This window comes from Pungitius pungitius, chromosome 13, assembly GCF_949316345.1.
Source record: "Pungitius pungitius chromosome 13, fPunPun2.1, whole genome shotgun sequence".
NCBI lineage: Eukaryota > Metazoa > Chordata > Actinopteri > Perciformes > Gasterosteidae > Pungitius > Pungitius pungitius.
The window spans coordinates 1,432,039-1,574,086 of NC_084912.1; the positions used below are offsets into that span (position 1 = coordinate 1,432,039).

The window sequence follows — 142,048 nt, forward strand, 5'->3', positions numbered from 1 at the left end:
CATTCATGCAGCAGCACCTGGAGGACCTCAAGGAACCGGGGACCTTCTCCATCATGCTCTTCTACCGATAAGATGCGTCTGTACTTTTACACCAACGAGCTTTGACCTCCAGACCTTACAGTCAAACGTTCCAGCTCAACCAATCTGAGAGACCTCAGTGAGCCGATCGCCTGAACTTCCTGTTTAGCTTCAGGAAACAGCGTGAAGTAAAAAACGTTGGACACCAGGTGACTTTGGTCACCTGGTGTCCAACGAATCGACACAACCAATAAAGGGTCGACTTTTAAAACACACAGTCGCTTATGTGCAAATATTCCCAGTCTGGGATAAGGCCTCCCTTAAAGGACGTTGTGTAGAATGTCAACCTACACAATGAGCCCCATGCACCACCCCCCCCCGTCCCCCCCCCCGCCCCCCCGCATCTTTTTATCCGTCTCTTGGCTCTGTTCTTTTATTCATCGCTCGGTTCCTCCGCCTGTTGGTGGAGGTCTGAACGCCCGCAGCCGACGGAGGGATTTCAGGTGTCAAGGGAGGGGGGGGGGGGATGTGAATAATAGATCACAGAGGGGGAGAGAAAGTGGCAGGGGGGGGGGGCGTAAAAGGTGCACGGAGAGAAAGAGAAAGAGATATAAAGACGGCGTCAAAGGAAGACGGATAGAACGAGGAGGAAGAGGGAGGAAGAGGGAGGAAGAGGAGGAAGGATTGCTTCCATCCATAAAAGTCCCACGTCACCCCCCCCTCCCCCCGATGCACCCCCTCCCTGTCTCTTCCCTGCTTTCAGGGGGTCAGGCGCTGTTGCATAAGACGGAGATTCATCATTTATTGAGACGGGAAGGTTCCATAAACACGTCTCCCTTTGTTCTCTGGAGTTTAGAAGCTGAAGCGGAAGCTGCTGATTCCACAGCTTCCTCCTGGAAGACTTCTTATAACCTTTGACTCGTGTGTTCATGAGTCGATGGCTCGATGCTCCATCTAACTTAGAGTTCTGAGACTCAGAAAACTCTCCAATATGAAAAATCCAAAGTGTTATTTACTTCATTCAAAAAGAATCCACGAGTTGACAAAGATATTTATATAGGAAGAAAATAAAGTTATTTACACTGACTCACTTTATCGATCATAACTACAAACATTCCATTTCCCCCACAATCAGCTCATCAGGAGAGAAGGTCCACGCTTCGTCCTCCCGTCCCCCGGACAAATAAGCCTCTGTCTGAGGAGGACGAGGACGGCGTCTGGTTCCTTACCTGAGCAGATCAATTTCATCAGCATGAACCCCCCTGTTCACAAGGTCTCGTATTGGCACATCTCAGCAGGCAGGAAGCCAGCGTCCACCGGTCTGCTGCTGAGGGACACGGAGACACGGAGACATCAGCACATCGGGGGGGACACACAGACACACGGAGACAGAGAGAGAACTGATGTGCAAGTCACAACCTCCAAGCCCGGCTGTTTATAAAGCCCCAGGTTGAGTGTGTGTGTGTGTGTGTGTGTGTCTGTGATTCAGGTATTGATTTGAACATTTAAACCCTGTGACCATGTTCCAGAAAGAGCAATGAACACACACACACACACACACACACACACACACACACACACACAGTATAAGTTCTACTAGTTTCTTTGTTGCAATAAATGTTGAATACGAGTTTAGTTTTGTGTTGTTGAAACGGTTTTGCATTGAGCATTCTGGGATGTTTGCTGAGATCGATTTTATTGGCCGACCTGGAACATCTCCCACCAGGTGAACGTGTGTAGACACATCTGGATTCACTACGGGGGGGGGGGTTATTGATGTATTTAACATAACTTGTCTTAGCCACAGACCTGATTTGATGCTGACTCACGTCCTCGTTGCAGAACTTTAATCCCATTGTGGGATTTATAACTGAAATTATACAAAAGGAAAACATTTGATTTAAAAAACTTCCTGTTGATGTTCTCCTCGTAACTTTTCTATTTTAGTTTCGTGGTGTTTTGTCCTCCTTGACGCGCGTGTCTCATCAGCAGGACGCCCGCCGCTCACAGGCGTCACTGTGGAGTCACGCTCTTCTGATTCTGACAGATCAGGAGTGCTGTGTACAATGTAATCCCACACTCCCTGTGTGTGTGTGTGTGTGTGTGTGTGTGTGTGTGTGTGTGTGTGTGTGTGTGTGTGTGTGACTCATGTGGACCTACATTCTGCATTCTGCTTTGTTGTTACATAAGTGTCCCACTCACACAGACAGATATTACAGACAACACACTACGTCCCTCACACACACAAGACTGACGTGAGAACAACCCAGTGTGTGTGTGTGTGTGTGTGTGTGTGTGTGTGTGTGTGTGTGTGTGTGTGTGTGTGTGTGTGTGTGATGGAGAGAAATAACAGAACTCAAAGGACTTTCCGACTTTGCAAAGCAGGAAGAAGTGAAGCTCAAGAGAAAGAGTGGAAAGACAACATGACTTCTTCTTAACGACGATAAATGAGCTCTGATATATATGTATGTATATATATATATATATATACATACATATATATCTCACCCAGGTGCGATTCCCTCTCACCTGCATATAATAAAAAGAGTCCAATCTCACTATCAACACGGCAGCTACGTCAACAGAAAACAGGATTGATGGATTCGATCATTCATCTCATCGTGGAATTAATCTGCAGATTCTCCAGTTGAAAAACCTTTCTATGGATGTCAATTATTAAACAGACTCCGTGAGGCTTGATTCACACAATGTTTTGGAAGTAAGAGCTGGTTCATGCCGGTAAAAATGTAATTGCAACGCTATGAAGTTGACTTTTGACACCTGATTATAGCAAGAAGTGTTTTATTTATTTAAGTTAATCCAGATTAAAATCCTACTTGTAAACAGCATGTTGAGTCAAATGTCAAGACAAAAAGGCAAAAACAGTTAACACTCATTTAAAAAGAAAATAATAAGAACCAGGACCAGAACCAGATTGATTTTGTTTCTTTTCAGCAGTTTACTGACAATTTCTCACAATTGAATTTAAACGTCAATCAAACGTCATTCGGTTTGAGATAAAAGAACGGCTTATTTTAACCTTAATATGAGTATTTTGTTTCCTAAACCTCAGTCAGTCCCTCAGTGCCGTGGTTCCATGAACATGACGCAGGGCCCTGAGGTTTATTTTGAAAGGACGTTTGCATGCAGCTGAAGCACAAAGACACAAAAAAACAAAAACTCCAGACAACTCTGGACAATGTGACTGCGTAACGTTGGAGTACATGTTAAAGCTGGAGTTTAATGGTACAGTTAATACTATATACTGTATGTATGTAGTATTAACTGTACCATGTACTTCTGGTGCTGAATAAATCAAATGTTTCACAGCCAACATTTGGGTCATTTGGGTCATTTTGAACCTTCTGCATGACTTTTGAAGTAACATTGACCGTGGCTTCGGCATTCATCGTCCTAAAAAGCTCGAGTGTGCTGTGAGGACCTCGTCGAGGGGCCTTTTGACCTTCACGGCCGAGAGGACAGAGGAAGCTACTCAGATGTCCTCCGTGGACATGAAGGCCGAGTCCGAGCAGCTCTTCCCCACCACGCTGGCCTTTTTTTATTTGGATCCATCCAGTCCAGGTTTGTATTTTGACCCGTTTGGATTTCCTCTTTTATGTAACTCAAGTAAAAACCTTCTCTGCACTGTTGCTTTTAAGGCTTCAGCACTTCAGCGCTGAAACAAGAGAGTTAAAGTGAGGGGGAGGCGAGAGAGAGAGAGAGAGAGAGAGAGAGAATCACTACAGCTCGCCCACTGAAGCCCTGCAGGGACCTGCCGTGTGTTTTAGTGCATTTGCTTCATGCCGCTTTTAATTGCTTCATGCCGGGTCGATGGAGGGAAACGTTGTAATTCGATAAGGCGACTTGTTGGAGGCCGTGAGGCACGGAGGGGGAGAGTGTTTATTCATATTCGTACCGGCTGTGTCTCCCTCTCCGGCCGCCTGTGAAGGACTCGGCGTCGAGTAAAAGTAGTGAAGTCATTGTCCATTTACACATCATGATTTAATGTAAGTACGAGTATAACACTACAGAAAGGTGTCCTTCATCCTTCTTTCTAGTCACTTCCTGTCAGTGTCATTGTCCAGGTGGAGGGGATCGGATCTACTTTATTTACAGTTGGGTTTACATCTGTTCATCTAAACCAGAGGAGACATCGCCGTATATTGGTGCAGTCATGTTGCCTTTCGGGTGGAAGCACGTGCTCGAGCGGTCTATAACTTAACGTGACCTTTACCGTGTTTTTTTTACTGGACTATTACATAATGTCATGTGATGCTGGAGGAGGAAGAACACTACGAGCACTGTGCGAGCATGAACTAAAAGGCACGAACCGCCACGCGCGTATAATGCTGCATCAAAGAGCGGGTCACGTGGACAGAGAGAAACGAGCGGCTTACCTGCACGAAGAGTCCGCGCGCCTCCACGAGTCCTCTCATCAGCACCTCCGTGTCACATCCCGACGACGGCGGCGACTACATCCCGGTGCGATGGACCGGTCCGGAGGTCCTCCCCCTCTCTCCCTCTCTCTCTCTCTCTCTCTCTCTCTCTCACCCTCCCTCCCTCCCTCCCTCTCTCGGGACTTGGCCCACCTCCTCAGAATAGCACTTCGTTAAACTCCCGGCTGGTGAGATTTTACGAGCGCGACGTTCAACACGGAGTCCGAGGCGTCCTCCTCCGGGCGGTCCCGTCCTCACAGCTCCTCATCATCACCCTCATCATCACCCTCATCATCACCCTCATCATCACCATCATCATCGTCACAGTCCCCCCCCCCTACACCCTCGCTGATTTATCGCTCTTCTTCCTCCATGAACACCCCTCTGTCGAAAGCATCAACATCACCTCTGTAGCTCTGGTCCCCCCCCCCCCCTCCCCTCGGCTCGGTTCGAAGTGTGTGATGCTTTGCAAGAGAAGCACATCGTCCATATGCAGCGGAGATGAGACGAACATCCCGTTTTAACGTCACAAACCAGCTATTTAAAGTAATGATAAACTCATCAAGAATCACCTTTGTCTGCCAGGTATGAAAGACACGAACAAAGAAACCAAAGGTCATCAACGTGGCCACAATAACAGCAGTAAAATGCAGCTTTCCGCATTAATTAATCCACTGATGTGTTTAAAGGGGGCACATGCCGGCTGTTTTAGTGCGTGTCTCTTTAAGAGCCAGGTCTGCTCTGATTGGCTGGTGAGAACAACACAGTGCACCTTTGTAAAGGTAAATCTACCGACTAACTTGATTTATAGGAGTATATATATATATACATAAAATCCCGTAATAAAAAGTTGTGTCATATATTTAAATTTTTAAATTTCCCTGCAAAAATTAATTATACATAATAAGCTGTTTTATTGTAAATATCTACTTTTCAGGTTTAAAGCCACGTTGCAGCATCAAAACACACTATTGTCCAACATTTATATCTGAATCGTTCTACAAGGGAAAGAAAATACATACATTTTTCAAATTCCCGTCTTGTAATTGTTTTCATTTTGAACAAGGAAATATTATTCAAATTTAAAACTTTGACCTTTATTTCTCTATTCTTATACCAGTAAATGTTATTTTTTCTGCAGCATCCGATGCACAAAACAGATCTGTTCACGCAGTGATGGCATAAGAGCAATGTGGATGCGTTTCGTGCTTTTGACCACGGGGGGGCGGCAGAGGGCTGTCTGCTTTTAACCGTCAACTGGACTGTTTCACATTGTGCTTTTTTTTTGTAGACTTGGACAGAACCCTCTGGGACAGATGGATGTTTGTCTCATGTTTCCTTCATTCCCACAATATACATTTCATGAAGCATGAATATACATTTAACATTATTCAACCGTATGTCCATGTGTTACTGTCAAATTACAAATTGTGTCAATCATGAGGATTATTCTGACTTTAATAAAAGTCCACGTCAGCTGTTCTGACTCTTCCCTGGAAGCTTCTGCTCGGCCCAGTCGCTTGTACATTTATGCACATTTAAACATTATTGTGAGTTATCAAGTACATAAAAAAACACAACGTTACAGTCAAACAAACTCTGGACTTTCTCCCACGAGACCACAAGAATTTTGACTTATTTTTAATGTAATTTCTGCTCCTTTGTTTTGTTTCATTTCTTCCCATCATTCTCCACGTTTCTAACCGCACGAACAACCGTGGATCAAAAGGTTTTTTCCCTTCAAAGATTCTCTGCGATGTGGTTTTGTAGTTTGATGTGGCCTGGCACGGCTACGTTGTCACGTTGCACCGATGCACTGACGCACAACGTCACCACAACGGTGGCGTTGTGCGTTTCTGCGACACGAGGCTCAAACGTATTCACTAAAAGTCGACATTAAAGCATCCTGCACAAACCAATGGCAGCATTTTAAACCGGCAGCTGGACCCCTCCCCCTCCCCCCCCCTCACATTGTGGTGAAGCAGACAGGACGTTGCCCAAGCAGCGACGGCCATTGTTAAAGTCGCCCTTTGTGTTTACGCCGATGTTTGCGTTTGGGTCACAGTGATGAATCGCCTACAACCTGCCGGCCGGAGAGCGTCTTCCTCTCCATGCGGTCCTCCGGTGTCGGCCCTGGGGAGGGACGGGGGGGGGACGGGGGGGGTGTGCACATCTGCTCCTGCTCCAGGCCTCTTGTGCTGGGTTTTGTTTGTCAGTGTGTCCCTGAGATGTTTGAAGCAGCTCTGCTTTTGTGATGGTTGACTGCAGTGCTTTCGTAACCCGGAATGAGGACCAGGCCTGTTTTTAGTGAGGGGGGGGGGGGGGCGGATTGGTATTTGTGTAATCGACTTAAGCGCCGGCAACTGAACCCCCTAAATCTGGACGGGCCGTCCCTTCTGGCCTCGGTAACAAAGACGGGAACCCGAGTGGAACCCGAGTGATGAACCCTGGGTGAGGCGTTCGAGGCCCTCCGGGACCCCGGAGTGTTTAGTCTGCACCGCAGTGAGACGTTCGGTGCGACGGCGGCTTCTCCTCCGGCTTCGTGAGATGTTATCGACAGATGTGGGCGAGGAAGGAGGCGAGCTGGCAGCTTACTGAAGCAACATCTGTTGGTCTGTGACAATGGGAGACATTCCTCTGGTCGCAGCGGAGGAGGAAGAATTCAGTCCCTGAAGCTCGAGGAGCTTCTCTGGAAACCCGGTTTCCTGTTTAAACCTCTTCGTTACATGTTTCCTCAACGTTTTCAAAGATATTGAATTCCCTGGTGGAGGGGCATTAAAACATGAAACACTGACATGGTTCACGCAGTGTTTTGTGTTGTCTAGTGACATCTAGGAGGTTTTACAATGGTATGACGGAGGTGTTTTTGATGACGTGACCCCAGTAGAGGAGCATTTCTGCAGTAAAATGAGATGGTGTTTGCATCAGGTAACAAAAGGGAAGCCAGCTTGTAAAAACACGCCGTGAATCCCAAACCCTGAAAGCGTGCGATCAATCTTTCTCTGGTGCACAGGTACCAGAGCTCGTCTCTCGCCCACGGACACAAACCGCCGGTGACAAGAACGCCGCGTGTCCTCTAACCGGATTACACGCAGGCAGCCGCGTACACAAACCCCCCCCCGCCTCGACGCCTTTTACACGTGTAAACACTCGCTTTCAGGATTTCAGACGTTCTTTTGACGGTGCTTCAAAGGGATCAAAGGATCACCGGCTCGCGCGTCGTCCGTTTTAACGGCCCGGATCCGGGGGGGGTTTGACCACTAATTTGTGGTCCCCGACCTTTCGAGGGCCCCCGAGCCTGCGCTGGAAGAGGTTGGAGGTGGAGGAGGAGCGAGGGCGAGATGGAGGAGCCCCGCCCTCGTTCTCCCTCTGGCATCCGTCACATGGTCGCCATGAATAACTGACGGAGGAGCGAGTGAGAGTGCTCCCTGTTCCCCATGAGATGGTGTTAGAGAGGGGGGGGGGGCTCATGAAGGAAATATGAGATGGTGGACCACGCGGAGTCCCCTCGGCGTCCATGGGGTGGGGCGGCGGTCAGATGTTTCAGATGTGTCACCCCTTTGCTGGGCTCGCGGTGCCTGGGAACAACACTCATGGGTTATCCCGTCTGGCAGGGTGATGTCGCACAGAAGTAGGCGATGAAACACGCTACATACGTGACCTACTGTTGAGGCCGACTGGACGTGACAGCAAAAAATAATAAATACGGCCTGGAACCTTTTAGTTGTTGTTGTTTTTTAGTCTTTCAGAATAGTCAATAACCAAGAAACAGCTGTAATTAACATGTTTTTTTCCATTTGCACGAGGAGACATTTCATGTTTTGGGGCCCGCGGGCCTCTTGCTCTTCTAATGTCCTTTTTTATTATTATTTTTAGGGCCCTGAAAAGGTGGAGCAACACCGTCTCCTCTTTAAAAGTCGACACACATGTGTGTTCCCCTCACACACCTCTGTCTCCTGGTATCTGCATGTTCTCACGTCTCATATGGAGTCGATTACACTGTGGAGGTCCGACCCCTTCACCCACACCCCCCCCCCCCCCCCCCCTCTGTGATTTTACACTTGGTCGGGGGAACAGAGGATTTCCATGTGATCACATGTCAAAGATCAAGGTGAAGGAGATCGGAGCTTTTTCCTCACGATGTGGGATCATTTTGTGTGTGACGATGAGATCTGAGGCGACTCATTCAAGCACCAAAACCACACAACTAAACGTAATGTCGTGTTTATTTTTATTCTACACATACAAAAATGTCAGGTAATAAAAAGTAGTTGCTTTACACCATAAAAACAATATATAAAACATTGTGTTTGCCATCACAAAAAAAAAAGAAATACAGTATTTTGTTTAAGGATAAAGGCACATGTTGCTCCCCCTGGACTCCCCCACTGTATTTACACGTGTATTTCTACGTGGTTACCCTTTTTTTTTTTTTTTTTGGATATTGGTTTGACACCCATTTGTGTGTTTCTAACATGAGCACAATCACAAGCACAAGCACACGCACAAGAACAGCTGATCACATATTCCCTCAGACAGCAAGTCTTTCACCTTCCAGCGAAAGCAACACAACGAGCTGGACTTCACAGCAACGCGAAGCCGTTAAATCATCACCAGGCACATTTTTTTTTTCTTTCTATGTACATTTCACTCAAAGTACACACTTTGCAAACATAGAAGAAATTAAAGCAAAATCAACCAAAGGTCTGTTTTTTCAAGCTAACATTTCGATAAACGTTTTGTTGTTTTCTTGACATTAAGAGGAAAAACGTTAAAAAACTATTTTCTGTCTGAATCCCAACCTGATTTTCACCGTGGATCCAAACCAGTGAACACATCAGAAATATAAACCCTTTTTAGGATGTTAAACAACGATACTTGACAACATGGCGCTGGTCCTGTTGCAGCTGCACAGTCACGATGAGGCAGATAATAACGGTGTTTAATGCAATGATTGATGCGTTCTAGAAGGGACTTGTTTACATCATCAGCTTCACCCGTCCAGCTCTCCAAATGTCTCACACACAAACCACACAACGACAATTTTAGGAAAACAGATAATGGAGCGTCGCTGCTCATGTCAACAACAGCGTTTTTTTTTTTCTTCTTTCAAAATCAGAGATGACGGTGATGACACAGAGGAGAAAAAACACGGGAAAAACAACTTTGATGTTGTTTCCTGGAGACGGGTGTGAAAAAACATTTCCTCCAGTGAGAGTCACCAGGTGAGCCCGGTCCAAACAAAGATGGCCGCCACCAGCAAAGCCAGCTGTCTCTTGTCCAATGAAAGCCTCCAAAGGTGATTTAAAGACGCAGCAGTTGGTGATCTTCATCACTGGGTCAACAGGACGTCAAACACCTCTTGGAGGAGCGATGTTTTTCTTTCTCTTCTGCTGAGCTGGAAACTCGCCCCCCTGCTGCACATTGTTCTTCCCCCCCCCCCCCCCGGTTTCTTGTCTCGGTTTCTCTCCAAGGTTGTTTTCCCGGGCCGAAGCCAACGGGAAGTGAGCACAATGTGTTGGCTCACGGGGGAGATAACGCAGACAGGAAGGGGCGGGAAGTTGTGTTTTAGCAGATTACAGGAGGACGAGGGGGGGGGGGGGGCGGGGAGGGGGAGGTGTGGCGAGGAGGAGGCTCTGGCTACCCTCAGTTTATTTAGGTGCATTTGTTAAGTTTAAATACATTTGAACCAACAGGAAAGCATCGAGGAGGCTTCCCGCTATTGTGTCCACCGCTCGGCCAATGAGGAACAACGTCGAGTCCAAACTAAACAGAATAAACAGCCGGAAGAATCAACTCTCCTGAATGGAATGAAGTGAAATGGATGTCTGGAGCCAATCGGACCATTTTAACCGGGACGGGCCGGCCGCTTGACTGGGAAGAAGAAAAGGGAAGAACTTTGTGACCTTTCTTAAATAACTGATTTGCACAATGAGCCCAGAGATCAGTCAGCTACAGAGTCCCTGATTCCAACAGTCAGCGAACGCAGCATCATCCCGCAAATATCCACCATGAGGTTATCGGAGGATCAATGACGACCCGATCGAAGGGTTCAGCAGCAACACGAATGAATAAAGGAGATGAGCTGATGCTAACGGGCCTCTTCTCACGGTGTGTTTGACCAACACGTTAACGGCGTTCAGCTCCTTTAATGTCAGCTGTGCTACTTATTGCAGATTTTCGTTAATGCAAAAGTAAGATCTTTCATTGGTTTTTTGGTCACAAAACAAAAGGCATCGTGCACTTTTGGACGTTTCATAGATACAACGATCAAAGGAACAGATTAAACAACAATTGGTTTCAGCCTTCGTCTACAAACAGGCAAATAATTATCAAAATAATAATTGCAAAATTAGGTTAAGTAAGCTTTCAAAGAGCATTTTTTGAACCGCTCTGTGTGGACTGGTTGATTCAGGTGTTTTGAGGCACTGTGTCCTAATAAACTAAAGCAAGTCTGACACAAACTCCAGTAATCAGAACCTGCCCGGCCCAGTCGAGCGGCAGGTGGAAACCACGGAGCTCTGTGACCTGCCAGTAGCCCCAGAGGACGGGGGGGTCAAAGTGATTCCAGCCACCTCGTGGTCATCGCCGCCGCCCCGACGGGCCGCTTTCGCCGCTCCGCCGTTTCCTGAGTTGTCTGAATGACTTTTGTTCCAGTGGCCCTCGGAGGCCCTCGGAGGGACGCTGTGGTGAAAAGTTCTGTCAAATAAACGCCGGGAAACGTGCTGTAATTCTGTCAGAGCGTTTCCTTTCAGTCGAGTGGGTTTTTTTTTTTTTTTCTCTCCTCCGAGCAGAAGATGAATGAGAAAATGAACAAAATGACTCCTGGGTGAAATGTGATGGTCGATTTCAGGAAGCAAAAACCGGGTTTTTACCTTAAAAAGAAAATGCACTGCTGCTAAATATCAGGAACCTTTGGTGCAGCTTTCCAAACTTCTTCCACACAGCCTGAGGTTCTGCAGACGTGAACCTTCCTGAAAGACTCTATTCGGTATTTGAGAAGAAGCGTTTCTCTGTGATCAAACGCCTCAAACTGCTTCGAGTTCCTTACGGCTTCTGGGTTTTTCACCTCAAACAATAAACCCCCTGAAGCGAGGTCTTATTTACAAATCAAATCCTCCTCAGAACGAGAGTGAAATCACCCCCTTTGTGGCCCTTTTGTCAAGAGAACAAGTTCAAAGAGATTACAGGCCGACAATATGAAAGAAAACGGAATAAAAAACTCAAATCGACCAAGAGTTGTTTTCAAATGAACCGCTTTGCTTCCCCAGTAGTAAAAAAAAAAGGCGATAAATCCGATATACAACGATGAGACATCGAGATGACGAGTGGGTGTAAACATTTGATTTGATGAAGACTATGCATACCTTTCCAAATAGAGATTATGCCACACTTTAAGAAACACACTTCATTTGTAGGTGTACGTTTTGATGACACAGGTGTGTACGGATCATTTTAAGAGACACGATGCAAAACGTCATGTGCGGTAAATATACGGGGATTCAAAATGGTGCTCTGAGACACCAGCTCAATTCAAACGTAAAGGATTTCTACATCTGGCCAGCAGCGTCCCATCAACCACCCAAAGGTCCGCACAGGAGCTTCAACTGACAACAAAGCCTCCTCCGTGCGTCTGGATGTGTGCGAGTGTGTCTTTATGGCTCTTTGCAGTGTGTGTGCGCGTGTGTGTGCGTGTGTGTGTATTTTGGCATCCTGTAACCGCTCTCCATCAGTACTGACGGCAGTGGTCGGGGCCGTCCACGCCGTACAGCTCGGCCAGGGTCCTGAACCTGGGGCCCCACTCGTTGAGGAAGTCGTAGTCCAGGTTGGAGCCCGTGGACGAGGTCCCGAGGGAGCTCAGGCTGCCGGCCAGAGACTCGGGGCCCTCGTAGCCGTAGATGTGCAGCGTGTCGTACGGGAAGCCGTCGCGGTCGTGGTCCGCCTCGTCCTTCTTCACCTCGATCATCACGGCCATGTCGCCCTTGCAGGCGGTGGGCGGCGGCGGCGGCGCGTGGTGGTTTTGGTGGTGGTGGGGGTGGGGGTGGGGGTGGGCGGGGGGCTTCTGCACCACGGCGTAGAGAGACGGGCGGGCGTGGAGGTCCGGGTGGCGGAGCAGGGAGCCGTCCTGGCAGGCGGAGGAGAGGATGGAGACGTCGTAGCTGAAGGAGAGAAGAGCGACCAACGTTAGAAAAGATATCAGCCCCCCCCCCCCCCAAAAAAAACCCCCTCAAATAGTGACAGTGAAAAAGGGGGCAGTGTTTTTGAAGTTGGATCAGAATATCAGAGAAAGCTTTCTTCAGTTTTCATAGATCGCATCCAGGGGTTATGTGTGTATATTAATACTAATAAAATATAGATAAGATGAAACTTTAATCGTTTCTTTTGGGCAAACTGGGTCATCACATTGACAGATACAGCAAAGAAAATAAATATTGCAAATGGTTGGAGTTAATAGACTTTTCTACGAAAACATAAAGTGCAAAATAATGAAAGTACGGCATCAATAAAAAGTTGTACTGCATTATATATATATATATATATATATATATATATATATATAGAAGAGGAATAAGCTGTAAAACATTTACATTGTGTTGATAAATTTTGGAAACAGTGCTTCTGTTCCCCTCCTGATCTACGTACCCGTTGGTGTCCATCTCCCCCCCCCCCTCCTCGTCGTACGTGACCAGCTGCTCGTGAATCTCGCCGCTGTTCTTCAGGTTGGACAGAGAGTCCTTCTGGTAACGTTTCCTCACCACAAACAGGATCACGATGACTGGAGATAAAAAAAAGAAGACATTTTTCATTCTGAGGGCTGTGGAACACACGATATGATCTCCTCCTCCTCCTCCTCCTCCTCCTCCTTCTAGGAGCAGAAGCAAACAGCAAATCAGAGGAACAGTGTTTCTTTCCTGCTGGACCGACTGTGTGAATTAAAAGAAGCGGAGAGAATGAGGCCAAGAAAACTGGAAAGGGAGGAAAGAAATGGGGGCAAGGACCACGTGGGGAGAGTGGAACACTAACGAGGGGTCTGAGACTGGGGGGGTGATTTTAGGCGTCTGAGACGCTTCGAGCATGAAAACCTCGGATTGAATCCACAGAAGACGAGAGACGCAGAGAGAGAGAGAGACTCGGTGAAGAGGAAGCGGAAGTGAGGAAGTGAGGAGGCACAAAGAAAGGAAAGGGAAGGAAAGTTTGGGTCTCGCAGCTGACGGAGGAATAAACAGCTGTGAGAGAGAAGAGGTGAAGAGAGTCAACACAAAGACGCACACAACTGTCTTCCTTTTAAAATAGTCCTCATGGGAAAAGAAGTTTGATTTGATCTCCTTGTCTGATCGATGGTAATGAATCTTAAGCCCAGCAATCATTTACAAGCTTAGCTGTAAAGAGGATTGTGAAGAAGTGATGAACACCTTTAGCTTCCTTTCCTTCAACAAACTGTCCAAATTACAAAATGATCGGATAAGACGTTTCGTCCTGTTCCTGAGCAGCGGGACGAGGTCACGAGGACGAGGAAGCAGGAGAGAACGGAAGGAGAGGAGCCAGCTGAAGGGAGGAAGGAGGCGTTGAGGAGGCCTTGGAGCTCGCCCCCCCCCCCCACTCTCTTCGGCTAATTTAAGTTTGCCTGGGAAACCAACAGATGAATCTTTTACAACACATGCTGCGCAGTGGAATAAGCTCTGGAGATATCCGACTTAGGGGGGGGGAGAGGAGGAAGAAGACCAGCAAAAAGAGAAGAAGAAGAAGAAGAAGAAGCAGCTCTTTGCGTGTGTCAGAACGAGTGAGAAAGTGCGTGAATGGGGAGCGCCGTAAATTGCTTTGGGCCCCGGCAGATAATGACAAGTGCATTTAATAGTTAATCTGGCCTGCGTTTGGGGTGTTTGATAAAGAGAGAGAGAGAGAGAGAGAGAGAGAGAGACCCAGGGGGGAGGAGAAGGAGATGAAGGAGGGAGGCGAAGGGGGCAAAGGCGCGATGGCGAAGGAGTCCATTAAAAGTTGATGGGCGGAGTGTTTGATAAGCAGACGCCACCTAAAGACCTGATAAACCCTGCTCATTACCACCGCCATTCTTCTGCTGCTTTTTCCAATCCCCCTCTCTCGGCGTCCCCCCCCTCCCTCCTTCAACCTCTTTCTGTCGCTCTCTCCTTCCACCTCGTCTCACCCGTCCGCCTCTCATATCTCAGTCTACATTTATGACTTTTTTTTTTTTTTCCATCTGTCACTCCGCCTCCATCCCTTTTCATCTTTATCTTCTTCGTGTCTGTCTTCGCTGGCACTTTTCATCTCGTTTGGCCGACTATCTCCGACTCGGATCTCCTCCAACATGACAAGTGTCTCTCTTTTTTTACATTTTTTTTTTTTTTTTACCCCAGGAAAAAGAAGAAGAAGAAGAAGAAGAAGAAGATGGGAGCAGGGGGCGAAGGTATCAAAGAGAATATTGAGCTCACGACCGCAGGCTTTATTTCCACATCCGTCGCTGCATTATTCATCACACTAACAACAGAGAGGGGGGGGTGAAAGGGGGGGGGGGGTGAACGCAAACTTCTTAGTTATCTCAAAGCGCGATGCGAATGCCCCCCCCCGCCCCCCCCCCAACAGAGGTCAAACCTCTCAGAAGACTGGGATTCGCCAACAGATGTTTTTTTTCTTTTCTGCTCTTTATCACCGATGGAAACGTTTCACGAGCGCCTTCGGGTGTCTGATCCACCTGAAGGCGCTGCGCTATCAGGACGCACTGCACTCCCTCCCCCCTGAGCGCGGGGGGGGGGGGGGGGGGTGTGATTGTGTTACATTTTTTATGTTATAATGTAAGACAACTTTCTCCACAGCGGGCGATCAGGGGGTGAAACGGGAAGCGCCGTCTCCTCTCTGAACGAACGCAGAACAGGAAGTGGCACCTTTTGTTTACTCTGCTGGTGTTTGATTTGTTTACTTCCAACAGATTTCCTGCTTCCAACATCCACAAAAAAAACAAAGTCAGAGATTAGAATAATTTAGTGCTGCATAATTGCTGCATAGCAGAAAACTCACTGTGGACCTAAAGGAGCATAAAGAGACTGAAGAGATATTTAAAAATGCAAAGAAATGCATCTGTGGAGCCTCGAAGGATCACTGAGCAGCATTTAGTTTACGGGCAGAAATCTAATGTTCACAACTAGGTTTTCATTAGTGAATAATCATCTGAAACGAGGCATCTTGTGTTTAAGAATGAGCCCTTCACACGATGGACAGAACCAGAGACGTAAGCTTGCTTCCTCCTTGTCGAACACCTGGTGCCTTCGCTACCCACGATGCAACCTGATCGCTTACGGGCCTTGTGAAGCGTCCTGTGCGTTCTGCTGCTAGCGGCTCCACAGATTTAGAGGCCTGTGTGACTAGACTTGAATTGCTTTTATTTCCAAAGTGAGACTCGGGTGACAGATGAACCACTTGAAAACCAGAAGATCCCTCAAGCACCCTCAATAACCCCACATATAAAACAAAAGACTCTGTGCAGGAGGAGGACTCGGACGTACCCAGTATGGTCAGGATGCAGAGCAGGATGGCTATCAGGGCGTGCACGCTCACTCCCATCCTCCGGGCGCCAGCTTTGCACTGCGTGGGAACCCGCCTGCCGTCACACCGACACGACTGCAGCAGGAAAGACAAGCTCAGCTTTAGGTTTAGTGACACCTGAGCTCTGCGATGGATGCATGTGGGGGGTTCATTGGACAGGTTTTGGCCGAGTTGGTGTCATCTGCCTGTTTAAATTGTTAAAGACCTTGATTGCCAGCCGGGTGACGCTGGTCTGGGGGGGCCGCCCCCCGTCGCTGATGCTCACGTCCACGCTGTAATCCTTGGGGTCGTCCAGGCTGAACGGGCCTTGCTTCACCGCGACGTCCGCCGTGCCGTCTTTGAGAAAGAAGGAGCAGAAGGAGGTTACAGAGTGACACCCATTTCCTTTCTGCACAGTCCGTGTCTAACGCGTCTGAATCATCACTTTGTCTCCGGGAAGCGGATCCGATGTTCACCTGCCTTGGATTTAGTCTTTAAGGTCTATTTATACAGCCGGCGTGTGCGGCGAGATACGAGGAGGCAGGCGGATGGGTTGTGATTATTTGTCGGTTTGGTGCATTTAGGATTTGAGTCATGTGGGATTTACGGAAGCATCTTTAAAAAAAAAAAAAAGCTGTAACGGTGGCCTAGATGAGACCAAACACTTTGTGTGTCCTCAACACACAGCGAGCCGATTGCTGTCGACAGTGCAAACAACACGGCACCTATAGCACCGCGACGTAGTCTCTCAAGATACACAATGAGCGCCAAGTCCAAAAAAAGCACCAAAAGGGAAAAGAACAAAACGGAAAGAAGAATGAGAATAGAATGCAGCCGTTACTCCAACACCCCTCCCCCCCACCCCCCCCAAGGCAGGAGTTTCCTGCTGAGACGGCGGGGAGAGACCTTCTCCCAGATATCCACACCGGAGGAATTTGAGAAACACAATGGCAGGAAAGACCCTTGAGGACCCACTGAGACCCACTGAGACCCACAGAGACACAATGAGACACACTGAGACCCACTGAGACACACTGAGACACACTGAGACACACTGAGACACACAGAGACACACTGAGACCCACTGAGACACACTGAGACCCACTGAGACACAATTAGACACACAGAGACACACTGAGACACAATGAGACACACAGAGACACACTGAGACACAATGAGACACACTGAGACACACAGAGACACACTGAGACATACTGAGACACACTGAGACACACTGAGACCCACTCAGACACACTGAGACACAATGAGACACACTGAGACCCACTGAGACCCACTGAGACACACTGAGACACACAGAGACACACAGAGACACACTGAGACACACTGAGACCCACTCAGACACACTGAGACACAATGAGACACACTGAGACCCACTGAGACACACTGAGACACACAGAGACACACTGAGACATACTGAGACACACTGAGACCCACTGAGACACAATTAGACACACAGAGACACACTGAGACACAATGAGACACACAGAGACACACTGAGACACAATGAGACACACTGAGACACACAGAGACACACTGAGACACACTGAGACACACTGAGACACACTGAGACCCACTGAGACACACAGAGACACACTGAGACACACAGAGACACACTGAGACACACAGAGACACACTGAGACATACTGAGACACACTGAGACACACTGAGACACACTGAGACCCACTGAGACCCACTGAGACACACAGAGACATACTGAGACACACTGAGACACACTGAGACACACTGAGACCCACTGAGACACACAGAGACACACTGAGACACACTGAGACCCACTGAGACCCACTGAGACACACAGAGACCCACTGAGACACACAGAGACACACTGAGACACACTGAGACCCACTCTGGTTCCAGAGGAGCTCTGGTTTGAATAAAAACAACTTGTTGCTGACATTTCCCCGTCAGCCGTCTGAATGATTTAAATCCTCATGAGAGATGTTTCTGTTTGACAGGCTTTGTGTCTCATGTGTCTCTATCTGCAGTAAAATAAGAAGTTGTTGAAACCACGTCCTCCACAAACACAACATGTTTCTAATTGAAAGGGTCACAGCAACGAAAGGTGTGTCTTTAATTAAATGTCATTTTGAAGGCAGATCTTTACGAGCTCGTTCTGCAGGAGATGAAGCAAAGTTCAACATGTCCGACACCCAGAAGACAACCACCTCACTGTGATCAAGTTGTTGTCGTCTTTGAGACCACATGTAGTCGCTGCTGGTGTAAGTGTGTGTGTGTGTGTGTGTGTGTGTGTGTGCACACAGAAGAAGTCTTAACTAACTGAATAAAAGATGAAAACAGCTCCTTGTCCTCCCTTCATCTCGTCCCTCTTCCCCGTCTCGTCTCCTTCTTTTGTTTGAATCCGTCCCTCTGGATTTCGGTGCATTCCTCGCTGTCCTGGTTTTTGTTTGTCCCCCCCCCCCCCCCCCCCCCCCCCATTAGTCTCCCCTCATCTCCTCCGTCACTTGGCTGCACGCCGTCGTGTCCTTCAGGCTCCTCGGTAATGACAGACAGTTTTAAAGAGCTGGTAGTGGATGAATATTTTACCAGCCTTCACTCTGCGGCCCTTGTTGCATGTGTGTGTGTGTGTTAAGTGGTGTGAGGTGCTGTCAGATGTTTTTTTTGGGGGGGCGGGGGGGGGGGGGGGGCTCAGGGGAGAACACAAGTTCACAAGAACAACCAGCACTTATCAAACTATCTCCTTCTCGGCTGTTGCCTTTTCGTTCCTCATAGAAGAGACAACCTGTCAATCACAATAAGCCCGCCCTAAAGCAAGGCCTGCATCAGGGTCTATTCCACTGTAAACAGACCGTGACTTTCTCTTATGTCTGCTCCTTTCTCCTCAGCCTCATTTCCTCTCGTCTCCCTTTTCCATTGGTCCTCGTGTTCATCGCCCTTCATCGTTCTCCTTTTAAATTTGTCTTCATTTTAGCACAGTCTCACTTCCACGTTACCCGTGTCCCTTAATCCCGATCTCCCCGCCTCGCCTCCTTTCATCTTTTCCTTCCACCTCTGCCTCATCTGTCTTTCCTTTTGCTCTCCTCCTCCTCCTCCTCCTCCATCGGTTCGACCCCTCCAGGCGCCAGCAGAGAGGAAATGGATGAGTTCACACCTCTGTTTATCTTCCTTTCAGCGCGCTTCAAGTTTCACTTAAATTAAACAGCAACACTTCTCCTAAATCTTTCATCTGACTACCTGCGGCTTTTCATCTATTCACCCTTAATATTTGACTAGAACATTTGGTAACTCTCTTTTTTTCCCCCCGCGGCTTTCATCGTTTCGCACGATCAAGAGCTGATGAAAACTGGTTTCGTGCCACTTTGTGTCCTGAGTTGAGAAACACGACCTTTTGCCCAAACACCGACGTCTGGATCAAAGCAGACGCCTCCGTCAGGGTTCCACGCCGCATCCGTAGCGCCGTCTGTTCCATTCCAGCTGACATTTCCCAAGGTGCATCTTCACATCTGCAGCCTGCTCTCTCCACCAATGGCAGCGGATTCCGCTGCTTCGCATCGCGCGTAATCTCTCGGAAAGCCCTCTTTTTAAGTTGAGCCTTTAAACTACTACGACAAAGGAGCGTAACGCTGCTCAAACACCGACACGCAGGACCGGCGTTTGAGACAAAGCGTCCTCGTGGTAACATGGTTCTTTATCGGAGCAACTCATTTCCATCCCGATGCACGAATGCAGCGTTTCCAAAAAGAACTTCCTGTTGTCATTATATAACGCATGTGCGCCACCTGCCTCTGAGAAACGCCGTAGTTGGTTGAGAAATGAAAGTCGGTCCACCGCCCGCATCTGAATTAAAATAATCCCATTTTTCTGGCAGATCTCCACATTTCCAGGCGCAGGAATCCGCGCCGAAGATGAATCACCGAGACTTTGTTGATCCTCTGAAGCCCCGAGCACAACTCAATTATTCAAAGAAATATTTCAATACCAACCAGATGGGCTGTTACTTTTGTATAAACACACTAAATATCCTTCTGACTGTAGGGACTTTTCTTCTACCCTGACAACCTTTAATCAGTAACCTTTTGTGTTTGAGCTTCGGCTCTTGCAGATTGAAGACGTGTGACGTCTGGGAACATTACTGAAAATCCCCAAAATCTATTAAAACAATAAACACATGTCAGAATGTGCATCCTCTGGGGCACGAGGCCCAGTTTGGTGCAGTTTCCCCCTCCATGGTAGCTCTGTATGTGTCCATTCGGTGCATCGGTGCAGTCCGGACAGCACCGATGCACCATGACAGCTCGTCTGAATGCTCCTCTGAGAAGTTCAAACTATTTCAACTCCAAGCAACAGGGCACACCGAGCCTCATATATAGAGTTTCTGTCGTTGCGTAGCAACAAGTGCCGAGGCCCGACGGGCGGGGGGAGGGGGGGGTGTGAAGGTGAACGGACTCACTGCCGCGGCCTCGGATGGAGAAGTTGGAGCTCTCGCTGGCCAAGCTGAAAGTGAAGGAAGCCGGCTGCTCGTCTTCATCTGTGGCTCTCAGGGTTCCTATCACCTGAGGGAGAAGAAAAAAAACACGCCGGTGATTAAACGCCACCCTTCCTCTGGGACGTCGGTCCCTGCGTTGGTTTGAACCATCTGTCCTGATCCTGTCCTGAAAAAAGGAGTCTTTCTCACCGTGTCCGTGGGGTCGTTCTCGCAGACGAAGACGTCCTCGGCGCTCAGCTCGGGCTTGTTGTCGTTGACGTCCTGAACCGCGATGTTCACTTCAACAAAAGACTCCAGACCTGCAGAGACGGGACGGCAGCACGGAAACGCTGTGACGAGTTGTTTATTTAGGATTAAAAGCACAGAATGAGTTGATACATCCGTGGGAATAATCATCATTTATTTATAGGTTCATTCGTTGTTGCTTCTTTGTGCGTTTCCGCACCTCATGATTTATGACTAACAGAGTGTTCACTTTAAAAACTGCCCCATCTGCAAAATGTGCTGGAAAAGGATGTTTAACAGATTTCATCATCACATGGTGTGTTGCGCTGACGATGGAAACGGATCGACGGCCTGAAGCGACTCCTCGGAGCAGACTGTCTGCTGCAGGAGGCAACGAAACGCTCGCGTGTAACTCTCACGATGAAAGGAAATCCTATTTAACGCCTAGGTGGTCCTCAATGTGGAGGCAAAAATCAATCATCCTGTGGGAGCTGAGATTGGAGGGACGCAGGTGGTGCCACCAGACGATCGCCGGGGCATCAATTCTCAATGATTTGATCCGGTTTCTTTTGGTTTTATGGAACAAATCTCACAAAGAAGGTCATTCGTTCTAAATCTGCCTTAAATTTATACAAAGCCTCCACATTTTACCACCGTTTTTGGAACATTCTTGTTTACCTAATGGCTGATGTGACAGCGCGAAGCCGGTCAGGTGTGTGTGTGTCTCTGTCTAAGATGGAGCCTCAAGGGCCTGAAAGGATTTCTATTTGTGCGCTCTTTGTTCGGCGCTTGTTGTTCTTTTGTTTTTCCCACATTAAAAGCAGCTTTTACGCTTACTTTACATCACTGATGTCGTGAGTCTCTTTTAATGAAGGCGTGGGTCTCTTTCCTGCCCCTGGTTTAGCACAGAACATGTAGTGTATATATGGAGCACCTTGTTGTTTGCTTAAACATGGTGACAAGCCTCAAAAATAGATCTCTAGATTTCCTTCATTCCCGGGTCTAAAAATACATATAGTTCGGTTTCAGAGACTGCGAGTGAACAAAGAAACCCAGCGGAGTGATTATCCCCTCCTTCTCCCTCCCTCCCGTGCGGGTCGACCAGGTGTGAAGGCAAAGTGTTGAATCTTTTAATGCGACTTCGATAAATCCGCAGCAACACGCGGCCTTTCTCAGCCTTTCTAACTCCTTCCCCGTGTGCCAATTACCGCTGCTGGAGAAAACACATGGTTTCCATTTGTTATCTGAGGCCCTTTTGTTTAAAACAAACAGGAATACTAAACGTGTGTGTGTGTGTGTGTGTGTGTGTGTGTGCGACCCACCACTCGACTCCTCCTGCGCTTTAACTTGAAACACGTGTGTGGCCTCCAGCTCTCGGTCCAGCGTCCTCAGGGTGGACAGCTGACCGGTTGCCGGGTGGATGCCGATGGGGCAGTCCTTGGTAACGATGGAGTACCTGACCACAGAGGGGCGAGAGGTCGGCGTTAAAAGCGCACAGCATCAGTTGCGTTGCTATTGTTGCCTTTGTGTCTTTCGCGGCATCCTACTGGATCTTCCTGTTGGCTCTGTCGGGGTCTCTGGCTTTGACGGTTCCAATGTCCCTCACGATGAGTTCCTCCATCACGGTGAAGGTGTAGACGGGCTTCGAGAACACCGGCGCCTCGTCCACGTCCAGCACCTTGATGTTCACCTGTAAATCCAAATCCACAGATTTGAGTTTGGGTTCAAGGGTTGTTCTTCTTTAGTCTGCGAGGAGCACCGTCACCAATGAAGGAGGGCTCATTATTGGATGTGTACCTGGGCGGTGGTGACGGCGGTCTTTGCGTTCTCCGCGGGGGAACCACGGGGAAGGGTGTCTTCTTTCACATTGACGGTGAAAGTGTAGCTGCTGTTTGTCTCGTAGTCCAGAGCCTGAGGGTTCGGGGACAGAATTAAGAAGCTTGTTGAAGCATATTTTAAGCTCTAAATGCTAAAAAAGGTGAACAATATGGGTTTAAGGTGCAAAGAGAACTCCTAAATATGCACACTGAGCATTATTATATCAATTCAGTTTCAAGTTAAACCCTTTAACGGGTCAAATGAACTTTTCATTACTTCTTTGTGCACCTGGAAATAAAGAAAACTAAATTATCCGATTCTCTCTTCAAAATGCTGTAAACTTAATTTTCCCTCACCAGCATAATGTTTTTGAGACCTAACTTTAAGGTCTCACTACTGCAATAAACACTTTTTATCAGTAGATCTTCAGAAGTCTATGTTTCCATACGCATTGCTCTTATTTTTAGACTGGGGACCCAAGTGCATTTGCACTTCTTCTTCTTTTTTACGTGCTGAAATGCACCACCCATCTTCATCCTCAGTGCGTTCACACCTGCGTCTGTTCACCCAGGACAGCTGTCGATGCCAGGTGTAAAAAGCCTTTAAATGTCAAAAACTGGTGCAGCTCTCACTCTGGATTTCAGAAACACAGCGTGCCATATTTTCCCTCCGTGTTAAACATCTTGCCATGCATGAAAACACACCTCATTCCTTTCGCCTCTTTAAAGTCGGCACAAACCCGAGACCCGAGTGTTGCGAAACGCTCTTTCATGTCACCAGGTATGTGGCAGCTCACCACCACTCCTCTGCTTATCGTTCTCTTCCCCCAATAGCCTGACGTTCAGCTAAAAAAAAAAAACGCTGTTTCTGCCGCACAATGTTTCATCTGTGGATGGGACACCACAGGTAGACAGGAATATACCGTTAACTGGATTATTCACGGTAACAGGAATACTCAGTCGCCGGGAATCAAAGGCATGTGTAAACAGCTTATAGCAAGAATAAGACCTTAACCGCAGAGAGGACGATAGCTGGCTTACTCCCTGCACCAGTAAACAGGGGGGAACGAGAAGAGAGGGGGGGCGGAGGGGGGGGCTGCAGAGCTGAGGGGCGAGTCTCCAGCCGAGAGGAGATTGTGGTGCGGTTTCCGATTCCCGGGGCCCAATACGTTCCCGGGCTCTCTGATGTCCCAAATACTTTATCGGAGGAGCGCAATCCAGCAAAGGAAAACCGCTAGAATCCTTGCAGGCGTAAGTCGCTCCTTTTAAATTCAGCAAAACAATCTCTTGTTTTTAAGTGCAATTAGTTGTCATGTGCTGGACAATGTTTTAGGGAGCCTTGATTCTTATGCTCTGCTCACAATGTTGGATTAACACCGAACGGAGATTCTGTGGACCTTCTTTAGAAGTGAGACTTCTTAAAACCGAGTGTTCTCAAGTAGTTATTTATTTAAACACAAAATAGATTTCGACCAGGTGTGTCTTTTCCACCCCTAACGAACCCGTGGCATCTTTCTAAAAGGTAAAGGGAATATTCCCCCGTGAGCCTCTCACCTGTTTGAGCACCAGGTCGCCATCCTTGTGGGGCTTGCTGAGTTCAACGCCAAAGATTTGGCGCATTTCATTATTTAAAATGGTGAAGATAGGCACTTTGTTCCAGTCCTCATCCCTGTCCTCCACCTCCAGAGTGCCTATCTTCTCGTTCAACTTGTGGTCCTCCCGAACGTTCAGCTCGTACGTCTCTGCAGACGGAAAACAAACATCGCTATGAATGAGGCTACGTGAAGTGTCGGATTGGAACCCTTGTCTCTGTGGAATCGGCCTCACTTCGGGTGAAAGAAGCAGTGTTGTCGTTGGTGTCTGTCACGGTGATGGTGACGTTGGTGTTGGATGTGCTGCCAGTTTTAAATCCTCTCATGTCCTGAGCTTTAACCACCACTACGTACTGGCTCTTGGTTTCACGGTCCAGGGTGTTCGTCCTGCAGGTGATCACACCTGAGAGAGACAGACGGGCGGGAGGGAGGGGGGTCGTCCTCGAGGTCAAGCTCTGACTCATCCACCGGTAGAAATAGCTGGCACCATGCACACCTCTGCCTTCGAACGAGGCAGCCTACCTGTCTCGCTGTGGATGGTGAAGGCAGCAAAGTCTCCTTGAGGGGCCAGAGAGTATCGCAGCTCTCCGTTGGCGGTGGACGGGTCGTCTGCATCGGTTGCCGTCACCTCAACAACTTTAGTTCCTGCATGAAGAATAATGATTACAGGAATAAGGCATCGTGCGGCTTTGCAAAGGTGTCTGACCCAAATGTTCTCTTATTGAACACCGCACTGATTAAAGAAGCATAATTGTGTTATTTAAGTCCAGTGTGCTTTCTGTTCTTTCTGTTTACCCAGTAGGATGTGCTAATGATTATGACAGGTGTTGACATTATTGTTTAATTATTTTCCAACACTTTTCACAGTTCTATTTTTAAATTAATTGAATGCAATCGCCGGCTGTTAAATGTCAAATACTTGTAGCATGAGAAACTATTTTTCCTGCAAAACTTTGCTTAGTTTATAGTCTGGTCACATGGTTAGTGATCAGGTTTGGACTGGTTGGAAACACACAGAAAGGATCGTTGGCATTAAACCTGTCCACATCAGCCTTGTATGTAACGTTGAACCAAACAAACCCAACTTGCTAAGTTTACAATGGTTTATGTGCTTATATCAAGGTAGCAATGTAGCTCCAGTCAGTGAGTCGGTTTCACACGGGACTCAGAGAGGTGTCCCTTTCTGAAGATGTGTTTTTGCCAGTGACCCTACTCACCAATCGAGGACCGCTCCCTGACGGATCCATTGTATGTCTTAGGGAAAACTGGGCTGTTGTCGTTGATATCCGTCACCTGGACCACAAATTCTCCAGAATCCTCTACCAACTGTTCGTTCCCATCAAACATCCAGGCAGTTAGATGGTACGCGTTCTTCTTCTCTCGGTCCAGACGTTTGGTGACGAACAGGTCTCCCTTCTCATCCACGGTGAAGATGTCGTTTGCTCCTTCACCCGCTATTTTGAAGCTCTTCACAACCACGTTCTTGCTCGACTTCAGCTGCGAAAGGAAAGAAGGAAGACGGTTGACCTCGGTTTCTTTCCCCAGCTGGTGAGGACTCAAATCAACAACCTTCCAGTAAATTTCCCACAAAATCACTCAAATATTCATGGAAAAGCTGGTTAGCAACAAGTGAATTCCCAAGATAATTTGCAACATCCTTAAAACTGAATGTTAAGGACAAAAATCCTCAAGTGGATCCGAGGAAGTACAGCAGAAACACAAGGAGGAGCTCTGGCCTGAATGAGCGTTCTACCTTTCCGATCTTGTAGGGGCTGGGTGCAAGTTTCTCCTCCTCCACGTAGAGAGAGTTCCAGATCCAATCCCTCTTCTGCCTGAAGAGGACAGGATGAGACTCCTTCTTCACGATCTCGTTGTGGCCTTCCACCACAGGAAGGCCACTATCTCCAGCAACAGCGAGAGCCACGGACATAATTGCCATGAGCCCAAGAGTCCACAGCCGGAGCCAAGCCATCATCTAGGAGAGAGAAAGTGATGGGGAGGGATGACGGAGGGCAAAGAGAGCAAAAGGGGGGGGGGGGGGGGTAAAAGAACGAATAAGGGTGACGGGAGGATGCAGAGAGAGTTATGTAGAAGCAGAGGAAAATGTGAGAGGGAGAGAGGGAGCCGAAAAAGAAGAGGGAAGAGATCACATTAAAACCACTTATCAGCTGTGGACAGACCCCTTCACGGTGCCAGGGTGAGACTCGGAGGGAAGGCCAAGGACTCGCCATGGCCTCACCACTGAGCTCCAGGTCCAGCTATCGGCCCGGACCAGAGCTCTTAAACCAGCCCGGGACCCGAATTAAACATTCAGCCCGTCATCTTGGGACCGGGGGGGGGGGGGTGCGAGGCGCATCACTAATGTGGTCGTAAGGGGATCTATTAAACATAGGCCCGTGACCCATTTTGGGTCCTGACCCGCTGGCGTAACATGAGGGAGGGACGGAAACGGGAGGAGACGGACGGACAGAGACGGAGAGAGGAGCTGACATTAAAACCACTTAGGGTGTCCGTCTTTATCAGCCACTGGAAAGGCCATTTACCACGGAGGGAATGTCTGACATTTTACATTTTTGATTGGTTTTTATTATGCTCCCCCTTTAATGCAGCACATGGAATAAAAAGTTAAAGAGTTTGGGTGCAACGCAGCGAAAGCTTTGTGTCTAATACCAGCTTTGGATCCAAAGGAATATAAGACAAGGCATGAGCAATAAGTACAAAGGTGTCACCTGGCAACAGCACACATTCCTGCTACAGCACCTCATCAAATACACAATGTAATTCTACAGTTTCACTTAAATGGAAACATAATTGCGTCCTTATAGAAAATGCAGTGTTTTGGCATCAGATAGGCCTTCAAATTCATGCCTTGCGTCTTCTTACCTTCAAACTCCACAGTCGTAAAGACCCATGCTTTATATTTAACGTTTGGTCTGAACGCCATGCAGGGAGATGATGAGGCGTGACTCTACAGCCACGTTGGATGTTCTGTGAGGTTCCAGAATAATCCAAGGAGATCAACCAGAGAATGGGACAGATTTCATTTTTGCCCTAATGACATCACTGGGAGGGGATTACCAACGCTGACGGAAACACGACGGTCCGCCCTCAAAATAAAAGGCAATCCCCTCAATAGTGACAAGGAGTCATCCTCTGGGGAAGATGCAGAACATGAATTTCCCGGGTAGTTTAAATATTTTAACCGTGGCCGAATGTTACGACAAAAGTTTACTTAACTGGATTTTCACCACAAGCTTTTCCTTGATGGCTCTTTAATATTCTTACATAAAAATGGGTAAGAATACATGGTGCATCCAAACAAATGACCGGCCAGTCACTACATTACTTCTACCCAACAATGACAAGCCATCAATATCTTTCAAAGCAACTTGAGTGTGATTCCTGTTGAAGCTTCAATTTGGTGGAATTACTTCTAAGCTCCAAAGCAAACTCTCCCCTCGTGTGATAAATGGGTTTTGATGGATTTAAGGAGTCCAACGTTTCACTGCCTTGCATCACTAGTTCCTGCCTGCGAGCCGTTTCAGCACAATTTAACCAAACCGAAAATAGGCAAACAAACACCCGCTGTCTAGTAAACTCTAGCTTTTCCTTCCCACTTTATCTCAGCCCCTCTTCTCCTCTACTTTGTCCCCCACCCTGGTCCCGGCCTCCCCCCCACCGGGCTGTATCTAATGAAGCAGAAATGCGGCGAAATAATCTTCAAAACATTTGAGCCCGCGCTCTGCTCTCCAGCAGATATCTCAGCGCAGCTCCGTCCCCGTAGACAGATTAGTGCATCTTATTGTCTTCCAGCCATTAGCAGCAGCGAGGGAGTAGGAGAGATTACGATGAGGGGATTATACCGGAGTCTTCTCCCCCTCTAATGGCCTAATCTCGTATTCTGCTGACCTCCCCTGACCTCTTCACACGGCTCCCCGCAAACCAGCTCCCGCACTTGACACTGGTCCTTTGGCCTTTAGTTCGCATCCTTCTGTTGGGGTTTGGTTTTTCTCTTTGTTTGGCTTCTTTTCGAGACTAAATCAATTAAACAGAAGAGTGCGTTTCATTGCAGCTCGACGTTGGACCTCTGAATGGAAACGAGTGTATGCGTCACTTCATTGAAAAGCGTCTTCTCGTCATCGTTTCAGCTCGCTTGACCACTTGACGCCCTGCATCAGTTGCACTGGGCTCTCGGTGTGCGGATCGGTGTCTCATCTTATCCACCTCTGAGGTGACCTCTCATTCGGCCACGTTGATTGGGTGACTCTGAGATTGGCTGAGCCGTCAATGCTGAAAGGAACGTCGACGTACGTGAGTCGGTATCCTTAGAAAGTGGGAATTTAGACTCTCTTTGCAAAGCAGATGTTGTAATGACTGAGGAAAAAGGCGCCTTCCCCATTTCGCCACTGATAAGTGCCCTGAACCACCAGAACAGCCGGAAAATGAGGATGTGAGGAACGAGAGGGCCAAAGAAAATAGGGTTCTCCTTTTATCTTTGATTAAACTTGCATCATACAGATAAAATATTCATTCTCACATAAATAAAACTGATACATCGCACACTTGAAAAGGGCAAATTGGTCTGATGTTACAGTTAACTGTCGTTGGTCTCCATGACTTCCTCTCATGGAAATATCTTAAAGGTCATTCCTTTCTTTTATCGCGCGCTGTGTAGGTCGTGTATTTGAGCTCATTCAGTCATGTTTTTTAATAGTTCAGTTCAGTTTAGTCTCTCAAAATAATTGAATTTGTCCACATTTTTCACATCACAGTCAGTGTTGGTAACTGTTTTCACTTCACCAGCGGTGTTTCCTGGTGTTTGTCCTCCTCCTCTCGGGCCTAATCTTTGCCCACGTACGTACATCCTTCCTCTGAACACGGTCTGCACAAACAGAGCAGGTCCGCGGTGTGTTTCTCAAAGCAGGAGACCTGGAGACCAAATGAAACAGCTGGAATGCGTTCGATGATCAACATCATCCACCTTTTGCTCGACAACCTGCTACTTATTGCTGGGATGACTAATCCATCGGGCGGGGGGGGTGTTTGTCCCTAAAAGGGCATTTTTCAGTGCATTTCCTTCGACATTTGGGAAGCGTGTTGCTCCTTCCCTTTCATCAGCGGCAGGAAGTGTAAACACAATGCCTTCTGGGAAATGCCTCAGGGTCTGTTAATGAGGGCTCGTGATTAGTGAGCGGACGCACCCTTCCTGCTATTCAGCCGCTGACGGCATCTCCCTCTTTGTCGTCTTCTGGACTTTTTCCTTCTCGACTCAATGGTTTCGTACTTCTTCAGTTTGAAGAAATCACCTCAAACTTTGTTTCTCCCAAACAGGTTTATTTCCGTTTCCATTTCTGTCAACTTTTTCCCTTTATCACCTCTTTTATTTTTTTGTCGCTCTCTCCGCCTCACCTTGAAAGCGGATTAGTAACGCAGAAGATGGTGTGAAGGATAAACACAGCAATTTAACACCTTCTTTAAGACGCAATTAAACTTTTCACTTTTGAAAAAAAAAAGACTTGTGAAGTTTTCTTCAGTCAACTTCCCCCCCCCCCCGAAAGTCTCGAATCTCACTTCAGGATTACACAAAGCTATTCACGGCATCATCTATCAAAGGCATCGTGCAGAGGCAGGAAGTGTCTGCGATCGCATCTGATGATCACAACGTTGTCCGCGGGGCAGCGTGAGGCGCGCTGACGCTGACATGCGGTTGTCATTCTCCGGGATGTCTGGCAGGTCCGACCCAGTTTCAACGCCACCGGGGGCTGAAGCGCGGAGGTTCACGGTGAGACCCAAACCTCGTTATGTGAATGTGTGACGCTCGATCTGGTCTCCGTGGTTCATATCGTCAGAATCCAGACGTCAATCAGAGTTTTGGAGACAAAAGATTGACAAAGATTGGGGACCTTGTCTTCCCACGAGCAGGAGAATGGCAACAATGGGTTCTTCAGAAATAAAAACTCTTAAATGCACATTGTTCTTTGGTTGAATGAAGGGGCTCCAGCGGAAAGTCACAGCATTGAAGGCAGTAAAATGTGAACCGCTCTGGCCTTTAACTTGATAACATTGTGTATTTTTAGTCTTTAGAATGTTGTGTCTGTTTGTGAGTCCCTCGTCTCTCTTCAGGAGTCCATGTTTTCTGTGGATATTCATTGTCCTGATTGGCTGATTCCTAAAGATCCCGATTATCTCTTGAACTCTACCAACATGCAGAGTGTAAAATAAATATTCAAATCCATGATGCATGTTGTGCTGGTTCGTGCTCCCCAGAGTGTGAACCCATTTCTTTAGGACCTTCTTCATGTGCCACTCATGGAGCGACACATTCACGTTTTTTTTAAAAAAAAGGTACCTGTAGGCTGGATTGCTGTGAGGTTTGTTCAGGCTACTCATTGTCCCCAAAGGATGAACCTTGTTGACTTTGATGATCACATGACCCTTTTCTCCAGCATTTGCCCAGAAAGGGAAGTGTGTTCTTTGCACAGGAGATGGCCTGGTGCATAATTTAACAGGCTGGCATTTTCAAACCGCTCCCCAGAGGAGGAACCTGTACCTTCTACACAAGTGTGGAAAAGAACATCTAATCCGTGTGAGGTCTAAAAGTCACATGACATACTTTACACCTCAAAGTACGTCTAGTTTAGCCTCATTCAGTCGACAAAATCAGGGGGTGGTTTCTTTTTGTACAGAGACTGAAATGAGACTGAGCTTAAGAACAAACGCAGTCTGGTACCACGGTGGAGACAAAGACACGGCCAAAGCACAAGGGATTAAAAATGTCCTCTACATCAGAATTCATCGGTCAAAGGTCTTTTCATTTTCGTTCTGAATTTGTCAAACTTTGCATCGGTTTCCTTGCAGCTTTTCCGATGTCAGACATCAAAATGTGCGCCGCTGAATGCAGACGAACGCTTGTGTCTGTTGTCGAGATTACAACATGTTAATCACAAAGCAGCTTCTAACAATCACACACACACACACACACACGCCACCATGCCACAGAGTTTATTCACGCTCTGATTGGTGCTCGAGCGTCTTCTGCTTAATTTTATTTCCTTTTCACAATCAGATGAATCAGATTCTGTTACAGCCAGACTCCCATGAGTGATGTGGGCCGGCTTTGCGTCTGACAGTAATAATCGAGCGCCATCTGAACGTGATTTAGCCTTTGCGTGTTTTCCACGTTGGCTTTGGCTCAGCTGTCGGCCCCTCACTCTGCCCAAGGGTACATTTCCAACACGGCACACCCGAGTAGTGAGAATGTTGATGGAGGAAATGGGTTTTTTTTTTTCTTCTTTTTTTTTTCCCTGTCCACGCAGCAGCGACTGATCTTATAAATCACTTCAATGTTGCTAAAGTAGTTACGCAATTATTTCTCATTTCTTCAACAGGCACATCCCCAAAAAATCAGGGGCCGATCGGGGGGGGGTTGGCGTCATTTTGAGAAAAAAAAACTCCCGTTCCGAGGCGGGATCCAGGCACCAATCAGGGAGTCGTTCGTTGGAGTACGTTAAGGTCGCATTTTAAATGCGCGTTGTGTCGAGTGCAGGTTGCAGGCCGGTGACTGAAAGCAAAGCCCCAACCGGGTCTTTCAGCTGCAATCAGAGACTTCAGCTGCTCCGACATCGCCACAGCTGGACAGCCTGTCCACCACTCTGACATCTCTCTGAATGAAGGAATGGCTCTAATCATACGGTCTGTGTGTGTGTGTGTGTGTGTGTGTGTGTGTGTGTGTGTGTGTGAGTTCTCCCAGATGGCACCCAGAGGATTTTCACTGATAGTTCGCCTCTCCAGGAATTAGACCGCTGGGTTTAGTTGTCGTCAAAGGCTTTCGACGTAACAACTCCAATCCAATCACCTCTGTCACTACGCGCGCGGATCCCCAGAGATCCACAAGAAGGAAAGGAAGGAAAACCCGACAGCACAACACCACCGCACAAACCACCCAACACCCGCGACAGAAAGGCCCTCCATGAGATGTTGTGGTGTCCAGCTGACACAATGACCCCTCTGTGGACGTGAAATAGCTCGATGTTTTATTTCTTTTCTTTCTGTCTTGTCCTGGGTCATCCGGCATCGTCCTAATGGTCGCATGTCTTTGGGAATGACAGTTCAGCCTCTAGGGTTTGAAGGTGGAGGGTGGAGGGAGGGGGGGCAAGCGCTCAATTACAGCATTCAAATCTCCACCGAGCCGTCCGAGGTCGTCGGCGTGACACGGCGGCGGCGGTTGGTTAACGGAACCGACCGCCATCACAAGTTACTTCCCCTCAAGCCACAATCCGGACTCTCCTTTGATGGACTGGATTGGAACTGTCTCCTTCTCACACACACACACACACACGTGTGGTAGCTCCACACACACACACATAACCCAACCCTAACCCTAACCCAACACACAACCAGCACAACCAGTGTTTCCCAGCATAAGAAAAGGGGGAACTTACCACACGGGCAGGTGGTCCAAGCCGAGCGGACTCTTGACTTGTTTTTTTTTGGCCCAGATCCTCCCAGGTGTTCCCTAGCCGGCGCCGCGGGGATCCTTTATTAAGGTGGCAGGTTGCTGATGAGATTAGCAGCTGGTAGGTGGTCCGATGCTCCACGGGGGGGGGGGGGGGGGGGGGGGGGCGAAGCCTCCTCCACTGCGGGTCTTCCTCCCTCTCGCTCGCGCTGCAGGTTTTTTCCGATGTTGGAAGAGAGCAGCAGGTGTTGTTGCACAGGCAGAAAATTCCTGTCTCCTGCCCGGGTTTCCGTGCAAATCCTCCACCTCAAAATGAAGAAAGAAAAGGCCAGTCTGTGATGATTCTTCTTGAATAAACCTCTCAGGAGGTAATCGCTGAGAAAGCAGCACCGGATGAAAGTTTCGTACTCAACGTCTTTATCACCCAGGTGGTTTGAGGTCTCCTCCTCGGCTCCTTTCCCTCCTGTGGTCCTCTGAGGTGATGTTCCTCCTCCAGTGTTGAACCACAGCGGTCCGGACCCCCCTCTGGAACAGGTCACTGCCCACTTCCCCTCCCTGTCATTGTGGTCAGTTTCCGTTGGTCCACCCTGCTATCGCTCCTTTTCCTGTCCTGGAAAGGAGGTGGGGGGGGGGGGGGATTGGGAGGGGGGGGGGGTGCAGTGGTGTGGATGATTGGTGGAATGACAGGAGAGAGAAAGAGAAGAAGGAGGCAGAGACGGAGAGAGAAGGAGTCGCGTGTGTCAGGAGGCTCGGAGACGCTCGGAGAGGCAGAGCGAGCAGCCGCCTCATGTTCATGAAGCAGATGGAGTGAGTGTGTGAGGGAGGGAGGGGGGTGGAGAGGAAGGTGAGGGAGGCGTTACTCCTCGCTCCTTGTCTGGGAGCGAGGAGAGGCGCAGATTGAGAGGGGAGAGGAGGGGGAGGTGGGGGGGGGTTATTATTCATGTGTTTGAGATAAGGATTAAGTTAAACAGGTTATTGGGGATAATCCACAGAGATTTCCCCACATGAGGCTAGTAAATATTTCAGAGTGTGTGTGTGTGTGTGTCCCTGCACACACACACACACACACACACACACACACACACACACTTCATCCATCCCTTCTCTTCAGGGGGAGTTGATCAGTAATTCTGTGGATTGGACGGGAAAGTCACCGTGTGTATTTTTACATGAAACCTCTCCTGTGGCAACAGCAGTTCTGTCTTCCCCCCCTCCCCCTGTCGTTACCCCCCCCCCCCTCTCTGTTTGCTTGCAGTTTGAGTTCCCAACTACAGTATATTTTCGTCACATCTGGGAGCAGCGCCGGCTGTCATCACAATGACAAGGATCCACACTTTGAATCCTCCTCCTTTATTGATGAAGCGTCTCTAGACAACAGCAAAAAGCTTGTTTGCCTCTTTTTTGGATTTACCACCTTTAAAGTGAAGAAGAGCGATATAGAGAGCCTAATAGAGGTCATCACGCTGCTTTCACACTTATGAAAACGTCTTTTCGGTTGTGTGAAAATATACAAATTGTAACACTTGTTTTCTTCTCCCCGGTGAACCACACGTGTCATCTGACTCTTTTTTAATAAAAGAACTCATGTCTAACTTTAGGGGGAAAGTTTCTGTCAGTAAGTGTGTGTGTGTGTGTGTGTGTGTGTGTGTGTGTGTGTGTGTGTGTGTGTGTGTGTGTGTGTGTGTGTGTGTGTGTGTGTGTGTGTGTGTCAGTTTAGACAGATGAGGAACAGACTACTGAATTTGATGACAGTTACACACCAGAGATATAAAAAGCCTGAAGGAAAGAGTGTGGAAATGTAATTTCCTTTATCATTGTTCTCATCATCTCCGCGTACCGTGATTAATAAACAATGATTCATGTGTTCATACTAACACGTACCCTACATGCTACTTCACTGGAGGTGTGGATGGGTTTTTGATCAGACGGAGCGGGACAGAGAGTCTCGTACGTCTGTGGAGGAAAGGAAAGACGAGAGGAAATGACACTTTGCCCTCATGTCTTCTGTCACGGTTCTTTCTACGGATACAAGAAGAGTGATGGAAACAACTCCAACGTCACAACCATGATGGAAAACTTGTTTACGCGTCTCTGTTTCCTCTCCTCCGCTGAGTCTCTCTGTCATTCTGTCTTCTCAAAAAAAAAAATTCTCATGCTCCTGGCCTACTTTTTCTTTTACTTAGAAAAAAAAAGAAGAAAAAGAAAAACTCTTTGGCACTAAAAATTGCATCCTCGCTGTGCTGGTGACATGAAGGAAAACGGGTGATGCCTCCCACCGGTGGTTGGACTGGAAGACGACCACCGGGAGCAGAGGATCAAGGACGGAGAGGCAGAAGATCGAGGACGGAGAGGCAAAGGACCAAGGACGGAGAAGCAGAAGATCAAGGACGGAGAGGCAGAGGACCGAGGACGGAGAGGCAAAGGACCAAGGACGGAGAAGCAGAAGATCAAGGATGGAGAGGCAGAGGACCAAGGACGGAGAGGTAGAAGATCGAGGACGGAGAGGCAAAGGACCAAGGACGGAGAAGCAGAAGATCAAGGACGGAGAGGCAGAGGACCGAGGACGGAGAGGCAGAAGATCGAGGACGGAGAGGCAAAGGATCAAGGACGGAGAGGCAAAGGACCAAGGACGGAGAAGCAGAAGATCAAGGACGGAGAGGCAGAGGACCAAGGACGGAGAGGTAGAAGATCAAGGACGGAGAGGCAGAAGATCAAGGACGGAGAGGCAGAAGATCAAGGACGGAGAGGCAGAAGATCGAGGACGGAGAGGCAGAAGATCAAGGACGGAGAGGCAGAGGACCAAGGACGGAGAGGCAGAAGATCAAGGACGGAGAGGCAGAAGATCGAGGACGGAGAGGTAGAAGATCGAGGACGGAGAGGCAAAGGATCAAGGACGGAGAGGTAGAAGATCAAGGACGGAGAGGTAGAAGATCAAGGACGGAGAGCCAGAAGATCGAGGACGGAGAGGTAGAAGATCGAGGACGGAGAGGCAAAGGATCAAGGACGGAGAGGTAGAAGATCAAGGACGGAGAGGCAGAAGATCAAGGACGGAGAGGTAGAGGATCAAGGACGGAGAGGTAGAGGATCAAGGACGGAGAGGCAGAAGATCAAGGACGGAGAGGCAGAAGATCAAGGACGGAGAGGCAGAAGATCAAGGACGGAGAGGCAGAAGATCAAGGACGGAGAGGCAGAAGATCAAGGACGGAGAGGTAGAAGATCGAGGACGGAGAGGCAGAAGATCAAGGACGGAGAGGTAGAAGATCGAGGACGGAGAGGCAGAAGATCAAGGACGGAGAGGTAGAAGATCGAGGACGGAGAGGAAAAGGATCAAGGACGGAGAGGCAGAAGATCGAGGACGGAGAGGCAGAAGATCAAGGACGGAGAGGCAGAAGATCGAGGACGGAGAGGCAGAGGACCAAGGACGGAGAGGTAGAAGATCGAGGACGGAGAGGCAGAAGATCAAGGACGGAGAGGTAGAAGATCGAGGACGGAGAGGCGGGCGGCGAGCGTCTCGAAGAGGCCGCCTTCGCCATTAACGCCTTCAAAGCTCTGACGTGTATTTTTAGAGGCAGAAATCGGAACCCGAAAGGTTTCATTGAGAAGCGAAGGTGTTTTTCTCTCCTCAGTTGGGTCCAAACTGTCTGCACGCCGTCGATGTCTCGAGGGCAGCCTGCAGTTGTGAAATCTGACCTTCTGCACCTCCTGCGGATTGAAAACACGAAAAACCGCTTTGAGCTTAAAGAGGCACAGACGTGCTGCTCCTAGTTTTACTGCGTCTCAATCAAACTCTGCTGGACTGATCAGAGAAGACCTCCCACAGTCACATGCTTCCTGCACCCATAATCCTTCATCTGCTCAGAGGACGAAGAATATCAAGGGAAGCTGCAGTTTTTTTTTCTTACTTTCTAACAAAATCTCCCATGCAGTCGTATCTGGTGAAGTGGACGATCACATGTCTTGGGGCTGGAATGAGTCTTAGTTGCTGCAGTTTGGACCCTGTTGCATCATCAGGTGGAGGATCCTGGGTGGTGCACAGAGCCTGGCTGCAACGTACAGAGAATGTGGTGAAAGTGAAGTGCAGTTTAGAGGCACCTCATCACATGACAAAAGCAGAGATGAGGTTGGAAAACTGTGCAGTGGTTCCAAGGTCCTTCCTGTGGCAAATGATTTGATCCGAAGCACCGTGCGAACATGCAGCGCTTATTCAGCGCACGGCCTTTTCTAACAAACTGGAATTACTCATTTCAAAAGGAATGTAAAAGAAAGGAGGAGTTTGCACTGAAAAAAAAAGGTGGATGAAGATGACTGGGTTTAAGAAATCCAAAGTTAATTAAAGCAAGACGAAAATGGGAGCAGTTCTCACTGAGTTCACTCCTCCCAACTTCGGTTTTATGAGCACAGATCTGGTGCAGGAAAAGGAGGTGGAGGAGGTGGGGGAGGTGGGGGAGGTGGGGGAGGTGGAGGAATTGGCAGGAATTCTTTCCAATGCGAGCAGATGTCTTGGAAGTTCCCCCTTCTTTGGACTACGATGTTCTTCAGTTGAATTCCCCTTCCTGTTTTTTGGAGGTCTGAATGTTGTGCAAACTGCATTTCCTGACCTTCATGTTAAAGGACCCCCCCCCTCCTCCCATTTCCATCAACTGGTTTGGATGAAATGAAATGAAGGATTTAATGTGAGCCATCGGACGTGTTTGCTTCTGTCTTCAGAAGAAGTTTAGGATTAGTCATATAACTTCAGTGTTAACTAATGTTTTTTTTTTCCAATGCAACAATTCCAAACCATGTGTAAATGTCAACAGTAGATACATTCAGTCCTTATACCATGAAAGTTTTATCATCTATTTTTTTATCTTCTATTGTATTTGTTTCTCTAAATCTAATTCATATGCATCTTTTAAAGTGTGCATCACCTTGAGTTTCTTTTCTTGAAGCATTTTTCTTTTAATTCAATGTTAAACTTACTTATTGAAAGGAACTGGTTGCGTAAATGTTTTTTCATCCAGATCAGACTGAATCTCACAGCTTGACTTTAGCATGTCGCCCCCCCCCCCCCCCCTTCATTCATTAGTCCCGCTGCAACACATTTGCTAATCACCTCAATAATTCCCTCCCTGCATCAGAGGCTCCATTCACATCCAGTGAAGAGATGCAATTCTTTGGATCCACACCTACTTGGATAAAATATCAAATTCAGCAGATTCATTTAAACCGTTATCGAGCCACGTTGGCTTCTATTGTACACAAAAACCTTCCCAAAGCTGGACCCAGTGGTTCCATCCTTCCCATCACTCCAGGAGATGCTGTGGGTCTGTTGCACCAGTGGAATGAAAGGGATTCAAGTTCAGGATGTCGCACAGTTACACTTTGAAAATGCAACCACTGCAAAAGTAAATCTGTCTTACAGGAATAGAGTTAGTGGAGCAAAATGTTGATCATCATCATCATCGTCATCGTCAACCGTTTTAATTTAACTGTCGATGGCGATGCACAAGAAGTTAGAGAAAAGCTGCTGGTGGCAAATCATGAGCAGCAGAAGATGGCTGGAGGCCCGTCTGCCTCTTCGTCACGACTCCAACGCGCCTCACACGTGTCACACGTGTGAGGCGCGTTGTTCCACATCTGACTTTTACAAGGATCCTTTGGAGGCCGTTGTTGAGGTGTTTTATTCAAAGTCTAAACAATGAGGCAGTTTAAACCCAGAATCAAGCTGCTCTGCACTTTAAAATCCTCCTTCTGTTTAGCTACAGTTTATCATTTGGTTCATTTCGTTAATGAAGAATTACAGATTCCCTTTATAAAGATCGGAGCATATTATGTTCTTTTTTTTTTCAGTCTATAATAAAACCAAATGTTCTGAAGCAGGTGGCTGATTAAACTCAGCAGCTGCTGCTTTGCATTCATTCGACTACGTTATTTTTTATTTATAGTAAATCTGACGGACTCAGATCATTTTATTACGTGGAAAACGAGCCGAGGAGAACAAAGAAAATAAAGGCCACATTTTTCTGTGACTTCAGTAAAAATAAATAAAAGTAAACGTCATTTCAGTTTTTAACAGCTCGAATTATTAAGACTCACAGATCCAGAGAGATGTGACATTAACCCCTACTGTGTGAATACTTTAGTGTGAAGATGCAATGCTTGCAGTGTGTGTGTGTGTGTGTGTGTGTGTGTGTGTGTGTGTGTGTGTGTGTGTGTGTGTGTGTGTGTGTGTGTGAATAGACAGAGATCCCTGAGGACAAATGATGAGGAGATGATATCTTGTGATGTGTGCCCTTTAAAAATAGCAGGGTCGCTGTCAACATTACTCGGCTCTGGATGAGCTTTCTGTTTGTGCGTGTGTGTTTGTGTGCGCATGTGTGTGTCCCATCCTGCATGCCACCATGATATGTGTGCATTATTGCCTGCACGTGTATGTGTTTCACTGGATTTCTCTGGGTTTTCTGCGTGTGCGTAGCCAAGCAACAGCTATTAGGATCTGTCGTCATGCATGACCGAGTTCTTCATGACCTGTGTGTGTGTGTGTGTGTGTGTGTGTGTGTGTGTGTGTGTGTGTGTGTGTGTGTGTGTGTGTGTGTGTGTGTGTGTGTGTGTGTGTGTGTGTGTGCTAATAAACGTGTGTGTTCGCCACAGAGAGGTATGAGATGCATTTAACCAGAGCTCCTATGACTGATGTAGATGGTAATGTGAAATACCGCCTCAGGGTGACACAGACCGAGAGAGAGAGGGAGAGACATAGAGATGGGAGAGAGAGAGAGAGAGAGAGAGAGAGAGAGAGAGAGAGAGATGGGGGTTGGTGGGTTAACACAAGAGGAAAATGGTGAAACAAAGGAGCAGCAAACAACTATTTGAACACGCATTTATATATTTGTGTTTTCTTCTTTAGACTCGATGTCTCAGTGTCCTCCTCCTCTCTGTGTTTGAGGGTTTTTCTGTCACATTCTGACACACTACAGTCACCCATTGAAGTTGCTTTGTGTCTCTTCAGTACATTTCAGTCTGTCGTTGTCATTTTGTGTCTCCGTGCTCGTTTTATTTTGAAAAGAATTGATAAGGTCAAAGTTCAGGCTGCGTTTAACGAAGACGAACCTATTGTGACATATCGTGGCACACAAAACGCACATCTGTGTAATGGATAACATTTGTCGATGGCTGTATTTTACCTTTAAAAGGTTTACGGATCTTATTTTAACGGCTTAAATGTAAGTTTCCTGGCAAACCATCCGGTGGCCTTTGTGATATTCCGCCCGAAAAAAACCACAAAAGACAAATATCAACCTCACGCTGGAGCTCGAGGAAAATCAAAGTCACCACAGGCCGCACGCTTCATCCTCTGGGGACCCCGAATGAAAGTGAAGGCCTGACTGACGTCGCTTATCGGGTCGTCTTCCGCTGAGACAGACAAACGCTCTCGGAAGGCAGATTTCACGTGGAGGTAAAGAGGAGGAAGCACACATACAGACAGACACAACTCATACGCAACATTCCCATTAAAACCAGAGATAAGGAGCTACACAAGTCTGCCTTCCACCCCCCCCCCTCGTCCCCCCCGTCCCTCCCTGTCTCCCCCACCTGTCTGTCTCTGATTGCGACTGTCTTTCATCACTCCCCCTCCGCTCTGTGGCCCAAACCTATCAGAGCTGGAATCAATGACGAGAGACGTCCAAGGGTATCTCTCTCTGTGTGTGTGTGTGTGTGTGCATCGGTGTGTGCGCGCCCTTGCACATTGTCAACCAAAAGCTGTGCGCTTTGTGTGTTTCTGCCTCATTACGGAGGCATTTGGCGATCGTGCCGCTCTAAAGTGCTCGTCCCGAGCTCTCGTCTCCGTATTTTTCGGATTTCAAAAAGTGGGAAAACACATTTACAAGTGTGTGTGTGTGTCTGTGTGTGTGTGTGTCTGTGTGTGTTTCTTTGAGGATGCTAACTAGTGGATGCTAAATAATGCAGAATTCTGCCGAATGCCTCTCCTCCCCAACAACATCCCCATTAGTGATTCTGGGCTTTGGAAATGTTAATGCTTCTAACCGAGTCACTCTTCATTCACGTCAATCCGCTGAAAACACAACGATAGGAGAGACTCAGACATGCAGACGTGGACAGATGTGGAAGCACGTGGACGGACTCCGGCACACACAGGGAGACAGAGAACATGGGAGCTGACAGATAACACACAGCTGGAGGAGAGAAGAGGTTGAGAGGAAAAGAGGGTTTTGATCTTTTTCTCGTTTCCGAGAAGCAGGAGTATCCGAGGAAGAGAAACCAGACAGATGCTCTCCTGGCGATTTCGAAACAGGGAGGAATGTTTTTTTTTTGCGCCGTATGAGTCACTTTCACTGGAATGATCCCTCCCCACAATATCATCCCGGTGTCATGTGATGAAAACATCTGGTTCAGTTCCGTCCTCCTGGGAAATATGTTCACAGCTTTCAGCGTCCACTGTCGTTGGACGTGTTGCTTTAATCAAAGGTTGAAATGTTCTTCATTCAGCCAGTGAGCACTTTTGTTTACAGGCTCCTCGTGTGAAGTGAGGCAATAGGAAACCGGCTCACAGCCTGCAGAGAGCATTAAGATGCAAAAACCGTGAAAGCCGGCGTGCGTTTCATTCCCCCCCCCCCCCCCCCCCCCCCCCCTGTTTGAATTTTGGGCAGCGCTCTGCAAACAAGGTGAAAAGAATGAGCGCCCGACGTTGAATGAAGGGGGAAAAAAGAAAAGAAAAAGAGAGACAGAGAAATACTTTATCTTCTCAAATGACTGAATTCAAATGAACTCACAGTGCAACAGAAAATGTGTTGAGTGCAAAGCGCCCGCGGCGGAGAGGGAGGAATAAACATGCCGCGCACGCTCGCTGCTGTTGTTCCTCCGTCTCTTTTGGTTTGAAAATGGAGCTTCTCCACACATTTTCTACATCTTTGTGACATTTCACATTTAAACACAAGACAATATGTCAAACATTTACATCTATTTTTTATATATATATATATATATATATTTGAAGCGCAGTGATTGCGTTGTCTTGTTGCATATTGACAGATGCGTGATGTGTGGTCCCTTAAATGATGATTCATTCACTCTCTTTTTAATGACTCTAGGAACTAGATTGCGCTGCACGGATCGCCGTTACGTCCCTCTGGAGTCTTTGAGATGTGTTAAAACGTGGGTCTCCTTTGAGGAGCATCGAGGTTAAACTGTTGATGTTTTCGGGAGGTTCTCCCTGGTGACGCAACCTCTCCTCACTCCTTGCCAAGCGGCGCTAAGTCAAGGGCCGCTTCTCTACTGCTGGGTTTTTCCTCTGCCCCCCCCCCCCCCCACCCCCCATCTTGTCGCGAGATGCTGGATGTCAACTTGGTGAAACCTGCAGCCAGGGCTGCTGTGTTGAGAGGAAGGAGAGGAATCGCACCGACTGACACACACACACACACACACACACACACACACACACACACACGCACACAAAGAGCTGGCGACAGAGCAATCAGAGACACAAACACACACACACTGTGTTGTTTTTCTATGATAAATAGGCTGAGGCGGTGCTTTCATGTCTCAGTTTACTGTATGATGAAGCCATTAATTCTCTCTACCTTCCTCTCTCTTTGCTTTGTTCCCCTTTCTGCAATCTCTTGTTTGCTCTTTCTCGTCTCCTTCTCTCTCTCCTCCCACCTTTTCCTTTCCACCTCGCCCCCTTTCCCCCCCTTTTTCCCTATTTTTTCCCCCACTTTCTGGCTCAATGATTGAAGACTTCAAATTGCCACTGAGTTTCATCATAAAGCCCCACTCTGCTCTTACTGCCCTTGTTGCCTCCTTCCAAAACACACAAACCATACGCCGGTGCACACGCAAGCTGCCGCTAACACCACAACCTTTATTATTCTGCAGAAGCTCCCCGAAACAGAAACAACAGAAAGAAAATGGGAAGCTCCTTGTTTGCAAAGCGCGGAGAGAAATATTTGTTGAAGCGTCTGATGCGCACAAATCAACAAAGGCACCCGGGCGCCGAGGCGGGAGATAACAACGACTGCGACACAACATGCTAATGGGGCGCGCGGCGCGTCTCTAGCTCAGCGCCACTTTTCACCAAGAACTTGCATACATGCCACCAAATTGTCATTCAGGTACCAACGCTAAATACTCCTGGATGGTCGTCCTTTCTGGAATAAAATATTTTAAAATACATATTTATATATATATATATATCACACCCATTTCACAGGAAAACGCTCCCTCGGGTGGAAGCAGACTACCTGGCGTAGGAACACACAGACGTGGAGACGAATCTACGAGGGGAGGAACATGACGGATGAATCCATGTGGCCCCTCTGCCACAGACTCACAAACAGCTGGAAACTCAAATGAGGTCACTGCTGTGTACCGAAGGAAGTGGGTCACAGATCCCACGCAGGCCGCACCTCTGTGTGAGCGCATTGTTGTGGGATTTAAGGTCATTGTGTCCACACTGATACACCTGGACACAATGACCTGGTCACTGGTACACATTAGTTACACGTTAGTTACACGTTAGTTACACACTGGTCCCACACTGGTTACACCCTGGTTACACATTAGTTACACACTGGTCTCATACTGGTCACACACTGGATTCACACTTACATACTGGTCACACACTGGTCTCTATGACGCACACATCAGACGTCCCTTCTAGAAAAGGATTTCCTTCCTGCCGAAATCTGGAAGAACAATGCAATAGAGTGGTGTGTGTGTGTGTGTGTGTGTGTGTGTGTGTGTGTGTGTGTGCGTGTGTGTGTGTGTGTGTGTGTGTGTGTGTGTGTGTGTGTGTGTGTGTGTGTGTGTGTGTGTGTGCGTGTGTGCGTGTGTGTGCGTGTGTGTGTGTGTGTGTGTGTGTGCGTGTGTGTGTGTGTGTGTGTCATATTAATCAGAAACTCTGAAAATTTATATCAGCGCCATGTAAAAACATTATTTGCAAATAAATGAAGTCAACTGATCCATTCGAACTAATTAAAACAGCCGCAGCACTGCATTGGAGTAGAACTGCATTGGCGTTTCCATCGGCTCTACAGGAAGGCTGAGAGGTCGGCCGGGGTCGCGGCTCTGTTTGTGTTTGTGTGTTACGCTGCTACTGTTTCAATGGGAGGAAGTCGCTGTTGACCCGGCAAACAGGAGGAGAATTCCTCCGTCAGCAGCTGCTCGCCTGATGAGTTCACTTTTACATTTACTCGCATTTACCGTCACGTTGTGGGTGATTCACCAGAGAGAAATGAGCAAGTGCAATATTATACAGTATGTCCAAGGCTTTTAATCTGAAAGGTAAGTAAATATTGAAAGGAGGTTGTTTTTTTGTATTAACTTTGTTTACAATTCACAACGTTTGGCGCTTGTTGCTTGTTGGTTGAACTTTGGGGGTCGCTTCAACAACAGCTGGAATGTGCAAATCATAATTTAAATATTAAGTGAGTGTTATTAGTTTGAATTTAGAATTGAATTACCAAGATGTGATCCAGAAGTGTAATTATGTGATGATTAAATAAAATGGCCGTGAAAGCGATAAAAAGGAAATGCCCCTAAAACACAAATGGAGTGAGGAGAAAATAATTGCTGCCTGAATAAAAAACGAATTTCTTATCTCACTTTTCTTTCTGTGCTCTCCCTTGTCCTTCAATCACCTTGTGACATGCCCCCCCCCCCCCCCCACACACCCCCCCTCTCTCCCTCTCCCTCGCTTGCAGTTTCTCTTCTTTGTTCAGTGAACGTTTCGGTCGCTCTGTTCCCACGCTGCACATCCAACCTGACACAAGAAAATACAGTTGAATCCAACGGGATACAATGTAGGCTTTAATGGACAAAACCCAAACCCATTAAGTGGCTGGCAGGTCGGGGGGGGGGGGACGTGGGGGGACGTGGGGGGGGGGGGGGGGGTGGTTTGGGTATCTTTCCATTTACAGGTTGTCCCGTAATGTGATTCGGTGTCTCCGGAGGCTCGGGTGCCGGGATGCGGCCCGTGCGTGACTGACAGGTGGACCGACAGGATTACGCAGACCCGGAGATTTGGAAGCTTCACACTTGCAAGATTCCCTCAGAACCGCCTCTGATTCCTCTCTCTTAATCCCGTCTCCTCTTCTGTTGGAACCCCCGAGGCCAATGTTTGTATTTTTGGCTGCGGACGTGTTGCACGTGCGCATCGTTGAGTCGTTCTTCGCTGAGAAGCAGCTGCTGGGTGAGTTGCAGGGAAACGTTAAACGGAAAGGATGACTTTTGTCCTCCCGACTTTTGTCCTCCTGACTTTTGTCCTCCTGACTTTTGTCCTCCCGACTTTTCCTTGAGCGCCGACGTGAAGTTCCGGGCCAACAATTGTGTTCCCTTCAGGATGAACCGCAACATCATCTCGCAACGTTCCCTCGTGAATTGAGTTTTATTTTTTTCCACACTGACCTGAAACGGACACAACTGCCATCAGAGTCCGTTGTGGTGTGTGTTTAGTGCTTCACTGAGAAGAACCGCGAGGTGTGAAAAAAGTACCCGCTAACCATGGTGAGTGTTGAGAGAGCGGTTAGCATTCTTAGCATTTAGCTGTCGGGGAGCCCTGTTTCACGCTTCGACACTTTAATAACTCGATAAACAGATTCTTCTGAGAGCTGAGAGGCGTTTCAAGGCTTTGAAGACTAACTCACCTCCACCTCCCCTTTCTCTCTCTCTCTCTCTCCACCCTGCAGGTAATACGTGTTACTGCAGGTAATACGTGTCACATCGATGCTATCTTAGCAATCCACATGGGGACGGGTTTGTTGGACAAAAAGAGATGTTTGTGAAGATATAACATGGAGTAGAAGAACTGAAGCAGTCCAGAGTAGCAGCTTTGTTAGCTCTCATGTGTTAGCTCTCAGGCCGTAATTTACAGGGATGGAGAAATTACAAAAATAAAGTTCTTACAATCTTGTAAAGCAATAATCAACTCAAATGTTTATCTGGTGCAGAACCGCTGCTTTAAAGAGAAAAGCCAAACTTGGGAAGTGCCCCAGTCGTACACAGTTCAAAAGAAAGTTTCATTCAGAGCGATTCTTCCTCCTCCTCCTCCTCCTCCTCCTCCTCTCAACATCTGTGTGTTGTGTGTGTGTGTGTGTGTGTGTGTGTTTGTGACGTTTGTGACGTTATGACAGCAGTGCAGCAGCCACAGTCACGTCACCAGCAGCGTTTATGACATCATGACATTACGACATTATTACATTATGACATTATGACATTATGACATTATATAAATATATATATTGAAATATACACGAGATACGAGGGGCCAAATTACAGAGGGAATTTCACCCGGCTCTTTTCTTACTTTGTTTCTTCGACTGTTATTTTCCTCTGTTCGGTCTTGGTTTGACGTGTGGGAGGGCTCGATGGGTGCGAAAGGGCATTCAGCAAGTGATTGGCCGAGGTCAGGGGTCACCGGTGAACCACCCACCCCACTGGAGTTACACGTTGCCAAACAGAAACACGGAGGTGGCAGAGGATCAGAGGTGGACGGGTTACTTCTTCAAGTTGTAATGGTCCGGTTTAATGCTTGTTTGTTTCCATAGTGAAATCCTACGGTAAATGAGAACAGTTCTTATCTGATAAATACACATCGCTATCAGTTAAAAACACATCCCGATTACACATTTAGTCACATGGGACAGCCCTCTTTCAGCTGATGCTTTTAAAATACTATTTCAGTGGATTCCGGATCCTTAACTCTTCATCGGGTCGAAATGACGGTTCAGTTGTTCAATGAATTGGATTAGAACCAAAAACCAAGTAATGCCATTATGTGTGTTCAGTGCACGCTGACCACCACACACTCACGTTGTGTCAGACGGTTCCTTGTTTTCCTGCTTTTTGCCCCTTTAAACATTTCCTCAAGTTCGTATGAAAAGAGTTCTGAGGCCCCGATGTCGTCCTCCATGTCCCTGCATTCAGTGTCCTTGTCCTCAGTCGCCACCACCATGGGAAGGTCAGAGAAGGCCTGCAGGTAGAAGACGATGACGTCCAGTCAAAAACAAACAAGGCGGGGAGGGGGGAGGGGGGGGTTGGTCATTGGCTCTACCCCAGACGACAACAGCATCTGGTGTGTGTGTGTTAATCCGAGCAGAGTGTGTGTTTAAAGCGGAGTGGGGTGATCTGCCCTCAAATCCCCCAAAAGGAAAGAGGGGGGAGGGGGGGGGGGGGTAAGCTTGTTATTAGGAACACCAGTCCGATCCTCTGGAGAGGGACAGGAAATCCCTCCCCATCTCTGTGATTGTCTCTCAATTTTTCTCTCTGGATTTGGAGTCTGTGCCCCCCCCCCCTTCTCCCCCCTTTGACCCAATCAATCATACCCCACCCCTACAAATACAGGCGCTGTTTCCCAGAAAGCAACTTGATTGTGATAGGGTTAAGCCACAGCTAATGTCCACATGCAGAGAAAGAAGCCCCCCCCCCCCCCCCCCCCACTGGAAGGAACGTGATTATAATAAAGTTCTGCAACAAGCTGTAAAACCTGCGCTCAGATTTTCATCATCTACGACACGGGATTCACAGCCAGGAGAAGTCCAGCTTTACAATGTGTGTCACACAATGTGCACGTTGTGCAGTAAAGACCTTCTGAAAATAGGTCGCGCTGTGCCCCCCCCCCCCTCCACCCCCTCCTACATTCATATTCATATTTATTCATTGTCAATGAGGCTGCAGGTTAGAAGCATTCCAACACACCAGGAGCTTGTTTGTTTGCTTCCTTCAGCCCAAAATAATAATCACACGGGGACTTTAGGGGACAAGTGGGGGCTGGGACATGTGGGGGCTGGGACATGTCTGTGCTGGGACATGTCTGTGCTGGGACATGTGTGTGCTGGGACATGTCTGTGCTGGGACATGTCTGTGCTGGGACATGTGTGTGCTGGGACAAGTGGGGGCTGGGATATGTGGGGGCTGGGACATGTCTGTGCTGGGACATGTCTGTGCTGGGACATGTGGGGGCTGGGACATGTCTGTGCTGGGACATGTCTGTGCTGGGACATGTGGGGGCTGGGACATGTGGGGGCTTCTTGGTTAAAGAAAGCAGAGCCTCTACAGTGAGTGAGGCCGCGTTGACTTAGTTCACCGAGTCGCCGGCACAGCGGCACAAAGTGGGGAGGGAGGGATTTCGGGGGGGGGGGGGGGGGGGGGGGGGCTGATGGCTAATCGGCCCGAGGGAGAAGCTCAGGCAGGAGGGATGAGAAGGTAGACAATTGAATGTGAAACAGAAGTGAGCTGGATCACACACACGTACACAAACGCGCAGGAGGACAGCTTTACTCAGACGCTGTATTTTTTTATGCTGATTAACAAATTAATCTTCAGTCCTACTCGATATGGATTAATGAGCTATAAATAGCTGTCATTAATCTCCCACAGAGATAATGACATTAGCCGGGTAGTTAGCATCATTTGGGTTTTCTAGACCACTTCCCACTCATTCATCTCTAAATGTACAATTAATAGAACGTTACCTGACTGGAGGCCTTGTTGTGTTTGAGATGAGTGAGACCTCCAAGAAGTGGTTTGTATCCCGTGTTGATGAACCATCACGCAGCAGCTCTCCCCCTGTCACCTGCACACCTGCACCCCCCCCTCCCCCCCCCATCAGCCAGCTGGTCCACACACGTTGTTTACTGGGCTTTTCCTCACAGCGCGGCTAATATGGCTCAAGTAGGCAAGTTAAGATCATTACTCCGGCGTCCGTTGTGTCCCACTTTGGATTTATTCAGAGTTTAGCTTGTCAAACAGCTCTGGACCCCCTTCTTGTTCCTCGTGGATCCGAGGGGCAGGACGGGGGGGGGGGGGAGGGGTTGATCCAGCCGTGAGATTAAGAGCCTTTAAGAAGGATGAATGTTTTTCACTGGACAGCAGCAGATTATTTGTGCGAGTGGTGCAAATAATCGGCGGGATTGAGAGAATTTGCAGAACGTGATCATAACAAGTTTCAGTCACCCCCCCCTCCTGTGAGGACCCCCCCGAGCCTCCTGCTCTATTGTTTCTAACAGAGGTTTGTAAAGGAAGACTTCAGGAGACCGGGTTCGTGTCCTGTGTGAAGCCAAAGGTTCTTGTCGATAACTTGAAGATAGAGTTAAATGTCAGTGACCTTTTAGTGGTGATTTTAAAAGGTGAGTCTCTATTGTTGTTGGCTTCTTAACACACTAGTGCGACATTTTACAGTTTCCTTTGGTTTCCTCACTGAAACCAGGCTTGTTTTTGCCCAAACACAATAACGCTGTGCCGTGACATGACGCCTGAAAAGGTGCTTGCTGCTCACGCAGCTCCCCCCCCCCCCCCCCCCCCACGAGGATCACCTCAGAATGAGCGATGACTCGTCAGAAGTGACCCCAATAACTCAAAGCACGTCACTGCCAGAGATAACGGATGAAAGGACGGAGAAGAGGAGGGAAGCGGACGTCAGAGGGCTGTACGCTACGAGACAAGAACGTGAGGAATACGTCCCTCAACACACTTTGTGCCCCCCCCCTCCATATGTTGTTCCAGGTGTGCTGAACACACATGTGAATGAGCCTGAAACGGAGTCGATACTCCCTCTGAAGTGAATCAACGCCTCACTGGACCTTCATGTTTGGGTTAGAGACGAGAAGATCCAGTGTGCGATCGCATCAGCTCTTCAACACACTGTGGTGTTTTAGCGTGTGTGTGTTTGTGTGTGTTTGTGTGTGTTGGTGTGTGTCTCAGGTTGAAGTGGAAGAGACTAACAAAAGATGACGGGAGGTGAAAAGTGAATGGAAAGAAAAATTCCCTCCAACATAAATGCATTATGCTCTTCCACTGAGGTGTGTGTGTGTGTGTGTGTGTGTGTGTGTGTGTGTGTGTGTATTTAAGGTCTGATGTTAATAGGTCTCATTAAGGACAACCTCTAATCAGTTAAAATAGCAATGTAGGTCAGTCTTGCGTCTGCACACACATTCCTTCACATGATCATTATATTTCAAGGCACACATGCGTGTGTGTGTGTGTGTGTGTGTGTGTGTGTGTGTGTGTGTGTGTGTGTGTGTGTGTGTGTGTGATTACATGGTGGCGGGGTCTCTGAGGCCACTTAAGCCCCTTGGTCATAGAGGGCCTCCCCACACACACACACACACACACACACACACACACTCACAGTGAGGTCATTGGAGAAGGAGTGACAGCTTCAGGAAATGAAACACACCTCAGATTACAGCCACACAACCAAGTGGCGGCGCGTGACCCTCCCCCCCCCCCATCGGAGCGCCGCGTTCCTCGTGGAAACCTCTCCTCCTGAACACAAACAGCCGAGTGTGAGAAGGTCTCCCGGTTGGACCTTCATGAGAACCTCTGCAAGAAATAAAGTCCCACCAAGAAAGATCTGCGTGTGATGGAATGAAAACACGGAAAGTAGATGAAAAGGTTCCTACTTACTGCTGGAACAAATGAAACACACTACTCCCCCCCCAGGAGGTCTCTCCATCACACCTGGGCTCTTCTTCGGAGCGAGCCGGACCACCCCCCCCCCCCCCCCCCCCATGAGGGCTCTCTGTGGGGTTAATGGCTGACTTGACATCAGATCACAGCGTTGCCTCTGAATGGATGTGAAGTGTTTTGCAGACTGGGTTCACATCCCATGTGTTTGTGGGCTTTTCTGTCCCCGACTTGGACGCACATTGGTATTCTGGCGAGTGAGTTCCGGCTGCCTGGGTCGACTTAAAATCTCATTAATTTTGATGAAATGAGCTCTGGTAATTGTCTCTCTCTCTCTCTCTCGTTTTCCCTTTAGCTCGACTTACATGAGAATAATAAGAACATTTGGGGTTTTGTTTATTAAGTGGGAATAAACAGCCAGGTGATCTGTATGTAAAAACGGTTTAAGCCTGTTGGAGTAAACAGAAACGTCTCCTGTGACAAATCGCACTCCTTTTTTAGTTTTTTTTTTTTCAACATGTAAATCGCTGCAGCAAAAGAAAGTTTATCGGCGTAAAAAAAGCAGAAACAACGCGGCCGATGAGCCTCAGACGACTGAAGGAAGAGGATGAGAAGAGGATTATCGACACACAGCTAATCTCTTTATTCCACTTAAATCTACATTGCCTCAAAAAAACTACACACACACACACACACAGACACACACACACAGACTGAGGAGTCGTCACTTATTTGTGTTTTTCTTCACTTCAGTGTAAAGTTTTGGCCTCTTTTCCTCTCTGAGTGAAGTGAACATGGATCAAGACTCGTTTGTCTTTGTTCTAATAGTTAAACAGCTGATGCTAACGTGCTAACGCGACGTGGAGAAGGGCCGGGCTTCCTGCGCGGGGGGGGGGGGGGGGGGCGAGGGGGGGTCGTGTCAAAAGGCAGCAGCTCTTAACCGCGGTGACGTCCTTTATTCTGACGTCCTTTATTGGATGGATTTCATCCAATAAAATGAATAAAAAGTGCTCTGCATTGACGATCTGACCCCCACCCACCTGATACAATAAAAACACCCTCCCCCTCTGGGGAAAGAGAAATATTATAAGAGTCCAGATTATGTGTCATGACTCACTGCTTATCAGCGTGTCTCTAATGTGACACCTCACGTCACACCGTGACTCACCAACACACCCTGTTTTTAATGAACGCCCCCCCCCCACCCCCCACTCAGGAAGCAGGGTCTTATGTTACTTTAATGTTGTTTCATTTTGAGTCTGTCAAGTTGCTTTGCTTGGTTTCGTTTGTCGATGTTTTTTGTCCATCATTATTTTGCGTTTATTATAATTCACTGGGAGTTTTTAGCTGTTTTTCATCTCTTTTTTTTTTTTTTTTGTGTTTTCTTTGTGTTTATCTTGAGTTTCTTCCTGATCCTGGGGAGCAATTCTTTGAGTGATATTTTGGCGCGTGAAGTTAATCCCAAAGTATTTTCTCTTTAATGGTGAAGGCTAAAACAAATGAGCAAAGAGTAATTCAAATATGTTCGTACGGGTCACCATAATAATTCAGTGCCTTCAGACTACGGCTCTTTAAAAAGCCTTGTTGTTGTTGTTGTTGTTTGGTGCTGTTTTTCTTCTTAATTTCATTGCATCATGGCCCAGCGTGCATCAAGAAGCAGAATCATCACCAGTGCAACCAGTGCTACGTATACTGGTGAGAGGTGCATTGAAAACAGGACAATCTGCCCACTACTTGAAATAGTAATCAAATCAAAAATTAAATATGTTTTTACCAACGAGACGATCAACAGTTAAAAACAGCAGACAGAAATATTTAATATCATTAATGTAGTGTGAGCCCATCTAAAGCCTTTTCTGCCCTCTGCTGCCCCCTCCTGGAATACGTCTGTCATTACAACAATGCACGTGGGCCACGTGACTTCCTCTGCATTTTACCCCTTTGTGTTTGCGTTAGACAGCAATGTGATTTTTTTATACCTGATAAAGCACAAAGGTGTTGCTTTGAAATCCACAAAATAAACCCGTGACACACTGAAACAATTCGGTATTTATTTAAACCCTAAAAGACAAGGCTAAGGCCTTAATTAATTAAAATAATGAACTCAATAATTTACATTTTTACCTAATCATTCCTAGGGTTGAGTCTGTTGATTAAGCCTTGATCTAAAGGTGGGAGAGGTCCATATATAGAAGGGCTAGGAGAGAACATGAGGAACATTACAGGACCAGAAGGAAAAGGGTTCAGATGCTACATGAGAGTAATCCTGGGCCCACCTACCGTATTTTCTCTTGAAATTCTTTTATAAAGACTCCAGTATTTTTTCATTTTCGTTATATACTTATTCATTATAATCCAGCAACACAGTGTTGTGAAATGGGCCATTCTGCCTGGGTAATAACACTAATTTTACTCTCAGTGAATATGTTCGATACTAAAGGTCTGAGGGCCACGTGAGGTTCACACGGCTGCAGACTGCATGAACTTCTCCACCGTGTCTCTGTCTGGCCGATGACCTCAAACTGTGTTCGGCCCCCCTGCGAGTCATCACTCACGATGTCGCTGCTCCTGGAAGTTCAAAGGTCACACTCTGACCTCACAGGAAACCTGGAAGACAGACACGGGCTTCGTCTGGAGGGCGATCAGAGGTGATCAGACATCAAGAACCTGCAGCGACCTTTAGGGCCTGAGGAGAGGTTTCCTTCTCGCGGTTCTCAGTCATTAATACAGATTTTATCTGCTCGTTGTATTTTCATCATTTTGGAGAATTATGACGGAAAGCTTTCTGCGGTTTTATAATCATGTATAAATAAAAGACTAAAACTCAAAAAATATGTCCATGTAGAATCTGCACTTTGATGATAGAATGGTCATTTTAAAAAGATACACCACAGGCAAGTGATATATGTATATATCTTTTATGCATTGGTTAATTTCATTCTTTTACACAGAAAACACAAAATAAAGAGTGGTTTTTATTTACTACTTTGTCCACTTGTCCACTCCTATCAGATTTACCCTCTAGATAATCTGTCCGCATGTTTAAAGATAACATGTTAAATGTGATGACTTTTATATTCTGTAGGCACTTTCAAATCACACAAAGAAAAATCAACGGTGGAAAAACAAAAAGGTCAAGGGTCAAGTCACATCCTCTTTACTGTGATCACAGCTTTCTTTACAGAAGGGAAAAGCAACACAGCTGTAAATATCCAACCTCTGAGAACGCAGGCTTCTGCACCCTGACAGGAGAGCGGGACCACAGGAGCAGGTGAATCAAGTCGGGAAGCATCCGACCTGCTCACGTGTCCTTGAGCCTGAATCCCTGTCAGATCACCTGCAGCTGACCAACCCCCCCCCTCCCTCCCCCGGGACGCCAGAAGAGCCTTAACGCCATGATGCTGGAAACCTAAAGGCTCTTTGGGGCTTCCTGCAGCAGCTGGATGACGTGTGTGTGTGTGTGTGTGTGTGTGTGTGTGTAGGAGGTTTCCTGTGATTTTAGGATTAAGTTATCTAAATGCAATGTGCACAACTGGCTCATCTGGTCTAATCTCAGCAGCGACATAACGCCTCAAAAAGGGAGAAGGAAAGCAAGAAAGACCAAAAGGAAACAAGCGTGTGAAAAGAAGCGGATTTTAGCTCCTCGGTGCCACAGCGAGGGAATGAGAGGAGGAGGGACCGAATGTACAGGATGATGAGAACAGCAACAATAACAATAGGAATACTACTACAGGTGAGAGGTTTCATTTCCTTCAAGAGCTCTTGTCTTCAAAGTAGGTCTGTTCGATGCGCCGGCAGAAGGACAGCAGGTTGCTGTAGCTCTTGATCCGCTCTGCCAGCTCGGTGCTGGTCAGTCTGGTGGTGAGGATGGTGAAGAGGTGGCCGAACACCAGCGCATCCAGTTCTGTGGGCCTGCGACACACACCACAGCAGCTAATATTGTTTTTGTTTAAAATTAGGATTAGAATCATAAAATGTGCTTCCTGAAGCCTCGAACAGAGTTATTGTGGCGCTACATTCTGACTCGTTCAATGGCCCTTCATCAAAATCAGATTTAAAAACAAGGTTCTTGTTCACTTTAATGAATTGTCACTAAGTAGGAGCTCTCCAAAAAGGGAGCTGAAAGCATCTGGATCGCCCCCTGGTGGCTGGCTGTTGGTTTAGGAATCATTTGATTTGTATGCAAGGGTGTTTTCTCATTATTTTAAAAGATCAATATCGCAGTTGATCATCTTAATTTAATCAGGGAAAGCTAAAGTCATGATTGATTAATGGCGGCTTAATTGTGCAGAACTACCTTCTGGCTTCTACAAATTATTTCATCCACTTATTTCTCTCAGTTGTAAATTTGAAATACGAACTGAAAGGTTACAAATCTACTAAATTCCACTTTGAGATCTGGAGGCGGTCGTTACAGTTTTCCACCACAAGGTGGTGCTACAACAACAACGTCAGATGCTTCCAAAGCTAGTTTCACTTTTTTGACACATTTGAGATCGACTAAGGAGCCAAATCTGTAGTAGAGACGGAAGACGCTGTTCTGTTATCAAGCGGAGGGACGCAGAGAGACCTACTGTTTGTTAAAGAAGTACGGCTGTGTTCCCAGCCGCTGGGAGAGAGCCTGGCAGCACTGACTCACATCCTCATAGACCTGAAACAAACAAACAACAAAAATTAATGGCGACTGGGTGTGTGTGTGTGTGGGGGGGGGGGGGGCGTGAGAGCGCTGGTTGTTGAGTGGTTAACCTGCTCAAGTGTTTTCCCTCCCCAGCCAACGGCGTTCATCTTCCTGCGAACCTCCCACTGCTTCTGGTAGGCGAGGATGTTACTGAGAGGCCAGGAGTAAGGACTGCTGTATCTGGGGCGGGAGATCTACACAAAACACACGCAAGCCTGTGATTAACAACGTTCAAATCGTTCTATGAATCTAAAGACAAACACACACACACACCTCGGCAGCCGTGGCGTCGTCACACCACTGGATGTACAACTGTGGGGGGGGAGACGAGACTTGAATTGTTGAATTATTTTTCCAAAAACAGTGGGCAGCGTGTTCAGGTTACTGGCACCGCGTTCAGGTACCTCAGCAGTCAGCAGCATGTTGTTGACCAGCTCCATGTACGCCTTCATTTCAGCTCTCTGGACGTCCTCTAAGCTGTCGCTCAGTGAATTACCCTGTCAACCCCAAAAAAAGAAGACATCTTTCTCATCTTCAATTAGGCATTTTCAAACAAATTAAACCATAAAAAAAGAGTGTAAAGAAGCTGTGATCTATCAAAAATAGAATAATCAATAACTGATAACCGTTACACACCTTAGCTTTGGTGAACTGCACTATCGGCCCGAGTTCCGATACCACCTGGTTCCCTACGTGGATAAAAGGAATCTTCCCTACAGACAAGACACACAAAAATGTAATGTAGGTTACACAGCAGAGACGTTAAGGACAGAATAACATGGGAGCGTCCTGATTGCAATACGACGTCATTACAGGCTTCGCAGCATGGAGAGCCCAACTGCAGCAGCATGGGTACTAACCAGAAGGTGACATGTATTCAGCATTTGCTTTGCAAACCACCTGCACAGGTAAACCGCACATCCTGAGGTAGGCCTGCACAGGAGGAGAACAGGACAGCTGGATCAGTTAAACGTGAGCAGCCCATTCACCTTTTCAGTCACCCATCCAAAAAAAAAAAAACGGCACATTACGCATGCGTCTATGGGTGCCAAGAAAAGAAGCTTCACCTGAACAGCAAGGGACGAGGCGCAGTCTGACAGCAGAATCTGATCCTCTGTCAAAAGAAAGAAAGTCATGTAAACCCCTACACTGACATGCGGGAACCTGTGGGCCAAAAGGTCAGAATGTTCCTCTTTTCACTCACCCTTCAGCGGCTGATACAAGGTTGCAGATTCAGGCCAAGGCTCAGCAGCTGTCAATGTAAACAAGTCAAAAAGACACACTGTAACTCAAGTGTAGGTACTTTCCCTTTAAATCCAAGATGGCGCACGACTTCTTCTTGCTCTGCAGCACCAGCACTCAGCACCGCCCCAAGCGGCGGGACGCGGCACCGCGGCGCTCAGCTGACACATTAATTAGTCGCTCTTCGTAAAGTCGTGTTTTTGTAAGTCGACACAAGGCTGTCATCGACGACAACTCTTCCTCCCCTACGCTCGGGTTTGTATTTCAACATTACTCCGTTAGCATGTTTATGAGCATTACTCAACGTAGTGACCCGTTCGGGGCGCGTAGCCTGTGTGACAGTGCTGAATGAGAGAAAGGCTAGCCACCAAGCTTACAACCAGGCTAACTACCAGGCTCGCCACCAGGCTAACGTTAGTCCTTGCTACTGTCTCACGAACGCAGTGGACCAACACCGTCAGTTATCATGAGACAGCCCTGCTGCGTTGAACTACAACGTTCACTTGCGTTTTAACCTCATCTAGGAAACGCAGCTATAGCTCTAAACGCTGGCCGATGTTAGCTAGCTTAAGCTAACTTAAAAGGCTGTAATGGAAGCACTGGACGAGGTCGACACATTACCTGCCATCTGCGACACGAAGGCCTCTGCCGCAAGAGACATGGCGCAGTCCTAATAGCCTTATTGCAAAATAATACGCGTAGTCAAAGATGAGGTCAAATCCACTGCATGCAAGTGTAAGGGCAACTGCTTGTTCTGTAGCCGGAGACGAGTCCCACCGCTATTAACGTCCGGGGAGTAAACGGAACTCCGAGTGCTTAGTTCCGCTTCGCCCCTGAGTCGAACACGGTTTTCCGTCACACTGTCTCTGGCTTATTTACAATACTCTACGGTGTGCGTTGTGGTGACAATTTATAAAGATGGACAAGTAACGTATTCTACAGTACCAGAGCGAAATAGAGACATAAAACCTCCAACTGTTTTAATGGATCAAATAAGCTCTGCAACAGCAGAGTGTGTTGATGGTTTGTTGGCATAATTATGCACGGTTTGTTATTGTATGATCATGTCCTTACGCTAATTGAATTAATGTTACTCACGTGGGGTCCGACGTTTATCTTATCCACTGTATCACCTATTACAGTTACAAGTCTGTTGTTATACCTCATCGTAAACGTCTCTACACGTGACATCCTTCCTTACCTGGTTTCTGTGTGTTTCTCCCTCAGGCTGCAGTCCTTCGCGCAGCCAGTCGGGGTCGGTCCTGCATCGCCAGTCCAAGTCTTCAGAGCGCAGGTTGGTGTGTTATAAGCATCCATGCACAAAGTCAACCAAGCCCAAGCACATATACTATATACTATAATATATAGAGTATAATGCACATTACACATCAATTAAACAAGTCAAGGTTTTTTTTTTCATTTTTATTCAGAGGAAACTTATCTTTTTTATTTGAATAATGCTCCATATGTCTGTGTTTGTACATGTGATGTACAGAGCAAAGCGAGTAAAGAATCCATCGGTTCTCTCGCGTCTTGTAGACCTTTAGCGTTTGGTTTGTGAGTGAACATCGACTGGAGGCGCCTCTCCAGCTAGTTGCATCCCACGTTGCTTTGTGTCGCTCCTCGTTGTGTCTTTCCCCCACATTTAAACGCGTCTCGACCGGATACCACCAATTAATGTCTCTCTGCAGTCATTTCCTTCACATCCCAGACGGACACACACACACACGCACACAAACTCGCACCCGCGTAGTTCATGCAACTGTATCTCTGCCTGAAAGCACGCTGTCGCTCTAATGATCACACCTTGAGGATTACTTTTTATCCGCGGAAGAATTCGCAGCACCTCCCCACATTCAGGAAGCTGCACTTGAGGCATCACGGACCACGTCCTATTTTACAATGCGCACCTCGTAAGAAATATATCGAAGGGTTATAAATTTACTTTACTTTTCCGGATGATTAACGTCTATGACAATATTAATATTAATATTACAGTTATCCACATCTCCTTACTGTGTGTGTGTGTGTGTGTGTGTGTGTGTGTGTGTGTGTGTGTGTGTGTGTGTGTGTGTGTGTGTGACAAATAAAGAACACTGTTCTGCAGTTTTAAACTTTTTTTAATTGTTTTTTTTTATCATCGAAGTATTTTATCAAAACATTTCCAACTATAAAAAAATCTTACATGAAGAGATTTTCTTCTTTAAAAAAGAAATAAGCACATACAAAAAAGAAAGATGTTTTCTACAACGAAGAAAGAAGAAAATATGCTTCTAAATAATACAAATAGAAATAAGTACTGGCGAAGGCTGTAATTGAAATGAATAGCATATTGAACTGGAATGAAAGAGAGAACATATTCTTTGAAAATATACCGTGTCGTTTATTATTTCAAACCTCTGCTGAATCCAACAACTAACGTTTCTGAAAGGTGTGTTCGTTTAAACCCTGTGACCCTGAGAAAACACGTCCGCGTCGTGCATTCAAACCCTCCACGTACAATTTGGCTCTTTTCTTTTGCTCTTCCGTTTATTTCCCCGTGAGTACAAATGTATGACTCTCTCTTAAGTTCATTCATCTTTGGAGATTTAAAAAAAAAATCTGTACCTTATGGCTACTTATCCTACTAAACGTCCTTTTTTGGAGGCACCTCTCTAAAATAACGCAAAATAGAAACATTCTCTGTCCAACTGTTCTTCCGTTAACAGTCTACTGTTTCATTATTTTGCTCCTTTAAGCGCCAGTTTGTGTGAAACAACGTTTTGGTAATGTGCATATCAATAAGTTATTTTTTTTAAGTAGCTACTATAAAACCCTGTATTATGTTTACCCTGTAGAAATAAAAACCCTGTTTCTCCAAGAGACACCATCTCTCCAACCAATAAGCACCACGGGCCTTTCTAGAGATTCCTTCATTCCTCCAGAGAGACGTCCGACCATCCACCGCGACGTTTGTAAGACTCAAAACATTCGTTAAATGAATTAAATACTAAAGTGGAATGGGATGTAACCGCAACGTAACAGAAATATAAAAAAAAAAAAAAAGACAAACTCAAAGTTAAGATATAAGTCAAAATACATGAGCAAATTTACAACTCCTGTAACGCAAACATCAAACTGTGGTTTTGGAGCCGTTCGTCCGGTTCGACCCGCTCCATCAGTCTCGGAGAGAAGAAGGAGCCAACATGGCGGCCTCCCGACCGACGAGCCTGTGCCTTCACACGGTTATCACCTCCTTCGCGCTGCTACTGCTGCTGTTGCTGCTGTTGTTGCTGCTGTTGTTGTTGTTGTTGTTGTCCGTCGCCTTCTTGTTTTTGCTCCTCCCTTTGGTGTTCGGCAGCTTGTGGTCCTTCTTCCAGCGCATGCGCCGGTTCTGGAACCACACCTTCACCTGCCGCTCGGACAGGTAGAGCGCGTGGGCCACCTCGACGCGGCGGCGGCGCGTGAGGTACCGGCTGAAGTGGAACTCCTTCTCGAGCTCGAGGACCTGCGGGCGCGTGTAGGCCGTCCGCAGTCGCTTCGGTTCCGGGCCCACGTGGTTCGGATTCACTGTGAAGGAAAAACGAATAACGTCAGAAATAAATTCAGGGGGTGAAGTTAATTCGTTTGATTTAAACTTTTATTTTCGTTACACTGCTATTTTCTTTCAATACCTCACAATTTAAATTAAGCAAAGGATTTCATGCAGACTGACATTTTGAAATAGTGAATAACTTTTGTTGCATTTTTTTATCATTTGATCATTTTAAGTGTTCATCTTTTTTTGTGGTTGAGTGCCAACAATCCATCTTTTCACTTTCTTTTAACTCGCAGGATTTTTGTTCAGTCACAAAGTTGCACACCGGGACGTGCACACGCACGCACGCACACACACACACACACACACACACGTACACGTGCACAAACGTGCTTTTTGGCCAGGGCCATAAAACTTTATAGGGGCTGTAATTCTTTCTGACCCTCGCTAAGATCATAAATAACTCGACAACAAAAAAACGGGGAAAGATAGGGGTGGCGTGAGCGGGTTGGGGGGGGGGAACAAAAACATAAACATGCAGGAAAACTGAAATGATGCCGCAATGAAATTGAGAGATAATTAGACATTTAAAAAAAGCGAGAGATGGAAATCCTCAGCCTGTCTCACCATGAGCGATGTGCACTTTCTTCATCCACGGGTAGACAACAATGGGCGGCTTGTCCTTTCCCTGGCACGCCGTTTTCCTCTGCACCTGAGCGGGCTTTGCACAGGTCATCCAGGCCTGGCACTGCAGGTCAGCCGCGGGGAACCTCGACTCCTTCCCGGCGGCCCCCGCCTCTCTGTAGCCGCGGAAGGGCGCAGCCTGGTGCTGCGAGTGGTCCTCTCCATCCTCCCGGCGGTTCCCCTGCGAAGAGTGATAGCCGGTTTGTTGTGGTGTGTACGGAGGCGGAGGGGGCTCCAAGGGCTGATAGCCCCCTGGATAACTGCCACTGTCCTGGGGGTTGTTGTAAAACCCCCCTTGGTCACTAAAATTACTGTAATCTTCTTCACAAGGCGGGAACTGCGGCTCAGCATATTTACAGCTCACCACGTAGGACTCCATGATTGATTTATAGCGAGGCTGGTAGGAGAATACTAATTTTTCTTTCTCTCCCCTCTCTCTGTCTCTTTCCCCCTCTGGCATCAAGCCATCCTGCGGCTGTCAAATAGACGGACGGCCGCGCGGGACACGTGACCCTCCGGCCAGCCAATGAGAGAGGCCTCTTCGGGTTGTTTATGTCAGACGTAATGGGATAATTTGAAGGGGGGGGGGTCATTAGAGGACTAATGAAGGTTTGTTCGGAGGGGTTTAAGAATAGATGTTTGTGGACTTAACGTTCAGAATCATTTGCCATAAAGAGTAATTATCAATCAGATCCAGTAAGGTGATTTTTTCAATCTTTTATCTGTCTTTCGATCTATCCTTCTGTGTTTCTATCCATTTATGAATCTATCATCCACATAACATCTATCCTCCATCTATCCATCTATCTTTCTACCAATCCAACCACATCCATCTTGAATTGTCTCCCCCCCTGACCCCCTCTCCCACACACTATTGAAAACGCGAGCGGACTGTAGATTTCTCAGTTTTTTGGTGACTGCCCCTTTTTACCGGCACACAGATGGCCGTCGCTGAAACATCTGATCCGGCCCATATTGAGGGACCTAGCGGGGCCATATTTGGCCTTGTGGCGAGTCAAAGGGTGGACAACAAAACATGGCCGGTCAGAAAGGGGCCTCCAACGAGAGAATGAGATAAAAGCCCCCCAGACAGTGACTAGTAGCTGGCTTTGTTAGGGCGGGGGTCAGCCCGAGGTGTCCCGTTCACCACCACCACCACCACCACCTCGGCTTTTAAATGCGCCGCTTGGCTTGGAGGAAAAAAAATGATGCGAAAGCCAGTTAACGAGAAAAAATGCGACAGGGCTGAGAAATGAAGGCGAATTACGCGCAGTCCAAAATCGAAAAAACGTGAAAGAGATAAGTGGGAATATGTTAAACGAAAGCCCTCACACGGAGAGAAAAGGTCATTTGATAAAAGGGGGGGGGGCTCATGCGTGAATATGTTGTCTTTGGCCATAAATTACACAAAATGCTGAAAAATGGTGTTTGCGCCGTGAATTGGTGTTTTGTGCGTCACGCCGTCGGGAGGATGGCTTCTTTGGCTCCTTGAGGATGGAGGTCTAATAAGTCCTGCGATGTGCTATTACTTCTGCTTAATATACCCTGTAATGCTCCTATAAAGACAGGAGGGGGAAAATGATTTGGTTTGGCTGAGACATTAAAGCTGCTCAAGCAGGGGGTGTAAACGGTTGGAAGATTATTATTTTTTTTGCCTGCATTGCTAAAAATGATCTGCTTATAATGAAATGACTTCTAGGCAACGCGTCTAAATGTCCCTTTTTGGATTGCTTTGCACTTTTGGTTTTGATGAGGGACATTTAAAAGCCCTTTCTTTTAAACATGAAAACACCATCTGGGGGTGAATACGTCCCTTGCTGCTCTTAAATAACTTCCACTGAGCAAAGTACTTGTGCGCCACACTCTGCTGGAGGTTAATTCATTCCACAGGAGGACCTTTAGCCCTTTTATTCTGCTTTAAGCTTCCATTTCTCATTATAATATAAATCCATCTAATATTCCTTTGCACTACATTTTCTCATTGTATTAGTGGCCATTGCTACTTTCTGCACACATTTATATAATATTCTGTATTTCCTGTAGCCTGTGTTATTCCTTAAATGTGCTGGAATACTTAGCCAGTAAAGATGTGATTCTGGTTCTGTGTCAAACATAAATGACTAGATTAAATTGACTTATTATGGTTAAAGATAAAGCTGCCGAGGCCTTTGGGATGTGTGTCGCTCACAGTGTGATCGTGCAGAGGAACCAATGAGCAGTGACGGGGGAGCGGTGTGAGGAGGCTGCAGGAGGGACGGAGGCGGCGAGGCCACGTTGCGTTTGAGTTGACGTCTTAATCAAACGCTCATCGGAGGAGGGGGGGCGGGGGGCGGGGGCCTTAGTAATTGGACCCACGTCCCTGCCCGTCCGAGGGCACCTGGGCCAAACGGCACCAGCTGACCTCTGCTTGATGCCGGGCGGCCTGAAAGAGAGAGTGAAACCGAGCAGGACCACAAAGCACCGCTCACCAGGGTTTTTTGTTTTGATGGATGGTTAGTCGTCGCCCATAGACTCCCCTAGAACCCAATCTGTGACTGGGGCAGCTCCACACACATTCGGTTCTACAGGGTATGTATAGGCGAAGGTTCACTCCACGGCCGGCTGCTGATGACTTCTTCTTTTCCTTCGCTGAGATTTACACTTCAGGGTTTTTTTTCCTTTATTTGCCATGAATCACCGTTGACTCGCAGCCTTTTTGAAAGTGTGCATGTTTCCATTGCTCAACACGTCAGGGTCATTGTGTAATTTATTGAGCCCATTAATGGGGCTGGTAGCATGTAGCTTTTTGACATCAATAAATCATCAAGGACACACCACATTTATTCTGGTATATCAGCGTAATTACTGGGAGCCTCGTAGTGGGCTGTGGGGATTTGGGGTATCTGCATGAAGTGGGTCACGTGCGGGAGAGATTTACAGAGTGGCGCCTTCACTTTAGTTGATTAGTTGACTAATTTGATGTTTTGGTCCAAACCGCCTGAGATATTTTGTAGTTGATTTAGACCTTTGCTTGATGCAGAATTACTTCTTAATATTCACCGGTAGATCTCGTGCTTTCGTGTGATTGGAGAAACTGGACTTTTGATCCGACTGTTGAATCATACGGGTCAAAAAGTCGACCAAACGATTTGAACCACAGTCCACGGCGTGCGAGGTGTTGGCCACGTGGAAATGTTAAAAGGCCAATTAAAGGATAACGTATTTGAGTCAGTAAACCCGGGGGGCCTCCTCTTGCTCCTTGTGTGTTAATCTGAACACCGGACCACAGCGGTTGGTCAACCCATATTTCTTTGGCCCTGGATTCTGGTTTTTCGGGGATTGGGACAGTGGCTCCGATGGCGTCCGACCTTGGCCTCCACTTCGGATTGGACTTGTGTGAGGATCATACGATGCTTTGTAAGAACGCGGCCCTGAGGGAAAGTCTGAAATCCACCCCCACCCCCCCCCCCCCTTCCTCCCCAGAGGTGTTTATTATTCAACGCCTGCCCTCTGCAGAGGGTTTGAATTCTAATCTGGCAAACCTGCACCAATACGACCGATGTGTACATCTGCTGTGTCTTTGTACAGTTTCTATCGATTTGGATCCCGCTCCTGATCCGCTGGCTCCAACCCAGTCTCCAAAAAAAGCGTGAAATGGCTACGTTGGTCCACCGTGATAAACGTAGTCATGTTACGTTTTCCCCCAAAATAACGTTACTATGTTACGTTTCTTTTGGCCCATTCATTTACATTGCTTTGCAAATAGGTCACGTGACTATCAAGTTTCCCGGTAGCGAAAAGAAAAACATGGCGGACGGTCAGCATAATCTCCGTGAAAAACACAATATTTTAAGAAAGCATCAGCATTTGTATGCATTTCGATGGCATTTCTAGCGAGAAGTATGCGTTATTCTTTCATAATCTTCTATCAGAGACTGTAGAAGACCTTCCGTTTATTCGTTTCTGCGAAGATTTGAGTGTCCCTTTGGCAAAGCGTGGCTACGCAACGCCTTTAACGGCGCATTATTAAAAAAACACTTCCAGTGGGGGCGTAAAGAGGCGTTCAGCCTTAAAGCCACTAATCGCCAAACAAAACAAACTCAAAGCACTCGAATCACATTATGACTTTTTAAACATAAATTCCGTTATTTTTATGAGTTTTCAATGAAAGAATGCATCATTTCCGGGGGTAGGCATGCCCGGGACATCCCGAATTATGGGCAATTTTGATTTGTCCAGCTTTTTGACAGCTCCAGTCCCGACTTCCAATCACAGCCTCCTAAATCAATGACGCGCCTAAAACTCTCGGTTCGAACATTACGTCTTGTTTACATGGGAAAGGGGGGCGGGGCTTCGCCCTCAGAGCGGAGCGTCATTTCTCGCTCCACACGTCTCCTCTTTTTACTGGCCAGGAAAACGGGCGATCTATCCCACGTGGGTCTGGCTCCATTCCATTGGCTCTGACGAATCCATAGAGAGGCGGGACTTATCATTTTCCCGGCAAACGGAGAGATTTGAGCTGCATTGCTTCCACTGTGCGTGAAGTGGCCGTGAGGCCTCCACTAAAGTCTCTCTCTATTTGTTCTGCTTTACTCAATAAAAGTAAAACCTTTACAGATATACTGTCCACACACTAGGCTAACATAATGGAGACTTCCAGGCTTCGTCCTTTATGTTTTATGGGGATAAAGCCCCTGTAAGTAGTTTTTTCCCAAGCAAATCTGAGTTTCTTCTTTTTTTGTGTGTCCCATACAAATATCAAAATATATATACTGATTTTCACATCCAAACACACTCACTTATGTTCCCTTTTATCATGACAACAAGAAATTTCAAGATATACCTTTTGCTTTCATAAATATGACAGTTTTAGTGTGTAAATGCCCAGCAGTGTACGGTCCGGGGGCCCCTATCGGGCCACTTGTTAGATGGTTCGATTAGTCTATCACTACTATACTTTGATCTGACGACTAATTTGCACATCATGCTCGTACCGGCATGGCTTCGCCCTTCCCAGGCATAGTTCATCATCTTCCGGGGTCCTATAGCCAGTGTTGGGAAAGTTTACTTTCTACATTAACTAGTTCAAAGTTTAGTTTACAAATTTTAAAAAGGAACTAGTTCAGTTCATAATTCAAAATATTTGAACTAAGTTCACGGTTCCAAAAAATGAACTAGTTCAGTTCTTTTTTTCCATACGTTGCTGCGAGCTATTTTTTTTTAAAATTATTGCCACAGCCCAGAACCACAGACAGCAATTATTTTATCAGTTTTAACACTGAAGCGATGCATCAGATTTAATCTTCTTATCCAATTTGAATCCTTATCCAACCAGGGTTTACATTAGCATTGAGGGGACAGCATTTCCCTAATGATTCTTTGATGCTATGTTGCTGTCTATTCACTCCACACTAGCAGCAGTTGCAGAGTTTACCCCTACACTACATTCTCAAACACATGCTGCTTAAATGGTCTTTTTTAAATAAGGAATTATTAAAAGAAAAACAGGACAGTAATCATTAAGGTGCAAATGTTTGCAAAGAAAGGTCAGATTCCTCCCATCCTCACCGACCTTGTCAGTAACTTCATAAACTCTTTAAAATTATTATACGCCGCCTCTTTGCTACACTTATTAATGCGCGTTTATGGTGTGTTTTCTATAGAAATCTGGTACCCCATTGAACGATGTTAAGCTGAACGAACGCGCCGTTCATAGACACCAGAATGAACGAGAACAGTGACGTTCATCGGGCATTAATACAGTACGTTGAGTTCACGTTCGCCCAAAATATCAACAAGTTTATGAACGCGTTCAGGCACAACACTGTCCCAAAAGGGCCGGGATCGCACCTCACCCAGCATGCCTCGGCCTTCACTTTTTTCACTACAGAGTTTTGTTGCACCCTGTGACTCCGGCGTTAGACTCCTTCGACTGAGTTTTAAGATGGGTTGGATGGGTTACTGACTAAAATTTATGCCCCCACCCCCTAACTGCCTCAGGGAAACTTGTAAATATAATAAGTCAAATAAGTCAAACAAGCAAGTTGTATCTGGTTTAACCCTTTTATTCCTGTAGGCGTTTTTTAGGTCTCATGCTGGAAATTGCATTTACACACTAAAACTAGGATAACGCATGTCTGATGATAGTGACAGTGAGTCTGTCGATCAAGATGAGGATGGAGACATAGTAGAGGTTGAAAATCCTCCTTGTTGAACACCCCACAATACATTCTGTGCTCCCTCTGGCATAACATTTCTAATGATATCATGTCCCCCCCTTCAGTATTTTAAGACATTCTTCAGGTTATTGTAGGCCAGTTGAATGTGTATGCCATAAAATTTGACACAAACAAGCCCTTTAAGTTTACATGTTTTGTATGTGGATTTTGTACATACAGTGTTGGTCATTTCATTTCTTTGTTTAATATTTTTGAATTTATGTTTGAATCCATTTGTGGTTAATGTGCTCAAAATGCACTACTTTCTTAATGATTACATTGCTTGTTTGACTTATTATATTTACAAGTTACCCTGAGGCAACAGACCTAAATCAAGTTAGGGGGTGGGGGCATATATTTTAGTCGGTAACCCATCAAACCCATCTAACAAGTGGCCCGATAGGGGCCCTCGGACCGTACACTGCTGGGCATTTACACACTAAAACTGTATGATTTATGAAAGCAAAAGGTATATCTTGAAATTTCTTGTTGTCATGATAAAAGGGAACATAAGTGAGTGTGTTTGGATGTGAAAATCAGTATATATATTTTGATATTTGTATGGGACACACAAAAAAAGAAGAAACTCAGATTTGCTTGGGAAAAAACTACTTACAGGGGCTTTATCCCCATAAAACATAAAGGACGAAGCCTGGAAGTCTCCATTATGTTAGCCTAGTGTGTGGACAGTATATCTGTAAAGGTTTTACTTTTATTGAGTAAAGCAGAACAAATAGAGAGAGACTTTAGTGGAGGCCTCACGGCCACTTCACGCACAGGGCAAGCAATGCAGCTCCGTTTGCCGGGCAAATTATAAGTCCCGCCTCTCTATGGATTCGTCAGAGCCAATGGAATGGAGCCAGACCCACGTGGGATAGATCGCCCGTTTTCCTGGCCAGTAAAAAGAGGAGACGTGTGGAGCGAGAAATGACGCTCCGCTCTGAGGGCGAAGCCCCGCCCCCCTTTCCCATGTAAACAAGACGTAATGTTCGAACCGAGAGTTTTAGGCGCGTCATTGATTTAGGAGGCTGTGATTGGAAGTCGGGACTGGAGCTGTCAAAAAGCTGGACAAATCAAAATTGCCCATAATTCGGGATGTCCCGGGCATGCCTACCCCCGGAAATGATGCATTCTTTCATTGAAAACTCATAAAAATAACGGAATTTATGTTTAAAAAGTCATAATGTGATTCGAGTGCTTTGAGTTTGTTTTGTTTGGCGATTAGTGGCTTTAAGGCTGAACGCCTCTTTACGCCCCCACTGGAAGTGTTTTTTTAATAATGCGCCGTTAAAGGCGTTGCGTAGCCACGCTTTGCCAAAGGGACACTCAAATCTTCGCAGAAACGAATAAACGGAAGGTCTTCTACAGTCTCTGATAGAAGATTATGAAAGAATAACGCATACTTCTCGCTAGAAATGCCATCGAAATGCATACAAATGCTGATGCTTTCTTAAAATATTGTGTTTTTCACGGAGATTATGCTGACCGTCCGCCATGTTTTTCTTTTCGCTACCGGGAAACTTGATAGTCACGTGACCTATTTGCAAAGCAATGTAAATGAATGGGCCAAAAGAAACGTAACATAGTAACGTTATTTTGGGGGAAAACGTAACATGACTACGTTTATCACGGTGGACCAACGTAGCCATTTCACGCTTTTTTTGGAGACTGGGTTGCTGGCTCGGGTCTCTGCTGTCATCTCTCACTCGTGCACACATGTGCGTGTTTGGCTTCCGCGCACTCGCCCCCGGGCCATGAGCTCTGGCGCTGACTCCGGCGGCGCTGCTGTTTACATTTGGTGAATTCCCGTGTCGGGGGTCCTGGACGGGAAAACCCCAGAACCGTTTTGTTGGTGGAGCCGCTGCGGGCCTGGAGGGAGCCGGGCTGAACTTTTATGTAAAAGCAAGATTCAGTTTGATGAAGGGTGAACACAAAGAGTTCTTTAAAACGCCTTGGTGCTCAGCGCGTTTGAATGGGTTTAGTTGAGTAATGATGAAAAGTGAGGAAGACTCTATTGAGTTTAGGACTATTAATCCAGGCCCGTTCTAAAAAAAAATTTTTTTTTTTTTAAAAGACTTTGACCTAAAACTTTCATTTTTCACAATGACTCCAGCCTCAGCCCCCCCCCGCCCCCCCCCCTGCTGAAAGGGACTTTAGAGAACAGGAATCATTAGCTTACACCTTTTCAAAGGCCTGAACTTTGGCGGACTCCCTTTTTAGATGCAACAACAACATCGTTTTTGGGTTGAAAGGAGCATTCTTGTGTGAGAATGTAGCCTAGCTGCCGTCGGGTCGCGCGGGGGTCAAAACCCGGATCGTTGACCGCTGGCTCACCGTGTTCCATTAGTCCTCGCGCTGGACAGCGCAGGGGCTCGAGCTGGGTACCATCCAGGGTTCACGCGACCTGCGGGAGTCGCGGGGGCCATTGTTTCACCCTGCCCCCCCCCCCCCCCCCCCCCCCTCTCTCTCTCCCTCTCACGCCTGCGTAGATTATTGTTGTGCAAAGGCGGTTTGAAATTAAAGTGCTTCGAATGTTAGAAAATCTATATTTTCATATTAAAATAGTTGTTGTTGCTACACATCGTTAACTGATTATTCCTGGAGCTGCCTTTCAATCATCCACTTTCCATTATTGCTGGAGTATTGATTACCATCAGCTCCTGGGCTGTAAATCATGTTTTTTTTTTTTTTAAATCCCAATCTGCTGTTTTTCGTTGCGATTCTTTCTATTTACTTTTTTGAACATAATGCTGCAAACTCTCTTATTCCAACGGACCATTTCACCACCAAACAGCTCCCGCGAGGCATCTTTTTTCTTCTTTTTTTTTTTTAAACTGCACTTTTTGGACATTCTGCCACATGGGCCGCGACATAAAGCCATTCAGATGTGGCTTTTCTTTCTCCGGGGTCGTTTCACTTTTTCATCTTAGACAGGCTGACCGCCGGCTCACCCCTCCGCCCCCCGCCCGCTGCCGGGTCAAAGCCGAGCTGGGAGCCGCTTTAACCCGGTTTGGACATTAACTGCGACCTCCAGCCATGGGAACGACGCGCAGGATGAACGGAGAACTGTTGTGACAAGACGCAAAAATCATGTTTGCAATTTAATTAAAGTCGCTGCTCGTAAAGTGACAGGATTTAACCAACAATACTGACAATGAAAACAAATCTGATCACAGCGATACAAACTACAACAGCTGCTGCTGTGGCCATTATTTTTAATTAAAATAAAAAAAAGACACAAATATGGCCTTTTTTTTATTTTTGTCATGTTATCCATTTCGCGAGGCTACACTAATAATGATGACTGAAATAATCGAATAATTGAATTAGGACATTTGTGTCATTTTTACTTACCGACTAATACTAAAAATAGATTTTATTACACACCATGCAGACGTGTATTTCTATTAGTATTGTTATGCTGAATCTGGATTGAATATTTCTGAAGCCGTTCACATGGCTACTAAATATAATCTGTATATGTTTCCTTAATGTACAAATAAAAATCAATTCAATCAGAATCTTAATTGCACAGCTTCTTAGAAAGTCTGCACATTATTGGGTTTAAGATGAAATGCCGCAGTTGTTGCGTTTGTCCCCAGCTGTGACTCCAAATGTCCCCCCCTCCCCCCCCCCCCGTCATAGACTGCTGCTTCACGGCGTCCTCTCGGAGCCGCTTTATGGCCTCCAGAGAATCCAGGCCGTCCCGCTTCTAAACGCCACTGATAACTGAAGGAAGCACGTAGTCTGCGGGTTATTGATAACGGTCTTATTTTATAATTGATTATTAACCCTATTTAAAAATGTGTTTAATATCGCCTCAAAATTGAAGCGTGCGACGTCAAAACCGTGAACCTCATAATGCTCAGCATTTGGAATATTTTGCTATATTTCATATAAAATATTTGATACAGTTTATATCTAAACTGTATGAAATCAGAAGATCACACACACATACACACACACACAAACGCGCGCGCACACAAACACACACCGTTTCAAGATTGTCTTCATACAAAAATACGTTACAACACACAACTGTGTGTTGACCGACTATTATAAAAATAGAATATTCACATGAAATCGCACGGAGCAGATATTTGATAAGAGCAGATATATAAATATTACTCCACTGAAACACAGAAACAAGTGGACACCTTGAGTCCTTGAGTGTGTTTAATATAAAAAGGGAAACAATGTAAATGTAAACGAGTGCTATTTTTTTTTCCTGAGGTTAATTCAGATGTAGCAGCGTTATTAAACGAACATTATTCGAATTAAAAAACACTCCAAGGTTGAAAAAAAAATAATGTTTAAAAAAAATCTCTGAATATCTCTCCAATATCTGTGTAACCACTAAATAAAACATGTAAAGTCCGATCGTCCAGAGCCGTTCAGCCCCAAATAACCTCTTGTAATAATTCGATTATACGTCGGACTACAGGTGGAACACCGGAGCTCAAGGGCCTTCGGGGGGCTCCCTCCACCCCCTCCACCCAACTCCACCCCACCCGCACACCGCCACCTCCACCTCCGAACAGTCAGAACGTCGTTTCTGTGCCAAATATGAGAACAAGACGCACTTACTTGCTCCGTTGTGATCTCGCGTTGCTACGCGCGGCCCGTTGGCCGTAAAGTCCCGTCGGAGCGGATCGAATCCGGTGATCGGAGCCGTCTCCGGTGGATCCGTCTGCGGCACAAAGAGCATTCTGTTGATTTCGGACAAATATCGGCTTCGAATCCCATCTGGCCGCCTGTCGGCTATCCTGTCTGAGTTATATTTTGGGGCTTGTCAAACCGCCGGCAATAAAACACACTTTATTACCGTCACGTGCTCCGTCCCCCCCCCCCCCCCCTTTTCCTTTTTTTTTTTGGCTGCTCCCACGCGGGTTCATAAATTATTAGTCCCCGCACCGTGAACCACTTTATTCGATAATGGCGCCAAAGGAAGAAAAAAAAAAAAACCTCTGGGTGTTTTGTGCTCCTTCGAGATTAGAAAATAAAGCGTTTGTGGTCATTTAAAATCACAGCAGCATTTTACTCCTCCGTGCAATTCAATTTGTAGCTTTTTTTAAATTGGATTTTCTTGAGCTACCCTCATAAAACGAGTTTTTTTTTGTATTTGTGTGTTTCTCTTTATTGAGTATTTTCCTCGTTTATATATTTAACCCCGTGCGTAAAAACCATGTGCTTTTACAAACGGAGAGCCGCGCACGCCGTCACCTCGTTGAGACCCCCGTGCGCGTTTTCCCCTGCGCGCCTTTCCTCCAAAACAAGCAAAGACGAGCCGCACACGCACTGCGCGTTTTTCCGGATGTTCCGTGGAATGCAGTTTGCAGCGTTTGTTTCCTGCTTTGATTTCCGTAAACGAGGAGCAATAAAACCATAAAGTGGCTCTGTGAAAACACACCGAGAGTGTGTGTGTGGGTGTGTGTGTGTGTGTGTGTGTGCGTGTGTGTGTGTGCGTGTGGGTGCATCTCTGTGGCTGTTTTTAGTGTCAAAACAAACCAAAAGTTAAAGGCCTGTGGCGGACATACGAAAACACACCGACTTAAAAGGACTTGATAACCAAATGTGTCTTAATAAAAGCACGTTGTACAGAAAAATAACACATTTATTTCATTTCATTTTAAAAAACGAGTTTCAGTTTGGATTCATTCCCCTTTTTAAAAATAATAATATCAAATGCCCTTTTGCAACCGTAGACGATGTTTTAAAATGATAAATAACGCACCTGTTGAACCAAATGAGTGCGTTTAAATAGCGCACTGTGCACGCTCCTTTTATTCCTTTTAATTAACAAAGTGTATGCACTTGTTTCCGTGATTTATTGCGCCTCCGGTTTGGCGTCGCGCCGAACAGCGGCTCCGAGCAGCTGCGCCATAAAATCACGTCCAGACGGAAACGTCCCGGGACGAGGCCGCTCCGCCCGGGGTGCGTTCAGGGTAAGTGGGGGAAAAAAGACCTCCCTCGTGACGGCGGCGGCGCTGCGGGGGTACGGTACCGCGGGTGGACGAGGCCACGGCGATGCTGTGTGGAAGACCCCGTCAGACCTGAGCATGTAGCGCCATCTAGTGTTAACAAAGACGCGTTGCATCTCATGTGGTCCGTGTGACGTCAGTGAAGGACGCATCAGCGCATCTGCAGTCACATCCAAAGGAAGATTTTTTTTTTTACGTAGTATGGGAATTCATTAGTTTCTTGTAGATCTACGTTTGTGGGGTAAGTTTTTTAAATAGTTGAATATCATTTAAAAAATAAAAATGAAATAGCGTGCAGCTTGGAGAAGAAGTTTAGCTTTCTGACGGAATGTCGTCACTATTTCCTTACTGTTTCGGCCCCCTGGTGGCCAATGTCAGCAGTGGCACTCTTGGCAAAAAATATATTTAAAAAAATGCTTATCTTTGTAAATATTAAAATATTTGCATTTAATTCAATAGAAAATGAGTCAGTCATTCACTGGGATAAAGAAAACTAAGTAGGGTTTATCTCCTTTTATTATTTAGTTACCTGTGTTGGATGATGAGGGCCAACTTCTTCACTTTAGATAAACTGTTGAAGTTTAACAGAGAAAACAAGAAACATTCTGTCAGTGAAAAGCAGAAGAAAAAGCTTCCTGCAACAGAAAACAAGGCATACATTTTTTATACCTTTGCTTTAGTGAGTCGCTGAGGACAAACCTGCAGGAGATGAGTTCTTCTTCTTCAATGTGCGGCTGACTGGAACCTCCTGCAGAGAAGACCATGTTTCCTAATCCACTGACGTAAAACCTCGTCCTGTAGCTTTCTGATCTGTGTCCGTCTGCCTCTTCGATTTAACGTGTGTCTCCGCTTTCTGCGTCACTGTCTCCTTTTGTCTCTTTGTTTCCACCTCACACACACACAGACACACACACACAGTGTCTCCCTGCTGCATTGCAGTAGGTTGTAAATTCTGAGTGCCAGCTGAGGTTGACCGAGCAGCACCAGTGAAATACTGTCTTTGTTTCCCTCTGTCTGTCACACCCCGCCTGCTGCTCTCAAAACCAGTGAGAGGGAAATGCAAGATAAAACAAAAAAATCTAGGGTTTCTTTTTGTGTCTCTGACATTCAGGAGAAAGGAAGAAGGGGAATGAAAAGCCAAATACGTTCCTTCTGTCCAACTGCGCTTTATTTATTTCAAAGAGGCCTCAAGCATTTTCACAGCAGAGCGGGACAAAGCACAAGAGCTAAGATGTTATATCTGCTTAGACTGATGATCCATCGTGGAACCTACCAGTTAATTTGAAAAATAAAGAGGTTTGAAATGGGAAAAACTACTTTTCCTTTCCTTCTCAAACCACTTAGATCCGATGTTTGCTCTCAGCACACTCACGCCTCTGGATTTAAAGTTATTCTGTTGGTTAACTACAAGGACGAAAGATAAACAAATAGTCCTGTTTCCGGTCTCCAAATATGGAATTCATTCCTAAATACAGGTCACATGTTCACAGTGAATATCAAACACTGTTTGTCCGCAGAATATTACAGAATAACCAAATTTGTGAAAAAATACATTGAAACTTACGTAACATCCGGGACAATAAGCCTAGAACCATCCTCATCCGAACCCAGTGACAGCGTTACACGCAAACACGCGCGCACACACACACACACGCATTTGCAGGAGCAACGATGCATATCTGAGGTACCTGATGGCAGCTGCCCGCTGGACTCCACTGTCCTCCGCAGCCTCCTGACGTCATCAGCACAAAGTAGAACACACATTAAAACACAAAGGTAGCAGGAAGATTCACAGGTGAGCTGTTTGAAGGACAGATGTACCTGCAGAGCTCCTTCCGCCCGCTGCTTTTCTCCTTCCGTATTTGACGTTATTATTTTTTTTTACATCTGATACAAAAGGAACGTTTGATTCGACGAATAAATTCGAAAGATTTGAGCGGGAGAACCATTACAGAACAGCGGAGAGAGAAGCCGTGCGTGGAGGCGCGCCGAGCCGCTGCTGTGGGCTGCAGCGAGGGCGCGCGCAACGAGCCTTTGCATTGCGAGCGCGCACACGTGATCCAACGCGGCCAATGGCGGGCGTTGGTCCTCTCGTGAAAAACATTTAGTTTTTTGCGTGTGCGCGTGCGTAAATGACCTGCAGAAAGATCGGGGAATGTGTGGCATCCGCAGTGAAGAGAATGCTGAGTTTCCTAACACACACGCACGCACACGCACACACACGCACACACACACACACACACACACACACATTGATTCATTTTGTTTTTTTCGTTAACATTTTGTGGGCAACAATCACGACATTTTGTTTCATTTGAACCAAAAATCTGACCACTCTGACTCTAACTAACAACTGCACGTCCAACATGAGCACCAAGCTGTCTCCATTAAAGAGGTCACGTGTTCCTCTTGACAAATACTAGATTCACGTTAGCGGGAAACATCTGGAGAGAATATCAATGGTTACGAAGACAACCAAGGAAAATATAACAATTAGAACAATTTCGACCTTTATCAGTCTAGTGAAAGCTTCCAAAATATGGATTTAGTTTTTATTCTTTGTTTCTAATAAATTCCCCAAAAGGTGCCATTAGATATTGCCTCATTTGCATATATAAACATAACATTTCAGAAAACCTGTGATAAAAAAATATAATAATTTTAACTAATGAATGAATTAACTGTTGAAGTTTCATGTTGATATCTACTCTTTAATAAATGCTCCTCTTAATGTAGTGATGAAGGGGTTACATTTTTTTAACCTGTTTTTTTCAATTCATTTTCTCGAAATATATCAATTTCAAATTTAACAACCTCCCTTTGACGTTTAAACATCTATTTTCAGACAAAACAAAAAGCACTAGAAGGCCTCTTATGTAAATAATATACGGCAAGTGTTATGGTGATTGTATTGATGTATTAATACATTATTTTAGACTATTGTCATTCCTCCATCATGTAACTACAGATTAAACTTAAAACTCATCCAGAATAATTCGATATTTTCAAGGATTATTTCATAAAGAAGAAATAAATGTGGCGTGTTCTTTGTTTTTGTTTCCTCGTGATTTACTCTTTACAGCCACGCAGCTCTCAGAGAACACGAGCTCAACATTTTAATGCCTCCACCAGAGATTTATTAGAGGAGGGGGGTGGGGGGGGGGGGGGCTCTACACATGGGGCGGGGCCTTTTCTGCTACATGATGTCGTTTTACAAAAATTGGGGGTTGAGGGGGTTTTTCTTTTTCTTTTCTCATTTGTGTAATTTGATACTTGTCAAATATCTCACGTTGCGGTGAAATGAAATGAAGATGACGAGCTTCCAATCAAGTGACGCAGCAGAGTAAAAATATTAATGAATGGGCTATTTTCCTTCACATATCCAATACTTACAAAGTAGGGAATTTTCTTTTGTTAACAATTTAATAAAGATTAAACGGAAACTGAAATTATACTGTTCACTGCTATTTACTGTCAATTTGCTATTATATATAAAAATCATATATATGTTATTTTTCTTTTTTTAGTATCTTGTCGAAGGCTTTTTTTGCTAATCTGAAAGCAACACTCTTTAAACATGTGTAAATAGTATCCATGTAGAACACATTTATTTAACCTTATTGAATTGAACAGGATGCTTTCCACCACAGAAGCAATGCGGCAACTCAGTGCAGCGCCACAGGAGAAAAACACCGCCCCCCAGCGGACAGAGCGAGTCATTACACCAAGTTATAGTCATCTCTCAGGCTTTGTTCCGTCTGTCCATCCTTAGTTTTCAGTTGGAATTAGTAGATTTGTTCATTATAAAGAAATATAACACCTGGTCAAAAGCACCCAGTGTAAGTTTAAACAGATCAGACAAAATAGATGGATGACATATTTGTCAAAAGCGCTGATTCAAACACTGAAAGAGACGGTCACTGTTTCAGTTTAATGCAGTCTGCAAATGCACTAACTTCTATAGAAAAACATTCAAAGAGTATTTATTCTCCTATTCTGTAGGGAAAACAAAAAACGGAGATTTAAGGATTCTGTTTTTTTTCTTATTATCATTTATATGGTAAATATGTTGATCGGACGAAGGTTAAATTAAAACTCCCAAATAAGCAAAAAAACAAATGCATCAATAATCCTATTTTGACATTAGTTGCGTCACAACAACTCGGAACGTGCGTGTTTCTATCATTATTAACCTACTTTTGCCTTTCAGACGAAAATATTCTGCCGCATGTTTGTGTGTTTTGCGTTTAAAACGGAATTAAAAGTTTTATCCATTAAAATGAATAAACACCCATTTAATTAGGAGGTCAAATTTGTGGAAAAATAGGATGTTGTTTTAGTTTTCATTTTTAATTCACAATTCACTCTATACTGTATTTAATACTGAATAGAGCTATAAAGACTTACTGAGGTTTTGATTCAAAACACGTGTTTCTACTTCTAGAATGAAAGGTCTATTCATTAAATAATATCGTAGTGGGCCTGAGACCGGTTGGACATAATGAAATGTCCTGGTCTTTTTTTGGGGGGGGGGTTGTCTGTGTCTCGTCAGCAGACAACGACTTTAACATTTGGGACATAGGAGGCAGGAAAGGGTGTCCCAATAAAAGCGCATAGCCCCCGACGGCTGTCTGGGTTAAATCACTTTACGGTCCCTCTCTCTCTGTCTCTTGTATTCATCCCGTGGGGGGGGGGGGGGAGGAAAGTCACGTTTATTCTCCAAATGCATGCAGTTGGTTTATGACCCTGCAGTAGGATTTATATGGGCGCCATAAAGGAGGGGAGCTCCGAGGCCGAAATGCGTCTCTGCGGACCGGAAGTGAGCAAACTGGAGAGCAGCCCGACACCTTGACGTTGGGTTGATAAAACCAAAATGTTATCGATCTGTAATCGGAAGACACGTGACTCTGATCAGACCGGAATAATAGAGGAGAACACGACTACGTTTACATTTAGCTTTAGTGCAACAGTGTAGGATTTACTTCATACAAAAACATCGACATTTTATTAAACATGTTAGTAATATCCCAAAACGTCATTCTATTTGATTGTATATTTCTTTACTGAAACGATTGGCTGCAATATGTAGCAGTTATAGTAATTGGTAGATAACATATGTGTGTTTCTCATACAAAATATAAAAAAATGGTACAAAAATATATAAAATAACATCACAACTCTAACGTAGGTTTGTGCTAATTATCTCTCAAAATATAATTATATATAATAAATATATTAGAATGATAAATATTATTACTTTCCACTAATCGCAGTATTTCCGGTTTGTCCATTTCACACGAATTACACAAACATACAGCTACTAATACAACTGTCATTTTATTACAGCTAATAAACGAGCTGGTTTAACAAAACATAAACTTCACAACTACATTATTAATGCAAAATGAATAAAACCCCAAAATCCGATGTGGATGAGATTACCAGTCAAACCAAAACAAGAATAACAACAGAGAGAAGCGCTTCATTAACAACCATGACGTCATCAGACGTAGGCTAACGTAGCCTGTGGTCATGTGTCCTTCCTCCCACAGAGAATGTGTTGTGAGAAAAAAAATAGTTCCACAATAACGCGACGTCAGGATGTCTAACATTTAGAAGTGAAGTTTGTGTGTGTGTGTGTGTGCGCGCAGCGGTACATAGACATTAACAACAGAGATACACATAACAACAACACGGTAACAACAACAACAACAGATAGGCCTCACGAGGCGATGCATGCACAGTTTATAAAAAGGGAATCGAACCAGGAGGCCGATCGGTGAGCAGAGAACCTTTCAGGGGAGACTCGGGTCGTCGTAACACACTTTTTTGTGTGTTGAACTAATAAGGCTTTTTTTAGTCTTACAAGATGCAGAAGGTTGTGGATGAAACCCATATTTCAGCAAATATTTTATGATTACTATTATGATCTCTAAACATATTTTACATTTTTATATTTTATATTTTAACCTTTTTGAAATTTGACTAAATGTAATTGTTTTTCATTAAGGATGTAAATTCTCAGTTTGTCTTTTGAAAAACATTCAAATGGAGAGTAAATGAGAATATTAATGTTATTCTAAATGAAACGTCCGGATGGCAGGTCAGAGGAACCATTGTGAGTGTTACACATAAAAGGTTCTGTTGCCTGGAACTTATTAGGACACTACTGGGTGGTTTTAGGAGGTTCGTGGTGTGGAGGAAGAAGAATTCCGATGTTTTGCAGCAGTGAAAATACTGAAATTCTTTTAATGTGTTTGTATCAATTTGTCACATCCTTCATCACGTTACTGTTGCAGCTAAGAGTAAAGTTAAATATTACCCTCTGATACGTGATTTTTTTTTAATGTGAATTCCATGTGAAGTACGTCAGTTCACACCGAGGGATGTTTTTTATCAGGACAAAAGTTTTAGCATTAAATCATAAAAAGTTATTTTGGCAGTAGCCGCAGAGACTTTTTGTGTAAAGACGTTTCTTTTGCGAGACATTCCGCCTCAGCAGAAACCGACGTGTCGTAAAGAGAGCGAACTCTATAGGTTTTTAAAATTCAATTCATGGGTCTTGTGTGTAAATCTAAAGAATACTCTGTGTTAGAACACATCCCGGCCTCCCCTAATTCACAGAATGTTCCCACCGCAGCCATTATCTTCACATCCCGTTGCTTAGTAACAGCTGCTCGTGCCCGCTGGTGTTAAGTGATGCCGCGTGCGTCGTGGTGCACTGCGTTTTCTTTAATCAGCTCGAATCTCACCTCGATCCTCCTGAGACGGAGGGAGAGAGGGAGGGGGGGCGACGCGACAAGCGGAATCCGTCATTCATTCACACTCCTCCTCTCTCTGATCATCAGCTTCTTCATCTTCATCCGCCTGTTCTGGAACCAGATCTTGACCTGCCGCTCGGTCAGATTCAAGAGTCCCGCCACCTCCAGGCGCCGGTCCCTGGTCAGGTACATGTTGTAGAGGAACTCCTTCTCCAGCTCCAGGGTCTGGTGCTTGGTGTACGGACACCGTTTCTTCCGGGTGGACTTGGCGTAGATCCAATTGGCTGCTGGGTTGTCTGCAGGAGAAGGCACAGGGGGGCGGGGCTTAGGTTGACACACCAGCTTGTGTCTGTGTGTGTGTGTGTGTGTGTTAGACTGACATAAACAATATATAGATATTGCCAGGACCCTTCTCTCATTTGAATATTTAACATAATGGGTCTATTTGTTGTTTCTGTAAATTGTGTCAAAGATGAAAGCGCAGCTCGCAGTGATAGAAACGAGTAATTCTCTGTGCCACGTTTGGTTTTTGAAGTGACGGCCCTTTATAGAACCACTGAACTGCAGGTGGTGGAAGGTATTTGAGCCTTTTGGCTGATGTGAAATGATTCAGTGGCCACTTAAAGGCAGAAAGAGTGCAGCGAAAATTGTGGATGTCTGAAGGAGAGCAACAAGTGGACTTTGGGTTGGCAGCAGATCCCACCTCCCAGAGGACATCTTTACTCACACAGATATCCTAAAAAACATTTAACTACCAACAAGAAGATAAAACCTGGACATTTCTAATGATTATGACCTCATTTCTAGTGTGAGTCAATATTTTATTTTGCATACATTTTAAACAGCCTGTATTGACAGAAGGTCATTAGGACTGACCAAAACAGATATTTTACATATATATATAATTATAATTATTAATAATATAATATTTGTACATATATTTGCTTATATTGTTAATTTTTTTTGTATACTTGTATCTTATTTTACTTTACCTTATTTAATTATATGTTGTATTTGCACCAATGGCTTCTAAACCCATATTGAGCTTTTGAGTTTTTTTTTTCTTTGTTCATTTTAATTCTAGATCTATCTTAACTATAATTGAGTGCACCAAAAGTAAAATGCATTATTTATTACAATTATTATTACAACTATTTTCTTTGCGGTGGAGGCGTCCAGTATTATGAAAGCCACAAACATTAAAGGCCCTATAAATGATTAAATGATCGTTGTAGACCATATAGTCATGTAAGTACATGTGTAAAAAACGACAAGCATCAATTACAATAAAAAAGAATAGAAATCTACTTTCTGCACAAATCCGATGAGATAAAAGTGCAGCAGAACCGCTTTTCTCTTTCGTGCCAAATTGTTAAATAACAGCAACAGCACCTTCATTATTTTAATGGACTGTAAAGTTTTATATTTGACCGTTTACAAGACATTTATAGGGCTATAAAAGTCACACACACTTACTTACTTAGGCCACATTCTCCCTCTCTGTCACACACACACACACACACACACTTGTGTACCGCCACCGCTTAAACGCTAATAAACATCCCGGGGGTCGGTGGATCTCTTTACCCGGGTCAATCTGGGTTTTTCGCTCCTCTTCCTCCTTTTTGGGCTCCGGCTTCCTTTCCGGCTCCCCGGCGGTGCCGAGCCGCTCGAGGACCGCCTCGGTCGGGCTGTCGAAGCTGGAATCCCCGGGGCTGTCCCGGGGCGGCGGAGGCGGCGGAGGCGGAGGCGACCTCTCCGGTTTGACCGCTTCGTACCTCGGGCTCGGATCGGAGGGGACGCGCCCGCTGAAACCCACCGAGGCGTGTGGCAGCGAGCTGTCCGGCGGGGGGGTCGCCCCCTCCCAGCGGCGGACGAACCTGCTGTCGGAGGCGAGGTGCTCGGCGTGGCTCTGCGTCTGCGGGCCGTAGTACGGGTGGTGGTGGTGGTGGTGGTGTTGGTGGTGCTGGTGGCTCAGGAAGTGGTGCGGGGGGAAAAGGCCCGGGACGGAGGCGCCGGGGGCGGACTGCAGCTGCGGGGAGGAGGGCGAAGGGGACGCGCAGGTGTTCACCCAGGGAGAGAAGCCGTTCAAGCCCGACTGTTTGTTGGGAAAATGGGAAAAATCCGGAATGTGCGAGCCGGGGGCCCCCTCCTCCGCCCCCTCCTCCGCTCTGCGGGCTGACTTCGCGCAGCCGGCCGTCGAACCCTGCAAGCCTCCCGGGATGAAATGTGCACCGTACGGCTCCTCGGCCTGCAGCCCCATCATGGAATAATAATTCGTTAGCGACATGTTTATTTTATGATTTCATTAAAAAAAAGACACTTAAGTGCGACTGTAAAACGTTAGATGGGGCCGGTAGAGTCGCTTAAATCCTCCCCTAAAATGCTAGTGTGTTTTTTTCTCCTTGCCCGTAGCTTCTTCTCGGCTGCCCATTGGTTGCTGCGCGGATCACGTGGTGCGACTCCACTTAGCCGGCATTGGAAATGAATCCCTTTATTCTCGTGTAGTCAGAAACGTGACCAGAGGCCCCGCAGCCCGCCTCGGACGGGCCTGGATGAAGCGACACACGTAGGCCGGGCTTCAAAGCTTTTACAACCGGAATAACACCGTAGCAGGGAGTCGTTCACAAGCGGGTCTGAAGTGCGTGTAAATGAGGGGCTTTATAGGCTTTAGATTGGGCTTTTCTGCATGAACCACTTTCTCAATGCAAAGCTCATAGTGGTGACTAAATCAACTCTTCATCGCCTGAAAGTGTAACAGAGGACAGGTGGCTTTTTATCTGGACATTTTCTAAACCAATGGAAATAATGTCAGTTTGGTGGCGCAAAGTTAGCTTTTCTATAAATGTATTTCTTTATTTGGAGTTACAGCGACCTGCTATCCTATCCTATCCTTTAGAGCTGCTATTCATTACTTACTCGATAGCTTGTTATGACATTTATAGGCCTTTGTCCAATGGACTTCTCTGAACATCTCAATTCTTCATGTCCTGAAGAATACCAACTGCTGCGAATGTTCCGACGTAGCCCCTGATCGCTGTCTCTCGTTTACCTGTAGCGCCATCTGCTGGCTGGATGAGTTCAAAGCAGGAGGGAGGCCGAAGAGCATCATGCAAGATGCACCCATCTATCTATCTATCTATCTATCTATCTATCTATCTATCTATCTATCTATCTATCTATCTATCTATCTATCTATAATATATACACATCTATCTATCTATCTATCTATCTATCTATCTATCTATCTATCTATCTATCTATCTATCTATCTATCTATCTATAATATATACACATCTATCTATCTATCTATCTATCTATCTATCTATCTATCTATCTATCTATCTATCTATCTATCTATCTATCTATCTATCTATCTATCTATCTATCTATAATATATACACATCTATCTATCTATCTATCTATCTATCTATCTATCTATCTATCTATCTATCTATCTATCTATCTATCTATCTATCTATCTATAATATATACACATCTATCTATCTATCTATCTATCTATCTATCTATCTATCTATCTATCTATCTATCTATCTATCTATCTATCTATCTATCTATCTATCTATCTATCTATCTATCTATCTATCTACCTATCTATCTATAATATATACACATCTATCTATCTATCTATCTATCTATCTATCTATCTATCTATCTATCTATCTATCTATCTATCTATCTATCTATCTATCTATAATATATACACATCTATCTATCTATCTATCTATCTATCTATCTATCTATCTATCTATCTATCTATCTATCTATCTATCTATCTATCTATCTATCTATCTATCTATCTATCTATCTATCTATCTATAATATATACACATCTATCTATCTATCTATCTATCTATCTATCTATCTATCTATCTATCTATCTATCTATCTATCTATCTATCTATCTATCTATCTATCTATCTATCTATCTATCTATCTATCTATCTATCTATAATATATACACATCTATCTATCTATCCATCTATACATCTATATAAACATCTATCTATACATCTGCTTCTACATTTTCCTCCTTCCAACAATGTTGATGTTGAATACAACTTCACGCCTCTTCCTCTTTTGCACCACACTTAAACAACAACAAACAACCAATTTCTGTTTCAAGGCCTTCCTTCCGGTTGAATTACTGCCAATAATCCATTATTAAACATTGTAAACTGTTGAGAAGTATAAGCTTGGAGCCCCCTGCTGATACGTGGAGCAGACCTGTGATGGTTGGATATAAATAGAAAAGTATTTGGAACTAAAGGAACTCAAGCAATGGCCTACAATAAACCCAAACACACTCTCCCCTTTCATCTCCTTGTATTTCTTTTCACACACACACACACACTCTCGCTCAGACTGAGTGAATGCTTGGGACAAAGAGACGGAATGAGCAGACTGTATTGCCCCAATAAAAGCCTTGAGGTGGAGGCAGGGTGGTGGTGTTGCGGTTCAAGGTCCAGCTGCAGCCTTGGACTCACCGTGTGTTACCTGCGCGGAGCACCGGGACCTTCTCAACGATCTGCTCTTCAGGGGCTCGTGTTTACGATCATTCGGGGGCATCGCGCATCTACAACGTGAGCCCGGTGCTGTGAGCTCCCGAATCCTTTCATGTTGGTGCAGAAGGGATCACACGTGGTTTTATTGCGGTGTGAAATACTTCCGGACTCCTGGCATTTGAAACAAGTGTCGGTTCTGCCTGTTTGTGCAGCTCCTCTCTGACTTCAAAAGGCGTTTCACTTGTTGTTGGTTTGTGGCGACATTAAGAGGAGATGATTATAATAGTCATTTCAGTCTCAAACTAACCTCTAAAAAGCAGAATTTAAAACCTTATTTCGAATGATTTGAAGGATTACTCACTACTCAAACAGTTCTGATCTAAGAATTGAAATATAAAACATGGATATGACTCTTAAATGTAGCAGGAAACAACAAAAGAATAAAGCAACGAAATGGCCACTTGTTTACTGTCACTGTTGCATTTAAGTCATCAAAGTAAAAGGAACTCATTTTGCTTTATACATTAAATATTCTTCATCGGTATTTAGACTGAAAACACTTAAACTACACGTAACACGTGATGACGTAGATTGTCTTCGCTTGACTAAAACTGTTAGAACGTTAAATTACATTAAAATGAGGTATACGTGTGGTCATTAATGACCTATTTAATCACAAATCCTGCGTAAAACACACAAAGAGTATTTGTTGATTAATCCAGACCCAAAAGACACGTGTCAGTAAATTGTCATTTAAACACGAAACGCTGAAACGTGAAATGACGGGCAGCTCCATGTGGACCGTCGGGTTCTTTTAGATGGAGAATGTTGGGCCGCCGTGTCTTTAGGGTCCGAGTTCATTCCTTCATGAAGGATGAGAGGAGGCCGGGGGGGTGGGGGCGGGGGGGGGGGGTCTGAGTGCAGGAAAATCTCCACAAGAAAACAAACTGAAAACTGAACTTGAATAATCTATTAATATGTAACTTTTCTATGTGGCTCAATCGTGGCGATGCACCACATTTAAAAAATACACCAGTTCGTTTTGAGATCTGGATCTATTTCCATTCCATAACTAGTGGGAAAAAAGACATCCAAAATAAACATGTAGATGTGCGACTATTTGTAGAGATATATATATAGATATTTGTTAGATTTGACTCCTTACAATGAGTTTCTTCTCAAAAATGCATTTTTTGTCCATGGCTACTGACGGTATTTTCTGATTCAAAGTGATATCCAAAACCTTTTAAAAAGCAATTTTGACTCTGACATTTCAACGAAATAAAAAAACCATTTGGATCCATATTTATCCAGTGATCAGATTCCTGTGGTGGAAATGTATTGGAATGACCACGTGTTCAGGAAAACAAAAGGATAATTGGCATATTGAACATTTTCAGAAGAATTGCGATATAAAAAAGATAAAGGCGGATTCCCACGGTGCTCTGTAGGTTTAGTTCTTGTTCCTCGACACGCAGAGCAGTTTGTGCACGGCGTCCTTCTTCTTTCTCCCTCAGAACGTGTGATATCTTGTGTGGTACAGCAAACTCTCACTTTTCAGCTTCTTCTCTTTAATTCTTCTGTTCTGGAACCATATTTTCACCTGTCTGCATCAGCAAAGGAAAACAACAGAGACAAGTTTGATGTACTTGTGCTGGAGGAGATTTTAGAATTAAAGCCACATTACGAGGCGGAATATTCTCAACAGTCCAAAAACTCAAAGATTGTGTCCTTCTAATCCCTAATAATGAGTGCAACGTGCACGCACCGCTCGGTGAGGCGCAGAAGGCTGGAGAGCTGCAAGCGTCTGCCTTTGTTGATGTAGATGTTGAACAGAAACTCTCGCTCCAGCTCTCTGATCTGCTGCTTGGAGTAAGGACATCGCTTCTTCCTCCTCGCACTACGTTCTGCTGGAGAAAGAGGGAGAACGCATATATATATATATATATATATATTCATGCATATATATATATATATTCATGCATGTATATATATATATATATATGCATGAAGGCCAAAGACAACAGGGCTATGATGAACAAATAATAGTGTAGGAGCAGGAACAGAGTCAGCAGAAACAGAAAAGGAAAAATCTGGAGAAGGACAGGTGTGTGATTTTACATTATTAACGTAATGCCCCAATATTGTGAATGAGGCAACTTTGGAGTGTTGTGTCATTAATTTATTTGAAATTACTTTTCAGTTTTCAATTAAAAGTGAATGTCAAGGTCTCAGTCAAAACAGTGAGTTCAGGACGTTAAAATGACCTTCTACTATTTTCGTTTTATATATTTATACACACACACACACACACACATTTATATTATGCATGTAAATAATCAGCGTATTTAAAGTAACACACAGTGTTCACAATTCGATATTTTTATTTTGGGGCCCTCAAAATACATTCAGGTACAATGTTGGTTCCATTGATTGTGTTAATATAATTAATCCCCGATAGCTTTAGCTTTTGATCGAATATTAAATGTATTCAAAACATGAAATCAGCATAATACAGCCTACATGAATAATGAAATAAGAGTGTTATTATATATATAAGAGTGTATAACCTTTTAATAAAATCCATGGCTGTATTCGGCTGTTCGGGACTTTTCCGGTTCTTGCCAACATTTTTATTCAGTTTAGCCACAAATCGCTGTATTGAAGAACTAGAAAGTAGTCGGTCAAAATATACATTTTAATCCTTGCATCCTCATGTTGTGATTTAAAAACCAATCAACTCAAACATTCGAGTCACCGCCGGTGTTACTTGCGCTCACCCGGGGAGGAGTCTCCTCCGCTGCCGCCGGATGACGGCGCGTCCTCCTTCCCGGCCCGCGGTGACTGCGGCCCCGCCTTCACCTCGCTGCTCTCCCCGGTGTGACAGCTCGTCCGCGGGGCTCGACTCGTCCCTTTCTGCCGTTGGCCCCCGGCTCTTCTCCTCGCTCTCGGGTTCACTCTCTCGTCGGCGCGCTCGAAAAACCGGTCGAAGGCCGGCGGCAGGACCCTGTTGCGTCCCGCCGAGTCGCGGTTGAAGGCCGGGTAACCGCCGGGGGGAACCCGCGGGTCTCCCGCAAACGCCGGTGCGTGATAACCCGGACCGGAGGGCCCGTAAACCACCCCGCCGTACGCCAAGTCCGGACCGGCGACTGGCGTCGTCTCGGGGGGGCACCGTGACTCCGGGTACTCGCGATGAACGGCGGCGCCCGGAAGACCGACGCGTGGCGGCGGCGGCGGCGCCGAGGCGACGGGTCGGCCCGCCGGGTGGAGACTCCATCTCCACGGGGGAGGGTAGTGCGGTCGCGGCTCGGGGTGACAGCAGCCCCGGTAGTCGGACAGCCGTCTCGCCGAAGCGGTGCTCGGGTCCGGCGGAGCGGCGCCGTCCTCGGTTAAAAACGGCGAAGCGACGGAGCCGAGGTCTGAATTGGGCGGATGGGCGCAGCTCGGTAAATACATGGAGGATTTAGATGACTTGGAACACGCTTAACAGGGCGCGGATTGTCCTACAAACTAACAAAAGCTTCACGTACGAACAGGGGGAGAGATGTCCACCCCTCATTCCACGTGGGGGGAATGAAGTCTTCCAACTTTGTAGTAATAATCAATACCTTAATATATGTGCATTCTCTGAATAAAACAAATACATTTGCACATGTCTTCATTCCTTTGAAAGCACCTCTCGATATGTTTAAGGAAAGTGAGGGATGCCTAGTCGTTGACCTTGAGCCTGCACGAAGTGCCTCCGCTTCTTTGTGCACTCATTGTCAGCAGAGACTATTTTTCCACTTGTAAAACTCCACCCCGATGGTCAGAGCTGATGCTTTTGAGTGTGGAAGCGGTCCTTCAGAGGGGCGAACTTTAGAGCCCTTTAAAGGTGATTATTCTGGACCGTGTGATGACCCCCGTCGTGTTTCCTGAGCTCCGACTGAGACCAAAACACACAACCAAATAAAAGGGCGATGCTGATTGGTGAAGATAAGATCAAGTGACCGTAGTTCATTCAAACCTTTACAGCAAAGTGCAAACAACAACGAACAAAACACACAAGGTTTTATTAAGAGCATTTTATTAAACCAGGAGTTGTTAACAATGCCTTCAAGGTACAGTATCTAGCATTTAAATATGTCTTTGAAGGGGAAATGTCCATTTTACACTTTTAAGGCTCAATAAATCTGCCTTGCTGCCAGCTGTGTTTTATGAGAGTGTTCGACATCTTTCAATTTGAGCGTTTGCTTCCTAAAACATTAAAAAATGCTTCTCTGCACACTATCCCCCCTTTACACGTTTCATTTAACCTCACCGCTAAACGTCACACTTTCGTGAAAAAATATTCAAGGAAGTATCATCAGTTTTGTTTGCAAAATAAGCAATGACATAGCAACTATATGCAGCAGTTAATAGCTGCTGCAGATGAATTAACAACAGTGTAGTTTTGGGTGGCCCACAAATATCACAAATGTCAGCAGCAACAACACTGTTGCTGGTAGTGAAGATGTTGCCTGGTCGATGACCATCTTGGCCTCAAATAGACCAAAACGCAAAAAAAAGGCCCAAATCCAAAGTGTCGTGTGTGCGTCCCCAGGCAGGTTCCGTACCGCGTGAGACTCAGAGACGGAGGGCGAGGTGACGCTTCTGGCTGTTTCTCTGTCCAAAGGTCTGAGAAATAGAAACAAATAATCGTCTGTTTTTTTTTTTATTTATCAAGCGAGAAGCAGAAAAAAAAACCCTCTTTTGTTTTCGTGTTTCAGATGTGCAACTTGAAAAGCTCCTTTAAAACATGTCACCTCTGCACACATCTGCGCACATCTGCACACATGCAGATCCATTAAAAGGTGCGACTCTGACTCAAGGTTAAATAAACGGGCTTCAGAAAACAAACCGGAACAAACGAGGCGCAGAGTGTGCACACATCTCCGTCACATCCTGCAGGGCCTTTTGCGTTTGTTCACACGCACCAACGTCGTGCAACATAATGCACAACTTTCACTCATATCGTTAGTGAGATGAATAATGACCAGAAAGAAAGTGCAGAGAGGCGGTTTTTATACACATTATGTTGAAAATGAATGTCAGGGTTGGGCAATTAAACAATGGTGCTGTGTTTGTTGGACATTAAACTGCACTCCGACACTAGAGGGCTGTGCTCTCAGGTGTCTCTGCAGGTAGGGCAGCTTCTGACGTCAGAGGTGTTGTCTGAAGCTTCCCTGAGCCTCAGACATTGAAGAGTCACGACGTGCTTTCTGAGAGGAAACGTTTGGCCGATGTTTACACGGCTGTAGTGAACTTTTCTGTCAACAGTTATGTGCATTATAATTTATTTAAATCTTCACCAATTAGAAACCCATTGGGTCTAAAGCAATATCGTAAAGGTAAATGCAGATTGTAATGTATAGTAAATAATTATATACTTTTTACTATTTAATGCTAGTTAAATTAAACACTATGGGGAGAGAAACCTTTTGTGCTTTTATTTTTGTGATAAATTATTATATTTCCCCAACGAACCAAACGAAGTCATGAACTGATTCTAGTTTCGTATTGATTAACAAATATGATGTTGACCAAGAGTGTTGCACGGAGAGCTTTAACCCATTTGAAATATCAAAAAGTAAAACGATAACTATGTTAAATAAAGTATCACAGCAGCTTTACCACTGATAAAGTGTGAGGTGGATCCATCGTCACCTTATTTTCACATATGAAAAACATGTTTATTTTTAAAACTACAGCGCTGTAAATACATCTGTTATAATATTTACATTTTTGTAACACACACTGTGCACGTTTCTTTAAACCTTGTTTAGAGCTTTAAATCATACCATTTTATTTAAACGTTTGGTCCATTTATAATAAACCCGCTGTGCATTCCCATCCAACGCCATTACACCGGAGGAGGGTGCGGGGCAGTGCGTGTCGTGGGAATCACGAACAAACACGAAGTGGACAAAGCAAAGGAACACAGACGCACGTCCCGCATCGCAGCCCCGATGGAGGCTTCCCTCGTGGATGAGAGGACATTTGTCCCCCAGCAGGTGTCTTGTCATTCACGAGGAAGAGACATAGGAAAAGCTGTGCTCATTTCTTGTCAGCATATTTTTAATGACCGAGTTGAGTTTCATTATTACTGCAAGCTGCAGAACGAAACCTGCTGGTTCAGATCCAAATGCGCCGAGCAGGCTGGGCCTCAGAACCTCACGAGGCCTTTAGAAGATAGAGAAGGCCTCAATCTGAAATCGTCTTGACTGCTGTTATTCAGTTATATGATTACTGTTTGTGTAATTAGGCTCATAACTCTTCTGTTTCCAGATGAAGCATTGAGCATCAAGCTGAAGGCCAAATCTCTGCACTGCTGCCTAATGTGAAACAGCTCAGCTGGATGTTGGAATCCTTTTCAGTGCAAACACGATATGATAAGATAAGATATGCGTGTTTAAGGGTCTGAGCTGGTTAATACGTCACCTAAAGGAAGAACTACTAAATGATTAACCATGAATCTGAGATGTTGCAGCCTGAACCAAACGAGGCACGTGGTTTGTGGTCATAAAACCCTGCTCATTGCAGAAATAAAGGGCCTTAATGTCAGAATAACTATTCTATACATTTAACAGTGGTTGGCTGAAAAGGGAAATGTTGAATTATTACATTGTAGATCATTTTGGAGACGATTTTATTAAATTTAACATACACGGTGACATGCACTATAATGACAATACAAAGCATTTTTCTCACGATGTTATCTGGTCCCAGTTACAATCCTTAACTATCTCAAAAATATTCTCCGCCCCATCAATCAACTGCATACTATGCATTGAATTCTAAAAGCCCAGTGAAATAATACAATCCGTGCGACATCTAGTGGTCTGGAAAGTGACTTGCATCGGGTAAAGGGTTTCATCTGAGCCGGTTTTGTCATTTTTTTGCTGACATATGACATATTATTTGATGATACGCACTCTCAGTAATTGCGGTTGGCTAAAGCCAGGACACTGCAATGAATTATTCTCCAAAAACTACACATGAAGAAATTAACAAACATTGTAGTTTTATTCAATTCTTATTAATTCATTTATTTTATATTTTACGTTTCATTTCAAGAAGTAGTATTCTGATTTTCTGAATATATTTTTCCCATCAATAAATATATTTTACTGACAGATCTGTCAAGTCCTTCAAGTCATCGAAGGGGAACCCTTCTGTCATGATTTGATCTCAGGACAAGACAGAAAAAAGGTTACAACCTAAAAACCAACCACTGCTCCCAATTGACGTCATGCGTTACGTCCTGACGTCATCACGTCCTCACGCAGCTCTAACTCACGCTTGCCTCCTCAATATTGACCGCTTAGCCGGCTAGCATAAACACCAACTAACGTAAGTATTCATTCAACTTCGAGCCACATTGAAGATAAATAACTTTAAAGGCATTTAGTCGCTCTGAACGATGCTCTTCTGCTATTGTTACACTAGCTAGCAGCTATGTTGGCATATGCTAATGTTAGCTAACAGTAGCGAGTCGGTACTGCTAGCAGCGGTGTTGTGACAGAGCAGCTCGTTTCAGCTAGAGGTCCAACAACGTGATTACAGTAACTTGACGTCACAGTTCAGCCTAATTGATAATTGTCCCATGCTGAATAACGCCTTTGCTTGCAAACCGGAGTGACGCGATGTAGTAAAGAGTGAGTTATCGTAGTAATAATCTAATGTATGCCTGGTGACCACTGTGGAGCTGCAGCTAGCTGAAGTCTTTTACCACATTAAAGCCAGCAGACCGTGCAGTTAGACGTCTGCACTCGTGTTAAACTCCAAGCAATCCGGTGGAGACGAGTGTAAGCCACAACAGCCTGACTGGGTGATGTAATGTTAGTTATGCAGTCTATTCGCTGCCTAAGTTGTGGAGGTTATGAGATATACGGCACATCGTTTCTCTTTCTCCTGTTCTCCAGCTGGAATGACACGTGAGCACTCGGAACCATGCGCAACGTAGCCTGTCACTGTTGAATATACGACACAATGGGTTATTTGCTGTAATCCAGGTCTGGTAAATCACACAAGGACATAAACAACTCATGCGAACAGTTTTTTTTTTCTGTAAGCAGCTTGCTAAATCCTGTGGGCATGTACGTGATTAATGCCAGAGAATGGGCCTTACAGGTGGTGTTCATCACGAGCAGCATAAATTGTTTTAACGGTTGCCAGGACGACGTTTCAACAGAGACTTTCTGTTCCAAAGGAACCAGAGAGGAGGCGGCTGTGGTTCAGAAATGGGGGCCCTGATATCCCGATGGAAGGTGAGTGGATGAGAGAAATGTTCCCTCAAGGAGTAAACCCTCTGCATGAGATAAATAAAACTACAACTATGTGACTAATAGGTTTCATCCCATCTCAATGAAGTGGATGGCTGGATCTTTTCTGGTCTGACATTTATAGGCCTGCCTTCACTACAGCGTTTTAACAGGAATGGTAATAATCACGGGTCCAAGTTACGCAGTAGGTCAGCCAGTGTTCATGAATGTTAACATCAGTTCTGAAACATACAGGCAACGTTCGTAAAATATAGACGAAGGCGGTGAGACTGACCCTCTGCTATTGTTCGCCTCAGTGTTTGAACAACATCATTATTTGACTTTCCAAGCCTTGAATAGTGAGACCAAAACATAAGTTTCCAACACTGAATCATAGACAGAGTTTGAGATCATTTGGTTGCGTTAACCTCCAGCACAGTAAACCCTTCAACCGAGCGAGTTGGTAATCATGCGCTATTTTTAGACGTGCTGCAGATGTCAAAGGGAAAGGAAAGCGGGACAGTCGGAGCGGGGGAGGAAAAGAAGGTGCATCTTGAATGCATTCATTCTCAGAAAGGGAGTAAGAAGCATGATCAGAGGAATGCACGCATGAGGAGAGTTGTGACGGTACAAGATGTTTCATCTCACCGGGAGTAAATGTGTGGTCAATTCATCGCCACATTGATCGGTGCTGAGTCTGTCGGCTGTGAGCCACGCAGATACCGTTATGATGAACCCAATCATGATGTTCTGATCTTCATCCTCAATCCAGACAAAGCCAACCACAGTGGAGCAGCTGGAGAACATTGACAAGGTAGCGTGTCTTTTTATGAAGATTATCAGTGAAGTGCCGCATGCAGGCGCAGTTTGCTTTTTAGTTTCCCATAATAAAGATGTAAAGTCATTCCACCAATCAGGGGGCTTCGTCAGAAGCAGGATTGTTGAATTAGGGGATGGTCTAACTGAGCAATGGGCTCCATCCTGCTTCATGGGAAAGGTCACTATTTTTACTCGCGGTGGCGGTTCTCATGTTTGAGCGTTGCAAATGAAACCGGAGAGAACAAATGTGACATGAGCTTAACCTTCTCCCTGCAGGAGATCAAAGAGCTGGAGGAGTTCAGAGCCAAAAACCAACGTCTGCAACAGGTAGAGTCAGCGCAACATCCCAGATGTGCAGAGGTATGCATGAGCTGCAGCTTCTTCTTCTCTCTCACCGGTGTGTGTGCGTGTGCGTGTGTGTGCGTGCAGCTGTGGGTCGGCCGCTTGCTCCTCTACTCGTCAGTCCTGTACCTGCTGACCTGCCTGGTTGTGTACTGTCTGTACCTACCTGAACAATGGATGCACAGACTAGCCATGGCTCTGCCTTTCTTCACGTTCCCCGTGCTGTAAGTGCTCTCATTGTTTCATAACCTTCTTCAAACTGGTATCACAGCTGATGGCTCACGTGGCTTCTCTCCTTCTCCCTCGTCATCAGGGTTTGGTTCGTCAGGAAGTTCTTTTTCTTCCTCTTTTCCAAACGCACTGAGAGAAACAGTAAGGGGTCCATCGCTCCATCCAGCTGACACACTACTTATCTGCTTCAGGGTTCTATTTATTTTATTATTTCCTGAGTTTTTCTTGTTACGTACTTAAACTCACGACACTATTATTGTTGTAATTAACTCTCATGCACAATGGGAAGCTATTCTGCTGTTTTCATACATAGAATAGTAACATATGACACTTCTTTGCTTTTAACAGCCTGCTCCACAAAGGCCAACATGGCTCGACAGTATTATAAAGATACTACTTAGTAATATGCTTACTCAGTAATACACTTATGTTTAACAATGTATATTTCACTGCATTAAAGTTATTACATTTTCTGCTCCTTTTTTTTAGATGATAAATTGGAAGATTTAAAGGTTTCCAAAAAAAAGATTGTAAGTCCCAAATTTCTCACACTCTTTGATCGATGTGGCTTTTATTGATTTTCTTTTGAATATCACGTGGTGAAGGAATGTGACGTTTCAAAACGTTTTTTTCTTCTTTTCTTTTCTTTTTGTGTGCTTCCAGCTGGAGGAAGTGATGGAAACCGAGACGTACAAAAACGCCAAACTCATCCTGGAACGCTTCGATCCCGACGCCAAGAGGAAAGCTGTGAGTGCGGCTTCTGTGTCTGGTTTCCTCCTTCAGTGTTTTTGTTGAGGTTGTTTTAGGTGGTTTTCTGTCAACTTGCAGGAGCTGGAGTCGACTCCGGTGCGTCCTCAGATGACCCCCCGGCCGGGACAAGGTACCACCCGCAACAGATGGAGCATCACTTCCGTGGTTTGAGTGAGGGTTTTGATGGAGCTGATTCCTCTCCTCCATGCAGAGATTCGACAGAGAGGGATGCCGATGAGACCCCTCCCCATGGGCACCCCGGGTCCGCTGACAATGAGCCCCGCCCCCCGGGGACCAGGGGGCACACCTGTGGGTAAGGGGGCCCGCCGAGGTACTGAACTTCGCGTGTGACGACGCGTCGCAGTTTGCATGTGCGTCACCACGCGGCCCCCGTGAGGTGACGAGTGAGGGCTGGTCAGAGGTGTTCCTCCCTCCGGGTCAAAGGTCACCGCGGGGAGAGTAAAGCCCAGTGGCCTCACGGCGGCGTCTGTCCCGCGTTGCTCTCCCCGCTGAACGTGTCCCTCTCTCAGCTCCAGGAGGACCGCCGGAGAGATCCGCGCTGTCGGCCTCCGTCCTGCAGGGGGCGATGCCCAGGACCCCCTGCTCCCCCATCCCAGGAGCAGGTAGGTTGTAAAGCCTGCATCTTGTCATGAATGTGTGCTTGATGCTTGATCAAAAGGTTCTACAATATTTCTGGATTTACAAAATCTCTCTTCTGTGTGTGTGTGTTCTTTTCCATCTGTACTAAAAGGCATGCACCCACCTGGTCCTCCGTTAGCAAGACCCATCCTGCCCAAAGACAGAGGAGCCGTGGACCGAGTCATTGAGTACCTGGTGGGGGACGGACCTCAGAACAGGTAAAAAGCCTTCTGTTACACGCAAAACCCCAAACGTGGGAGTTTATTCGTTGTCACACCTCCTCTGCCTGAGCTGCCTTATCCGTACGATTGGGAAGTAATGGATGCAGAAGGATGCGTATGAATAGAAGCGGCAACACAAGCAGTTCAAAGGAGGAAATGAGCTGCCGCTGAAAACACTCAATGCCGGCATGTGGCATGAGAATGTAATTCTAGCACAGGTGTTGTGTGTAGCCCTTCATCCCAGCCCCTATGTGTCTTTTAGCTGCACCTATTGAGCTGTACGTTTACCATGTTCACCCGGGTCTCGTGGGGTTTTCAGAGGTCCTCTGGGGAGCAGGTGATCACCGCGAATGAGTGGAAATGAACTTTCACTGAACTAAAACCTGTATTTCCTCCTCTGCCTCCGTGCTTCCTCCCGTCCTTCAGATACGCTCTGGTCTGCCAGCAGTGTTTCTCTCACAACGGCATGGCCCTGAAAGAAGAGTTTGAATATCTCGGTGAGAACAGCAGCCCTCCATTTACATTTGATTGAGAAGGACTCTCAATTAAGAGCCATCACCATGTAGAATTTGTATGTGTTTGCCAGCGTTCCGTTGTGCGTACTGCTACCTGCTGAACCCGGCCAGGAAGACGCGCCCTCAGGCTCCCAGGCTCCCGGAGTTCAGCTACGAGAGGAGGCTGCGCGCAGAGTCGCGTTCCCCCGGACCGGCCCCGCGTTCTGGGACGGACACGGAGGAGAGTGCGCCCCCCTCTGGAGGTACTGAAAACGGAAAAACCCACCTGAATGTCACTCACTCCACGTCCTGACCGCTGGCGTTTGAGGCTTCTTAGAGCAGCGCTGCCCTGAGTTTGTGTTTTGATTCTTCTCCCGACGCTAAAGGTGTCAGCTTCTACCCTTTGTGTAGCTGGTGAGCGGCCCCACCTTCAAACATCACCACGCTTCACACAATCTGTTAGAGAAACTGTTCAAATTCACTGACTCCAGAGAATCTTTCAATATCTTTTATATATATTTTCTTTTTACCAGATGGAATCAGTTGAAATTTGAATTGTTTCCTTCTAATCGTCTGTTTCCTCGTGAGCATAAAACCCCTCTGAATGAGACCCCTGAGCGGTGTGACCTCACCGTGGGTTTAACGGTGTGATCTTGCCTCTAGCCAAGGCTCCGGCTGCGTGGAATTTGGTCCACAGTTTCCGGATCCAGCAGAGTCCAAAGACCCCTCAGAACCGACCTCTGCAGAGTCCAGGTTCCCCTCCTCTCCCTGCACTGCTCCGGCTTAATCTGAGCTCATTGATTACCCCCCCCCGAATGGATCCATTCTCTCCGCTGTAGAACCCATAACACGCTAGAACGCCGCCCAATGCCCAGCCACAATCCTAATCACACTAAAAAGCTCTTATTGGGTCCACAACTGTTCCCAGACACATTTGATGTCATTCAACACAAGAACATCTGATCCGTCCAAAACCATTTGTTTAGCAGATGATGGAAATAACCGTAAAAAACGACACACTCCGATCTGGTCGTCACTGGGTGCTTCCTAATTGATTGCTTTGCTGTCTAATCGACATGTTTCAGTTTAAAAGGGATCAGTGTCAAACATTCATGTGATCATTTTAACCGCCATTCAGATGCATTTCTTTAGGGTAGTTTGAGATTTTAATATAAAAACTCCACGTCAACCAAACCCAGCAAATGCTTTCAATTTTCTTTGATTTCTGATTGATTCCCCCCCCCAAACCAATCATCTACTATTCCCACAATCTCTTCTCTCAGCCTTCACTACTGTTCTGTAGTGAAAGCTCATACACATCTCACCCTCATGTCTTCTCCTCAGATGAGAGGGAGTTGGGAGTGGACGAAGGAGCCTCTAAGGAAGCCCACAGTGGATCGGAGGCGCAGCAGGCGCAGGAGGAGGAGGAGGAAGAGGTGGTGCAGGAGAAGGAGGAAGAGGTGGTGCAGGAGGAAGAGGTGGTGCAGGAGGAGGAGGAGGAAGAGGTGGTGCAGGAGAAGGAGGAAGAGGTGGTGCAGGAGGAGGAGGAGCTGGAATCCGAGCAGAATTGCGGCGCCCCCCGTGAGACGGAGTCTCTGCCTCCGTAGGAGTCCAGAAGAGGACCCTCCGCTCCAGACAGAAGGTGTTTTGCTACTGGCCACGACACACAGGTGTCATTTTAAAAGCAATACAGGTGGACGAGGACGGTCACCACCAGAAGTTTGATTATATTGTTCCTCCTTTCAACTAAAACTACACCGGTCCCACTCCCCCAAGCACACAGAGGAGATTATGGAGATGATGTGCTCAGAGTGTGTCCTCCTCAATCAAGTAATGCGCTGTGCTCATCACATGGTCCATTAGAATCGTCCAATGATGGAAGCCAAAGTCCTTCCCAGTTGGAAGCTGTCAGATCCACGATTGTCTTTTTGCTCTGTATGTGGAGCCTCGTTTGTTCTTCAGTATTGTAGGATTTACACTAAGGTTCTTTTAGGTCGGCTCTAGTTGTTTGGCTGCTGTATGATTTATTAACAACATGTTGTGATTTTAGGCAGAACTGCTGGTTGATTCTTACTTTAGCAAACTCTAAATATCTGGATTATTTTCACACGTTATTGTGACACACATTCAGGTGTGTAACGTTATCGTTTTGAGAATCAGGACGTGAAGGTTTCGAGGTTCTTCACATCCCACACAAGCTCGTGTCCTACTTTGAAAGCTGCTGGCGTACCTCTCTGATGACGTTTTAACCACGTTAGGCCACAAGCGGCGTTCTCCTCGTCCGCTGCCCTCAGATCCCTCGGCTTCCTCTGCTCTGATGGGAAGGTTTAATGAAACCGAAGCCTGATCAGACACCAGTTTGTCTGCAGAGAACCTGTGTTTTTAGACTATTTTAAATGTGTGGTAGAAAACTTTCAGCATCACCCTGTTGCTTCATTATTTTAAGATTTATTGACAGCACGGAACATTTTTACCTGCATCTGGTCTTTGCCAATCATTTATTATAAACAGTACTTTGCCAAATGCTGTTGTTTTATCTGTATTTCCCTGATGTCATTTGCACTGATTTTCTCTTAATTTATTTGGCCGTATTGTGTTTGAAACCTTTTGTGAGGTAAGAATCCCGAGTGCAGTCCTGCTTCAGACAACGTGGGGATGGATTCTCCTCTTTGCTTTTCTTTCAGTTAGTGCACACCTGCAACCGTGTGATCCGTAACGTTGGCACACGGTGTTTCTTTTTGTCATCAAAAGGATGAGTGTCTATGCAAATGTGAATGTGCGCCACCTGCGTTGTGCAGGCGTGGAACTAGAGGCGCTCAGTGGACAAAAGAGGGTACAACAACACAACAAAACACATTGAATCCTTTTTAAAATATGTATTTTTAATGTGTGTAATTTTAGGATTTTCCCACCGATGTGTTTGTGCGTTTCTAGGTAGTTGTTGAGTTCCTCAAAAACTCACAACTATCCAGAACATTTAGGTAAAAGTTTGAATCGCAGCTGAAGTGCTTTTGGATGTAGAGAAACCGTGTGATGAATTTAAAAAGACTCCATGACCACATTTTGATATTTGATGGTTGAAATGTTTACAGGCTTTTTATCCCTCATAATAACTGCTGGTGGTAAAAGTTCCAAATATGAGGCGGTCACTTATATTTAATATTTAAAAGGTCTCAGATTCTGCTTTTGGCTCAAGCACAGACTTGTAGTTTTGTTTTGCTGCTCACGTGGACGAATAAACGCTTCTCAACAATAAAACTCATCGAGTTGTGCTTCTTAAACGCTTCACAGATTAGTAAATCAGTCACATTAATGTGATTCATCATGAGAAGTAACATGCAATATATTCATTATATATAATAATGAATGTATTGCATATGTATTAATAATACACCAATAATGCATTTAAATTGTCACTTTTTTTCCACATCTTGACAGAAACGAGTGTATGTGACGTTGCTTTTTTTGCATCCAATTTATTTTATTCACTGCAGCAAACTTTAATTTCCACAAGAAACCCAATTTTTTTGGGCATCAGCTCCCCATTCCCAAAAGACAAACAATGGTTTTTATCCAGATGTTCATTTCCACATTAAGAGTAAATAATAAATATAATACAACTGAGTTACACTGGGAGACGTAACGGATTTAAAACAGACGTTCAGCTTGTTTTAAAACCGTCTTGTCATGTCCAGGAAATTGTGTTAGCGAAGCTGTCTTGTGTCTGTCTCGTGAGTTTGTTTTATTTTGAAAATGAACCCTCTTGTGTCAGGCAACTTGCCCCTTCCTCCTGTGTCTGTCTGATTGTCTGCCCTGCCCCTGATTATTTCCACCTGTGCCCCCACCTTTGTGTGTGCATACATTGCCTGAGTCTCCCTTTGTCCTGTGCCAGTTCGTCTTGTCCCATGTCATGGATCCATCGTGCCGTCAGCTAGAGCTTATGTTATGGATTTGTTTTTGTTCTTCGATTTTGTGTAAGTTTTTTCTCTCCCACGAGTGATTTTCATTTCATCGGCTCTTGCCACGTTTTTGGTTAATAAACTTTGATTCTTTTGGAGAGCCTTGTCGTATGAGTTGTGCGTTTGGGTTCAGGACCTTTGTCCGGTCGTGACACGTCATTTCAAAAGTAATATTCAAACAGTAAAGCAGAATCAGGAGGAACTTTGCCACTCATATTTACACAATATAAACGTCTATAAAAGTCAAAGCCGTGTCAGACGGATGAAACCAATAAAACTTCCAGGAAGGAATGAATCTCGCCTGCACTCAAAGATAAAGTTAGATTCAAATAGCATTAAACATGCCTTTTACATCCAATGTAAACTGTTAATAGACAGATATATGACATTCATCCTCACATATGAAAACATTCTCTGTTAAAAGGTGCGTCTTAACATTAAAGAAAATTAAACCTTAACTCAAGCTGCTGAAAAAAAGAAATCAATTGACTCTTTACTGCATTTGTGTCTTATTGGAGTAATAACACGTATTCCAGTGATAAAACACTGTAGAAAACACCTGAAGTGTGTGTGTGTGTGTGTGTGTGTGTGTGTGTGTGTGTGTGTGTGTGTGTGTGTGTGAGTGAAAGACTAAATATGAGGGCTGGTCCTCTACAGCGTGTTGAGCTCGATGAGCCGCCCGGCGAAGACGGCGAGCGTCCCGATGATGCACACGGCCATGAAGACGCAGAGCAGGATGTGGTCCAGGACCATGGCGACAAACTTCCACTCCTCTGCTGCCTGGAAGGAGACGAGACGGACAGAGAGAGACGGACAGAGAGGGACAGAGAGAGACAAACAGAGGGTCAAGGATAATTTTGCACTCGTTATATGATGCGTTTGGCTGCTGTACAGATGTTAGACTTGGAAACGTTGGTAATTAATTGCCAGTGCAAAACGTCTCTGTGGTTTTTGTAGTCATTTAATGTAAATTTAAAGGAATATGTTGGCATTTGGTCAAATTTGCTTACGAGCCGATAGAATCGACTCTGCAGTCAATGTGAAGCTTCTGCGTTTAAAAAAAAAAGGCATTTATTTTTAGGTTTTGTATTTTTTAGATATCACACCAGCTAATGTGCTGCCTTGGAAGGCGACTTGTATATATAATGTCTTACAATGTTAGATTCCTCGTCTGATTTCATGGTCTCAGCGATGTACTTCACCCCTTCGATGGCGCTGCGAACATCCGGGTTTTTGGTGATGGGAGACTGGTAGGTGACACTGGTGGGGGCGGGGTTACCTGCACAGGAGACACAGGTCGTACTGGTTGGAATCAATAAAATTCATCCAAGTGATAATGAAACAATGCAGAGTCAAAACAGCATCCTGGTGACCTTTAAGTGAAGCTGTCCCCCCCCCCCCCCCCCCCCCGACCACAACACCTGCGCGTTGCAGCACGTTGACACACAAACACTTGACCCGCGGGTCTTTAATGTCACGATGGAACATCTCTCTCCGTGGGCCTTGCCTGAGATGTCAGAGATGTCCATGTCGGTGGGGAACATCCTCTTCTGCCGGATCTCCTGACCGGGACGCTTCATGGTCGAGAAGAACATCATGTTGGGAATGGTTTCGATGAAGACCTGGAGACACGAACGGGTTGGTTCCTTGTTATTCGGTCACGCACAACGTTTACTCGAATCTCTGGAGGCCTGAACCTTGCGTATCCAGGCGGGCATGGTGTGCGTGCTGGGCGAGCGGTGGTGCGTGTTGATGACGATGACGGTGATGATGATGGAGGCGATGACGAACACCATCGTGAACAGCATGTATTTCCCGATGAGGGGGACGGCGCTGGAGGTGGAGGGGATCAGCTCCACGATGACCAGCAGGAAGACGGTCAGAGACAGCAGGACGGAGATGGACAGGGTCATCTTTTCTCCTGGGGGGGGGGGTGGGGGGCGGAAGCAAAGACAGTTCTCATCGTAGCAATGGCGGCGATTCAGGGGGTTTAAAGACGAAGTGATGAGCCATCTTGTTCTTTATACTACGCACCGGAGTCGGTGGGCAGGTAGAAGACCAGTCCGGTGAGGAAGGAGAACAGCATGCAGGGAATGATGACGTTGACGATGAAGTAGAGGGGCAGACGCAGCATCAGGAAGTGGTAGGTGATGTCGAGGTACGGCGTGTCGGGGCAGCAGGTGTAGTAAACCCAGTGCTTCCAGCTCCGGTAGTCCTTCAGCACCCACTCGCCGGACTCCATGAAGTTACTGAGGTCCGGCCGGTCGCTGTCCTGAAACACAGGCAGGGGGGCCGATGTCACACTGGTCTCTGGCCATCGCCCCGTTGCCTCAGCAGCGTGTGTGTGATACACTCACCGGGTTGATGACCACCAGCAGTCCGTCGTAGGTCCACGTCCCCAGCTTCATGCTGCAGTTCTGCAGGTCGAATGGGAAGTGGAGGACGATGATCTCGCAGTAGCTCTTGAAGATGGCGGGGGGGTTCCACGTTATCATCCCAGTGTGCTCCAGCAGGACTTTGGTTTGGTGGATGATGGCGAAGTCGCCGTCGGCGCTGGTGGAGGAGAGGTGGGGGGGTTACAGTGAGAGGAGCATGCGGGGCATTGTGGTGATGGAGGGGAGTTTGAGCTGCGCGTTTACTTGTTGTACAGCACCAGGTCTGGTTTCCAAATGTCGGTTGATGGGACTCTGATCTTCCGGATGCCTCCGAATTCGTCCGGATTCCACTTCAGGTTGACATCTAGCCAGCGCTGGAGCGAAAATCAGCAAAACTTAGCAACATCTAGCCTGCCTAAGCACTGAACAAGCCAATTTTTGTTTTACCCAACAGAACAAATATTGTTATGAATTCTCACTTATCTAGTAATACATGATAGTCATTGAACATTCAACAGCCACATTTACCTGTTTGAGACGAACATTGCTGGTCACAATCTGGTTAACTTCATCCTATGAGACAGAAAAACAATCAACGACAAGTAACATTTTCAGGAGAGATTTCAGGACCAAAACACAAGTGCTGAACTCACGGTCAACAACGAGACCTGGCAGCAGAAGTATAACGATCTGGAGGAAAAGACATCCAACGAACTGAAAAACAAACAACAGTCCTTGGAGTCTAAAGTAACAGGGTTACTCTCCACCAACGGTTCTCTTCAAGAGTCACTCCAAGAGCAGAGGGCCAAAAACCAGCAGTTGGAAGCAGAACACAAACTGCTGAAGATCAAAACAGAGGTTCTGGACAAGACTATCAAGAAAAATGAGGGTTTATCCCTGAAGCTCACAGAGACCACAGAACAACTGTCCGTCAAAATTGCTGAACTCACGGTCACCAACAAGACCTGGCAGCAGAAGTATAACGATCTGGAGGAAAAGACATCCAACGAACTGAAAAACAAACAACAGTTGGAAGCAGAACACAAACTCGAAACAGAGGCTCTGGCTGCTTTACAAAAAAGCCAAGAGGAGACCCACAAAGACAGGGTCTCCACCAGTGATTTCACTGAGTTGTGCCTGCTTTCAAGGATCCAACAGTTGGAGGATACCATCGACAAAGGAAATCAGATCCTCATCTCCAAGATCCAAGATCTAGAGGACGACAGAATAGTCCTTGAGAACATCTGCCTCGACTTAAAAAAAAAAGAAGAGAGGCATTTTTGGGCGGCGGATGCAGGACCGGCAGACGGAGCTGGACAAAATGACGCGCAAGATGCAAGAATCCAAGAAATAGAGAGAAGAGAAAAAAAGGGGACCATCCAGGGCGTCAACATCAACGTGCCTGAGATGCCAGTAAGATCCCCTTCCTTCATCTCCCACTCCATCCCCTCATCCATCTACCCCGGTCCCCATCCACCCACGCTTCAACCCCACTAACACCTGGGGTTGAACGCACTAAAGACCCACCCCCCCAATGCTCCAACCCCAATAACATCTGGGGTTGACAGCACTTAGAGATACCCCCCCCCCCCTGCTTCAACCCTAATAACACCTGGGGTTAACAGCACCCCCACCCTGCTTCAACTCCACTAACACCTGGGGTTGACAGTGCCCCCCCCCTGCTCAAACCCCAATAACACCTAGGGTTGCCAGCACTAAAGACCCCCCCTCCTGTTTCAACCCCAATAACACCTGCGGTTGACACCACCCCCCCTGATTCGACCCCACTAACACCTGGGGTTGACAGCGCCCCCCCTGCTTCAACCCCAATAACACCTCTCATACCACTTGGTTATTTTGAGCTGTATTTAGATGTTTATACATTTACTTCAGTTGCACTACAATGATGGTAATCATTTAATAACATGGGGGTGTGTATTGGAGTGTGTCTGAGTGTGAGATTTTGTGTGAGTGTACTGTAGAAAACAAACATGACGTTAAAAAAAATCCTATTAAATTTTCTGATTTGTATTTGTCTTTATTTTTTTTATAAATTATTATTATGTTACTGGGGCAAAGTACTTTTTGCAATGTGAATTTGCAGATCTGTTTTAGAAGATTTTTAATTCTGTATTTTTTCTCCTATTAATCAATTATCAAAGAAATCAGTTAGTTGCAGCGGTTCCAAAAATGGCTGAAGTAAAATTTCACAAATAAAAGAGTTAAGTTACTTCATTATTCCTTAAAAATAAGATGCAGAAATCAAACCTGTCTTCACTCTTAATAGAATTGCTTGTAAACCTGAAAGCCCCAAGTGAAAATACTGTGAGCATAAGGCCACTTAAATTGAGTTTAGTATATTTGTCCTCTGGTGTGTCCCTTACCACGCTGATGAGCTGGATCAGCTGTAGTCCCACGGTCACCACCACCACTTCTTTGAAGTGGTCAACGGGACGAACCACCTTGTTGTAACCAGTGAAGAGCTTCTTCACCAGTCGCGTCTCGTCCTCCGAGCAGAGCACTGGACCTATAAGACACAAACACAAACATTTCAGCCGGACCACAGCCGGTTTAGTGTCCAATTGGTGGACAAAAGTGGTTTGCGCAGTGGTTCCGCTTGGGTTGGTTCCCCCTTTGATGTTGGAGATGAACCGTGTGACATGTCGCCACATCCAGCTGACGCACGTGTTTTCACGCTGGAACGGAGATCACAGCTGAAGCCGGCGGATTGCTTTTAACTGTGATTCACACAGCAAACATTTCCCAGGCTTACAACCGGCAACCGGCAACCCGAAACCCTTCGCCGAGCGGGAAGTGTACGAGAATGCAGACTGAGGGGGGGGGGGGGCGACACTGGGAACAACAGATGAGACGCAGCGACAGGCCCCTGCAGACCGATGGGCAGGCGTGGAGCGACCGGCGTGCCACAGAGGTGAAAAGCCTCGGCGCTGAGTGTCCCACCAGCTGTCCAAGCGCTGAGATCAAGAACGTTTCTGTATAAGTCCTCGGAGCAGAAGCTAATCTGAGTGTTGAAAGGCCGTCCGTGGCCCACCTCCTTGGCAATGAATCTGGATCAGTCAGAGTTCAGAACATTTAACCTGCATTTAACACCTTCTCATACGAAAAGGATTTTACCTCATTAATTAAGTGCTTTTTTAGGAAACGTTGCCTTTGATCAGGATCTTCCATGGATTCCTAATAGAAAGCATAATCTTTTTTGTCGTCATTTGGAAAACGTTTTTACTTGTCTTTTTAATTCTTTTTCTGTGTTTCACTTTGGGTTTTTTTTCAGAGCAAAAATCAAATTATCTTATTAACTTCATTTAAAGTTATTCATGACTTTAAAAAAAAAGACATCACTTTGTGATAATCGACTTTGGCAACTTCTCTCCATGATGCAGGCCGTTTGGTTCGTCTTGGTAAGGCGCTGATGTTCACTTTACTGTCTGCCTGTTGTCCTGCGAGCTCGCTTTGATCTGGCCACATACAGAAATAGACAGGAGGGGAGGCGGGACAGAGGAGCCACTCGGAGCTGTCAATCACAGCCCAATCTCAATTTAGAATCTGGCATGATGCTGAACCATAACTGACGAATACCAGACCCTGTGTTTTTCTGGAAAATGATTCTTTCTAGTTGTATTTGAGTCCATATTAAGAATTGAATTCTTGATTTTGTAAATAACTGCAGCCAATTTGATTTTGTATTGCAGACACGTTTCCGCTGCATGGTCCTTGTAACAAGCTCTCTTAATGAGACGGGTCTGTTCTGTGTCTGACCGGCTCATCGTGGCAATAATGGTTCCGTTTTAAACTATTCATCATTCTAAAAAAAGATACCAGACACTATGCCACTCTTTTTTAAGGCAAAGGTCGGTGTGATTTGTATCTTTCAGGTCAACTAAACCTCTTAATTCATCCTGAGACCAAATATTCATGTTGGCAATAACATAAAAACATGCTCCAGTTTTCAAAGTGGACTGAAAAAGTCAAATGATATCTCCAGTGATGCAGATTACGCCCAACTGGTGGTTTAAAGGCTAAAAAACCCCATTCATCTTCAACACTTCACTTCTATCAGGCTTCTATCACATTTCTCACCAGGTGGTTTCAGGAAATGTGCCTCTGCTCAAAATCACTCAATTGGAGGGAATGAATTACAGTAATACATTTAATAGACTTGTAATCTTGCTGGTGTGGAAAATTAAGGCTTGATTTCCATAAAGAACTAAAATAAACACTGAGCTAAATTCAGGCAAGTCAACCTGAAGAGTTTTTAATTAAGAGGGACGCTGTTAAGCCCATACGTCCAAATGTAAAACCTATTAACACCTGAGCACTGTTTGTGATGGTAAAGTTCTTAGCTCTCAAAGCCATGTGATCATCACAGAGGACACGTTGCAGATTCTCTTCCTGTTGACGCTACGTCTCGGGTCACATGTTTTCTTTGCGGCGGGAGCGGATCACGTTGTGTTCATGCTTCAGTAAGTAAAGTTATGCCTTTTGCTTCATCACTCTCGTTGTGTCAGAATGACTCTTTCAAAGCACGGATTGTGAAATCCATAGCTTGAGCATTTAATTACGATAGATGAAGACATTGCTCTTTATGTTTAAGTGATGAAACAAAAAAGAATTAACAAAGTACGAGTACAAATCTGTTCAGTGATTCAGACAATTTGGGTGAAGAGGATCTGCATCTATTTGATGGACTGGATGCTCCAGTATTTGAATGGTGAAAGGCTTAAACCCCCCCCCCCCCCCCCGCTGTCCAGTCCAAGGGTCCTTGAACAAAGACAATGAGCACAAACTTAGAAAGAGGACAAACCGCTAGATTCCTCAAGTATAAAAGCAGCGAGGAATGCCAACAATGTTTTAAGGCATCTGAAGGACGAACGCTGACTCATTCATTGCCTTGCAATGGCAGATTTAAAGATAACTGTTAGGGCGTGGAGGGCGTGGGGGGGGGGGCGGGGGGTGATATCATTTTAAACGGTGCCGATATTCCCTGTTGAATAGAGGAAACTTGAGGGTTTCCAGGTATGTCTCTGGTGAGATCAAGGCTTTATCTAAAAACAGTCTCTAATGAAAACATAACCCCATATACAGCTGGTTGGTTTCATCTAAATACCTGACGTTGGTGAGATTTAATTTCAACAACAGGCCAACCTGCGCCGCTACACCAAGCAAAATAAACACAATGCCAAGATGTTCACCTGGCAAACGCACACTCAGAGAGAGGAAGACTTACCGGCAGGTACACTGAGAATCCAGAGCAGCAAGATCTGGACCGCGGAGAGATTCATGTCCCCCACGTTGACGTGAACCTGAAGCATACACACACGCAGGCATCAGCAGCACTTTGGATTCAGAATGAGTGTTGGTGGGAACGTGGGTTGTCCAGAAAAGGCACTCGGAGCTCTGGTTTCTCCACCTCCTCCCCCCACCCAACAGCAGCACCCAAAACTCTCAGCATACTTCATGGCACGGGTGACAGCTGGGTTTGTGTGCGTTGGGATGTACACACATCAACACGGTCGTCATTTGTCCCACATGGAGGTTCCTCTCCCGGCAATGTCTCCAGTGCAGCTTCTTGCACCGGGGGACACATGGGGACACATGGGGACAGACAGACAGGAGGACAGCTGAAAGCTGTCACTGATGGAATGAGACCCGTGTCACACATGAACGCCCCCACCATGCCTGCATGCATGCCATGAGGGGGAACTCAAGAATGTGTGTGTGTGTGTGTGTTCGACTGAACTCACCAGTGTACACTATTTACACTATATTATCTTTTTCTTTTTGTAAGCAAAAATGATTCTTTGCAAAACGTGGAATTTCGGTTCCAGCTGCTAGTGTGTTTTTTGGGTGAAAGCTAGTTAGCGATCTGCCGGGAGATTTGCTTTTAGCGACGCTAGCTACGCGTAAAAAGACGGCAAAGCGAACAAAGCATAAGCCTTTGGGCCCCTCCATCTGGCAGGTAGTAAGACGTCTGGAGGACGAGGACATTTGTAACGTTGACACAAGGCAACTTTTTTGTGTGTACAGCACCGAGTTAAAAAGACAAAGATGGTTTCCAATATTTAACAATGAAATGGTGCAGAATCTTCTGCTGGTAACACAAACCATCAGTAAGAGGCAATGTAAGGCCTTTCCTTATTAGCTTATACAAGATTCATGTTGTCGTTTTCTTGTAGTTCACCTGATAAAGAACAGTTGTGTCCTACGACCTAGAGCACTGATATTCTAAGACGGGTTTAGTTTGTAGGAAGTCACTCATTTAAAACACTTATTTGAGTACAACAAACACAGCCGCCTGTCGCCACCAGATGGCAGTGCAAGACTGAGAAACCTCAGCACGTCACGTGACTGGATCAGCGCGTCTCTCCTGGTCTTATGTACGTTTCTAAGTCTGCATCTTCGTCCGTCTGTTTCCTTTGTGTTTCTTATGTACTCTCACCTCTGTTCCTCCTCCTTCCTTGCTCATGTACAGTGTGTATGTGTGTGTGTGTGTGTGGGTGGGGGGGGGGGGGGGGGGGGGGGGTATGAAAAGAGAACTTTGAGATGAATAATGTAAGCTGCCTGTCAATGTCTCACAGACACCTCATATCTCATTCCTCATTTTAATGACATTCAGAAAATGCATCACTTCCAATCCCATTCTGGCCGAAATTACTCAAAGTTCATCTTCATATCTATAATTTATTGAAAATAATTTAGTGCATTGGGGTGCTGTCAATCACACTCTGCGTTCCAAAATACCCTTTTTACACCCATTTCTTCACAGGAAGTTTCACCTCTTTGAAATGGCAGGTATCTGATTTTTAGATTGAAACCTACTTTCCTTCTTGATGAAAATGTTCTGCAGGAAGTAGTCGCAAAAAAGTGCCTTATGTTTTCTGGAGAGACATTGTTGTATCCTAAATGTAAATGAGCAGTACAATGTAAGATGCGCTTATTGAGGCATATTGGGCACAATGTACAGATTTAAAATGTCAAAGTAATTGTGTGGATAAACGTACTTTTGATGTGGAGCGAATGCTAAACATTCAAAAAGCAGGATAAATGTAGTATTTGGAGGTGCAACACATATAGATGATATAGATATAGATGTGTGTGTAGTTCCAAGTCTCTCTGTTCTAAAGATGAACTTTGCTGAACAGTTCTTAGCTTTGTGTTGTTCCAGTAAACATCCTCCAGGAGCAGAGTATTTGGGGGGGTTGATGCTGAAGGACCTCCCCTGGTTACAGTGACTGATTGGTTGATATTGATTGATCACTCAGGGCTCTTAAGCATAACCCTATCTGCATACACCACAGAGAAGGATTCGGTCTCTCTATTTGATAAGCTGTTTTACTATGTACATCGAGGCTGAAACAGCCCCCCCCCCGCCCCACCACCCTCTGCTGTTAAGCACATACATACCTTCATATCACCGTTTATTCATCACTTCTTATTATTTTACCAGAAGCAATTTGAACGTGGCAACTGAATCCCGCAATCAAGTTCATTGTGATTGAGACGAGCGGAACGAAAGGTCAGATCGGCTTAATGATCTACACTCAACCGACACTTCTTTCTTTTGATGCTGATAAGGGAAATGAAAAGATTCTCCCGAAAAACAACCTCTCTGTCTCACTCAGGTGCAAAATATGCTTATTTCTACACAGTTGAGCTCCATCCACAGCCAATGATTGTTGTGTTCCAGGTGACAGGTAACAACATGGACTCTGTTTAAGAAGCAAATAGTTAGCCTTTCCGTTCTGAAGAAAGTGTCTTAAAGAAGCCCTCAGGTGAGAGATGATTACAGAGGACAAGTCCCCAAATGACGAGTCCTGGGGCATTTTAATTGGCCTGGATTCTTTATGCTATATTTACTCGTATTAATGCCTGATGTGTTTTTAATTTGCCGACATTCAGGGTAAGTTTGTGTCCCTGGTGGACACGAGGAAGCACGGCTGTGTGCCAGGACACATCTCCATGATGCTCTTTTTGTCGGGTTAGTTTTTGTGCAGAGGGGGGGGGGGGCAGAAATGAATCTCACTCTTTGTGGCTTGAAGTAAGTTGAATTAACTTGTCTGCTGCCATCGTACGGATGTTTATTGACAACAGATGGAGCCGCTGGTGGGTGAAATAATATCCTGCTAATAAGGAAGGTGTTAATGACGTCCTCCAATGTGAACGGAGCTGCTGCTCTGTAAACAGCTCAGAGACACCAACGTAACTTTGTGTTATGCATAATAAACCGAAGCGGTAGTAAGATATAAGAATAGTAAATTAGAGATTTGAGTCAGAGACCCGACGCGTTTTAACCTCAACATTTTAAGATTTAACTGGAAGTTGAGCCTTTTACAACTAGAATAAGATCCGGGGTAAATGCATCTCTGGCCGTTATTTAGCACCGACGGTCACCTCGGAGCGAAGTAGATTCCATGCAAAGTCACATGCACAGGCTGGCGCGTCTGGTGTGAACGGCGTTCAACTGACCGCGATGCTGGCCCCCCAGTGGCACGCAAACTAGGCAAACATGTGTCCTGCAAACCGCTGGAAGCTATGGGGCTAAGTGCTGCACGACCTTGAGGAGTTTGATGCCAGCGTCATGTGCGTCTTCACCCCCCCCCCCCCCCCCCCCGCAGTGAGCATGATCTGACTGATTCCCCCCGAGCACATTAGTGATGCGCGGGGGGGGGGAGGGGGTCAGCTCGTTTGACCCGAGCCGTCAGACCAGCAGCGTGTGGCAAACCGGCGGGAAAAACTCCCGGCGAGGACAACAAACCGCAGACGAGAGCATCTTTTTTTTATCTCTGCCAAGAGAAACAAAAAAATACCAATAAACATGCTGGAAAGCACATCAAGGAAAACGAGGAGAAAGACAACCATCTGACGAGCAGGGAAACAAGCCGCGGATCCTGTCATCTCCGCTGAACAAGGGGAAAGGCGAATGCACGAAGGAGGGAAGATGAACGAGGGAGATGGATGAGTTCTGACAAAGCAGAGTGAGGGCGAAAAAACAACAAGAGTTGGACTCAAAACAGTGAAGGCGACACTATTTCCTCTGAGCATCAAAAGTGGAAAACGGAGAGGATGAAAGAGGAGCGTTTAAACGGCGTCTGTTTTCATCAGCCTCTGGTTTCCCCGTCAAAGGCGTCGCCTCGTCTGTGATTCACTCCTCTGTGTTCTGCTGGAGAAGGTGCGAAGAGGAAAGATGGCTGACGAAGCCGCAGGGAAAGGAAAGTGTGGAGAAAAAAGGGGGGAGGGATCGTTATGGGTTTTCGATGCCTGATACAAACAGCGGCTTGGTGATGGCTGATAAATTGAGAAAGCAAATCCAGCTTTTCCTATGAGATGAGGTTCAATCTGAGCACGATCATGTTCGTGGTCAAAGGTCCCCATAAACCACCTCCGGTGCAGGAGGAGGCTTTTCATCTGAAGGCATCTGTTTTCTCCATCCCTCTGTGAGATGTATTGCTGCTTCTTGGTGTCATTTTCTTTTGCCGCGGTGAAGAAAGCAATCTGGGCCTCAATCACAGCTACAACAGACTTGCCCAAGTCGACCCTTGTCGTGCTGCTGTAATGATGATGTCCCAGCAGTAATGGTGTTTGCACTCTTGAGGATCAGTGAAGCAATCCCCAGAAAATCCCCCCCATTTTTTTTCATGAATAGTGTGGAAAATAGCTCCCTGTTGTAAAGAGGCAACCCCTGCTTTATCATTAGAGCTGAAATCTAATCCAATCATCTTCCAAGGCCAGTCGAAACATGTATTATTATTGCTATTGAGGGTGCTGGTGGGATTATAGACTGAAATAAAAAACATTTTTCTATTCATTCTCTGTGACGTCTTAAGCTGTGTGCTCGGCTTTTTGCGCTGGTCTTCTTCCACCACGCGGGACAGGAGGGAAAACTGCTTCCAACGTGATTATCATAAGACGGCGAGGCTGAAGACTGTGTCCTTCCCCGCCTCAACGTCAACCCCAACAGTCGTAAAAAACAGCCCTTTTAATCCCAGGATTTAGAATGACTACATATTGTCAACATTTTAATGGATTTTCTCCCCAATAACACGATTGAAAGAAAATGGTGGTTCAGCACAGCTCTCGGCCGGCTAAGCAGGTGGCGTGAAGCTAACAATGCTAACAGCGCAAAGCAAAGCACCAGTGCAGTCTGATGCAATGTAAAAATACTACATTCAAAATCTTGCTCAAAGCATCTCAAAGTACTTAAAGTACTAAAATAAACTATGTAGAATGGCCTTTGGGGCGATGTTTTTTGAAGTGTATTTTTACTTCCTGTTACTGGATTATAATCAGTGATGCATTGTTTGGTACAATCTGAGGTACTTTTACTTAACTTAGATGACATTTCCCAGCAATATGAAGCTGCTGTCGTATAACGATAACGTCGGTCTTAATGTGAAATTGAACTACCAGCGACGTGTTGTTGTCTCCTGGGTGACTCATGTGATGTCGGAGCATTAATGGCCTTACCTTGGTCGGCTGGAGTAAAACTCTCTGAATGGCGTTTAGCTTCTCTGGGACTGTCAGTGCAGAGATTAAGAAGGAATAAACACGTTTGCTCAAAGCCTCTTATGAAAGTGGCTTTACCACCGGTTCCAAACAAGTGCCTCATTAGCAGCGGAGAGAATATGAGCTGCAGCGGAGCGTCTTTTCAACGGTGGGATGAGCCTGCACCAGAACCGAGGCGGATTTAGAGCATCCAGAATTACTCAATGACTGTCTAAAGATGGAGGAGGTATTATTTACTAGAATAAAACGAATAATTGAAGTGGAATGCCTGTTTAATAAGTAAACCTTTTTATTCCAGTTACATTTTTCAGTGGTGATTAGACGCATTAAGTGATATATTACGGAAATAAATTCTTATTTAGAAACAGGAACTTTGAGCCCTTGAACACCTCTCCATCAAATGTGTCTTTATTCTTGTGACTGGTGTCCCGTCACAATTTATTTTTGACTTATCTTAGTATTATCTCCAGAATAAATGCCCAGGAATGTAATCCTCACTTAAAACAATGGTATTTGTAACTAACCGATTTTTCTCCTGGCAACGCCTCCCGCGGCTCGCTGCCGTCATCTCTTTTGGCTTCTCTCTTGGACTCATATTTTTATTTTGCTATTCTGCAAAATGTTCCTCTCAATTGTGTTTTCATACCCCCCAACTGTCTGTCTCTGTGTCCATCTGTCTCTTTTTCTTTGTGTCTTTCTCTACGTCTCTCGGCCTGTGTGTGTGTCTCCCGTCCTCCCTCCTCTCTAATCTAGCTGTCAGTCATCTTGTCATTGTGGTGGCAAAGTCTCATTTCCTGGGTAGGAATACATCAGGAGCGGGCTGCTCCCCTATTACCTGCCGAATTACCGGGCTGTCCCTGACGATTAGCTGGGAGACGGGGGGGGGGGGGGGGGGGCTACGTTGGACAAGGCCATCCTGACAACATGGCGCTGCCACAGAGGACCTGGAAAGACTCCACAAAAGCCCATATGTCTCCGCTTGAGAATTCTTGGGGAATGTTGGCTTCTTAATAGAAAAAGTACTTTGTGCACCAAATCCTGTTATAGCACCAACACAGATAGCAATATTAGCTGGACGGTTTTTATCTTCAGCTTCACACGTACTGATCAGATTGTAGAATCTCCTCACTCTGCTACATAGATTCCTGGTGATAAGTATAACCTCATGGCAATATTTTACCCACAAGAAGATACCTGAAACATCTCCTGCACATTTCTTTTTACTAGCTTTTTCTTTTGCTTTACCCATGTTTTGCTGGCTCTGTCGCACTCTGAGATCTGATGATGAAGAGTGCGTTATAAATAAAAATGAATAATTACTTATAGACTTTTCTACCGACTTCAGAATTGCCGGAAATTTTGGTACGAGGTGCCCTCACCCTTAAGTTTACACATTAACAACAGTTCATTGGTATGGGAAAATAAGCAGCTATAACCACGACTCAATCTCAACACACGTAGGACAAGTAGCTCCGACCGATGCCGAAGAGCAACGTCAGTTGTCATGAAGCAGAATGTTCTTCAGGAACATTTAGTTAAGGAATTTGACATGGCGGGTGGTGCATGACATTGGAAAACAAGACAAATGAGGAAATATGGCATTCAATTTACAATAAAATATACAATAAAATATAAAAGAATATGAAGTATTATATCAATGTAATATATATATATATATATATATATATATATATATATATATGAATGAATGAATGAATGAATAAATAAAGAGTGTATAGATAAACCGATCTCTACACAAGTGTATTGTGAGTGTATGTGAAAGCGTTCAGGTGTAGGAGGCGGGGCCTCCTGTCGATTGACAGGTGGCTTCCTCCACCAGCAACGTATGATGCGTCTAAAAGAGCAAGGCGGCAAAGGGCCGTCATTCAAGGCGACAGCTTTGAGTACACAGTGGCGCTTCCTGTTGTGTAATACTTAGATCTGCAGAGGGACTTTTTAGAACCAGAAGCACATGTTTGCATTGAATCGCTACAGAAGTTTGTGTTTTGCACCGCTGCCGTCTATTCGTGATCTGATCGACATTCTAACCCAGCCGTGTTCGGTCAACACTGTTTGAAGCTGGAGCAGACAAAGAGACCTTTGATCTCTCTCTCTCTCTCTCTCTCTCTCTCTCTCTTTCTCTCTCGTCTCGTAGACAAGATCTTTGAAACTGCTGCTTCGAGTCTTAAGTGGAAAAAGTGCAAACGAGGAGGGGAAAAAAACCTTGTGGACCATACTTTTAGAAATGAAAATAAAACAACTGTGTAACGTTGTGGTAGAATTAAGGGGAGAGAAATCGTGGAAGAAGAAGGGTCATCTGAAAAATACTGCATTTAAGTGGGATTCATGTGTCCGTTTGCCAATGAAGGCAAACTACAGATAAACAACACACACAAACAATGTGGCAAACGTGGTGAAATGTCAATTGACCCGATGACTGCGGAATGAATGAACATCATCAGGTGTAATTGCAGGAAAAGCAAGGCGGTGTATGTTGTAATCCTGCTGCATACCATTTAGTGTGCAGACCTTCCATCAGCACCATCTAGGGCTGCAGCTTGAAGGCACATGATATGTTTTACGGTAGCTTCCTGGCTAGCCTTACTGGCTAATCTAAACGTAGCCGGGTCACGTTAGTACATATACTCATCCAAGGATGATTTCTTAAAAGTAAAAACGCAATATCTGCTCATAACAGGCTTATGGTGTTTTCGTCCGTCTTTCACACAGAACTGTTGCTTGTGTTGCTTCTGAAATGTGAGTTTTTGAACCCACCTCCCTCCCCGTTTAGGCTTTGGCCGTCTTTGTCCTTGCTCACTCATGATTGTGTGAGGGAAACGTTTGGGATATCTACCGATTTCGAGGCCTGCAAAGACCAAATGAGACGAGGAACTAAAAGGTCCGGACCCAAAACACAGAATCTCAGTTTCTCCAACTGACGTGGCAAGTGGGCAGCAAACTAGAGCAGAAGTAAACTTTTCCCACCAACAAACAAGAGATCCAAACCAGCGCCATTGTGCCACATGCCCCTTTTCAGAGGCAATGAGGACCAGAAATATTAGCGTGCTCAGAGAGAGCCGGGTCATTTTCACCCAGCCTCATCCAATTGGCACCCTCAGTCAGTCGGAATCCATTCCCTTAACATTGGCTTCGACGTGCATCGTGCTGCAGCGTGCGCACACGTACCAACTCCATTTCCACCGGAGCAGTGTGCGTGTGTGAGACCATTTGTACTGGTTTTGTTGTCAGCGAGGGAAATAAGCATTTTCATCATACTGTTGTCCCATTCTGTTTTAAAGTGATATCAGGACGTCATTAAGAGCCGACCCATTCCATTCTGTTCTACTGCATTCGGTCCCTCGACATCAAAGAGATTGATGGTGCAAACATTAGATACGTCTCTCCCGGCTCTAAATTACACTTCAGGTAAAGCAAAGGCATTGGGGTCAGCTTGTAATCTGCAAACGCATAATCACTCTCATGCATAATAGAACGCCGCCGCCGCGGCGGTGTAATAATAACGCAGACGCCGAGATGGCGAGTCACCCGGGCAATCGTTTCTTTTTGCTGCAGACATTTAAATTTGACGTTTTAGCTGCCGAACTGATGCCGCGACGCAGAGCGGCTCACGGTAACGACGCATAAAACGACCCTCTTTTCAACCGTGCACCTCCAAAGTGGATCAGCAGCTCCTTCGTGCTTTTACTTTCCCCAACTAACCCTTTGTGAGAAGGTGATTGTCTCAATTCTTCTTCAATCCAGCATGATGTTCATTTAGTAAACTATGGCCCATACAGCGGGGTATTTAGGGTCACATAACAGCAGCCCCTTAACCAACCGGTGATGTGGAACACATAAAAAGTAGATTATATAGTTGACAGCCCTTCTCCACTCTGTATTTGACCAACGTCTGGCCCCACAGGAGAGAAGAAGGAACAAGCCATAACTCCAAGCTTTTCCTCTGTGGTGGTCTCTGATCACCGGGAAGCCATCACTGCTGGATAAAAACGCCCCCAACTCTGTGCTTTTATAGAACTGGAGGTCAGACACGGAGACGAAGAGCTCCCTCAGCTTGACTCTCGTCTTCTCTGTCTATCTTTGGTCTTTACGCGCGGGTTAAAACGAGTTAACGCTTTGCCTTTGAGCTCCTGCTAGATGTGAGTCCGTCATTATGTCCGTCCCCGGGTGTCTTGTTCTGATGCCAATTAGTTTCCTGTGCGCGTGGACACCAAACACTGGCACTCATTTCACTGTGATGATTGCAACCCTCAGACTGAATTTCAATATGGCTGCTCTTTAACATCAAGGACCTCCATAGGACTCACCGAGAGAGGGAAGAAAGAGACGCGAGAGACCATCCTTCGAGATGTTCTGTCCGTCCTCTCTGATGCTGGTGGTTGGATGGTGTTTGTTCAAATGTGGCACATGCCGCTGTGTGCGTGCAACATGCACTGTAGTTTTTGAATAGAGAGACTTCTCCCTTAATAGGTGTCACTTTTGGCATCCCGTAGCGCGCGCGTGTGTCCTCTATTATACACTTAAACGATGCCTTTTTGCCTGAACGAAGCTGACCTCTTGGAGTCGCTGAGACAGTAATCGGAGCACAAGCAGAATAAAGCAAAAGGTTCCCGAGGAACAGAGGGGAAAGATCACGAACAACCCTGAAAGGCAGCGGCCCCCGTTCAGATTGGCAAATTGGTCGGGCTTCTTTGTCCCGTTCAAAGACAGCACAAATTTCCTTTCTTGTTTTTCCTCAGCTGTTTCTTTTCATGCAAGTGTTAGGAGGGATCAAAGCTGAGTGCTGGGCTCCCCGACGCAGTGATCAGTGTTTTCACGGAGCCCTGCTCTGATGCCGTAATGAGCCCAGTGTGGTAGGTTATTATTACCCAGAGAGACAGCGGGCGCAGAGAAAAGATGGATGTTGAGACATGCAGGGAGGGAGAGAGGAGGAAGTGGAAGCAAGCCAGTGGGTGGCGAGCTAGGAGCAAATTATCTCAAGCAGTTAGTTCGACTCACTTTCAACCGACGAGCAAAGTGCAATTTAACGTGGGATCGTTGCATAAAAGCCACTTCCAAGCCAAAGTTACAAAATGAAAGGAAAAATGGATACAAAGTGCAGCTTTTACCTCGTGGTTTTAGTGTAGAACCAGGAATTAACGGGAACGTGTTGTCCAGTGTAAACTTGAGGCGCTGAGGGGGGGGTGGGGGCTGAGAATCGTTTCGGGACCTTTCGCAGTGTGATGGTCCCAGGCAGCACGAAGAAGATGAGGATGAGGAAGATGAGACAGGGAGTTTACGGACTGCAACCACGGTCCCTGAAGGGATGGCGACGCATCCCCGTTGATGCTCAATGACAACGAGCGCGACGGCCCCTCGTCTCTGAATGCTTTACGGAAAAAAAAGGACCTTCACAACTCAACATAATGCTCGTGTCAAACTTTCTACGTTTTGACTTTGAAAATACGTTTTTGTGGAGTATTGGAGATAAAAGAGAGAAAATGCGTGTCCTTTTTTAAAAAAAACAAACAATAAACTGACAAATAAATTCTTTCCAAACAAATAAGAATGCAGATTCATGCATGAGATTGTTGTAAGTCAAGAGCTGTTCAATAGGAAAGCAGTCAGCGTAAGTAGTGTGCCCTTTTTATCGCGCTGCAAGGTTGGCGGTAATTAGGGGTGTTTTTCACCGAAAAACTCAAGGCAGCGTTATTATTCCATTTGGAGTGCTGAAAAATCACCTAGTAGCACTTTACAACATTATGCAGAGTGGGAGAGAGGGACAGGGAGCAAGAGGGAGGCTTATCTGAATAAAAAGCTCTTATCATGTTGTTTCCGCCTCTCCAAGCCGTCGCCGCACCCCCCCCCCCCCCTCCTCCCCCCCAAGGTCAACGGCTAAATAAATGTCTTCTTGGGGGGGTTGTTGCTGCTTCTCTGCGGGAACCTTGTCCAATTATGCACTTTTCAACTTAAGTGTTGCACCAACCTTATCCTTCACCTGCTACCCCCTCCTCCCCCTACACACACACACACACACAAACACACAGATGACAAAACATGCGACAATGAGTGAAGAATCGCTCCTCGCTCATGGTACAGACGTCTTTCACTAAAACCACCGTCCACACACACACACACACACACACACACACACGGTGCACACAGCCTCTCCTCCTCCCGCTAATCTCCCCCCCCTTTCATGTGGGGATTTTCCCTCCGATGGGAATCCCATCGGCGGCCAAACCGAGAGAGCCGTCTAATTGGCCAAAGATGGCCGACTTCCAAAAGCGAGTAAATGAGACAGAAAAGCCTGCCAGCCCGGAGGAGTCGTCTCGACCCAACGAGAACGTATCACAGGCATCAAGACGCAAAACACTTCTGGCCCTCATCCATGTCTCTAAAGCACTGTTTAATCCCCCCCCCCCCCCCCCCTCTATCACCTATCGTTCACTTTATTCCCATTCCTGTGTGACCTCATGAGTCCACCTCTACTCATCTATTACGCCATCCCCCATTCAGCCTCTGACCTCAGTCCGCTCTCCCGTCCATACATCCGTGATGGAGTGAATCTTAAGGATTACCTCTACAGATGCCCTCAGCTTCCTCACTCCATTTCTCTGCCTCCGTGCGTCCTTTCCCCCGTACCTTCTCTCTACTCTCCTACTCTACCTACTCTCATTTCCTCGGCACACCTCTCTATCCATCCCTCGGGGGGGTTATTCCCCTGGGGGGGGGGGGGGGATTGTACGGCTGATGGAGAAGACTCAAAGACTTTTGTTTTCTCTTAGTGAGGTGATCTACCATGTGATGCTCCTCATGGGAGAGGAAAGGATTGAAGGATAATAAGGAGGATGAAAACGGCGAGTTGCTCAATAAACCGTCAATACGCTCAATAGCTGTTCACGTTGCAATTTAGAAGTTTAACCCACAAGAATGCTAATTAAGAAAAAACTATTCAGTAAGAAGTTGGAAATGTGGACAACCAGAAACGTATGTCTGACATTTTTTTTTCCTTTTTTTCTTTAGGGTTCAAAAGAGGTAAATTCAAGTATTTGAGTCAGATGCAAACAAACACCCCATATGAATATATAACAGTGGCCTTTAGATGAACTAAAATACAAACAAATCTGGTTTTATTTTAAGTAAAAGTTTTAAATTTACTCAATGTTATCCACCCAAAACAATAACTTATTGTCTGTGTGTGCAAATGTGACTTTGAAAAGAAAAGTTCTGCTCTCTCTATATATGAACAAATGAATCTAACAAGAACAAATCAACACAACGAGCAGTAAGTGTTCAACAACTAAATGGAACAATCCGAAGAAATTCAATAGAAAACAAGTGACTGAAAGCAGATTAAGGTCCCTGCTGACATCCGGCCCCGTTTGTTCACTTCACACAGACTCTCTCTGCAGATCTTTCTGGCTTCAGGCTCTTGACATTAAAGAAGTCGGGTGATGTGGAAGTGTTTGCCGAGGGACATCAAAAGAACTGACAAGTGAGGGTTGGTTCGGCCGCCGCGTGGCCTTCGCTTTGTCTGTCATTTTACTGCAAAACACATTTTTTTAGTGGATCGTTGATTGGACATTGCATAGCAGCAGTGATTCGTTTTTCCTTTTTTTGAGAATGAGAAGAGTGTGTTGTTTTCCTTCTACAGGCGGGATTTACAGTGTGATGTCTGAGTGGACATCAGCTGCCATGTCCCACTCATACAAGAGGCTCTTAACAAAGGTTCCATTCTGCATGGAGATGTCACACGCCTAGTCATCCTTCTACCCTTTGGAGAGCAACAACAGGCTGGAAAGACGGGCGTGACCTCCCTGGATTTAAAAAACAACAACCTGGGAGCTCAAGTGGGAGGAGCTAAATGGAAGTCCCAGAATGCACCACCAACAGGCTGCTAATTATTTCAAATCGGATCTCCTGTGAATGGCAGGTCTCAGCAAACATCTCGGCAGAGAGGTCCAATGGAACTTGCCAGAAGGCGGGACGTAGAGACGTTGCATACGTCTCATAGGCCTGGTTGTGTTTGATGTCAAACATTAACACAACCAGCAGTGTAAAGGCAGCACAACAACTAATGAACAACCAAACTGATCGATTTGGAAAGGTGGGGGGGGGGGATGCTGTTAATGGAGAAGTGTTTCTTCTTTCTCCCTCACTTACACTTCCCTAAGCACAAATCCTTAGAACATTCATTAACACACACACACACACACACACACACACACACACACACACACACACGCGCGTTTGTGACGTTAATCTTGCATATGCCGGCGGTGATCGATGGAGGTACGTGCTAATGGTTATAAATGCATTAGCACCAAGACCTAATCTGCAAAAGCACATACATTTATGCACATAGTTAAGCTCGCACACACACACACGCACACACACACACACTCCGTCTTATTGTAATCTAGTTCAGAGCGGGGCATTCTTCAGCTTCAATTTCCTGTTGTGTTTCATTTCATGACTAAGTCATGAGCCGCCATGTTTACAGACCTCACCGTGTGCGGATCGCGCGGGAAGGAGACCATTTGTCAAGCGGAACAAAGCTGATTCTTGTAGGCTACTCATTAAAATTTGGTTTTGGTCACAATTCATCAGCACAAATGGGAATGTGGAGAGAAAAAAAAAAAAAAAAAAAAAAGACTGGATGCACCCGAAATGCAAAATGTTTCCTCAGGCTGTTTAGCGAAGGGTTCGAGGTCCCTCGCAGCGACGATGGTGCCTTTATGAAAGGAACGTCCTGAAAGTGATACATGAGCTACTCGTGCTTTCATGTTTTTAAAGGGGGGAAATATTCATGTATGTTACTGCTTACTTACTATAACGCTACAACGTTTTTTTTTTGGGGGGGGGGGGGGCATTTCTGATGATTTTCCAGACTGGGACACGAGGCCCTGCTCAGCCCTGACGGTACTTCCAGCTACTGGGCCGCCTGACTCATTTTCTCCCCTCCACGTAAGTGATGTCCCGGCCTTGAAAAGTCTCTGAGACCGACGGTAGCATCTTTAACGACTTAACGCGGCGATGATGGCGTCTTTCCCCCCCCCCCCCCCGGGAATGATGAAATATTCCACTTTATGATGGAGGCATGTAACCTTCACATCAATTGTGCCCACTTTATGTCGATAGAAATCTTCCATAAATCCACCCCCCCCCCGCACCCCCTAAAGTGCTTGTTCGAGTGATAACGTGCAGATTCCAGTGGGCTCAGCAAATGGCGCCATTCTCTACGCGTCACATGGTCACCTCAGGAAGACGTGACCATCATGAAATATCCCCCTGTTCAGAGTGTCATAAAAACTCACTCCAGATTTAAATGATTAATCCAATGCATGAATCAGAAAATGAAAACAGTGTTTTCCTCCCGCCGCAGAGCCGCGTTTTTAATATCAGGCTTTTGTTTGCATGTGTAATGCCCGCTAAGCTCGTTGTGGCAAAAAAATTCCAGATTAATTTCTGAGGCTCGGATTCCAGCGGCGAGCTCAGAGAGACGGGCGCCATCGGAGGAGCGGCGCCGACAGCTCTCGTTATTAGTGGAGCGACCAACGCGGCCCTCTGCCAAAAACAAAAGGTCACCTTATGCAACTTATGGCTGAGAAGGGCGAATAAGTCCCCCCCCCCCCCCCCACAAGTACTCTGAAAATGTCACCACATCATTCCCCACTTCACAGTTTGAGCCACCTTCCAGCCGCCGGATTTGTTTTACAAAATTCACAATAAGGTGGAAAAAAGCGACTTTCTGATTATTTATTACGTCTCAATGAAGTGTAGCTGTAATAAACTATTCAGACACGAAGCTCAAAATAGCATGAATTGACCCTGTGTCATCACCACGTTGTGTTTTTACCTGCCTTTGCCTGCTTTGTTGTTTTTGCTGCATTGGTTGTGTGTTGTTTGTGTGAGAGTGCAGCTGGAATGCGTTGCTGCTGGGGGAGATTTAATCCTCCACCCCAGGCATTAATCTTGTTTATTACAAAGCATTGAACATAAATCACATTAACAATTACTCCAACATGGTTTCAGGTTTTTCAGGATGCTGTTTAGCAGCTAATTACGATTCGTCCAATCATAAACAAACAGGAAGTTGCAGCCACGCTCAGGTACAACTGCACTGTAAAACTTTTAATGGAGCAATGTTTCTTATATTTGGGCCTCACGGAAATTCTTTGGGCAACAAGGACACGTTGATGCTTTCAAGTTGCATTATTGGAGGTGTTAACACTCAGTGGTTGATGAGTTGTTAAAGCTCATGGAGGTCTAGAAACGAAGAGAGAGGTTTTCTCGACCTCTGGGATGATACAAAAAGGAAACCCAACATGGAAACATGTAGTGTGTTTAAAAACTCTCTGTGAGACGTGACGCTCTCCTCGCTTCACACGCTGCTCCTGACTCCTCCTCCGTGTCCTTCTGGTCCACAAACGAGCGATGAGCACGTCTCGCGTAACACTACAACTCCCACAGAGTTGATTGAACACACTGTTTCTTTAACATAAAGCCTTAATGTGAGGAAATGAATCCGCCTGGTGGTGCACTGGGGGGGGGGGGGGTGCAGCAGTGACTGATGGACCGGAGCCTTCCCAGTTGACTCTTTTGTTCCAGGATTTACACTCAGAGACGGTTAATGAAGGTATTTTTCATGTGTTTCTACTCGATATTCATTCAGTTTTACGCGTTATGGTTTGAGGTCTGTTGGTTTCACTCTGTTCCCCTTTACGATTAGAACTGAAATGGTGTTTTTATCAATGCGTTTTTACTTCATATTTTGGATTTTCATTTCTTGCGCCTCTATTTCCGAGGGCAGGCTGGTTTGTGCTGCAGTTTGTGTAAAGTATGTGTTGTTAAGGATTTTTGGATGTTACAGTCGTACCATTCTATCATCTATCTATGGGGAGTATTTAGAAAAAGCCGAGCTAAAAGGAGAGTGAATTTATGGCCCGTAGAACTAAATTAAAACGGTAAAAATCAGAATCCTTTTGCAGCAGATGGTGGTGTCAGGCGTCTTTATTTGGTCACGCGGTGCTAATCGAGTGCCTTGAGCAGCAGGTGGATCAGCTCCAGTCCAGCAGAATGTTCTCATCCTCCTCAGCCAGCCCCCCCCAGGGCTCCTTTCTAGTCTCCCTCCACATCTTCTCTGCTGCCACAGATTGTTGTCGGACATCTCAGGCCTGAGCCCCCCCCCCCCCCCCCCCCCCCCCTCGGGGAGAAGTAGTGCAGATATGCACCACAGATGCACCTGGTATTCAGATTATTGGTCCTACATCGTGCGGTCGACTCCTGCTTTTAAACACAGTTGTAAAAAAACGTCAGATGTCGTGTTCTGAAACGCGATTGCAAAGGTTTTTAATCTGCGCGATCTGGCCTTGTTTCTGGAGTTTAGAGTTAGATCCCCCCCCCCCCCCCCCTCCCTCAAAGTTTTCAACACTTGACACACTGTCACTCTCTCCCAGCGAGCATCCGACAGACGGCAGCTCGGGAGGGGCCACAGTTCAAAACCAACCAGTCAACGTGGGGGAGGATTTTCATGCTGGTATTCTGACAGAACCCCCCCCCCGCACCCCACCCCGCCCCCCCGTGAACAGACAAATGATCCTGCGTCCCTCACGAGCACCACATCAATCTGAAGTTGCGCTCTGGAGTTGAACCATGGATTCGTGGGGGGGGGGTGTGAGGTAAGAAAACAAAGGTGAGGGGGCCGACGGGGCTGAAGGCTCACGACCACACGGCGTCTCACCTGCAACACCTGGATTCAGGATTCATGGCCGTCGAGGCAAAACATGTTTTCTTGCTGAACTTTCCCCCCCCCCCCCTGATTCCGATTAGCGTGTTCACATCATGTGGTCTGTGTTTATTTGCCTGTGCCTAATGTTTTATTTCACAACGTGATATATCCAACACATGCATCACTACTGACAGAACACACACACGCTACAGATGTCACGATGACGAGGCCAGATGTATGTCTCTGTTTGATGTTTCCTGGTTTGTCCAGATGGGACAGTGCTGGAAATCACCAAGAGACGAGACACCATGAGAGATGGGGTAGGAATAAAATAAAAATTAAAAACCTGTTTGTGTGTGTGTGTGTGTGTGTTATCCGTCAGCGATATGTGGGACATGTGAGCAACATCTGTGTGTTGTGAGTGTGTGTCCCTGCAAAGACAGGAAGAAAAAGACACCCAACATGGGGGCCTATTCTCTAAAAGAGGAAAACCGATGGCTCGGATTTGTCAGAGTCCCCCCCTCTGGACCCAGGTATAGGCTGGTTTAGGTCTCCCTCTGGTGGATCTGGGAGAGGTTGGCCTCGCACGCACCTGTCTCAGCTCTGCAATCGCGCACCTGCACCGGAGCCACAATCACCAGGGGATAAGAGGGAGAGCCTGACAACCGGCCGACGTCGGATCGTTACTCACGTCACGTATGTCGACCTCAGTCTTCGCGAGTCTCAGTGACCAACACCCAGTCAAGCCGAGAGCCGAAAGTAGATCTCTTTTCAGTCAGTTTAAATCCTGTTACCCACCTCTTGTCTCACCTCCTTGGTTTCAGTTACACCTGTCTGTTCCTGCACGTGGGAGGACCACCGGACACCGCGCACTGTCAAGGAGATCATCACCCGGGACCCCCTCCTTCACCTGCACTCCTCACGCCCGCTCCTGCCTCACCTCCAGTCGTGTTGATTAATAAATTATTCACTCACCTCCTGACGGCTGTATCTGTCTGTTCTGCATTTGGGTCCAGCCATGTCCCAACCTGACAGAACGATCCGACCTTCAATGGACCCAGCAAACTTCGACACGGTACGTCAGGCGATCTCGTCCCAAGGAGCCATGTTGGGGCAGCACCAGTCCTCCCTGCAGGGAATAATGGCCAGCCTGGACTCCCTGTCTAACAGTATCGCCGCGATCCAGGCGCACCTCAGCGCACCACCCCAGCCTCCGGTTCAGAGCCCGCCTGAACCCGTTTCTGTGGTCATGTCCATGCCAGACCACGAGCCCCAGGTCCCCACGCCGGAGAGATATGACGGACACAGCGGCCGGTGCCGCTCGTTTCTGATACAGGTGGGACTTGTGTTCGAGCAACAGCCCCGCTCCTACCGGAGCGAGCGAGCCAAGATCTCCTACATCATCGGATTACTGCTCGGAGAGGCTTTGGAATGGGCATCTGCCGTGTGGGAGAAGAAGGGCGCACTCGCCCAGTCATGTGAGTTATTTACCGCGGAGATGCGGAAGATATTCGATCACCCCGTTCGGGGAAAAGACGCTTCAAAGCGATTATTATCACTGCGGCAAGGGACACGCAGTGTCGCCGATTACAGCATAGAGTTCCGTATCCTAGCTGCGGAGAGTGGTTGGGATGAGGAGGCACTACAGGGGGTGTTTTACAACGGACTAAATGAGGGCATTAAGGACAGTCTACTCTCCTACCCGGAGCCACAGGGACTGGAGGAGCTGATCTGTCTCACCACACGGATTAATAACCGTAATAGGGAGCGGAGGCGTGAGCACGGCTCGGCACCAAGGGGAGCGCCGTGCGCCAGAGTCGACACTCCTGAGACGGTTACAGACCCCAAACCCATGCAACTGGGCCGTTACCAGATTTCGGAGGCGGAGCTTCTGCGCAGACGAACAACTAACAGCTGTCTATATTGTGGCAGGTCGGGTCACTTTCGCTCTCGTTGCCCATTAAAGGGGGGAAACGGCCCCGCTCACTAGAAGTAAGGAGGATTCTAGCGAGCGAGAGTCTATGCCCCTCCCCCCACACATCACGGACTCCGCTGAAGATTTCAGTCAGCAACGGCACTGCAGCAATGGCAGTGGAGGGACTCATAGACTCCGGGGCCGATGACAATTTTATGGACCATAAACTTGTAGACCGATTAGGACTCCGTAGAATTCCGTTAGAGGAGGTTATTGAGGCTAACTCCCTAGATGGCAGACTACTGGCCAGAATCAGGGACAGGACGGAGCCGGTCCAGCTGCAAATCTCAGGTAACCATTTTGAGCAGATCAGTTTTCTTGTGTTTAAGTCCCCTCTGGTACCGGTTGTGCTGGGCTACCCCTGGTTAGCAAAGCACAATCCTTCAGTTGACTGGTCCACCAGCTGTATTCTGAGTTGGAGTGATTTCTGTCTGGCTAATTGTTTACAGTCTGCCCGTCCCCAGGGTGCCCAGCGGGGGAGTTTGACGCCTGGTCCCGACCTCACTCTGGTACCACCCGCTTATCACGACCTGGGCGAAGTATTTAGTAAACAACGGGCCCTATCACTACCCCCTCATCGGCCTTACGATTGTCACATTGAACTGCTGCCCGGGGCCTCCCTACCCAAGGGAAGACTCTACAATATCTCCAGACCAGAGCGAGAGGCCATGGAGAATTACATCAGGGACTCATTGGCAGCTGGAATCATTCGCCCCTCTTCCTCTCCGCTGGGCGCAGGGTTCTTCTTTGTTAAGAAGAAGGACGGCACTCTCAGGCCGTGCATCGACTATCGGGGGTTGAATAACGTGTCTGTCAAAAACAAGTACCCGTTACCACTGATGAACACTGCGTTCGATTCTTTACAGGGTGCCACTGTGTTCACCAAGCTCGACCTCCGCAACGCCTACCACCTGATCCGCATTCAAGAGGGGGATGAGTGGCTCACAGGGTTCAACACCCCCCTGGGCCACTTCGAATACTTGGTTATGCCATTCGGGTTAACTAATGCCCCAGCAGTTTTCCAATGCCTAGTTAATGACGTCCTACGTGACATGCTGGGTCGCTTTGTTTTTGTATACCTGGACGACATACTTGTCTTTTCACAGAATCAGGAGGAACACCAGAGGCACGTCCGCCAGGTTCTTCAGCGGCTGCTGGAGAACAGACTCTTTGTGAAAGCGGAGAAGTGTGAATTTAACACCAGGTGCACAAGCTTCCTGGGTTATGTCATCGCCGAGGGAGAGGTAAGAATGGACCCCCAGAAGGTGCAGGCAGTCCTGGAGTGGCCCAGACCCAACTCCCGCAAGGAGTTACAGAGGTTTCTAGGGTTCTCTAACTTTTATAGGCGGTTCATCCGCAACTACAGCCAGATTGCAGCCCCCCTAACAGACCTTACCTCCAATCTCAGAGCGTTCCGGTGGTCTCCTGGGGCAGAGTCCGCCTTCCAGGAGCTCAGGGAGCGTTTCACGTCGGCACCCATTCTCGCCCAACCGGACCCGTCTCTACAGTTCGTGGTAGAGGTCGACGCATCGGAGGTCGGAGCTGGGGCAGTACTCTCCCAGAGAGCCAAGGAGGACAACAAGCTCCATCCCTGCGCATTCCTCTCCCATCGGCTGTCACCGGCGGAGAGGAACTATGACATCGGCAATAGGGAGTTGCTTGCGGTGAAACTGGCCCTGGAGGAGTGGAGGCATTGGTTGGAGGGGGCGGACCAACCGTTTGTGGTGTGGACGGACCACAAAAACCTTGAATATATCCGGAGTGCCAAACGACTAAATGCCCGACAGGCTAGGTGGGCGCTATTCTTTGGACGCTTTGATTTTGTTGATTTTGTTGTCTTACAGACCCGGATCCCAGAATGGGAAGCCTTACGCCCTGTCCAGGGTCTTCTCTAAGGAGGAGGAGATGAGGAGGACGCCACCAGAGACAATCCTGCCATTGAGGCGGGTAGTGGGAGCTCTCCAATGGGGCATTGAAGGAACGGTTCGGGCAGCCCTTAGGAAGGACCTGGGCCCGGGTAAGGGACCTCCGGGGAGGCTGTTTGTCCCCGAGGGGACGCGACCGGCAGTGTTGGAGTGGGGCCATGCCTCCAAGCTGACCTGTCACCCGGGCGTTGCACGTACCATGTCCTTTCTGCGACGGCGGTTCTGGTGGCCTGCTATGGGGGAGGACGTTCGGATGTACGTGGCGGCTTGTCCGGTGTGCGCACGGAACAAGGGCTCTAACCGGCCAAGCATGGGGCTATTGAGGCCATTGCCCATCCCTCATCGTCCCTGGTCCCACCTAGCCATGGACTTTGTCACTGGACTTCCCCCGTCCAGGGGTAACACGGTGGTGTTAACGATCGTGGACAGGTTTAGTAAATTTGCTCATTTCCTGCCCTTGCCCAAGCTCCCAACGGCCAAAGAGACAGCGGACATTATGGTGAGGGAGGTATTCCGTATTCATGGCCTGCCTACCGACATTGTTTCGGACCTCGGCCCCCAGTTTGCATCAGCAGTGTGGAGGGCCTTTTGCACGGCAGTCGGAGCTACTGCCAGCCTCTCTTCCGGATTCCATCCTCAGACTAACGGCCAGGCAGAGAGGGCCAACCAGAAGATGGAGTCTACCCTACGATGCCTGGCGTCCTCTGAACCCTCCACCTGGTCTGAGCAGATCCCTTGGGCGGAGTACGCCCACAACACGCTTCCCACCACAGCGACAGGTATGTCCCCATTCCAGTGTGTTTACGGCTATCAACCTCCCTTGTTCCCGTCCCAGGAGAAGGAGCTGGCCGTACCTTCGATACAGCAGCAGTTTCGCCGATGCCATCGGACCTGGCACCGCGCCCGGGCATCCTTGCTGAGAGCCTCTGAGCAGTACCAGCAACAGGCTAACCGCCGACGCACCCCGGCACCCTCATACTCTGTTGGAGATAAGGTATGGCTGTCAACCAAGGACCTGCCCCTCCGCACGGACTCCAAGAAACTATTGCAAAGGTTCATCGGCCCCTTCCCCATCGAACGCATCATCAACCCCACGGTGGTCCGTCTCAAGCTCCCTCGGTCCCTTCGGGTACACCCAGCGTTCCATGTGTCCTGCGTTAAACCGGTGTCGGTTTGTCACCTCCTTCCCCCCCCACCTCCTCTGCCGCCTCCCCGAATTATTGACGGGGCCCCAGCCTATACAGTAAAGAGGGTTATGGACTCCAGACGCCGAGGGAGGGGCTACCAGTTTTTGGTAGACTGGGAGGGTTATGGGCCGGAGGAGAGGTGTTGGGTTTCCCGGCGCCTGATCCTGGACCCCAGCATGATCCGGGAGTTTTATCGGCGGAAGCCGGGGGCTCCAGGTGGACCGCCTGGTGGCGGTCGTGGGGGGAGGGGTACTGTCAGAGTCCCCCCCTCTGGACCCAGGTAAAGGCTGGTTTAGGTCTCCCTCTGGTGGATCTGGGAGAGGTTGGCCTCGCACGCACCTGTCTCAGCTCTGCAATCGCGCACCTGCACCGGAGCCACAATCACCAGGGGATAAGAGGGAGAGCCTGAAAACCGGCCGACGTCGGATCGTTACTCACGTCACGTATGTCGACCTCAGTCTTCGCGAGTCTCAGTGACCAACACCCAGTCAAGCCGAGAGCCGAAAGTAGATCTCTTTTCAGTCAGTTTAAATCCTGTTACCCACCTCTTGTCTCACCTCCTTGGTTTCAGTTACACCTGTCTGTTCCTGCACGTGGGAGGACCACCGGACACCGCGCACTGTCAAGGAGATCATCACCCGGGACCCCCTCCTTCACCTGCACTCCTCACGCCCGCTCCTGCTGCACCTCCAGTCGTGTTGATTAATAAATTATTCACTCACCTCCTGACGGCTGTATCTGTCTGTTCTGCATTTGGGTCCAGCCATGTCCCAACCTGACAGGATTAAAACAGTCCAACGTTTAACTTGTGATTGTCAGTACAGAGAAGTTTGAAGGGGACAGAGACTCATCACTAAAGGGCTGTGCTTTGATTCAACTTATTTTGGGGGGTAAAAAAAAGACCAAAGCGCTCTTGCAGACTCCTTTTTGTCTCCTTCAGCACCGGGTGTCAGACCTGAATGTGACACGGTATTTTGTTAAAATTCTAATAATTGAAGCACAGATTCGTGGCTCTTGCTTTCGTTTAATTTTAACGTTCCAGCATGCAGTGCGGTCGGACTGGTTCAGAAACCATCACCATCTCTGAATGAATGTTTAGAATTCGCCTCGCTGCGCCGTGCGCTGATTGGTCCTTCGTCCTTCCGCCGTCTGTAACTAAAAGGCCCGGCTTTTAATTACCCCGTTACCAGTGGAGGCTTTTAAAGGGGACATCAGAGGTGTATTTTAGAAGAGGCACACCGGCCGATGCTAATTAGCCTCATTAACAAGAAGGACCTTTTATATAACGGTGTATTGTCGCCTTAAATGAAAACCACATTACTGCAGGTTATTTTTTCTTTTTAAATTACCTTCTTAAAGGAATCAGAAGTGTATCTTTACAAAAGATGTGCGGAGTCATGCGATCCATTTATGATGTCCAGTCATTGCTAATCAAAGTAAGCAGTGACTTTATTCAACTTTCTTTCTTCTTTTTAATTAAGAATGAAGGAATAAGTATGCAGTTGTAAAAAAAAAACATGCATTCCCCTATTAAAGGCAGCATGTCGTTCCCTTAATGAAACCAAACTAAAAAAAAAAAAGGTTAAGCCGCCATTTAGCAAGCAACTTGTGCTGCTGTTGGGAGTCCTCATTGCATTAAAGGCTCCCTCAGGTATCTGTGGAGACATCTTGAGGTGCGCAAGGTATGTCCGGAATGCAAAATATCTGATTCAGTGATTCAACCGTAGCGGCTTAAATTCAATTATTGCCTCTTTTATGCACACGAGGCGCCGCTCCGAGGACGCGGTGTGTCTTTGAATGTTCCCGAGGCGAAGCGCGAATCCCCGGAACGCCTCGTGCTCTACGAAGGAGGGAGGTGATGGAAGGAGGACCAGGAGGACGTTCCAGCACACAGCCCTGGAAGACCTCCTCCTCGGTGGGGGAGACAATAGCTGAAATGAAGCTGGTAAAAATGGAGATGTCTTGAAATAGGAAAACATAGAGGTGTATGGACACCATTCTTGGAGAATAAAGCCGGATTCTCCACAGAGAAATATCAGTAAGTAACAACGTGCTTTCCCAATTAAATGCATATTCCTTAAAAAAAAAAAGAAATATAAACATATCTGCATCACAGAGGGTTTAAGGTTTCCCATCCAGGTGCTTTCTAAATATAAATCTGCCATATTCAAAGGGCCGGTGTGAGCTCCCTGTTACTGAGAAGCTGCATTAAAACTAATGAGCTTTCAGATATTTGTTGACTTTTGAGAAAGGTGCATCTTTGTAGTGAGAAGTTATCAAGTCTTTGTCAGGAGAATGTGGTCAGCAAAGTTATGTCTTCACTTAATGCGTTATATCGTTAAGTACTTTATTCAATCTTAACGCATAATAATCATAACAAAAAGAACTGTCAATCTGAGGCGTCTTAGGGGTCTGAAGGGTCTGAGGCGTCTGAGGGGTCTGAGGCGGTCTGAAGGGTCTGAGGCGTCTGAGGGGTCCGAGGTGTCCGAGGCGTCTGAGGCGTCTGAGGCCGCCTGAGGGATCTGGGGCGTCTGAGGGGTCTGAGGCCGTCTGAAGGATCTGAGGCGTCTGAGGGGTCTGAGGCGTCTGAGGCCGTCTGAGGGGTCTGAGGCGTCTGAGGCGTCTGAGGCCGCCTGAGGGATCTGGGGCGTCTGAGGGGTCTGAGGCGTCTGAGGGATCTGAGGCGTCTGAGGGGTCTGAGGCGTCTGAGGCCGTCTGAGGGGTCTGAGGGGTCCGAGGCGTCTGAGGCGTCTTAGTCCGTATGAGGGATCTGAGGCATCTGAGGGATCTGAGGGATCTGAGCCGTCTGAGGCGTCGGTGCCTCGGGGCGAGCGTCACCGCTGTGGTCCTGGAACGAGCGCCTCACGTCTACAGCCTGCGATTAGCTGATGAATGAGGAGCACAGTCGCAGAACTAAAAAGCCCCTCCAGCTGACTGGAAGAGTCGAGATAATCCTCCACGCTCAGCCATTTGATATCAATACAGAGGACGTGAAGCCCCTCATCCGGAAAAACAAACAGAAATGATGAATCGGGGACGGAATTACCATTAGAGGCGCTACATGTGAGACTGAATAATTCAACGTGCTTGTTCTTGGGCGCGAGGGGGGGGGGGGGGGCACTAGACACATCTCCCCGGCGTCCTTATGTACGTGGAGATTACCCCGGGGCATTTGTGTAAGTAGAAGGACCTTCCGTGACCCCTGCTGACGTTGTGGCGTGGCCGTGAACACCGTTGACCTTTGAACTCTAGGGGCCTCGCGTCTTCTGATGAGTTCAGCTGAAATCAATCATCATGAAATGATCCGTGTTGTGGAAAAGCTGATTCTTTTAGGTGAAAAAACACGTTGTCCTCTGCAATCCAGTTTGCTGAAGAGCTAAAGACTTATTTCTTGTATCTAATAATGGTGTTTTTTTATTTTTTATTATGTCAGCGTATACTGTTCCTAACTGGATCGCACTATAAGTGAGTGTTGAGTGTGACTGATTCTTGGCATCCATCTTCCTTTCCTGTCTTCATCCTGTGCAGGTAAATGTAAATGCTTCCTCAGCTGATGAAATAAAAAACAGTTCTGCTTTGTTTTATCGGCTCCTCATTAATCAGCTGTAAATGAATTATTATTGTTGTACATAACATATACTTCCCGTTATTCTCTAGTTATGGCCCAGTATATATTGTACTTTTCCGCCTTATGAAAGTATGTATATTTTTTTAGTTCAAGTTAATTTTTAAAAGAAAACATTTACATTCAAACCAACTCTTTGAGGGCCGCACTTTTCTTCTTGACATCTCAGCACGAACTTTCCCTTTCTTAAAGTCTTTTTTTTAGTCTAAAATTTTTTTGTTGAGAGAAAAAAAGAAGGAGGTTCAGAGGCGCCGGGTTACAAGAGCCAAGAAAAGCATCACTATCCCACCAGTTCAGCTAAATATGAATATAAAGAACAAAGGTATATGTTTTAATTAGCCAGCAATGACGACTGAAGGTAATAAGTTCTAATTAGGCAGCAATCAACACAGAGCTTGAATGATTAAAATAGCTATTTTTGACAATTGAAGGTGCTATATGTTTTAATTAGCCGGCAATGGAAGACTGAGGGTATATGTTTTAATTAGCACCGTCTCCTGCGGCCTTAAGGGCTCGGGGCTTAAACACGAGGTAGAATGTTAATCAAACCTGCGGAAATGAGACTAATTGTTTTCACACAGCAGTTCTCCCGTCGGTAGGGCAGGAATTATCCTCCTGGTGAGCTACAGCGTCAGGTACAACTAGCGCCGGTTGGCCTACTTTGATCCGCTCCCAGGTGAGCAGCAGGCTTCTTCAGGTACGGCAGCCTCCCCCATGACTGCAGAGCGCACTTTGTAGGACACGGATCGGATACTTTCCTCTCTCCATGCACTCAGATACTCTTTAATCCCAAATAAATATAGATATTAATCAATCAGCGGAGCATTTAAAAAACAAAAAAGCCAAAAAAAAAACAGTCACAGACTCAAGATCTCCTGCTTTTCGCTGATGTCAACTTATCTTCACTAAAGCTTTCACTGAAACTTTCACACTTTCTTGATTAAAGCGACTTGGTGGGACTTCCTTTGTTGTTTCTGGTGCCTCCTGTGGACAGAGGCGCTGGTGTCTGATCACCAGCACCTCTTCACGCATGTCACGCCGCCACGCGTTTCACCCCAAAGTGAAGTACTACTTTCTACTTTCTCAGCGCCTCGTGCTGCCGTCGCCTGTCGCTCATCCCGCTGTGATGCGAGACGTCGACCCGGTCAGAATACAGAGGGGAAGTTATTATTCATGAGTATATCCGTGTGTGATGCTTTATTCCTCGCCTCGGTGAAAACATCTACATGAACAAATTATTAATGAAGTCACGATGAGGTTGTGAGTCGCGCTGATTGTTGTTCACACAATATGTCCCCCCTGCTCAATATGGGTTCCTCTGTGGAGGAACGATGGTTTATACCAACAGTAAAAGGTAGCGTTTAAATGAATATCTACTTATAACACCACTGTGTGAAGCAGTGTGTCGTTGACCTTGTGTGATGTGTGTATGTGAGCATCACTTGGATCACACCTGGTGATCGCCGCGACGGATGACTTATCAAAAAACAAAAGTTTCAATGAATTGATTTTGTCAAGTTGCAGGTGAAACCACAGGCTGACTGAGGAGGTGCAAACTAACCTGAGTGTGATGGGAATAAAAGACTCATGGAATCCTCCCATGTTGTGCCCAAGTAGACGAGCAGAGCGTTAAGACACAAACCCACCTGTCCGTCACACACATACCCACCTGTCCGTCACACACAAACCCACCTGTCCGTCACACACAAACCCACCTGTCCGTCAGACACTTGAGTCTCTAGTGTTTATTTGCAGGAACACACGTGTTCCTCCGTCTGCTCGGGCTGGGTTTCTGCTTCGGGGTTCATGGGTACCTTAGTTACACACACACACACACACACACACACACACACACACACACACACACACACACACACACACACAGACACACACACACACCTCACTGTATCTCCGGTCCAGAGCCGGTTAAATGAACACCACTCAGCCAAATGGTGTGCTGTGGCTGAGGGAGAGGAAGCAGCTGCTGAGCGGGGTGAGGAAAGACTGGCGGATGGGGACGGACAAACGGACGGGGGGGACGTAGAGGGGGGACAGAGAAGCTGTGGTGGACAGAGAGAGAGTAATAATGAGGAGAGAAAAGAGGTTTAAGTTAAAAGAGAGAGAGAGAAAGGCTGGAGTCCGATTCGGCGCTGCCCTCCATCACAAAAAGCAAATACCTTTTCTGATTGGATTTCTTTCAGCACTCCTGTGTGTGTTTGTGTGTGTGTGTGTGTGTGTGTGTTTGTGTTTCTAGAGACCTCCCTCCCCATAAAGCATTCACGTCCCGCCGCTCTCCGCCGTGGCGTCCAGCTGGATTTGTTGCGTCTGCTCGCACTAATAAAAGAGAGCCCAGTAGAGTTCGGCTATATGAATAATTTAAAAGATAAAAACGGGCATGTCAGCTGTTGCTAATAAACGTCCCTCCTGATGTGTGTGTGATTGAATCAGATTTGACTAAAACTTCAATGTTAACATTTTCAGAAGAAAAGGGGTTTGCACAGATTTAATCCTCTTCCTCCTCCTCCTCCTCCTCCTCCTCCTTCTCCTCCTGACCCTCAGCATGGTTGGAGGTGAGGTTTGAGCCCATCATGGCTCCTCCTCATCATATCTCTGCAGGAACCTAATAGTCCAGCTGACTGATGCGCTAATGCTGTTGGACCCCCGTCCACGGATTGAGTTCCTCCGCTGCAGTTGGAGACTCAAAGTGAAAGTGAACCTCTCTGTGAGCTGTGACCTTCAGCCGCCTCCGGTGTCCGTTTCTCCCCCCGAAGGCCTCCCCCCCCCCCCGACAAAGGTCAACGACACCGGCCTGACGCTCTGTCCGTACGTGGCGCTCACCCGGGTTTGTTAGTTCTAGATGTTACCGAATCATTACGGCCCGTTAACATCAAACCCCCCCCCCCCCCCAGCACACGTTCACAGTTAATTAACATCAACGTTCCCTTGACAACCAGCGCGTTATCAGCACACTCGTGGTGTGGATAACACTGGGGGGGTTCATGGGGGAGACGCTGTGAGGGGGTGGGGGGGGTCGGGGGGGTTGCTTGTGTCGTCCCTGACCCGAGTGTCCTTCGGTTTGTCTTTAAGACGAGTCCAAAACGACGTCGGTGTCGAGGAAATGGCTCCTGGTGACGTTTGGGACGAAAGGAAGAAAAGCGGATGTCCAGGTGTCCGTTAGCGGGCCGACACACGGGACTCGTATTAATGAGCGGGCGGGGGGGGGGGGGGGGGGTTGTGGTATTTTCCCGTGTCAGCCGACCCCCGTTGCTCTGTTCAGGCTGTAATAGCTTCTCAATTATTCATACTGCCCCGGCGCTCTACGGAGGATGCTGTCACACAGCCGCCATAAGTCTTGATCTAATTAGCTGCAGGAAGAGAGAGGGAAGAGGAAGGAAGGAAGGAAGGAAGGAAGGAAGGAAATGTACAAAGGGAAGAAGCAGAAGTTTTGCCTAGAAGCTTTGTAAACAACTCCTCACACAGCAGGAGTCAACGGAAGCGCCTCTGTGTGCCTTGTGTGTGTGTGTGTGTGTTTGCGTGTGTGTGTGTGTGTGTGTGTGTGTACGCAGTCAACATGAATGAAATGAATGAAGTTCATCATTGTGATAAAAGCACATTTTTGTCTCACGTAGTTTTTCAACTGATTAACTGTAACTGCAAAGAAAGAATTCACGTTAGGGCCCTTGTTAAGTTGTTGTATGAGATAATCTCAGCTGTTCATGACTCCACAAAACCAGCTAATTCATTTGGATCAATAGCCTTCGTGCTGCTTTCCGTTTCTTACTTTCCTTCAGTCACAACGTGCTGATCAACTCACGCTGTTCAGAGCACAGTTTGACCTTGGTGCCGCTGTGTTTGGAATTTAAGAAGAAGGGCCCCCCTAGCGGTGAGAAGTATGTTACATGTATCAATGTTTAGTGTAGAATTGTAGTTTGTGTGATGTTAGATATTACATTTGTATGTTAAATGAAGTGAATGCATTATAGGCATGTAAATCATATTAATACTCTACACATTAACATCCTGTCATGATGTAATGTTAACACCTGGGGACGGAAGCTAATGGCCGTCCTTAATGGATTTCTCCTATCTTTCCCCAGAGAGGGTTTTTGAGGGAGTTTTTTCTCCTGTCAGGTATTAGTTGAGCAATTGGATGCAAGACAGCCGAATGAGGCAAAGTGTTGCACCAGATAAACTGTGATAAACCATTAGGTACTGTGATCTTATATGTTGTGTTGTAATTGAAGTGTACTAGTTATAAGATGAAGACAAACTACACTCACCGGCCACTTTATTAGGTACACCTGTCACACTTGCCTTCATGCCTAAACGTCCGATTCGTGTGCTGTGAAGACTGAAGGTCCGTTTGGAAAGTAATGGTTACTTTCTTTTGTAGGAAACACACTCAATTTTACATCCCACATGAGCTGTTGCATGTAAATAGTGTGTATAGGGAGCTGGACACTGCAGTGACACGTGCTTCACTTGGTGAAATAGTAACACAAGTGTTATTGTGTCATTAGCACAGAGCTAAACAGACTAAAGCAGAGCGACACTGTGACCCGACAGGCTGACACAAGCACCAACACAGGTCAAAATACTGTGTCACTAGTACAAATGAGGGGCAATTAGTTGCTGGGGACTGCTGTAAAACCAAGGGAGGGTTGAATGAAGCCAAAAGGGAACAGAAGGTAGCTTAGACAAAAGGACAATGAGTCCTCAGTAGTGATCTCTGGATTCTGCATTTCTTTGCGACAGCTAACATTAAGCTCACTGATTTCTATCATTTCTGTTCTATTATATTCTATCACATGCCAAGCCCCCCCCCCCCCCGGCCCCGGCCCCTGCTGATAAATGAAGTGGCCACTCAGGTTATGCTAATTGATGTCTCCTTCTTTTGCTTCCTTCCTCTTTTCTCCAAAGTTCAATTACACTCATCGACGGCCATCCATCACGGGAATGAAGCCGGCTCCGGGGCTAAATGAAATGTGCCAATTTCAATTAGCCAGCGTGAGGCAGTGCTGGGGGGCAGGGGTGACTGTGGTGGAAATTGGTTAGTCGAGGGAGGCGGGCGGGGGGGGGGGGGGGGGGGGGGATTAAAAACAATAAGGACTGTGTTGGGAGGGGTGTTAGTTCAGCTCTGGGATGTCAGACAAGGCGACTTTAGGAATTATTGCAGCTTCTCGATTGTTTCCCTCTGAGAATGAATTTGATTGTGTCCGGATGGATCATTTCACACAGAGCGCTGTTTGGTTTTATTCATGTTTTTAATGGTAGAACCACGCGCTGTGAATGAGACGGGAGCGTAGTCATCGTAACGTCACCCTCCGGTTCGAAAGACTGAGGTCTCAAGTCCCTCGTTTTGGTCGTATTCATCGTTCATCGTATTCATCAGACCCCTCGCTGAGGGCGTAACCTCGTGGGAGCGCCGCGTCAATCAAAAGGGAGCCACGCGTCCTCCAGCTTCCGCCCTCAGTCCAAAGACATGCAGCTGAGGTTAAATAATCACTACTAAAATTGCTTTTCAGTGTGTGTGTGAAAACGCTGCCGCAGTCTGGAGATTAATCAAAGGGGTTTACCACCCCCCCCCCCCCCCGACCCCGAACGGGACAGGCGGTTGGATGAATCGATGACCTTAAGCTAGCGATTGTGACCATGAAGTCAAATCATGTAAATCAAGTGAAAAGTAAGTCACTTCAGCATCGGCTTGTCTTCACGATGACCACAGCTCCAGAAGAACGTTCTACGTGTGATCTGATCAGAAAGAAACTACTGAATCCTCCTTGAATCCGCAGTGCAGAGGAATGGGATGAAGATCCAGACGACACAAGGAACCAACCAGTTGTCTGAAGGGAATTATTCTCAATGCAAACTGTTTAATGGGGATGATTTATTAAGAATTCTTACCTTTACTTTCAGCCACGTCATTTGCGCTTTAAGCCCATTTTGTTTCTATTTAGGGGGGGGGGGGGTTGGTGTTTCAATGCCTTCGATTAGGTCAGGTGACACTGAAGATCCCCCCCCCCCGGAGCAGCGTGTTCTAATGAAGCAGCGAGCCGCGGACGCTTCTTTGTCGGGCAGCTTGTTATTGAAGCCGCACGGCGGCGTGACCACGACAATCAGAGCGCCTTCGTTGTGTTGCTGTTGAAGCGCCTCTCACATGATGAGCACAGCTCTCTGGGCACCAGACAGGAACCGCTGATAAATAATCTCCTCCTCGCTGAGGACTGGCAGGCGGCGGCAGGCTGGAGGAGAAATAATAATTTCACCCCCCTTTTTTTTTTTTTTTTTCACCCCTCACTATCCTCAGCAACGGACTTGGTTTTAGCCACAAACGCCTCCTCCCTCCCTCCCCCCCCCCTCCCCCCCTCCCCGCCTCCCTCCCCCCCAGGCTGAGACTTTACAGAGAAGCGATTTCAAACTTTTAAATGGTTTCTCTGTGACTTGTATATCCTCTAATTGTTATTCATAGCTCTGTCAGGGGAGGAGGAGGAGGAGGAGAGGGAGGAAAGAGACTGGGAAAAAAAAGGGAGAGGGAGAAAAGGTGGAGGACGGACGGCGGAGGGAAGGAGGGCGGATGGAGGAGATGAAAGAATGGAGGAAATGAGCAGGAGGTCGGGGAGGGAGACGGCGAGGACGACCAGGAGGTCCCCGTCCCGGCGAACGTTTGAATTGGTTGTAACAAATGAAATCGAGTGATGTAGGAGCTAAAGTAGATGTGGATGCTGGGTCCGGAGTGTGTTCACTGGAGGTGCTGGAGGTCCTCCACTCAAGCTGGGTTCCTTCAGACACCCTCACCGACGCGGAGTCTTTCTCCGGAAGAGGGAAACCTTTCCTTCTTTTCGGAGTGATTCACACCAGACGCGCTGTTAGGATCAGAGCTCTCAAGGTGTTGTGGGGAATCAAACAATGTGAGCTTAATGGTGTCTAATCTGCATTCCCCAAAGGCCTCACTCAAGTGTTCGTCTGTGTCATCAGCTGTGACAGAAATTGTCACCGAACCGCGAACGGGGAGAAGGGATTTTTCATGGCAATCTAAAAGACTTCTTGTTGTATGGATTTGGGATTATTGGGCTACACAGTTAGCATGTCATTTCATTGATTCTAATTGAGAAAAAACACACAAAAAAGTTCAACAAATGACATATTGACAGCCGATAAGGTGCCGTTGTCATGGATACGTACCTAATTGAACATCACATCAAACAGTTTGACGTGGAATTAAACTGCAGCGATGCCTCGTATTTTCCTCCAGGGGGCGTCGCCCAACGTCAGCGCCACCAGCGGCATTAAAAAAAAACAAAACATGAGTGTCATCATTTCCAATGTGGAACCTTTTTCTCACCACAACGCATGCATTTGTGTGTTTCATATTTGAATATTTGAATAAACGGGTCCGACCAACTTTAACGGGGCGCCCCCCCTCGTTCTAAACCCTTTGCGAACCACATATGGCGACCACATGATCAATAAGGTGTCACGCAGAGGGCAGTCCTGTGAGTTGTCGTGCTGAACATAGTTTTTAGTCATTGCGGGGTGTCATTAATCAATTAGCTTTGTCTTAACTGGAGTTCCTGTGTGCCCCGAAGCTTCAATCATGTGCCTCGGTGTCACCTGTCAAACCCAACCCTCTGGAGACGTTCACCGCGCGCTCGATTCATCTCTCCAAAGCTGAAGGGACATTATTCTTTCTTTTCCACCGCGTGGACGCAAAAGTGTTGGTTGATTAGAAATGAAAGAAAAGCTTCTGGTTCCCCACCGAGTGGAGCCGGCTCAATTAAAGGGGATCGAAAGTACGTCAGAAAAGGGTTGCGTTTTGGAAGGAGGGACGCAGATTAGCGACTAGTGAGACAGAATATGTATTTGCATTGTTCATTATTAAAGAGTCATCATTCTCAGTTCCACCCAAATTTGCTGTAATAAAAGTAATTATTTGATTACTCTGTACTGACTCAGCAGCAGCAAAGTCTTCTCTGCCAGAGCTTAAAAAAAAAAAAAGAGATTCAAATGGGATGACTGTGAAAGGGAAATAAAGAGTGTAATTGTAAAGGAATGTTCCAATTGAATGTTCTCTGGCTGCTGAGCATTTTACAGGAATGATACCAAAAGTAGATCTGATCCCTTAAAGGGTTGATGTTCACCATGGATCCCCAAACAGTCCTTGAGTGGGTCCCCCTCTGTTGCCCCGTCTCGTGGCCTCACTGGTGTTGCCGGAGAGTGCGGCAACAGTTGCCTCTTTAGTTTGGTTCCGTTGCCGTGCTGCTGGTGTTGTGGTGTGCTGCTGTGCCCCTGGTTTACCATAACAACTCTAGGAAATGATCTTACCATCTGGAACATTGGCTTAAATCGCAAGACCAAATGACCAGACGGCCCTGGTGACACGAATGACCCCCTGGAGTGAATCAACTGCATTGTCTAGAGGTTAATTCAAAGTTATGGAGGCAGGCCCAAAGAATACGTCCCCTTTTTAAAGTCCAAACTGGTCACGGTGTGGGATTCAGAACAAAGGAGCAATGCTCCAGAAAAAAATGCATAAAAGTGGAAAGGGGCCAATAATGATACAATTTCTTTATCATCTACATGACTGGCTGCCTGGCTGCCTGCTTGTCACCCTGTTCTTTAATCGGCTTTGGGTCTAATTGTGAGTAATGACGCTATTGGCTGATATGGCCTGTGAGTCAGCCAGCCCCTCAGTGCCCACACTGCATATCCAACCCATCTGTGAGCCACACACACACACACACACACACACACACATTACACTTCACAGTAACCGTCAGCTTTAGCACGTTGGCTAACCAGCAAAGAGGATCCATAACACACTGAATTAGCTTTAGAATTGCAATGAAAGATCAGTTCATTAAAAATCCATTAAATATGAGGAGGTTCAGTTGATACTAAATGGCAGAGCGGGGAGGGGGGGGGGGGGGGGAGATTCGTATAGACAGCATTTCTTCCCTGTCCCCTCTTTTCTTTCCTTTCTTTGGCACCCATACATTCCATCTCCAGCAGCTGTGATATCTTCCTCGCCGTGTCACCGTGGATGTGCAGACGTCTGCTTTCAGCTGCTCGTTCGCTCCTCTGGAAAACGTGGATTTTTTGGGTCGCGGGTTGTCGATCGGATCGGACCGCGTGTGGTCACGCAGCACAGTCCTGCACCGGGTTCAATCAGATAGTCTTCCTTTTGGGTTTGGTTTGGTTTTGTTGGTCCAATCAGAGAGTTGTGAATCGCCCCCCCCCCCCCCCCATCAGAGGCCGATGAGGCATGTCTGTATGTCTGGGATGGAGTGTGTGTGTGTGACGCATTGCACTGGTTTTGCACCATGTGACCCTGGCTGCACCAAAACAGCAGAGTTCACTGTTGTTATTGGATTTCTGCATCGTGGTAAGAATGCGACGCATTCTTACCACGATGCAGAAATCCA

At 46.4% G+C, this 142,048-nt stretch overlaps 8 protein-coding genes and 1 long non-coding RNA gene across 13 annotated transcripts in view; 2 read left to right on the forward strand and 7 right to left on the reverse strand.

The window, feature by feature from the left end:
* The window catches only part of bean1 (brain expressed, associated with NEDD4, 1), an 18,914-nt gene extending 14,041 nt beyond the window's left edge, over window positions 1-4,873 (reverse strand). The window contains 2 exon segments of the mRNA XM_037466191.2: window positions 1,248-1,345; window positions 4,416-4,873. Coding sequence (XP_037322088.2) covers window positions 1,248-1,272 — 25 coding nt within the window. The 5' untranslated portion in view covers window positions 1,273-1,345; window positions 4,416-4,873.
* Window positions 4,874-8,758: 3,885 nt separating this feature from the next.
* Window positions 8,759-33,090, reverse strand: cdh5 (cadherin 5). Its single transcript, XM_037466165.2, has 16 exons — window positions 32,970-33,090; window positions 32,548-32,867; window positions 25,860-26,081; window positions 25,324-25,603; window positions 24,629-24,751; window positions 24,342-24,509; window positions 24,069-24,256; window positions 22,495-22,608; window positions 22,245-22,387; window positions 22,020-22,153; window positions 20,662-20,771; window positions 20,437-20,539; window positions 16,216-16,346; window positions 15,971-16,085; window positions 13,098-13,230; window positions 8,759-12,613 (listed from the first exon to the last, which is right to left on the reverse strand). The coding sequence occupies exons 3-16, from the start codon at window positions 26,079-26,081 to the stop codon at window positions 12,184-12,186; spliced, it is 2,394 nt and encodes a 797-aa protein (XP_037322062.2). The 5' UTR covers window positions 32,548-32,867; window positions 32,970-33,090; the 3' UTR covers window positions 8,759-12,183.
* Window positions 33,091-52,866: 19,776 nt separating this feature from the next.
* Window positions 52,867-56,682, reverse strand: mtx2 (metaxin 2). Its single transcript, XM_037466189.2, has 10 exons — window positions 56,506-56,682; window positions 55,847-55,894; window positions 55,710-55,756; window positions 55,503-55,575; window positions 55,279-55,355; window positions 55,047-55,139; window positions 54,916-54,954; window positions 54,711-54,836; window positions 54,539-54,615; window positions 52,867-53,876 (listed from the first exon to the last, which is right to left on the reverse strand). Exons 1-10 carry the CDS (start codon window positions 56,543-56,545, stop codon window positions 53,717-53,719), a joined length of 780 nt encoding a protein of 259 aa, XP_037322086.1. The 5' UTR covers window positions 56,546-56,682; the 3' UTR covers window positions 52,867-53,716.
* Window positions 55,929-58,821, forward strand: LOC119214426 (uncharacterized). Its single transcript, XR_005119967.2, has 3 exons — window positions 55,929-56,139; window positions 57,112-57,178; window positions 58,722-58,821. It is a non-coding gene; the product is annotated as an uncharacterized LOC119214426 (long non-coding RNA).
* Window positions 57,982-62,563, reverse strand: LOC119214419 (homeobox protein Hox-D4b-like). Its single transcript, XM_037466188.2, has 2 exons — window positions 60,029-62,563; window positions 57,982-59,433 (listed from the first exon to the last, which is right to left on the reverse strand). Exons 1-2 carry the CDS (start codon window positions 60,543-60,545, stop codon window positions 59,102-59,104), a joined length of 849 nt encoding a protein of 282 aa, XP_037322085.2. The 5' UTR covers window positions 60,546-62,563; the 3' UTR covers window positions 57,982-59,101.
* A 14,575-nt stretch (window positions 62,564-77,138) lies between these two features.
* Window positions 77,139-81,372, reverse strand: LOC119214415 (homeobox protein Hox-D9b-like). The gene is made up of 2 exons (XM_037466183.2): window positions 80,612-81,372; window positions 77,139-79,320 (listed from the first exon to the last, which is right to left on the reverse strand). Exons 1-2 carry the CDS (start codon window positions 81,312-81,314, stop codon window positions 79,076-79,078), a joined length of 948 nt encoding a protein of 315 aa, XP_037322080.2. The 5' UTR covers window positions 81,315-81,372; the 3' UTR covers window positions 77,139-79,075.
* Window positions 81,373-84,525: 3,153 nt separating this feature from the next.
* On the reverse strand, window positions 84,526-87,199 carry LOC119214416 (homeobox protein Hox-D11b-like). Its single transcript, XM_037466184.2, has 3 exons — window positions 86,325-87,199; window positions 85,319-85,460; window positions 84,526-85,157 (listed from the first exon to the last, which is right to left on the reverse strand). Exons 1-3 carry the CDS (start codon window positions 87,004-87,006, stop codon window positions 85,064-85,066), a joined length of 918 nt encoding a protein of 305 aa, XP_037322081.2. The 5' UTR covers window positions 87,007-87,199; the 3' UTR covers window positions 84,526-85,063.
* Window positions 87,200-90,796: 3,597 nt separating this feature from the next.
* On the forward strand, window positions 90,797-98,586 carry lnpk (lunapark, ER junction formation factor). 5 transcript variants are annotated; one of them, XM_062566625.1, is made up of 17 exons: window positions 90,797-90,921; window positions 91,494-91,583; window positions 91,781-91,838; window positions 92,605-92,646; window positions 92,928-92,978; window positions 93,081-93,217; window positions 93,307-93,365; window positions 93,714-93,754; window positions 93,888-93,971; window positions 94,053-94,104; window positions 94,186-94,305; window positions 94,505-94,597; window positions 94,726-94,831; window positions 95,261-95,331; window positions 95,421-95,591; window positions 95,992-96,081; window positions 96,673-98,586. In XM_062566625.1, exons 3-17 carry the CDS (start codon window positions 91,812-91,814, stop codon window positions 96,933-96,935), a joined length of 1,407 nt encoding a protein of 468 aa, XP_062422609.1. In that variant the 5' UTR covers window positions 90,797-90,921; window positions 91,494-91,583; window positions 91,781-91,811; the 3' UTR covers window positions 96,936-98,586. The 5 variants fall into 5 exon arrangements, with proteins under 5 accessions (XP_062422609.1, XP_037322073.2, XP_062422611.1 ...); XM_037466176.2 differs by lacking the exon at window positions 91,494-91,583 and having other exon boundaries at window positions 90,798-90,921; XM_062566627.1 differs by lacking the exon at window positions 91,494-91,583 and having other exon boundaries at window positions 90,800-90,921; window positions 94,186-94,287.
* Window positions 98,587-99,401: 815 nt separating this feature from the next.
* LOC119214469 (acetylcholine receptor subunit alpha) lies at window positions 99,402-106,962 on the reverse strand. Its single transcript, XM_062566508.1, has 10 exons — window positions 106,908-106,962; window positions 104,047-104,189; window positions 102,191-102,235; window positions 101,927-102,036; window positions 101,645-101,840; window positions 101,322-101,559; window positions 100,985-101,208; window positions 100,725-100,909; window positions 100,442-100,589; window positions 99,402-100,067 (listed from the first exon to the last, which is right to left on the reverse strand). The coding sequence occupies exons 1-10, from the start codon at window positions 106,960-106,962 to the stop codon at window positions 99,939-99,941; spliced, it is 1,473 nt and encodes a 490-aa protein (XP_062422492.1). The 3' UTR covers window positions 99,402-99,938.
* Window positions 106,963-142,048: the final 35,086 nt, after the last annotated feature.

Coding starts and splice junctions, on each gene's coding strand:
- LOC119214416 (XM_037466184.2), bottom strand. CDS start 87,006: ATGTATTTACCGAGCTGCGCCCATCCGCCCAATTCAGACCTCGGCTCC. Junction 85,461..86,324: donor AGACTCCTCCCCGGGTGAGC/GCAAGTAACACC, acceptor CTCTTTCTCCAG/CAGAACGTAGTGCGAGGAGG. Junction 85,158..85,318: donor CTTCTGCGCCTCACCGAGCG/GTGCGTGCACGT, acceptor TTGCTGATGCAG/ACAGGTGAAAATATGGTTCC.
- mtx2 (XM_037466189.2), bottom strand. CDS start 56,545: ATGTCTCTTGCGGCAGAGGCCTTCGTGTCGCAGATGGCAG. Junction 54,955..55,046: donor ACATGCTGCTGACTGCTGAG/GTACCTGAACGC, acceptor CCCCCCCCACAG/TTGTACATCCAGTGGTGTGA. Junction 53,877..54,538: donor CCGTACTTCTTTAACAAACA/GTAGGTCTCTCT, acceptor TGTGTGTCGCAG/GCCCACAGAACTGGATGCGC.
- cdh5 (XM_037466165.2), bottom strand. CDS start 26,081: ATGATGGCTTGGCTCCGGCTGTGGACTCTTGGGCTCATGGCAATTATG. Junction 24,510..24,628: donor CACCATCCACAGCGAGACAG/GTAGGCTGCCTC, acceptor TGTCTCTCTCAG/GTGTGATCACCTGCAGGACG. Junction 22,388..22,494: donor CCGCCGTCACCACCGCCCAG/GTACACATCCAA, acceptor TTGGATTTACAG/GTGAACATCAAGGTGCTGGA.
- LOC119214469 (XM_062566508.1), bottom strand. CDS start 106,962: ATGAATCTCTCCGCGGTCCAGATCTTGCTGCTCTGGATTCTCAGTGTA. Junction 104,190..106,907: donor GATTCTCAGTGTACCTGCCG/GTAAGTCTTCCT, acceptor TGTGTCTTATAG/GTCCAGTGCTCTGCTCGGAG. Junction 102,236..104,046: donor TGATCCAGCTCATCAGCGTG/GTAAGGGACACA, acceptor TCTGTCTCATAG/GATGAAGTTAACCAGATTGT.
- LOC119214415 (XM_037466183.2), bottom strand. CDS start 81,314: ATGTCGCTAACGAATTATTATTCCATGATGGGGCTGCAGGCCGAGGAG. Junction 79,321..80,611: donor AAAAACCCAGATTGACCCGG/GTAAAGAGATCC, acceptor CTTCTCCTGCAG/ACAACCCAGCAGCCAATTGG.
- LOC119214419 (XM_037466188.2), bottom strand. CDS start 60,545: ATGCCAGAGGGGGAAAGAGACAGAGAGAGGGGAGAGAAAGAAAAATTA. Junction 59,434..60,028: donor GAAAGTGCACATCGCTCATG/GTGAGACAGGCT, acceptor TTTCCTTCACAG/TGAATCCGAACCACGTGGGC.
- lnpk (XM_062566625.1), top strand. CDS start 91,812: ATGGGGGCCCTGATATCCCGATGGAAG. Junction 93,755..93,887: donor AGGTTTCCAAAAAAAAGATT/GTAAGTCCCAAA, acceptor GTGTGCTTCCAG/CTGGAGGAAGTGATGGAAAC. Junction 96,082..96,672: donor CCGACCTCTGCAGAGTCCAG/GTTCCCCTCCTC, acceptor TCTTCTCCTCAG/ATGAGAGGGAGTTGGGAGTG.